At 39.2% G+C, this 123157-nt stretch overlaps 7 protein-coding genes across 13 annotated transcripts; 3 read left to right on the top strand and 4 right to left on the bottom strand.

Moving 5' to 3' along the window:
* Nucleotides 1-2846: 2846 nt before the first annotated feature.
* On the top strand, nt 2847-13274 carry vamp4 (vesicle-associated membrane protein 4). 2 transcript variants are annotated; one of them, XM_046836947.1, is made up of 9 exons: nt 2847-3017; nt 5026-5159; nt 6105-6206; nt 8615-8661; nt 8750-8800; nt 9673-9773; nt 12384-12463; nt 12675-12726; nt 12821-13274. In XM_046836947.1, exons 2-9 carry the CDS (start codon nt 5157-5159, stop codon nt 12844-12846), a joined length of 462 nt encoding a protein of 153 aa, XP_046692903.1. In that variant the 5' UTR covers nt 2847-3017; nt 5026-5156; the 3' UTR covers nt 12847-13274. The 2 variants fall into 2 exon arrangements, with proteins under 2 accessions (XP_046692903.1, XP_046692904.1); XM_046836948.1 differs by lacking the exon at nt 5026-5159 and having other exon boundaries at nt 2848-3017; nt 12821-13273.
* Nucleotides 13275-20008: 6734 nt separating this feature from the next.
* On the top strand, nt 20009-26013 carry myoc (myocilin). Its single transcript, XM_046835737.1, has 4 exons — nt 20009-20717; nt 23435-23500; nt 23804-23902; nt 24487-26013. The coding sequence occupies exons 1-4, from the start codon at nt 20270-20272 to the stop codon at nt 25272-25274; spliced, it is 1401 nt and encodes a 466-aa protein (XP_046691693.1). The 5' UTR covers nt 20009-20269; the 3' UTR covers nt 25275-26013.
* A 1363-nt stretch (nt 26014-27376) lies between these two features.
* prrc2c (proline-rich coiled-coil 2C) lies at nt 27377-49950 on the bottom strand. Of its 4 annotated transcripts, none has more exons than XM_046835732.1 (34): nt 49567-49950; nt 45906-46076; nt 45261-45438; nt 44016-44125; nt 43738-43863; nt 43310-43602; nt 42617-42696; nt 42324-42463; nt 42101-42185; nt 41148-41331; nt 40428-40995; nt 40074-40240; nt 39001-39238; nt 38480-38684; nt 35861-38308; nt 35576-35736; nt 35322-35476; nt 34763-35138; nt 34172-34257; nt 33874-34068; nt 33536-33784; nt 33310-33402; nt 33093-33194; nt 32732-32918; nt 32392-32589; nt 32162-32283; nt 31654-31796; nt 31322-31556; nt 31105-31212; nt 30808-31002; nt 30603-30727; nt 29108-29234; nt 28789-29013; nt 27377-28690 (listed from the first exon to the last, which is right to left on the bottom strand). In XM_046835732.1, exons 2-34 carry the CDS (start codon nt 46018-46020, stop codon nt 28436-28438), a joined length of 8274 nt encoding a protein of 2757 aa, XP_046691688.1. In that variant the 5' UTR covers nt 46021-46076; nt 49567-49950; the 3' UTR covers nt 27377-28435. The 4 variants fall into 4 exon arrangements, with proteins under 4 accessions (XP_046691688.1, XP_046691690.1, XP_046691689.1 ...); XM_046835734.1 differs by having other exon boundaries at nt 30624-30727; XM_046835733.1 differs by having other exon boundaries at nt 43738-43860.
* A 6992-nt stretch (nt 49951-56942) lies between these two features.
* Nucleotides 56943-66128, bottom strand: LOC124377270 (flavin-containing monooxygenase 5-like). Of its 3 annotated transcripts, none has more exons than XM_046836679.1 (9): nt 66053-66128; nt 63729-63873; nt 62904-63092; nt 62568-62733; nt 60087-60229; nt 58961-59157; nt 58380-58735; nt 58171-58243; nt 56943-58079 (listed from the first exon to the last, which is right to left on the bottom strand). In XM_046836679.1, the coding sequence occupies exons 2-9, from the start codon at nt 63858-63860 to the stop codon at nt 57650-57652; spliced, it is 1686 nt and encodes a 561-aa protein (XP_046692635.1). In that variant the 5' UTR covers nt 63861-63873; nt 66053-66128; the 3' UTR covers nt 56943-57649. The 3 variants fall into 3 exon arrangements, with proteins under 3 accessions (XP_046692635.1, XP_046692633.1, XP_046692636.1); XM_046836677.1 differs by having other exon boundaries at nt 63729-63870; XM_046836680.1 differs by having other exon boundaries at nt 63729-63897; nt 66053-66112.
* Nucleotides 66129-72129: 6001 nt separating this feature from the next.
* Nucleotides 72130-80849, bottom strand: LOC124377126 (flavin-containing monooxygenase 5-like). Its single transcript, XM_046836464.1, has 10 exons — nt 80691-80849; nt 80165-80215; nt 79625-79765; nt 75311-75499; nt 75058-75223; nt 74820-74962; nt 74016-74215; nt 73240-73595; nt 72801-72873; nt 72130-72682 (listed from the first exon to the last, which is right to left on the bottom strand). Exons 3-10 carry the CDS (start codon nt 79754-79756, stop codon nt 72313-72315), a joined length of 1629 nt encoding a protein of 542 aa, XP_046692420.1. The 5' UTR covers nt 79757-79765; nt 80165-80215; nt 80691-80849; the 3' UTR covers nt 72130-72312.
* Nucleotides 80850-81197: 348 nt separating this feature from the next.
* plpp6 (phospholipid phosphatase 6) lies at nt 81198-87702 on the bottom strand. The gene is made up of 2 exons (XM_046836465.1): nt 86569-87702; nt 81198-83734 (listed from the first exon to the last, which is right to left on the bottom strand). The coding sequence occupies exons 1-2, from the start codon at nt 87089-87091 to the stop codon at nt 83367-83369; spliced, it is 891 nt and encodes a 296-aa protein (XP_046692421.1). The 5' UTR covers nt 87092-87702; the 3' UTR covers nt 81198-83366.
* Nucleotides 87703-88071: 369 nt separating this feature from the next.
* On the top strand, nt 88072-98146 carry prdx6 (peroxiredoxin 6). Its single transcript, XM_046836962.1, has 5 exons — nt 88072-88252; nt 90010-90166; nt 94701-94847; nt 95854-96000; nt 97753-98146. The coding sequence occupies exons 1-5, from the start codon at nt 88161-88163 to the stop codon at nt 97879-97881; spliced, it is 672 nt and encodes a 223-aa protein (XP_046692918.1). The 5' UTR covers nt 88072-88160; the 3' UTR covers nt 97882-98146.
* The last annotated feature ends 25011 nt before the right edge of the window (nt 98147-123157 follow it).

Below are 123157 nucleotides of genomic sequence, written 5' to 3'. Positions count from 1 at the left end.
AACCATGCTTCCAAAGAGCTGTTTTTGTATCAAGTATGCTTAACGTTCATGAAAACTGGATTAAATCCATCATTTCACAAGTGAGGACACGTGAAGTATCATCACTCAAACCTGTCTTTGATTGGACAAAACAGAACTGTTGCTTATGCTATTATTTTTTTAGAGCACAGGGTTCTCATATAGGTTTATAAGCTCTTTGATTACATGTTCCAATTTATTTTATGAGTATACAAAAATCACAAACAGGTAACTGCACTATATACATATCTTTTTATTAGTTTATTTGTTTTATTAGACCCATGAGCATTTTAAAATCCTGAGCTCTGAGTTTTCCTGGACCCAATGCGGCCAACAATGTGCTACAGTATGGATTTATATATCATTATACAGTGTGTTGTATAATGCATACATCACTCTTTCTATCCTTTCAGTCAAATTTTGAATTATGACAGTTAATCAATAAGTTTAACAGTAGTAGTTAATAGTAATTGAATAGAATGGGTAATTGTATAAATGAGCTAGCTTTCACAAAAACAGTGACATTTAATTACACAGATTCCATCCGAACAATGTACATTATGGATTAACTATCATGCTCTTTGATCCTGATTTGATTTTGAGTTCTGGTTCTTGGCTTTGAGATTCATATGAATGATTATATGAATTTTTTTTTTCCGTTTTCCAGTTTTTCCAAGCACAATCAAAGAATCAGGTTACTATACCAGGAGTTTTTTTACTCTTTTACCAGTATGACTCAATACCGTACTCCTGAACAGCCATAATACTTTACCGTGTTAATCTATGTAACCGACTTTAGCCTTTTGTGACTTGCAGGTGGTGGTATTAAGCAGGTCTGGCATAAACTCACCAACTCAACTTATATTGTTGATCTTTTCAGTTCAAAAAACGGGACAGTGTGCAAAAAACAGAAACAGATTGCACTAATTTGCAAATCTCATAAATCCATATTGCATTCACAACAAACAGAATTTTTTTTTACCATTTTAGGGGAAAAAATAAGTTTTATATTGTGTTTATTTTTTTTGGTAAACGTGGCCCTGTCCCAACTTTTTTTTAGACCTGTTGCAGCCAACAAATTTTAAATATCCTTTCCCCCCCTTTAAATGGTAATTTAAATATTTGATATGGTTTATATGTTCTATTGTGAATAAAATATGATTTTATGAGATTTGCAAGTCATTGAATTTTGTTTTTATTTACATTTTACACAGCCTCCCAACCTTTTTGGATTAAGGGTTGTTTCTGAGGTACATTCTTCCACTTTGTGCCCAGTGATCTGGACCCAGAGCAACCCTGACCAGGATTAAGCAGCTACTAAAGTTATATTAAATGCACAAATTAACTAAAAAAAAAGAGATAGACTAAGCACCGTTCAAAGCTGAAGATTAGTGGGTTACGATTTCCATCCACATCATTCTTATTATGAATGATGATCTTATTTATGGAACATTCTTCAACTATAATTGTTTCAGGTATTGATAGATATACTGTATGGTTTGTATAAACCTGACTATTACACCCACATGCACCACTTAAACACCTTGTTTGAGATTCAATCTGCCTTTGCTGTTAATTACACTCTACTCTTCTGGGAAAGCTTTTCAGCTACAAGATCATTATTGAGAATGACACCCGAGGTCTTCTACTCGTACATTAAATTTTCATAGAACTTGCTTTATGCACATTGGCATTGTCAGGCACATTTGATCTTCTTCGATCTAGTGGAGGAAAACTAAATTCGGACATTCTAGTGAGGAAAACCAACATATGTCTGATGATCTGGTGTCTACAAACATTTAGCCATGTAGTGTGATCATTTGGTCATGTAGTGTGGCCATGATCTCAATGAAGATTGTTGTAGACCTGGCAGAGAACCTTCACCTGGTCCCTCATCACCAACTTCATAACAAGGAAAGCCTAGCAGTGTCTCTACTTTCTGAGAAAGGTGAGGAAAGATCAACACACGTACAACATTCTACAGAGAGACCTTCGAGAGCATCCTGAGAAGCTGCATCACTGCCTGGTTTGGAAATTGCCCACAAGATCCTGCAGTGGATAGTGAGGACAGTTTAGAAGATAATCAGTCTCTCTCTTTCCTCCATCATGGATGTTTACATCACACGATGCATCTGTAAAGCCACAAGCATTGTGGCTGACAGCACACACAGACACACACCCTGTATTCACACACTCACATCCAGACTGTGCAACAGTTTCTTTCCACAAGCCATCAACATGAAGGGACTGGAAGGACACACTTATCACATGTACAGTGGTGTTTAGTGATAAGTGCTTACATGCAGAACTGTCGATGCAAACAGTGGTCCTGATCCATTATAGTAGTTAATATTACATTCCAAACCCATCCTTATAGTTCTTGAGTTGCTTAGTAACTTTATGGATTTTTAGGCTGTTCATGTAAACCTGCTTTATGCTCGTCACATCTACTTTACAGCACAATTAAATTCTTTCTTCGCATGTCGCAGTGATATTAGAAAGCTGTGGACAGAGCGCATGGTCAGCCATGATACCGCATCCCTGGAGTACTGAGGGTTAAGGGCCTTGTTCAAGGGCACAAGAGTGGCAGTTTGCTGATACTGTGGCTTGAACCCTCATCCTTCCAGTTCATTTATGTTGTCTCATGTAGTACCTTTGTACTGGGGTGTTTCGTTTTATTGTGTACTGCACTGGTTGAAATGACGTTTAGTAGTGATTTGTACAACAATGAATTTAAACCTCCTAATAATACAACTGAGGGTCATTATCAGGGGACAACGTGTCTACAATGTGTAGTAGATGAGAAGTGTGTGTGTGTGTGTGTGTGTGAGTGAGTGAGAGTGTGTGATCACTTCCTGGTCATGTGACAGGGGGAATCACTGCGCTGGATCCCGGCTGAGCTGCACCTTACTGCAGGAGATCACCACCTATTTCACCTGCTTGTTCACCTCTAATCGTGTTGTCTACTGAACATTCAAGGCATAAGGACAGCAAACGAGGTACAATACAGAAATCATGGCTCTGCTTTTGTTTATTTAGACAGGCCTGTGTGTGTCTGTATTAGCTGCCTGATTCCTCTGTTTATTACACCATCTTGCTTTTTATTTGCCATGACATTGTTTCCATGGGCTTGTAACCATTTCAGTAAGACTAGTAAGAATACGTAGTGTCCATGTGGTTCCTCAAAGCCAGGGGAAAACCTATAATATTGTGCTAACCTGCTAAGTAGTACAGTATGCTAGCTGAGTGGTTATTGTCTGTCTGTGTGTGTGTTTGACGTGTAGCTAACGAGCTAGCGGTGTCGTTTAGCTCGACCTGGACTCGACACACATCCAGTCATTAATCTGCGTGTAACCAATATTTCTTCTCGAACCTTCTGCAAACCATCAACGGGGTTATTTCTTTTAAATAATAGCTAAAGAGAATGGCTAACCCCGCTACATTGTTTTAGCTCAGAGATTGCTATTGACTAGCTTGCTAGCTGTATTGATTTGTGTTATATTAACAGGAAGGAGGTTGGGTTTGGGGTGGATTTGTGAAAGCTGAGGGTCTGTAAAAGGGTCTGTCAGCTCTGTAAAAGACCCATGCAACCTTTTGAAGAGTCACTGGATTAGAATATATGTATATTTTTATTGGAAATCCTGCTGACACATATCTCCCCTTTCTATTGTCCCTCAATTGTCCCTCCTGTGTGAAAGAATCACCATCATGTTTTTCCCCCTTCATCTTCTCATCACTGGACATCATCTTCAAAAGAAACCATAAACCATCTACAGTATCACAGCCCCTATAATTCAATTCAGTTTTATTTCTAAAGCACTTTGAACAACATGAACCCAAATCAGCTTTACATAGATAGGGACTAACATATACATTTATATTTTATAAACTATCATTTTATCCCTAATGATCAAGCAAGGTGTGAGAGTCGTAAGGCAAAACTCCCTGAGATGGTATGAGGAAGAAACCTTAAGAGGAACCATACTCAAAAGGGAAACCATCATCTAGCCAACACTAAATGTTTATTCAATAGAAGAGAAGGACAGGATTACTGGTAAGAGAGAGAGAAGGAGAGGAAGCAAAATAAGGATTATTAAGTATCCTTACTGTTTCAGAAAGGTTTAAGGACACTGTACAGTGTTGCGTAGCCGTCTTGATGGGTGCAAAGTAGGCAGCAAAATGAGCATAAAAACGAACTTTCTTGGCGTTACTTATATTTTTTTCTTCTCAGTGAATGCACCAAATAGTGGAACAGGATTCATCTAATATGGTTCCAAATAGAAGCGGAAAAAAAACAAAGTGTAAAACAAGAGAAAACGTACACAAACGATTAGCACTTTACATCACGACAAATGCCGCATTGGCTACTAGTCCAACAAACAGTTAAGCTCTTTATAAATGAGGCTCCTCCCCTCAAATTCAAACGGACCAATGACAATACTGTCACTTTCAATCTCATTAAAACTTGAGAACATCATCCTATAAACATTATCAAGTCGTAATGTCAAGACATTAGTGTCTTCTTCAAGAAGCTCGATTTTAAGCATAACTAAAAGAAGAGGCAGAAGGTAACACTGACATGAGGGATCTCTGGGATAAGAGACGGCCCTCAATACCACCACTAACAAACCTGAGGAAACATGTCAGAGTGAGGAGACGACAGCATCCAAACATCCCAGTTCACCAAAACACTCGATATCCATGATCCCTGAATTAATATTGTCAAAAATAGCAAAAATATGGTGGTGTTTTTCCAAAAGAGAGACCACAGTCCTCATCTTGCTCTCTCAACCATCATCATCATCATGTTCATCATTTTATTCATGATTTCCATGGAACATTTCCTTCCCAACTTCCATGATCAGATTTTATTCTTACATAATTGCGTTTATGGTCGTAGTGTATTTCTTCCTGCGTCTTTCTCTTCTATTCTTGCTGACGCGATCTTCCTAAATTCCTTCTTTTTCTTTTCTCTACATTTCCCTGCTATTGACTTCGCATCTCCAGTTTTTCCCTCTGCTCCTGAGTTTCTGGATCGTTTGGCGCACACGTGGGCCAGAAGGGAGCTCGTTTTCCGTCCGTTCTTTTCTTCGACGCAACAAGCGGAAAGCAGTTTCAAAGAGAGGACAGTGGATTCAATGGTACCAGACCTCCATACTATATTTGTGTTGAACGGGTGGGAGTGCCAGAAGGACATTTTTCTTTTGTTTTTCATCTGCTTGTTTTCACTGAAAAAGATGGGTGAAAAAAATTTACATATCCCCTAGTGGTGTTAAAGAGCATTACAGTCATAGTCTAAGGATCTTGGTACTGGCTGTTCAGACATAGAAACTTCTACAGGTAGGAACGCATCAATCCCACCTTTCCCAAAAATCCCTAAGTATCATCTTGTCCAGTGATCCAGATCCTGGCATCAAGATGATTGATGTCCTGTGTTTGTATGTAGGACCTACAGTGTTTTTTTTTTTTTGTTTTGTTTTTTTTTTATGCCTACTTATAGGCTCAAATATGCAAGTTGAAACTGTATAAGTGATGATTTCTAAATCGTAGTTCTTTCAAGACAAGTCTGTAACAATTAAACTATTGTCTAGAAGTAGGAGAAGAAGAAAAGTGCACACTGCTGTGGGATATATTTAAATTACAGGTACATTTTCCCTGTAATTTAATAACAGGATTACCGCAAAGTAAATTTATGCATGAATCTTTCGCTTCATTCAAGCATGAAATTGTTGTTTATCAGATACTTGTTTTTTTCAGCATTTCATTTTCAGAAAGGTGCAAATTTGTCGTGTAATTGGGGGAAAAAAAACAATTCTTGTCATTTGTCCAAAGCTGTACCTTTATTACTGCCGCCAAGTGTATCTTTTGTAATAATAAATAATTTTCTGTGGCCCCTCAGTTACTCCATTCTGCCTGACTTGTAGCTGTCTAGATCTTTTTTCCAGCTTTTCCTCTTAACATGTGTTATTTCTGCCAGGGGGGTTTTAAAATTGTGCACTAATTTGTGTATATGAAGTGCTTTTTTTTTTAATGGTGAAGGCTGTAGTGTTTGATTGAGGTTTATTTTTCTCTTGTGGTCCCGCAAGAGTGAGCCAGAGAGGGAGGAGCAGACCGACGCCAACATGCCTCCCAAATTCAAGCGGCACCTGAACGACGACGAGGTCACCGGCTCTGTGCGCAGTGAGAGGGTAAGGTGTGTCATGACACAGGGAATCTTGGGAATGCTTAAATCTAAAAGCCTGCTGTCACAGGCTAAATTTTAAATACACATTTTGGGGTGTTGTGCATGTGCATCGTAAATGGAAACGCTGTGGAGATGGAAAGAGAGGGGGGAAAAAAGAATGGCCAAAGATTCATGGACACCTCACATCACAGTCATATGCGCTTTTTGGAAGATCCCATTCCAGATTCAGCCTTCCTTTAATGTTATAATGGGTGCCATTGTTCTAGAAAGGCTTTCCTGTTAATTTAGTATGTCTGTAGTAATGTCTGGTACTGATGTTGAGAAGGTCTGGGGTTCAGTCAGTGTTCCAGTTCGTCAGTGTTCAGTAGGGTTGTCTTCAGGGACATTCTCACGCCTGGTCTCCTTAAGCAGTGAAAGGAACTAGGAAGACTTTTGGGATCAGTTTGGGATCTGCTGTGATGGTCAGGTCTGTTGCCACAACTAACGATTATTTTGTTAATTGATTTATGTGACCTTTTTTTTCTTCTTCCAGTTAATCAAATAAAATATTTATTTTTTTTATTAGATGTTTTGCTTATTATAACTACATAATAGTAGGGTAGTTTAGGGTATATATGAATAAAAGTATACTTAAAAAACGAACAAATTGGGAAAAAATAAAATAAATACAGCATTTGTGTATAATTTGTATAATTTGGCTTATAAATCGATATAAAACATAATACAACATTGTTTCGACCATCTTTGTTGAAAGAAATACACAGACATTTTGTTCAGTTGTGAAGATATAAGCATCTAGAATTAATCATTTAAAAAACTGAATTGAATTTTGTATAGTAATTAAATGATATATGCATAAATTAAATATACAGACATTAAAAGCAAGCATTGACAACAGAAGTTAACCGTTGTAGTAGACAAATGCTATATAAGAAATTAGAATGGAACGGAGAAACGCAGGAGTCCTCAGGAGCCAAATCTGGCGATTAGGGTGGATGCGAAAGTGAGAGTGTTTCCCAGCAAGGAACTCCCACTTGAGGAGAGCTCTGTGACGGTTTGTCTTTGGCACACTGACTTATGAAGGTCTGTGCTGCCTGTGACTGTGCGTGCAGCCGCATGCTGCCATCTGTTGGCATGTTAAAAAAGTACACTTAACAAGACAGTAGTGTCTGTCAGTGGTTTTGGTGGCAGAGTCGGTTATAAACGAATAATAAATCAATATGGACGAATGTTAAATTGGATTAAACCCCTAACGTCACTGCGTGCACGGTTGTCCACTCAGTAAACTAATGGCCACATATTGTTACACCAAATCATCACTGCATTCTCCTGCTTCTTAGTGTGGGAGGACATTAGAAAGAATAATGGCTCATGTCCATTTTCACATTTTTTTCTTTATGTTAGAATGTTACAAAACAATCTCTCTCTCTCTCTCTTTCTCACTTGCTCATTTCTTCCTACTAGCAGATCACCGGTAATGACTCCCAGTCCACGTCTGTGTTCTGATGTTACCCATGTGACCTTTTCTCCGTTCCTGTTTTTTTTTTTCCTTCCTTTTTTTTTTTTTTTTTTTGCACACATTACTTGACTTCTTATTTTTTCATTTCCATTCAGAATTGTATGTCTATGATATGGTATTAAATAAATCCATAAAGAGTGTATTACAAAATGGCAGAATTGTTGTGAAAGATGGCAGAACGATGAGCAATGTAACATAGATGAATTAGACGTATGGAGTCTCAGAACTCGTGAGGTTTACGTAGGAGTAAAGACCACTATCCTCATTCAGCCGTCTTTTAGACAATGTCTGTCTTCAATAGGACATGCGGAAAACCTCGGTCCGACTCGGCCCTCATCACTGTCAGCACCGTATTTAGGTCTGACGGACCCAGCTGCATAGTGTTAGCAGACAATGCCAAGCGCTAATACATCCAAAGAAAAGTCTTCTTGAGTTCTTTCCCTCGTAAATATTCCCTTTCGACCGTCTGACAAGCGAAAAAAAAAACGTCTCGATCGATATTTGTCTAATGTTTCAGGTGGCTGTTACACAATCACTGTTGATTTTACATTTCAAAAGAGAGCGATTCATATTTGTATTATAGTATAAGAGCCAGGCCACTGGTGAAACAGCAGACGCTCCAGTCCTGCATGTGGAGTCTGGGTTCAGTTACAGTTTTTTAATGTGAGGATGTTAAACCTTTCTCGCCCACTCAAACTGCTCAGTCACCTGCAGTGCACATTGAGCCACTGTACAATTACAACGTGTAGCAGAAGCTGAAATTTTTAAAATAAGGCCGATTTGTATTAAAAAAAACATCTTATGCTTACAGAGGCTAATTATGGTCCAGTAGGTACATCAGGAAGTCATTAAACTGTATAAAAGCCATTAACGTGCAACATCTCATTCAACAGAGGAACCTGCTGGAGGAAGACTCTGATGAAGAGGAAGATTTCTTTTTGTGAGTACAGACACATACAGTGTCTTTTAATTGCATGTTTAAATCATTTAAAAGGAAATCCTGGTCTTTTTTTACTTTCTTGTCACAGGAGAGGACCAACTGGACCCAGATTTGGTCCCCAGAATGACAAAATCAGACAGTAAGTTGTTACCAGAGGGGTTTTGGGGTTGTTTTCAGTGCAATTCTTAGTTTTCCTGGAGATTTTTTGTTTAAAGTGGTGAACAAATAATTTTTTACACACACACACACACACACACACACAGAGAGAGAGAGAGAGGTGACATTATTAATTGAATAAAATGTACGTCTTGGTGCACGTGGCCTGAAATCTGGTCCCGGTGATCTTGCATAACGTTCTCATAAATAGATTTCCGAAAGCACACTTTTCCAGTGATGGAGACATATTTTTCCCCCAGACCTACCCAGCCTGCGTTCACGTCGACGGCAAAAGGTTTTATCATTATTTGGAACACCGGGACAGAACAAAATAATTGCCTTTGAAAGCGTGTCATTCCAAACATTTCGATGGAATTAATACAAACACCTTTTTGGTTTAGGAGTTCGGAACGCGGCATCGGCATGCGCTCTGTTTTGAGTTTGGACCGCGCCGTTAAATTCCAATAATCCTCCGGCTTCTGATGTGGTTCAGCCGATGCAGCCAGGCCACAAATTGTTTCGGTAACGCCAGCGCGAGGTTTCCTCAGTTTGCTGCCACCCTTGGCTCGGCCAGTGTTTTGGAGTCTAATAACAACACAGCAAGTAGTACAACTGTGGGTGGTGCGAGGTGGAGACTCCTGAACAACTGGCTTCGATGGAAGCTCATTCCACTAACAATATGTCAGTGACGGCAGGAATTGTTTTGCATTTTTATCGTTCTTTTATGCAGGCCCCAGACTAGCAGAGGTCAAAATAGCTTAGTGCACCACTAAAACCTCACCCATGCACGTGTAGTAACACACTTTGTTGTTGTTTTTTTCTACAATGCTCTTTCTTTCCACTCTTGCGCATTAGCGTGCAGTCTCAAGTGGACGAGGTGATCGACGTGATGCAGGAGAACATCTCGAAGGTGATTGAACGCGGAGAGCGCCTTGAAGACCTGCAGGATAAATCTGGTGAGAAGAGAATGCGATCCATTAAAGGGGGTGGATGGGGTAGATCAATCACTCACCCCCGGTGCTTGGAGCAAAACCCATTTCGGTTCAACAACTTCAAGATGCCACACAGTGGCTTTGAAGTAGATGCCTTTCTGTTTCGAACGTAATTTCGATTTTCCAGACTCGCTAGGCACTGGTTAGTATCGTAGTGATTTGTATCTACTCTTAAATGTGTATCTAGGGAAGAGCTTCTCGATATAGTCCACAGGGGCTCTGTTCCAGCTACCAACATGCTTGGAGCAAACAGCACTAAATAGCAGTATAATTATACTGATCTGGGTCTGGGAAAGGGCAAGCGTTTGTGGATTAGGAAACACCGATCTAGGCTATTTGAGACGGCTATGTGTCACTCGTGGTGCAAACCGAATACATATCCTGCTTTAGTGTCCTTGCTTTGCAGTTCAGAAGAAGTTTATGAGGTACACCAGTGAAAGGAAGTTGTTGTCTCTGAGGAACCCAGAGCCAAACCATTAGGAAAGGATTAAGTATCTCAGGAGATCGTGTTGTAAATCACTCAGAGCAGCACTGCACATTAAGACAGAATCGTGCTGATACGAGCTATCATACACCAAAAGTGTCGTCTTTTTCAAGCGCCAACTGACATTAATCGAAAATGATTGACGGCTCCCTCTGTTTCTGATCTCATAGTAATCTTTTGGCCAGTGCTCTGCTCATTTTTATGGCCTGGGAAGAGTGGAAACAAAAGTGTTTGTTTATTCAGTTTGAACATTGTGTACGGGTTAAAGAGGTTGATGGTCCTGGTATTGCCCTTCATAAATATCTGTGACACTGTTTATTAAAAAAACGGATATTGCTTTGAAATACCGCATGGTTTCCCTAAACCATGAGCTGAACCTCCGAGCAGCTTGGCAAACGACCATATGCTTTTCTCATCAGACGATAAGCAGCAGCGCGCATGCATAAAGTCATGTCGAGCCTATTACCTTGCGGTTCGGACAAGAAGGTCGAGGTTTAGAAAGCTACAGCTAATGCAGACTATAATAGAAAATTATAGCTCACACTGGAATTCATACTTTGGAAAAAATCGGTTTAGGCGTTCACATACACTTCAATCATAAGTCATTTTTACTGCTCATTGAGTGCGTGTTTTTTTTTTGTATCCTGCACCATTATACTGTGCTGCACAAAGCTGGCAAAGTATTATACCTGAAGTGCAAAGTGTAATAATAACATTCACAATATTATTTTATATGAGATGCAAAAAAAGATTCTGCACTTGTGTAAATTGCTCCAGGATTAGGGTCTGCCAAATGCTCTAAACGTGGATGGTATGGGGTTTAGAATATTATTGTTTATAACTCACTCACTTCCACATGGTAGAAGGGTTTGATATATACGGTCATTTCCAAAAACCTACCGCAATCTTAACCGAATACTTACCACAAGGCTAGTTTTTTTTTTCCGATTATATACTAAGATGATATTAGTCATCTATACGCAGATCCTTAAATGGCTTCTTGTTTTTCTTAATCCAGCTTTCATGTTTAAACAAATCAATGTTATAAACATTCTGTTATATTGTACAGTCATTATTGTCTAAATAACTGCCAACAAAAGTGAGTACACCCTAAGTGATAACAGTTCACTTGATGTTCAGCATGTGTGGCGCCCCCCACTGGTGAGAAGTACTAAGAAAATTGTGTCTTGCCTGCAGTCAAGCATGGTGGTGGTAGCATCATGGTCTGAGGCTGCATGAGTGCTGGGGAGCTGCGGGGAAACATGGATTCCAACATGTGACATTCTGAAGCCGAACAGTAGTTTTCCAACATAATAACAAGCCAAACATTTTCCAGCTTCCATGTTTAAACAAATCAAGGTTGCAGTATGTTATAAACATTCTGTTATATTGTACATATTACATCCAGCAAGAGAGCTGCTCTGCCCTCATGGTGCTATGTGGAGTATTTGGCCTTCAGTGAAGGAAAACGCTTGTTCTTACCTTGTTGTATATACTAGTACCTGTTTGCTGTCCCAGCAGGCCTAAAATCAGCAGGCATCTCTTTTAATGAAAGGAGGCTCGGCTTCGTGTCCGTCTTTGGAATTCCCATTTTTTTTCTATTAAAAAGCGAACGGCAAATGAAGTAATGATCGAGAGCCAACATTCTGACTATTACCAAAGCACAAGAGCAGAGCGAATCATGGCTTCGTTTCTTGAAATTTGCTTTCATTATTCGAAAGCTCGTTAATGAAAATCGCCGAAAATTCCAGACGGAGATGAAGCCAAGCTTTCTCCGGCCAGCGCATGCCAACGGGCGTTTCAGTAGGGCTGTTATATAATTTGGGGAATGAAAGCGGGGTTAAGGCAGTGGGTCGAATGCAGTCCACTCTTACTCAGTTCTTTCCACATTGGTCCAGGCTTTGAAATTTTCCTGATGCTCGCTGGCTCGTGCAGGTGTAGTGGGATGGGCAGGGCATCATCATTATTACTGCCTGCCCAGACTTCTGATTTTATAAATAAATAGTGCATAGTTGTGTATTGCGTAACCCTGTCCTGTCATTCAGTGGACACATGTCTAGACCTAAGAGTTTATTTTTTTGGGTTTTCAGAGAGCCTGTCTGACAACGCGTCTGCGTTCAGCAGCCGGGCCAAACAGCTACACAGGAGGATGTGGTGGAAAGACATAAAGGTATGTTAATGCTCAATGGGTCTGAACTGTTTTGGCAGCAAAAAGGAAACCAACACGATATTAGGCAGGTGGTCATAATGTTATGCCTGATCGGTGTAATGGAGCATGTTGGTTATTAATGACAATAGAACAACAGAAGCACATGATAGTGTAATGATTATACTGTAGTTTTTAAATGGAAACTAAATAACTTCCCTCCCTCCCTCCACAGATGAAGATGATCGTGGCGTTGGTGATAGTCATATTGCTGCTTATTATAATTAGTATGTATACACAACTTTCTATTCTATTCACGATTTAACCAAACGATGACATCATTAACTTATCCTCTCGCTCTCATTTTTTTTCTCTGTCTAGTCCCTGTGATAATGCGGTATCACTAGTTTCCTGCACGGAGGTTGGAGGCTTCATCCGCTCTTCCTCCATCCTCCCGCTCCTTCGCCATTCCCTCACACGAGAACGTGGTGCTGCGAGATGTGCTGAAACGGCTTCGCCGACGCTTCGGCAGAATCGACTACGACACCACATATTTGTGGGTTATGTTCTTCGACTGACTCGGCACGCCGTCGATAGCGGCCCACCCTTCTCCCACACCCTACTCATGCAGTAAATGTACATACATCGTTGTGTTTCTAAACCAAGTCGCAGTCTTACGGTTTATATATCCGGTTTTATTATTCTACGATTGTCTGACGAAACAAAGACCTCAACCATTCCTCCCAGGCTTAGCAGCACGCACGCGCACACACACACACACACACACACACACACACACACACACACACACACACACACACACACGAACGTGAATTAATTTATTTATTTGTTATTTTCTCACTTTAAAGGAATGTGTGTATGTATGTATATGTACGTGTGTATATGTGTGTGTGTATATATATATATATATATATATATATATATATATATATATATATATATATACATACACACACACACACACAGTGTCTCACAAAAGCGAGTACTGTATCCCTCTCACATCTTAGTATATGTTCTCAAGAGACTATAGAAATGAAACTCAGATATATTTTAGAGTGGTCAATGTGCAGCTTGTATAGCAGTACAGATTTACTGTCCTCTAAAAATATCTCAACATACAGCCATTATTGTCTAAATAACTGCCAACAAAAGTGAGTACACCCTAAGTGATAACAGTTCACTTGGTGTTCAGCATGTGTGGCGCCCCCCACTGGTGAGAAGTACCAAGAAAAGTGTGCCTTGCCTACAGTCAAGCATGGTGGTGGTAGCATCATGTTCTGGGTCTGCATGAGTGCTACGGGTACTGGAGAGCTGCGGTTCATCGAGGGAAACATGGATTCCAACATGCACCGTGACATTTTATAGAGGACAGTAAATCTGTACTGCTTTACAAGCTGCACATTGACTATAAAATATATCCAAGTTTCATTTCTCTGTTGTCCCTCGTGGACATATAAATCGGTTGCTGAAAAGTGAAGTGATCATGGCTAATTGTGGCACGTCGTAGCGTTGTGGTTTTCACCGAGCACTTCCTATAAAGGTGTAAGTTAATGAGCGAGTTGCTCCGGTTTTAATAATTCGGCACGGATTTTACGAGTTTCTTTACGGTGTAAGTACGGCCATGTAAACCTGAATACTCCTCCAATTACATTTACAGCAATGGAGTATCTGAATTAGAGGAATTTCTAATCTGAAGCTTGTTTTAAAAATACAAATAAAAAATGCTCAGTTGTATGAATGAAGTAAATGTAAATCATGTCTGCCAAATGCCATAAATGTAAACGACTAGCAAAAAAAAAAAAAAACCTGCTTTAAAGTTAAGTAGGTCCAGACGTCAGTGCAAGGCTTTTTATTGTTTTGGTGTTTTTTGGATGAATCGATCTGCTTGTCACCAGCACATAGGAGTCTAAAACCGCAACGAGCGTCGCGCTAACGTTTTGTTGGTTAGTGGAGTAATCTGGTTCGTACGACCTGTACAGTAGGCGAGTCGCTCTTGATGGTTTCATTGGTAACGGTGAGACATCTGTAAAAATTTGAATCAACTTGTATGGCTTTCAGGATGTTCCTATTCTTTTTTGTATTTAATTTATATGTAAATATCCGTTCCTCGAGCAAAGGAATTGCATTAAAAGACTGTGAACTACTTTTGCGTTTTGAAATAAATTGGTTTTAAAGCACGCCTGCATTTCAGAAGCTGAAGTTTCCCCACGTCGATGTCTCTCTCTCGTCTCCTCATCACTCCGCTTTCTTCTTTCTACTGAAAATGTCATTATACAGGATTTTACTACATTTCACTGCACAGTACAGAGTCTCCTGCATCTGCTAAAGCTGTTTCGGTTTTAAAAACATTTGCCCGCTTCTCTCTTTTGCTTCCATCTCCCAATTTATTTCCCGTTCCCTCTGTTCTCATTGCCAGTGTGGTAGTTGGTTTCTGCAGGTCCACAGTAGGCAGCAGGGCCAAGCCATGGCAACGAACACAGACACAATAAATACTACAGCAATATCCAGAGATGGACGAGACGGAACAGTGGTCAGTTTCTTTGTCACAGTTTCTTTATATCCCACACAAGTTTTCCATCTAATCTCTGCTTTTCTTGCGCATCAGAACCTGCCGAAAACCGTGAGCTACGAAGTCTAGGCCTGAGCTCCACTGCTGTGCTTCTGGTTTAAATCTTGTGCGAGTCTCCACACGTCTTTGCCAGTATGCACGCTTGGTTGAAAATTAGGCTTCTAGTGTTTTATGAGGATAAAGATTTACAGTACAGCATATTTCAACTGCAATAATTATTTCATATCTGACCACATGAAAAGGGAATAAAATCTAGTAATATTAGATGACCTATTTCCTTATTAATACATTATTAAAAATGTCAGACGTTTGGGGAAAACATTTCTTGGGGAAAACATTTCTTGGGCATCACTTTTTTTTTTTTTTGGTAAGAAAACGACATGGCAGAACTTTTTTCTTTTAGGTCATTATTTGGTGCACACCAGATTCTCAGGAAAACAAATCATGCAAATGGAATGTATTTATTTATTAGGTGGTCCTGGGCTTTTATTTCTTAAACTGTTTATTAAAGAAATTTGAATAATAAGGGTAAACAAGCCAAACTAATGGAAAGCTGCATTGGTTCTATGATAAAGTACTGATGCCTGATTTATTTATTCTTTGGGGAAAATGTATGTGAGGCTGAGATTCTAATATATGCTCATTTATATATTTAATGCTTGGTTAGCCATAGATTACTATGGATTTTAATTAACATGGATCCATTTTAACTAAAGGGTAAATGTTTCAAAAAATTAAAAAAAAAGGATTTAAAAGGATTTTAAAGGTTAAAGTAAAAAAGAAAAAGCACCTGGTTTATTTCATGTGAACTCACTTATATAAAGTTAATAAAAGAAATTATGAAACAAGGAAACAGTACTGGAAAATCATAGAAAAAACGATTATTTACTAAATAAACAACCCAGCGATGCAGTAATGGTGTGTAACTTCTACAAAATTCATCATGAAGAACATGCAGTTCATATTCCCAGACCTCACTGGATCAGTGATGTTGTGCTGTTTCTGGATCATTAGCCAACATGGACACGGCAACATCTATTGCACTCAGTAAATTTCCCTGACAGCATTGAGTCACACAACCTATAAAGCCTCTTTGTTTCTGGGCAGTTACGCAAGTCCGAGTTTTGCTTCTTATTGCTCTCTAAGCGTGTGTGTGTGTGTGTGTGTGTGTGTGTGTGTGTGTGTGTGTGTGCTAAACTCTTCCAAAGCAGGTTGTGAACTCTGGACAAGAAAAAAAAACAACCCAAAGGAAAGTTGTGGATAGAAGCTGGAGTTACGGTCTGTTTTGAGGTTTGTAATTTCTGGTCATAATAAAAGAGAAACACGTGACCCTCTGACAGAGAAGAGTTCAGGTCAGAGTTATTACACATCAATGTTACTCAACATCCCACAAGTTAACAAAAGACTTTTGTATCTTAGGTTATTTAGCTGTTAGAAAATGTTTACTTACACACCCACACACACATCCTGTTATCTCTGAAAGAACTCCAATTGTAAATTCTGGGAAAGGGTTTCTATTCACCTGCTTCATGTGTCAATGACAATATATATATATGTATTATATACTTATATATAACATATATACACACACAAACACACACACATCGATCAGTCATGGTATTAAAACCGCAGACGGGACGTGAATAACGTTGATAATCTCAGTGGCATCTGTAAAGGTGTGAAATCTATTAGGATGCAAAAGTAAACATCCTTCACTCAAGTAGAAGTACAGATACTCGTTTTAAAAGACTCTGGTAAAAGCTACTGTACTGACTACACTTTTACACTCAAGTTAAAGTAAAGAAGTTTGGGCTCTGACATTTACTTAAGTAAAAAGTAGCCATTACTACTAACTGTTTTAGTGTCACACTGGTATTTGAACCTCACATAATATTATACAAAAGAGTTAAAAAATGTTAGCTAATAAATGTATTCAGGCTGAACATCCACTTTATAGAACACAAGCAGAGCAAAGATGATGATGATCAACTCCTTACTTGTAGTCTTGCTGATTGTTAGCTTCGTAAACTAGCCTACATCTGTGGTGTGTAAGAGCCAGGAAATACACCAGTGGAAGATAAAAGCCACGCAATGACAAGAAACAGGTTGATGGACTCAAAAACTGCAATGAGAAGAAAATTGTGTGAAGTAAAGTACTGATACATCAAAATATCAAAGTAACAAAGTATTAGTACTTCATTACTTCCCACCTCTGGCAGCAAGTAAACAAGTTCTTGAAGCAGAAAAAATGGGCGACTGAATGGACCTGAACGACTCGGACAAGAGCCACGTTGTTAAGGCTAGATGACTGGGTCAGAGCGTCTATACAACAACAGGTCCTGTGAAATTTCCCCCGCTACGCCGTGGTCCAATAACATAGAAGAGCTACTCTTGCACAAAGGTGTCAGAAGACAGATCGCATCAGAGCTCACTGAGTATGGAGGTGCTGTGTAACTGCAGGCCGCTGACTTCTGTTTACCAATGAAAGCACCTACAATGGGCATCAAAGTAGACCATGAAGTAATGGAAAAGGTGCCTGGTCTGATGAATCCTGTTCTCTTTTATCCAGGTGTGTGTGTGGGCATTGCTTTCCTTTGGAACATATGGCACCGGGATGCAATGTGGGAAGAGAGCAAGCTGGAGGAAGCTGGCAAATATAATTTGATGCCATAAACACATTGTGTGAACTGAGAACAGTTTAGGTATAAGAGATGGTATCAACACTCCAACAGATGGCAACACAAGGCTGGACACAGAGTCACAGGAAGCGCCGACCTTCATAAGTCACCTCGTAAGACCTTACTTAAGAGTCCGGTTTTGGATGTGGCATATTGTGGCATATAAAGGGCATTTACAACAGTACATAAACTAATTATGTTTTATAATTGTGGAGACAAAGACTGCATAAGTCTCCAAACCACCGGTAAAGAGGAAGAAGTTCTGGGCGAGTGGAATCGAAAGTGAAGAGTCAATTAAAAAATATATATTTTTAATTGTATTGCTGAATTGTGTACCAATTTTCCTGTAGTTCAAAACACAACGCCTCATTACGCAGCACTCGTGAACTTCATAAACCAGAAATGTATTTATTTAATTTATAGAAGTGTGTTTCAAATAAATAGAAAGACTTGAGTCAGTGACTGTAAAGGGTTTGCAAACAGATACATAACTGTGTTTGGTTGCCTTGGGAGGTGGTAGCTTAGTGGTTAAGGCATTAGACTGCCAAATCCCAGCCACACCAAGCTGACACTCCTGGGCCCCTGAGCAAGGCCCTTAACCCCATACGCTTCTCAGTTGTATGAATGAGATAAATGTAAGTAGCTTTAGATAAGGGGGAAACCCCCAAATGCCTGAGGTAGAACCCTTGAAGTTTAACAGGGAAAGTAGTACCCTTTTTATGTACGTTAAAGCCATTAGTAGACAATTAGTCATCCAAGGTAGACATTTATAAATGTTCTTAAATTGAAACTGATATAAGAAAACATTCCCATTGTTCCATTTCTAATCAAATGAAAATGATTTATTGGACTATTTGCCCAATTATACACTCTAATTGTGTATATGAATACCTGGTTTGGTGAAAGCTAAAGTGCAAGAACTTGACTGTCCTGCACAGACCCCTGGCCTCAACCCCACTGAACACCTTTAACACGAACTGGAACACTGACCTGACTAAACCTCAAACCTTCTCATTAATATCACTACCTGGTCACAAATCTCTACAGCCAAATATCTCCACAATGTATCCTTCAGAGAAGAGTGGAGGGTATTGTAACCACAAAGATGGACTAAATCTAGATGAGATTTGGTCAACAAGCATACATGGGTGGGATGGTCAAGTGTTGATAGTATTCTGTCACTCATACAGTTACACTTATCAATTCAATAAGTCTTGAGATATGCAGCTAGTTTGGGGTATATCGAAGTCTAAATCTGAGTGGTAGTAATCTAAGGAATTCAAGTAGAATTATAAATCTAAGCAGAGGTAAGGTTATTAGTGAGGTGGCAGGTGTCAAGGGCCAATTGTGTTTGATTTGTTTAGAGGGAGCTCATAATCAGCCTAAAAAAAAGACTAAAATACTTAAGATTCGCATTTTCTAGAAAACACAAATTTACAGCGACTTGCTAAAATAAATTACTAATTGCAGATGGTGACTAATGAGCAAACGTTTTTTTGCCCAAACTTTATGATTGTAGCACATTTTGCCCATAGTTTTTTCAGGTTAATGAAAGGGGTAACCCTCTCTAACCCCCCACCTTCTTCTAACAGCAGGTTTAAAATGACCTGCTGTAAGTTCCCCTTAATGGTGGAGCATCAGCAGCAAGATGATAGGGCCACAAAAACCACACAGTACCAGAATTAGAAAATAGTCCACACACACACACACACACACACACACACTTCCACTGACTTGCACTAAACCACTTACACAGACACTGTAAACCATGTTCAAGTTTGATATAATACTTTCTAAATCGGCCAACAATACCACATGAGCAACCATTAGTCTTTTACAAGGTTCATATTGTCTCCTTTATCACCTGCTCTTGAAGCGTGGTGTTTCAGCACAATGACAACACACACCTGGCTCATATAATATTGTATAATAATACTGAAGTGCTCCAAACCATTGTAACAGATGTTAGATTAAGGGCTCAACTCTTTGGCAGGCGAGAACCGGGCGAAGTGAAATCACTTCATGTTTATACATGTGGACAGAGAAATCGATTTGTCCTCGTTTACATCCTCACCTATTAGCACAGGACCAAACGAAACCACCTGCAGAACAACTTTAAAAAAAATCCATCGTAATAAAAGCACAATAAACACATACACACATTTAAAACAGTCCCTGACAAGAAAAGGGAAAAAAAGTAATGAACAAAAAATCCCTCCCTCATCTGTTCCCTCCTACATCCCCACCTTCTTCACCCCCTCTTTTAGATTGTATAAATAACCCCTGCTGGGGTCCCCAGCCTCAGAGAAATTGCCTCCTGAGCACAGAACCAGGAACAAACCAAACTAAAACAATCTAATAAATTTTCCGATACTAGATTTAGAAAACTGAGGAAAACCACAGGAGCAGGAGAGAACACGAGGTTTAAGACTAAGAAGTCACTGGCAACAATTCAGTCATTTATTCTGCCTGAACGAGAGCTACTCTACAAGTGGTGTAGAAATAGAGATCAGAGGAGCATCCAGGCATAAACAAATCAAAGAAGAAGCAAAGCCATTCACAATGCAGTTCCTGATGATCATGTGGATCTCCAGCCTTCTCCTAGGCACTCAGGCTCAAAACACTGCCAGCTTCTCGAGAGGGAACGACCGCAACAGGCGCTGCCAGTACACCTTCACGGTGGACAGCCCTACAGAGTCCAGCTGCCCCGCCACTGCATCCAGTGCTGAGATAGAATCCCTGAAGTCTCGTCTGGGGCTGGTCGAGGCACTGATAACCCGCCTAACTGGAGGCGAAACATCAGTTACTGGAGCTCAGAGTGAACTTCGGACAGCCTACAGCCAGGTAACAGGAGAGAGGGACAGGTTGAAGCAGGAGAAAGCCAGGCTGGCTCAGCAGGTAGAGCAGCTCCAGCAGACAGTGGAGGAACTCAGGCGTGAGGCAGAGAGGCTGAGGAGCAGACCATGTCCACAGCAGCCACTCTATGATAGCAGTCACCAAGCAGGAACAGGTAAGCCCACTTCTCTAACTCTGGATTATTTGCCTTTAAATTGCTGATTTGTAAAGATGCTGGGCCTGAAGATTCATGTGGAGATTTTAGTCCAAAAAAGGCAGAATTAATACATCTTAAATTTTTGTTGTGATTGATGATTGGGAAGTGATTCCATGGTCTAAGCGAGAGATCGTTGACTGCAGACCTTCATTCCTGCTACATAGAATGCATATTTAATAAAGATAAACTGATTAAACAAGTGAAAATCGGGTGTAGATATGATCCAAGATGAGCCAAGTCTGGGTTGCCAAGTGTTAATCCAGAAATCAGGTGCACCAGTAATATCAGTGAAGGGAAAAAAGCACACAACTGTCAGTACAGCAAGTAGATTCTGTAAGTTATATGACTGTGCTGGTAACAATGAGTCATGTGCCCTTTAGATCATCATACCTGACTGGTAGAATTAGTCACACACTGAGGTGGGTCCAGTGGAAAAGCAGGTGTCCCTCTTAAAATCAGCAGGGAGCAGTAGAAATGGAATGAGTTCACGTGGAGGAAATTGCGTCCTTGAACTCAATAACAGTTTGTCATAGTTTATATAAAAGAAACAGAGAAAGCAGTGCGTACATATTTTTTTTTTTATATGCTAGCCCCTGACTTAAAAAAGGGGCATATTTGAGTGATACGAAATTTGGTTATTTGGGATTTTAGAACATGACATGAAGAGTGCTTCTCTTGATCTGGCCTTGATATGTTACCAAGCTGAAACAAATAAGCAAACTACCCACTGGACTTAATACTTTACATGATCACATAAGAAAGTACAGATGTTTCCACCTCCTCCTTTTTTCTATTTCTTTCTTGTGCTCATCTTGTCTATCTTCAACATCTGTTCTACTCCTCATGTTGACACCTATACACTGGGTGCTGAGGCCTGCCAAGCCTGGTGCCAGAAAGAAGAAAAATGCAAATGCTTAAAACAGAGGGAAAAGAGGTGCAATGAACTGTGGTGACACTCATTTGTAAGAGGCCAAAGGACCCCCGTCAGAGCCCTCTTGGAAGAAGAAGAAAAAGGACAGACACACACACACACCTTTACATTTTCCATGCACTAATGTAAGATGTTATACATTGTGCAAAAACAGTTTGGTCAAATATAAAAAAAAAAAATTAACATCAGATTAAACATCTACAGCAATATTTCTTTTGGTTACATTTATTTTTGGAGGGAAAATGAGTACATCAGGAATTCTAGCCAGCCATCAAAATAAAGGACAAAATGAAAAACGATAGAAAAAGAATGCTAACTAGCACTGACAGAAAAATGCTGAAAATATGTCAAAAATGTAAGAACGCTTTAAACATTTGTCATCCTTGACCTTAGTCTATCGACTTTGATCTTTGGACCAAACACGTGGTCAAACAGAAGCCATCCATCACTATGGGGACAAGAAGCAAAAGAAGAAACACATGGTTGTTGATGAGGGAATGACTTCGATAAACCAGAACCTAAAAAAAACCCCAAAGGTTACAGCTTGAAAACTGGAGTTTAGAATCAATTATTAAACACTTCTACACGGGTCAAGCTGCTGGGAAGAGCTGCACGTCATCGCAGAAACAAAAACCTTCCTGTAGTGACTATTTCATGGGATAGTTGTAACTAAAACTATGTGAACTATGAGACCTAAATGAGATCGAACTTGGATATTGATATTCATCTAACAGACGCTGTATTGTATGAGTCAAAAATGACTGTTTTGCAAGGAACATCACATTTTACTGAATGGGTAAAGGATGGTCAAAGAACCATTGTCAGGTGCCTTCAGCCTTATTACACTTTAAATAAAAAGAAAAGGTACCAAGAATCCTGCAATATCTCGATCTCTGCTTGGGTTTGTGCAGAGTTAATGTTGTTATAGTAAAATAATATCCACCATCATCCACCAAATAAACAAAATTAATCAAGGTATGTTTGGGTAACATCATTTCAGCAGCAAAGACACACCATGGCAGCAGACCTGAGCAGAAAAACTTTCACGTGTAAGCAATTATGTTCAGTTAAAAATCACTCGGAGCTCCACTGGCTTCCAAACGTTTTTCATTGTGCTACTCAGATATCAATCAAGCAACACATGGTGAAGGCAGACAAACAGAAATCAGGAACACCATGTACCTTTGGGCCTAGGCCTGCTATTGTTTGCTAATTGTTTTTGGTTAAAGCTAAAATTCACACACATTTTCAACTAAATCTAAAGTTAGCTTGCTAAGATATTGATTTGTAAAACCTACTCCATTAATCATCAGCACCTCTTCCTTATCAGCCTTCAGGGATTAAGAAGTGACCGTAATTGAATGCTTGTAAACACATTGCTGCTTGATGTTGTAATCACGGCCGAGCCTGAAACGGTGTGCAAAGAGAGCAAGTAGGTTCCATAACAGCTGGTAATCCACTCAGCACTGTTTATTTCCCTCTGAAAGATTCCTGTCTGTCACTGAACTCCACCCAGCTCTCTTCGACACACTGCTCTAAAGCGAACAGAGGATCAGGTGTGTCCAGGATCAGAGATAGCCCCCCTCTGTGTCTGGTATTCAGAGGGCAGGTTTTTTGCCTTCCAGAACGTTCCAGTGATTTCAATTGCCTTGTTTGTTCTAAATACCAAGAATTGCTGTAAAGTCTTCTTTTTTCCCATCTGGAAAAGTAACTTTAATTTTTTTTTTTTTTTTTTTACCCATAGGCACATCCCAATCTCATTTGGTTTCCAGGCCAAGCAGACCACAAGGAGACCCGAGCAATCTGAGAGGTGAATTCAAACTCTTTACAAACACACCAACACTTACACATTCAAGCAAACATTATGCGCATGGAAAACGTTCGGTTGGAAAATTAAACAACGGGAGGTTTTGCAGACAAGAAATGGACCAAATTGGAAAATTTAAGATGGGAATATGAGCGCTAGAGACTAAAGTATATCGTATGGACCAAATCTCAGTTGGATAACTGATGTAACAGTGTGTGCACCTCCTGCCATTCAGTTTTACACACTAATCTGTTTTGCAATTTCTCCCTTATATTTCAATGGTTTTGCCTGTTTGTTCTCCTGTAGATCCCTCTTGGTCCTATAGTAGTCCAGCCTACCAGGAGTTGAAGGCTGATATAGCTGAATTTCCTGCCCCAAGACCAGAGGACCCTGAAGACAGTAAAGGTACACAGTCGCATTAACATACATGATACGATCCAAAACGTCGCCATAAATACATTACACATTAGTCTTGCTGTCTGTGCTGACAAGAACAAACAGCTATTTTTACTGTGGTACTTTGAGCCGCTTATAAATGGGCTTGCTGTATGTTTAGCAAGGGACTAAAAAGGAAAGGGTAAGTATACCCCTGATCACTTACACTTGCAAGAATTCTGGAATGATGTGGCATGCCTTCATTGCATTTAGTCACTTTAACAGACTTTAATGATAATCGTGTCCCAAATTTTTTGTGTGCAACTTTCATTTGCATTTACATTACTGCCATAATGGCATTTTGGCAGACCCCCCTCCAGAGTGACTTACAGTTATCTCGGTTATACAGTTGAGCAATTGAGAGCCCAATATAGGAGGGCCCAGCAGCGGGAGCTTGGCGATGTTGGGATGTAACCCCATGACCTTCCGATCAGAAGTCTAACCTCTTATCCACTGAGCTACCACTTTTTTTTTCAGCCTCCATGATGCAACATTGGACAACTGTCTAAATTTCTCATTTGATCCCTTTTTTTGTAATCCCTCTGATTTTGTAGGCTGTGGTGAGCTGGTGTGGGTGGGAGAGCCCGTGAGCCACCGTAAGGCAGACAGCATCGCTGGTAGGTATGGCGTGTGGATGCAGGATGCAGAAGCAGCGGGTCCTTACGGCTCCAATATGTTGTGGCGAATCGACTCAGTCGGCACAGAGGTGCGCCAGCTCTATGGCTACGAGGACATGGATCAGCTTTCACGTGGCTTTCCGGCAAAAGTGCTGCTCTTGCCTGAGGCGGTGGAAAGCACGGGGGCGGCCATGTACCGCGGGTCACTCTACTACCAGCGACGCCGCAGCCGTACGCTCATTCGCTTTGAGCTAGGATCGGAGAGTGTTGCGGCCCGCAGGGAACTCCCGCATGCCGGCTTCCACGGTCAGTATCCGTACTCATGGGGTGGCTACACGGACATCGACTTCGCTGTGGACGAGAGCGGCTTATGGGTCATCTACAGCACCAACAAGGCTAAAGGCGCCATAGTGATCTCCCAGCTGGATCCTCACACCCTGGAGGTGAAGAAGAGTTGGGAGACCAACATTCGCAAATCAACGGTGGCCAACGCCTTCATGATCTGCGGCAGGCTGTACACAGTGGCCAGCTATGCCTCGCCCAACACCACAGTCAACTACAGCTTCGACACGGCAACTAGCCAAAGCAAGGCCGTCGCAATCCCTTTCCAAAACCGGTACCGTTACAACAGCATGATCGACTACACCCCATCCCAGAGGAAACTCTTCGCCTGGGATAACTACTATATGGTGTCTTATGACATCCGGCTGGGAAAGCAACAGTGAAGGGGGTTTGGGTCTTAGGTTAGATATAGTAGTGTTAAAGAGGGAAGCAGAGTGGAGACTGCAAACAATATGGTTACGCTGGCTTTGCGACTTATCACATACTTACAGTTTGAAATGATCACAGATGTAAGCACATCAGCAAACGTTTCATAAATCTGTACTCCAGCTGAGACCTCAGGCACATATCAGGCCTTTACCAATACTATCAGGATCACAGATAATTATGCAGCCTAGTGGGAAAACACACCAACAGAAACACAGGCAGCCAGTCACCCGAAACGTGTTAAACGTGCTAAACCCGACGTGTTACAGTCATTACATGCATTTTTAGAAGAATATTCCATGACTAAGAAATTATTTACTTTTTTGTATAAAAAAAAAAAAAAGTCTAACTACCAAACCGTCTTGTTTGATAAAGTCTTGTGGCACGGCCCACTTTGTGTTAATAGAGAAATTATTTTTCTACGTTTTGTAAGTGACGTTTGTTTGTTTGTTCGTATGTATACAGCACTAAAGGAAGTTTTAAAAGAGATCCAACACATGCCAAAGTTACTGCTTGTACATAAAACTACACAACACTGTCCTACAGAAAATACATAACTCCCTCGGTCTCGCTTTAGCTAGTCAGAATCAGTACGTTTTAATCACCCAGTACAGCATGGTAACGATTTTATAGCTATTCCTGAAATTAACTTATGTACAAACTCAATGTTTGAATAAAAGGTTATTCTATAATGAATATGGCTCATTTTCTATTTAAGTCTTCATTAAACACTACACCAGGGGTCCCCAAGCTACAGCCCCCACATTTGGAGCAGAACACAATAACAACATTATTTTGAAATGTTTATTTTTTAAATGTTTTACTATTAATTGAAGTTGAACCAATAGCAAAAATCCATACCAATAGTTTTTCCGGCTTTCAGTTTTCCGTCATTACAAGAGCGGCCTCTAGTGACGAATCACTAATGCCACGTGTTTACACGCAAGACTGTGCTGTATTATTTATATGATTAGATGTATTTAATTACATTTTCCTTTAGCATTTTTTAGTACTTAATTGTAATTCAAGTTTTTTTTAAATAATCGGATAGTGACAAGTACAATTAAACCAAGCTAATGTTAAAATCCACTATTAACTTCTAATTATTAACAGCCTAATTTTTTTTTGTTAGATTTGCCCACCAACCATATGCATTAGTAAATCTTTAGATTTCAGTAACAATAAATATTTAAGTGATGTTACCTTATTAAAAGAGCATCAAGTCTCAAAACATAATGCTCATTTGTCTGTACAGTGTAGAACCAAAAAAAAAAAAAAATTAATTTTGCATCAGGAGTCAAATACAATCAAATAATTTAAAATCTACACAATAATACTGTTAGTCACTCAGCCCACTCGGTCATTTTCTGTTACAGATCGACACGGCCCACAGTTAAAGAAAAATTATGTGGCCCTCCACAGAAAATTTTGGCACCCCTGCTCTTCAAAAAAGTGTGAAGAATCAGACCAGACATTTCATTTTTGACAGCATATTATTTTATTAGTTTCTGTAACCAAACCAATGTAAATAAGACCTTACATATTTTAAACAGCGATTTAACCCCTGTACAAGTAAAACAAAACGACAAAAAAAAAAAAAAAAAAAAAAAATCATTGCCCTCTCCACTCCTTCCTCTCCCATGTGTCATTTGGGAGCCACACTTAAACGCCTGTATATCTGCAGCCTCCTATTTGCATTAGCAACCTGAAAGAAATGGACTGGAGAGGATCAAGGCCCAGAAGATTGAGGCCTGTGGATATTAGAAAAGATGTTCTTTATGCATCTCAACTACAGTTCTGTCCCCACCACTACCACATCTTTCTGTTCTTTCACACTCGAGTTTGAGTCTCATTTTGAAATGTTCTTTTTATTTAACGTAGCCGCTATATATAGTATTAAAACACTGGTGAGAAACCCAAGCTCGGTTTTCCGTGATACCTCTCCGCACCTCTACTATCTCCAGCAGCATGGCATGACTGAACTGTGACAAAAAGTGTGAAACATCTGAAACACCTCTACTCCTGTTCAGTGAAGGGCTGAAGAGTACGGGACCAACTCTGAAGTAAACTAGTAACCATTTATTTGATAATAATAATTAAAAAAAACATTTTGTATAACTCGGGGCTTCTTATAACACCTAACCTTTGGCTAAAGATCCCAAATGGTTTTTTTTTTTTGTTTTTTTTGTTGTTTTTTTTACACGCTCGCATTTCGTACAAAGCTCCCAGGAAAAAAAAAATTCAAGGAAGAAGGTATGAAGGAAGGCTCGCAGTAGAGGGACAGCCATCGCTGAATCAATTGAATTCACCAGCGTGAAGTATCGGATCTGTTACTCTAACCATGCACTGCACTCAAGGGAGAACTTTAAAAAAAGCATAAAGATTTTTTTTTCAGCATTTTATATACGCTGTACTGTATTGTTTTTGATGCACATCTTGGTCAGGAGAACTTGCTTCACTATAGTGACAGGGAAGAGAGAAAGAAAGTAAACATTGGCCATAGACAGGCTAAAGATGCTTATTTTCACGTCTTTCTCAACTGCTTAAACCGCAAAGCTTGGGGAAAAAAAAAAGAAGATCAAAAACAAACATTTGAAACAAAGATTTCGTTCTTTACCTACAAAAAGAAAAAAGGGGATAAGAAGACCGTTCAATAAACAAAGGAATAAATCGCCCTCCTAATGTGATTCTAGTTGAGAAAAAAGTGGGAATTGATTATAAAAACGGTGCATTTAGCAGCAAATTTTCCTTTCCCCCCCCCCCTCGCCTTTTCTCTTCATTGTACATTAGTGATGTACGGTCATTTATGTTCTGCTTTTTTTTATGTCCATTGGAGAAAAAAAAGGAAAAAAAAAATAATAAAAATACAAAACAAAAAAAATCTCCACTATGGAGAGAACAGGAGATCAATGGGAGTATCAGTGAGTGGTGGAACAGAAGAAAGACAGGGCAAAGGTGAGTGATCAACAGATTATAGCATACTTACACGCTACAATTCACCCAGCAAACCCTGTTTCCCATCTCCACAAATCGAACGAAATCTTCCCCTCTAACCATTATTCTCCTGTCAAATCACTGCATCCATCATTGTGTCAGTCCTGTCAGAAGTGATGTTGGTTTACTTGCTGTCCTCTGATTTGATGGCCTGGGGCTTGATGGGACCGGTGCGGATAGGCTTGGTCGTAGGGAGAGCTGTGGGTTTATCGGGCTCAGTGCGTTCTTGTGGAGCCCCCTGGTGGTTGGGTGCGACACTGTCAATGGGCTTGCCTGCTCCATCCATACGAGCAGATTTAGCAGCTGAATTCTTCATCTGCTGCTGCTGCTCAGAGAAGAACTTATGAGTCGACTGTAGTACCTCTGCTCTTTGTTTAGCCTAGAAGGGGACAAAAACGTTTGATAAAATAATACTTAATATTCCTATCCCACGGACGAACGCATGGATCCTTCTAAATTATTTTCCATGAATCTCACCTTAAGGTCCTGCTCAGCCTTGAGAGCTGCATGCGTGCCACGAGGTGCTAGAGGCGGCCCAGGGGGACCTCGTGGAGGATGCTGAGGTCTTGGGTGTGGCATTAGGCCCCCACTAAGGTTTGGGGACATTGGGGGACCCATGGGGTTTCGTTGCACCCCTCCAGGAAAAGAGTTAGCGTGAGGGGGGCGAACCAGGGGAGACACCATGTTGGGCCGAGACAACAGCTATTTGGGAGAGAGACAGGAAATGAATGTTGGGTAATGGCCAGATAAAAATCCAATGAATCAATAAGGTAAATTAATTCTCTCGGTGACGTACCTGCGGGTTGAACTGTCCAGGGAAGTGCTGTGGGATTTGGATGCCTTGTGACCCAGATTGAAACTGTTTGGGATACAACATGCTGTTTATCTTACTAGACTGATTGCTGGGGCTTGTGGAGCTCGCCCTAAGGAAACAAAATATGGAATTCAGATCAAGCAGTCAAAATTAATGTCAGATGAAGCAATCAATAGAGTCCTAGGGAAATCCTTTACATGATTAAACTGATACTTTATAATGTGAACCCATACATATGTATATGATGTACATTTCTGATTTGGCATATAGAACCAAATGTATAAGCTATATATGGAAATAAAAAGGGCAGAGCTGTCACTCAATACAGGACTCCCAGTGAAACTAATTGCTTCATTAAAAAAAAAAAAAAAAAAAAAAAAGTTGTGTATTTTCATAAATGATTTGTACATAAAACAAGAATCTTTCAGGCTCTATATGAAATGCAGCTTAATGGATGCCATGTAACCAAAGGATGGGAAAGCTTTATAGTAGATTCTAACAGCATGTCTAACAAGCTTTCTGTAACCCAACAAACCTTAAAAAAAACTAACAAATAATAATAATAAAGTAACGAGTAAATAAAACAAGTAAAGTTGCTTAATCAGTCAGATTATCCAGAAGATACAAAGCTACACATTTTCTGGGTCAAAATATTTTTTTTATTGTTTTAATGAAAAAATGGCTTTCAGCAGACTGAATTTTCAGTGTTTTAAAGTGCATTGTGGAAAATAACATTATTAATATATATATATATTTTTTTTTTCTTTTTCCTTAATAAATAAATAAATACAGTAGACACTTTAAAACACAAAACCAAGGATATTTTGTGCCTTAAACGAATAAATTAGAACCTACATAGTGGGAATAATTAGAGAAACATTGTATAAACAATAACACAGAAAATTAAATGAATGAATGAATTAATCTATGTCAATATTCCAATATTAAGCAACATCATTTAGTCAATGGTGGACGAACTACACCGTGTAATAAAAAAAAAATTAGTTGAGTGGGTAAAATATGACTGCAGTAAAAGTGCTTCCTTTAAACTTTCACTTGAGTAAAAGTATAAAAGTATTTGCCTTCAAAAGTACTATGATTTATTATGGATATAATGTTCCATTATAATTTGTCAAGATTCTTAATCGGCTCATTCTATGTGAAACGACTCTGTTCCTCTTAGCACACTAGTCTATTAAAAGAACGATAACGAGTCAAAAACTGATTTCTATTAAAATGATCAAAAAGCCAAAACCACCAAGGGCCAATCAACAAGTTTTACAAAAAAAAAAAAAAAAAGAGCACTTGCTTGACCCTGATTGGTGACTTGCTGTGTGTTTGACCAGTTATGTTTTTATCCACTCAAATAAATTAGAATAGAAATAATTACATACACAATGTTTTTTGCCTCAAACTACATGGTGTTCATTAAAAAAATAAAATAAAATTAAAGAAGAAAAATGTAATTTGACATCACCTGGTATCCAAGAGTGTATACCTGTAAGGACTTGAGGTAGGGGTTGTGCTTCTTGCACTGACTGGGGGAGTTCCAGGTTTCACATCCATCCCAGTGCCAAACAGTTTTAAGTCCATATCACACATCTGTCACAAACAGAGTATTAGACTGGCTGAAACACACGATTCTTTTTATTTTATTTTTATAAGATTGGAAGCACACACACCTTGTTGGAAGGCTGCATCATGTTGTGCGTGTTCTGGCCAATAAGGCCACGGTATGCCTGGCTGCTTGGGGGCTGGCGGTTCATGTTGGGTGGCTGAGCCTGAGGTGGGTTAGGGGGCAGGGCCAACAGAGGCTGACCTCCGCCAGAGCCAAAATTTGGCAATGATAGCTGAGAGCCAGGCATAGGAACAGTCACCTAATACAAGGAGAAAGGAATCGCAGTATGCATATTACTGCACCCTAGAGAACAAACTTGTCTGTTTCATGCACGTATGAATATAAAGTGCTATGTGGATACCTGTTGTAGTGCAGAGCTGGGGCTCTGTGTTGAGCTGTAGTAACTGCTCTGTGTATGCTGCTGTACTTGTCCAGAGTAAAGATTTGAATGCTGACTCATACCCTGGCGCTGCAACATAATCATAAAAGGAGTTAAAGCAACATTCCACAAACGAGTAGCCGAATTTGATAAAAAATCCTGACTGGAAATGTTAAACATCTGTTTGTGAGTTGATCACCTGTAGCATGTGTGTATCCATCAGCTGAGAGCCACCCATTCCAGAGGGCTGGTTGAGCTGTGGTTCAAACACAATTGGAATATGCTGTGTGTTGGAGGTTTGTTGGAATGCCAAGCTGGACTGGGGCTTAGCCAGCTCAGGGGGCTGCACTCCAGGGTAGCTGTGCAGCGCTGTTCCTGATAACATCATGGGAGATGGCTGGGACAAGCTGTTCTGCATGAAAGCCTGCTGAGACCTGGTGATATAGAAAAATAAAAACATGAAAACATAAAAACAGATCTGTAATTCATTCCTATACACCAACTCAAATATGCAAAAAATATATGGGTTACCTGTAAGGCTGCATTGAGGAGCTAAAGAGGTCTTGCGGCTGAGATACTGGAGGGCCGGTGCTGAGGCCGAGCGGAGCCTGATGCTGTGGCTGACCCTGAAGAGAGGCGTAGATTGGGATAGGAATCTGCTGCACTGCTGTAGGCTACAGGAACACAGAGCAGAAAGTCAGAAAGCAACAACACTGCAAATGCAGACACATAAAAACACTTGAACTTTGATTTACATACATACAACTTGACTAATAGAATATTAATCCACAAGAATAATACACTAATTATTGTCAACTAGGAATGCAACAGTGTGTTGATTCTCAAACCAAGTACAATGCAACAAATAAAGCAGGGGTCTTTAGTTTGGAAAAAGTTTGGGGTCCCCAGATATAAAGCTTTAAACATGGGGAAAATAAAATCATAATGAAAACCCACTGCACCCAGAAATTTCTCTCTTTTTAGGCATGAATCAATTACAGCAGATGTACATATAACCAAAAAGGTGTGCAAAATGTACCTGTGAGAGTCCAGGCTGAAAGCCTTGCTGCTGGGCTATGGGTGGAGGAGGCATGCGAGCATGCGGTGTGCTAAATAGATGGCTGGTGTCCATATAGTAGGCTGAGATCTGTGCAGCAGAACCTATACGTGCACACAGCATCAGCATAAAAATACGGTACAATAACATATGAACTTTAAAAGGTAACAGAACAAGAATGGTTTTGCTGTTAAACCACATGAACAGTTTACCTGCTGCAGACTGAGACACAAAGACCTGTGGAGTCTGCTGCTGCGGTAACAAAGACTGTACACAACCGAGCTGGGAGAAGTTGCTGTTGGACATTCCTGAAATCTGCAGCTGCTGTGGTTTCACCTTACATATGTTAGGAGGGTCTGACGAAGATGTGGTCTTGGTGCTCAAAGATGACGTGGTGTAAGTGGATGAACCTGTAGAAGACTGTGTGTTAAGATCAAATGTATCTAGATTCATGATGAATGAATCAAAGACAATGGGTAGATTTCAGGATTTTAACAATATAGGATTTAATTCATGGGTTTTTGGGGGCAAGGAGTATTTATCATCATATACCTGACAATGAGGTGCTGGGTGTCACTGAAGCAACAGGGATCTGGGGCATGGAGGCACTGGAAAAGGAGCTGAAAGAAGCACTGCCTGCACCTCCTCCGCTGGTGATAGGAGAAGCAGAAGAGGTGACAGGAGAGCTCTTCTCTCCCAGACTTGGAGAGTTCTCCCATGCCTTACGAGCTGACTCCATCTGTTGAGGTGCAAACACAAGAACAGGCTTATAGACACTTCTGATGTAGAAATTGTACAACGTATACACACACTACAGAAATTAATAGGATCGTAAAAGATAAAAGGTTTCAGGCTTTCTAACAAACAGACAAAGTTTAAAATCTGCAAATAGTTTATTTCCATAGACCATCACCTTTAGCGTGAGGTCCACTGTAGCAGGAGAAACCGTGCTCAGGCTAGAGGTCTGCTGCAGGGTTTCTCTACGAGGCAGGGGGAGTGAGGGAGGCAGTGCCACCTGAATATTCAAAAAGAGGAAGAAGGCATCAAAATATAAATGAGTGAGGGGCTGATTAATAAGAACAAGCAGGACAAGCAGAGAGAAGACGATATTAACTGCAACTGTGGCTTACATTAGCAACTATGCTCTCCTCCATCTTGCTTCCACCAGTAGCCACAGCGTCAGCCAGCGAAGAGGACGGAGTAGTGTAGTCAGTCACAGATTCCTACAAAACAACAACAATTCACATCAATTTACTTCAAAATGTCACACATCCAGCTGAATAACATTGATCTCTATTATAAATAAACTAAATAACGTAGATGAGTGTAGTCCTGATGTGTCGGTTGGCTTCATACCTTGGTACTGCTTGAATATTCAGCTGAGGGTACCGTGATCATGCCTTCAATATCTCCTCCTAATTCTGGAACCTTGTCCTGAGCAGGAGAGCTGGTGTCTCTTTCCCTGTTGCAACCAGGACCACTCTTTTCTAACACATCTCCTTCTGATTGCCGCCCGTCTTTGGCCTTCCGGTTCTTTAGTGAGCGCTCCTTACCGATTGGACCAGGTTTGTACTCCTTCTGCTCGGGAGCAGCAATGTCAGGCAGCTGGTAGAAATGGATTGCAGATTTTAATGCATAGCAAGAAACAAGAATAAATAAAATTACCAACATTAGATAAAAAAAAAAATAATTACCTTTTGGGGTTTGATAGGTCCAGCACGAGGTTGTTTCTGTCTCTGTTCTTTGGGTTCAGGCAGTTTATTGTCTGATGTTTTTTCCAGCATTGCTGGTGCTCCATCACTGTCTGTACTACCTGCTGATGAAGGAGCACCGAACTGGATACGTTCCATGCCAAGTTCAACACTGCTGTCTGTTGCTGCCTTCACACCCTGAATATATACATCAGAAACACTTAATCCAAGTCAACAAAATGATTAAATAAAAATCTTGAATTACTGTAAATTATGTAATACAAAATAACACCAGACTCACTTCAGCTGTCACAGTGCCAGCAAAAGAGGTAAGAGGTTTATTCCAGGCACTGACTGAGGGTGGCTGAGGGGGGCTGATGGGCCCGACTGAAATTCACACACACACACACACACACACACACACACACACACACACACACACACACACTTAATGTCTAAATAACTTCTGGGAGAATAACTAAATAACAAAAGTGAGTACATGTACACCTATTCATGCCAATTTCTTTCGGTACAGGGCTTTTCCATTCATTTTATTACATTTTTTCGATTTAATTTGTGCCAATTTAATCAATATAATAAGCAAAAAGGTGTATTGCATTAATTTGATTTACACTACTTTACCCAATTTATGTTAAAAATAGAAAAATATTTAATATATGATTAAACCAAGTAGGCATTTAAAAATCACAATTGTATTAAAAATGTAAACTGTTGATGTTCACAAATAATTACTAACAACAAAAAAGACGCAATTTCTTCCCCGTAACTGTACCAAATCGTTAATTTTGTGTACAGTTACACACCTAATATATACACACAAACAATTAATATAAGTATATATAAATATATAAAATTAAAGAAAATGTGTTACGTTTCTTGACATCAGTAAGAACAGTGGAGCCAGCCACTTTATTCTCCCACAGTTCAGTGCCCAGGGTGCTGTGTGGCTGGGTTTTAGTGGAAAAGTCCACAGATGCAGGTGGCAGAGGGGCCACAGCACCCTCTAAAGGTTGAGAAGATGCGGTAGTCTGGGTCTGGGCAGAAAGGCTGTGCTGGGAGACGGCGATTGATTGTTGTGGCTGAGACTGTGGAGGTGGCTGAGAGGAGGTCTGAATCTGATGGGCTGTAGATGCAGGCTGCTGCTGTGATGGAGCTGATGCTTGTTGCTGTTTTCTGGCAAACCGTGGTGGCAGTTTGGAACCACCTCCACCCCTGCCCTTTTCTCCAGAGCTTTTTTTACCCCAGTTCTATAGAAGAAGAAAAAAAGTTATATTTTAATATCAAAATTTGACTTATTGCTCCCATTAAACCTTTTCTACTACATTTTTGGACAAAAGTACAACAAATCCAGCAGTGACATTCTTTAACTCTGCTGCAACGTTTCACAAAATTAACAATAAAGTGTAACCATTCAGCCAATCAATGCAAACCTGAACAGTCTGCTCCTCTTTCTTTCTCCTTTCTTCATCCTGCAGGCGTTTCTGCTGCTTTCGAGAGACCACCTCGGTGAAGCCATCATCATTAGTGTTGGACTGCGGGTCCTCCAAGGTAGTCACCTCTGGATGATCGTCAATGATTACCACACCTCAAGACACAAACACACAAGGTGAAATGAACATCTTAAAAGTGGAGGTTTGATGTTAATAGGGGTAGAATTTGATTAAACATGATTTTGGTGACTCACTGGCATAATTGTTAAGGTCAAACTGGGATAATGCGTTCTCCTTCTCCTTAGGTTTTTTGACCGGTTGCTTGGACTCCTCTTTACGGCGGGCAGGTGCTGGATCTTTACTAGACTTATGATTTGCTCCAGTCTGGGAAGCATCTGCACTTTGAGCAGAAACACTGCAGAGAAGAAAATTCAAAAGATTGGGTTGTCAGTATGCTTATGGTGAAATCCTGAAGACATGCAGAAGTTTGTGTTGTTACACTTAGGACTATATAAATAGGTTGACTAAAAGGAACTCACCCCCTGCGTCCGGATTTGGCTCCTGAACCTCCTCTACGCTCACCCTTGCCCCCTGTGTACCCTCTACCAGCCGCCTTTGCACCAGGGTTACCCCTCCGATTTTGTCGGTCTCCTGGCCTTTGACTGGAGAAGCTCCTTTTGGCTGCAGGAATTGCCTCACGTTTCGGAGTTTGCCCTGCCTCTGCAGGAGATTTGCTCTGGACTCCCATGGTTTGGGGAGGTGCAGATGATGAGGATGATGTAACAGCAACCACAGCATCAAGCGCACCCTTTCTCTCTTCTCGTTCTCTCCTCTCATTAAAATCACTACTTTCAGAAGCAGTCTCCCACTCCTCGTTGGCCTGGTCTGAAGAGTTTTGATTAGACAAGTCTGGTGATTTGCTGCCAGCAGCAACCACTATGGTGGTTCCTGTTTCTTGAAGTACAGCCGCTGTTACAGGAACCTCAGCAGGAGTGGGGACCGTGGTAATGGATGCTGTGGGCACTATAGAAGGACCTTCGGAAAGGGTGATGGACATACCTGGAGCTTTGGACACTGCTGCAGAAACAGAATCAGAGACCAGAGCAGGCAACTGTGTTGCTGCAACAGTTGCTGCTTCACCTGCTATGATTGCTGCTTCACGTTCTTTAAGTCTCCTAAACCGTGGTGGTTTATCCTGTCTGGGGGGTCTCGCTGGTCTCGGCCGCCGAGGTCTCTCTCGAGTGCTTTGTCCAGCTTCTCTTAATTTCTTGCCCTCGTGTTTGGGCAATCGCTGCTCAGAGGCTGTGCCATCCATGCGAGATGCCTCTGCTTCCTCTGGCCTAAATGTCTCCATAGGTTTGGAAGGCCAAGGCAGGTTCTCCCTCACCCCAGCCCGACGCATAGGAGCAGTCCGGTTGGCAACCCTCTCTCTGCCACCACCTCGCCGGTTGTACAGTCCTCCTCTACCACGTCTCATTGGTTCCCCCTTAGGAAGAAATCCAGGTTTAGGCCGACCATCCTCTTCCCGAGGCCCAGGTCTATCTGGTAAATGCCCAGGTCTAAAACCAGAAGCAGCTTTTGTAAGGGGGCGAGAATCAGGCAGTTCACGACGCAGAGGTCTATTAGGCTTAGCAGTGGGCTCACGGTCAGAAGGCCCGGTATCACTGGCAGATTCTCTGCCCTCACTCTCAGAGTCAGTGTCTGATCCTCTCCTTCGCCTGCGTTTGGGCATCACTTCAAAATCTGAACTTTCACTGCGAGTCTCACTTTCCTCACGGCACCGGAAACCTGCAGTGGCGCTCAGGAGGTCAGGACGGGAGCGCGGCTCTCGGTACGCGTACTCAACACGCTCAGGGCGACTTCGCCCACGGCCACCTCGTCCTCTTCCACTGTAGCTGCCTCGATAACTACGCCCACGTGAGTAGTACTCGCCCCGACCCCGCCCTTTGAAGTTAGCATCAGCAGGCCAGTCATGCTCCCTGTCCCTTTCCCTCTCCCTTTCCCTCTCCCCATCCCTGTCCCTCTCTCTTTCCCTCTCCCTCTCTTCTCTCCGATTAGCTCGTGACAGATTGGATTCTTTTCGAGAAGATAGTTTGGGTTCAAGGCGTTTATCACCGAGTGGTGGTTTGCTTTGCTTTTCCTCCTGGGTAGTGTTGGCTGTTGTGCCTAAGGGTGTCTGGGGCTCTCTCGTTTTATGAACAGTAGGTGCTATTCCTTCTTCTGGTCCAGCCATAATCTCTTTTGTCCCTTCATTGGAAAACTTCTGGCTATCCAACATCGTAGTTCCAGCAGTCAAGGGTTTTTTAAGAACAGTGCTTTCTTTTTTAGACCGATCCCCTCGCTCATGACGCTCCTCTTTCTCTCGCCTCTGCTCCCGTTCCTCTTTCATGTCCCGCAGGATGGGCTTCTTTATGGGCCCTGACCTCCTAACTGGCCTCTCTCCACCAGCTCCTTCTCTTCTCCCTCCGCGAGACCCCCAGCGTAACTCGCCCTTCTGTTTACCAGGTGCCTGTAGAGGCAGCTTGTCTGCTTTGTGCATACCATCAGTAGAAGTAGGTGGAGTCGCACGGTTGTTAATCACAGACCCCTGGCCAATGGGCTCCTTCCTGGAAATATCCTCTAATCTTTCTGCAGCTTCGGGGAGATCCACAGTCTTCTGGACTATAGTAACAGCTTCAAACCTGGGCTCCTCCAATTTAAGAGAGTGACTTGACCCTTGAGAAACAGTCCTCTTCAGAACAGCCTGCCCAATGGCCTCAACGTCCTCTCCTCCAGAAAGCGTGGCTACCTCAGATTCAAAGGAAGAGACGGCAGGGGCTCTGTCTGTATGTAGCAGACCTGGCACCTCTTCTGATACATGACTAAAAGTGGACAGCGGCTCAGGTGAGTCTCTGAAAAAGTCTTTCTTTCCCCTCGTTTCCAGCGTGCTGTGCTCCTGAGGATACACCGATGACAGTCCCCTTTCCAGGTCCAGACCTGCCTCCAGTCTTTCCACATAAAAAAAAAAAAAAAAAAACCAATTTAAGAAAGTGCATATGAGATGGAAAGTTCATATTTTAAAATAATCCCAAAGTTTTCTGTCATACTGATGGACTAATCAAACATCAAAACAAAGTACTACAAGTTGACCAAATAAAGCTATTATATGTTTAACACACCTTGGCTCCTTGCAGTTCTCCTGTACTTTAGGAGGTGTTGCAGATGTTAAGGGCTCAGTTTGAGGGTAAGGGTCAGAACCCCACACCATTCGAGGCTCACTGGTTATCCCATGCTCTCTAATCGGTCTGTGATCAAAGGAATCTGAACCAGAACTGCTATTATCAGTGGGCTCTCGGCAGACCATCTGTTTCGGAGGCATTCTTCCTGTTGGGAAAAAGTTCAATCACGCCTAAAGAATGATTTCTTTCAATGCAACATTATTTAATAAGAGCAAAAAATGCAATGTACAGATTTGTGCTAGAGAGCTTAATCCTAGTACTAACTCCTGAAAAAATCCCAAATTGGTTCGTGCTCACAAAAAATTAAATGTACTGTTATATATGTTTAAGGCAACAAGAAAACGTCTTACTGGAACAATGGGGGTACTTGGTTTTTGTAGTACATTAAAAGGTGGCATAATGAGACTGATGATCTGTTGTGGAGAAGCCGAAAGAAAAAGATTAAAGGTGGAATAATCTACCTGGATGCATGGGAGGCATATCCATAGGTGGGCGTCCAGACATCATACGTGGGTCCATATATGACTGCATCATCAGCCAGCGTGGGTCAAACCCAATGGAGGCCAAGTGTTGGTGATGTGGACCTATTGGCTGATAGAGAGAGCGGTGCTGAGGGGGCACTGACCCCCCTGAGGGGGACACCGTGCCTCCACCGGTCTGCTGCTGTTGCTGCTGCCACTGCTGTTGCTTCAACTGCTCCTGGAGGCATTACATGCATCATGAGCCAGAATGTTTTCTTTTATATGCATTCCATTTAGGGTTGTAAGATGAAAGATTACTGGAAACTTTATCTGGGGAATTTTGGAAATATTGCAAGTTGGGAGCTTACCAAGAATATATGGGAGTTAATTAAAAATTTTGGGAAATTTGTATATACCATCATACAAATAAACATTTAGCTTGGTCTTAAGCCGACATGCATGCAAACTAATGGATTTAATTTGATTTTAAATGACATTTTTGAGTGTTTAATTGTTAATTTATAAGAATTATTTGTATAATTTTGTTGCATAATAGCTTACACACAGGACAAGGATGTTTTAAACAAATGAATTTAATATTAATGCAATTTACTGGCCAAGATGGACATTTTATACAACTTGTGTGCAGGATTCAAAAAGTGATGTGTTATGGAGGAATGCACAGTGCATGTAGGGGGTGTTTTCTCAGAAGCCCTGTAGTAAGTGTGTGTGCACGCATGTGATTGTTGAATGTACAGGGTATAAATTCAACTGAAATTGCATTAAATCTGGTTGTTAAAACCTGCAGGATTTAAGTTCCCTGTTATCAGCTACCCTGCAATTTAGTAAACTCCCACTTTATTCACACTAATTCATGTAGAAAGATTCTAGTCTTAAGTTCTTGAAATTTTGCAAACCTAAATCCATTCATTAGCTTAGGTGGTTTTAGAGAAACTCAAACCTCTTTCTATACATAGATCATTAATTACCCCCCCCAACAGATTTACAAACACGCATTCCACTAATGCGAAACAACGGTTTATGAAAACAGATTCTCTGTGTGAGTCAAATACCTGCTGTCTAAGAAAGCGGGGTGGGAGAGATTTCTGGAACTGTTTGGAGTAACCAGACGGGACTGAGGGGCGAATTGTGGCTCCTGCCTCACCCTCATTCTCCAGCTGTGGATGGGGCATTTCCTCATTGACCGTGTGATCAAGTCGAGTCACCTGAGGCTCCTCTACTGCAAAAGAATATACAGCAACGATTGTTTTAAAGAAATCGTACTCAAACATCAATTCAATGTTTATTCTGTTTAATAGGGATTGTGTTCTGTTCTTAACGTGCTAGAATTTGTACTGCAACAAACTAGGTGATATGAGTTATAGGCACTATCCCATAGAGATATGAATTCTCCATCCCATTCTTACCTCTGCACTCTTCTGGGTTAAAGTAGTCTCTAATTGGTTGTCTTTCCACCTGTACCTCCTCAACTACTGCAACTGCAACATCCACTTCGGCTTCCTGCGATTCGCTAACAGTCCTTTGGGGAGGAGGGCTGGGTTGCCTGGTAACAAACTGTGGCTCCTCCTCCACACTTGGCTCTGGCCCGTCATTGGAAGGTATAGGCACAGATGAGAGGGGTTGCTGTACAGGAGCAGGATGAGTGGACGAGGGTTCAGCAGGCAAGACTGGCAATATTTCAGCCTCCGACTCATTGCTCTGGAGAGGCACAGTAGATTTCGGTGCTTCCGGAGTAGCAGCAGGCCGCAGTTTTTCATTAAGGCGTTTGAGTTTCTCGGCACAGGCCGCTAGCCTCTGCTCCTCCATACGCCTCTCCTCTTCCTCACGGCGCCTCCGAGCGCGCTCCACAGCCTCAGAGATTTCAGACTGCTTCTTACGTTTCTGTCGCCAGGCCTCTGAGTCATCCTCACCACCACCATAAGCTGTGGAAGGTTTCAATACACGAGCTGCACCAGTTCCTGCAGACCTTCCAGTCTGGAAGAATAAAGGGCCTGCCATCAGAAAGCTCCCATTTTCAACAGCAAGAATCTTTTGTGCAAAATGTATTGAAACAAATACTGTGTGCCATACACAGGCCCCAGAGTCACGATTTAACAATCTGAAAATTTACAATTGAAGATGAATACCTGGTAGTCTTGGGACTGTCCTTTTTTGCTGCATTGCGTTCCACTGCCTGGTGAGGAAGCTCTAGGCTCCCCGCCGTCTCCCCACGAGTTCTTGCACTCACTTCTTTCCTCCCCACCTTCTTTCCAACCCTCCTGGGTATCTTTGTTGCGCGATCGTATGCGGTCCACCTTATTTACCCACTCCCTGTATGCACAAAAACGCCCCAAAAACAACCCCCCCAGAATTTAAGTTATAAACACTGTGAAACATACTAGATAATTTTCATTTATAAGATTGGAGATAAAGGTGAAAAAGGTAAAAGGTGCTTTTATACTCTTATATACGACCTTCCGATCAGTAACCCAGAGCCTTAACCATCAGCACATCCCCAAAAGAAAGAGGTTAAAGCCATAGTCAGTACTTGTATCTGCTTTGTGCTTAAAATCTTTGCTATCTGTTCTTGTATTTGGATTTAAAACTTGAAAGGGCACGATCAATACCCAAAGTATTTTATGTGAACCCTAGAAAACCATGAAAAGCAAACTTTTTAGTCACAATTTCTGACACAACAATTTACAGAAAACTGTGTTTAACTCCTGCAGAACTGCTTTTTATCAACTGGGTTGATAAAAAGGCTCGGCTTGCAACAACTTGTCTGTTTTATCAGGGGTACTATGGATAGCACTAATGTATGTGACACCAATCATTGTATAATCCAAACTCCTAAATGAGTAGCTACGGGCAGTGTATAAGCAAGTTCTTTCACATTCATTCAGGATGACTTATCACAAGACTTTTTTTCCCTGTACATAAGATTAGGAAAATTAATGCCAAAGATAAATATTGTGTTTGGTGTAAGTAGGGAGGTCAGAAAATAAATAAAATCATCGCTATAATCACCTTAAACTGATTCCTTGATATAAATGAATGCAACTATTAATATCCAGGTGGCTTTAAGGAGATTAGCACTCACCAGTTGTCTCCTTTCTCCTTGGCTGCATGATCCTCATCGTCACTAAAATTCAGTTTCTCTGTATAGTCAACTTCCATCTGAGCACCTGGAAGGAGGAAAAGTCATTAGGTGGTCAGCATGGCATTAAGAAGCTAAACGCAAAGCTCCTTGGGCTTATAGTAAGAACAGATTAGAGAACAAACCACTAAATAGGTTAGATTTAGCTTAAAGAGCACAAACTTACCAGCCCAACCCTCATCAGCATCGGTGTCTAGATTGTCAAGCTCTTTCAGTTCAGAAGCACTAATAATTGAGGGTCGGTCTGGATCCTGAAGCCAGGCCTGTGGAGGAGGCTGGACAGGTCTTCCACTAGGCCTTGGACCCCTAGAAACAGCAGCAGAGAGAGGAATAGGTAAAAAATAGAATGTTTACAGAGCTGAAAGAAAGTGTTAAAGTAATTGCAAATGCAATCTTACAAGGATATGCTCTGCTGTGATGACATTAAACAAATATATACATTCTGGCTGGATTACTCACTTCGCTCCATCTTGCTGCCCTGGGTATCTGAAGTTTCCTTGTACAGGTGCATAAGGCATACGAGGGTAGGCATGGAACATCTGCACATTAGGAAGAACAAAAGAATGATTGCAAAACACTAAAAAATGTGAACCAAACATTGCTGAGCCATAAGGCCACAAACTGAGGCAAAGAACAGTGTTGCAGCAGTATAATCTGTGCTAGAGATTAGGATTGAGTAACAAAACAAAACGAGAGAAACAGCACGTTTTACACCAGACAGACACAGTCACATACTATACAATTTGCCATGTTTTCTGTGTTTTGTCAGAATATTTTATACGCCCAACTTAATGACCAAGCACCAGTTTTGTTTTGCTTCATATAATTGTGCGTTATACAGCAAGAAAACAAACCCAAAGTATGCATGCGTGTCACTGCCTCGCGAACCAGACTAAGTGTGAAAGCACCAGTTAATTTCAGTTCATTTAAGACACCCAAAAGCAATAAACAAACTATAAACCACAAAGGTAAAAGATTTTCACAATTCTTCAGTTAAATGTTGAAGTTGGGCAAAGTACTTCAAACACAATTTCTATATGGCCCCTTTTGTTAACTCCAATGTCGGCATTAAACTGTAAAATAAATTGTTTTGCTGTTCAAAACAACCATTTCTGTTTTTCCCTTTTACGAGAATATTAAATCATGACTTACATAAGGTGGCATCATGCTTCTAAACTGAGCATGAAACTGGGAAGGGTCTCCTCCGGGTGGCTGCTGTCCACCGTTGAGTTTGTGCTGTGAGGCGGGAGCAGAAGGTTTGTCTCTGGAGTCTTTCTTTTCCCTGCTGTCCACAGAGGAGGGTTTCCCTGCCACATCCGTGTCTCCTGTTGGGGAAGGAGTGCCACGTCCCTGTCCTGCTTCCTCATTAGCCTTGCCGTCCATCTCAGTATGGCCGGGAGCCACGTTCAAGTTCCGACCCCCACCTTCACGCCAGCTGCCAACATCTGTTTAATAGAAAAAAATTTACAAAGAGCTTACAAAAAATATCAAGGGAGAAGAATTAGCATTTTGATTAACATTGATGTTTAAATGAACACTAAAGCTTCCATCACAATCACAGCAGGACTGTTTTTACTTACTTTGGGGTCTGAGGCTGGGACCCGGTCCATACGGCTCTTCCTCTTGCTCGCCTGATTTCTCTGCCTCACCTGCTGCTTGTAAGCTGGGGAACTCCTGATGGAACTGGCTGCTTACTCTTGGAGCTGCTATTTGGAGAGAGAACAGCACATTTTCATCCAATTCAAGGGTCGAATCTGATCAATACGGGAATAGATTTGAGACCTAGATAGAGATAATGTTTTTGTGCAGTAAATTTTAATCAGCATTTAATAAATGCAGTGTGTGCACTGTGCCTAACCATCCACTGGTCCGGGCTGCTTGTTATTGGCCCAAGAGCGGCTGCCCAGAGGATTTTCAGAGACCTGAGAGACTGGAGGCTTTGGTTGTGGTGGAGGAGTCTCTTGTTGCCTGCAAATACAACCAATAGTTATACATAACGTGACAGAGGGAGAAAGATTGACTTGAATAAAAGAGATAAAGGCGTCTTCAGTAGTGAGGAGCCTGGAATAAATTTTAAACCTTAAAACTTCCATCTAAAACCCAAATCTTAAAGAAATATCCAAATTAATACTGCATTAGATCTTGCAGATTATTTTCTAACAGCAATTACAAGAAGTGTCATGAAGATCACTGGATTAGGGTTGTACGGTGCACAGACACGTCAACGCTGTTTTGACGGCAGTAGTTTCAATATTTCTCTATTTTTAACAGCGCCAATGTGAGCGAATCGCATTACACAGTCTGATAAATCAAGAGTGCACAGCAACGCAAAACAGCATAAAGCGATAAAAGCGCGACGGAGGCGGATCTGTCGCATAGACGGGGGTCGAGGAATCGAGTACAGGTGCGTTTTGTCTTCTTTGCAGATGGTAATCCAAAAGAATACCTTTTAATATATTGTTTAAATGTTACTGACTAGAGGAATTTGATGGCGTTTCACTGGATTTTGTTTGCTGCTAGCTACCGTTAGTGAAAAAACGCGGGACTGAACACAGATTGATGGTGTAAAACTTATTTTTCTTGTGCATCAGTTTTTGGCTGTTGTACAGTCTGACATTATGACAAATGAGATCCTACAGTTTGACATGGGGATCATGTTTGTACAGTCTGACAAGCAACAATCGCAAGGGACTATTTAAAAAAAAATAATAAATAAAATAAACAGGCACACAGTGTGAGCCCGGCATATCAAGGAAACATCTGCAGGTGCGACACTAAAGAAAACTAAGTGAAACAGAAACTTTGAATATCATTCCTCTTTTTTTTTAGCATGCTACACTCAAGCATACACTTAATATTCCTTCAGCATACATGTTTACCATTGTAAAGATATTTTTTAAAGATTTTTATTTATTTATTTAAACACCCCTTTCATTGGCTTAATATTTAGTAGCATTTAATTTCCTTGCTTTTGCAGGCTGAGTGTTGCCTTGAAAATTGAGAAAAACAGGTGTTTTATGTTGGGTTATGTAGCAATACTAAAATTTGAAAAACCAGACAAACCTAATTTTACTTCAAAAAAGGCATTATAAAGCGTGATTACCGTTCTTCTCCAGCCTGGTCCTGTTTTGAGGCCCAACCACTGCCATCCTTGGGAACAATGCTGACATTGGGGTCATTGCCTTTATTTTCAGCCTTCAGACTGGGCAGGTTGGCTGGAGGGGGCATACGCCGACTGACCGCAACTTTGCCCAAACTCTGGAGTCCATGTCTGGCAGCGACTAAAAAAAATAATTTGTTGGAGACATGGAGAAGCTTATGTTTTTAAGACAGGCTACACATATAAAAAAAAAAAAAAAAAAAAGGTGTGAAGTTAATCATGACAACACAGATATGCCCAGGGGAAGCAATTATAATGGACACAGACAACTCTCATAGAACACTTGTACTCTATAGTACTCTATTGCCCTCTCACTTGGTGACTCAAGAGATTATTTTAGCTGATGATGCCCTGGGGGGAAATGTGTTGGGGGTAAAGGAACCAAAGGAAAAAACCTTCTAGCCAGCATTTTACCTTCTACTCACATAAGCAGTACAACAAGTGGCTTTTTAAGCAAATGAACTTGATTCTGCAGGCATAATGCAAATCATTTTCCCAACCTTGGCAGACATTATATTATTAAACAAATTAAACCAGACCTAACAAACTTTCATTTTCTAAAGCAATCACTGGTGGGTGCTGGCATACCTGCGGTTTTCTGGGTCTCCAGAGACTTGCCCTTGTAAGTGTTGAAGAGGCTAAGGGTTGCATACTTGGTCTTGCCATCCTTTGCCTTGGTGCTCTGCCCTGACTTCTCTGACATTTCGCTGGAAACTCATTGAGTCTGGTCCTCCGGTCTCACCCCTCAGAACCAGGCTCCTGTTCAGACGATAGAAAAAGCGAATGTGGTTGGTATTCTTTTGCCATGGAGTAATGCTGAGTCAGAGGGTTAAAAGTCATGATTCCTCTGGTAGGAGTACAAGACAAACCCGAGGGAGTGCAAGGAGGATTTTGCATAAAGCCAAAGTGATTGAAAAACTAGGAAGATGCACTAAAATCTTTCAGTATGTTACCACTTTAGTTAACTATGCCCCAGTTATTTCATCCAACATGCACTTTTAAAAGATCTGCACTATAGGATCACTATAAATCAGTAAAATATTTCACTGACAGTAGTTTTTACTAAGCAAGTTAGTAATTGGACACGAACCCACAAAAGATGTTTCCACAACCAAGAAAACCGACAAAAGCAAAAGTTTCCTGTTTTTATTTAACACAATGAAAGAAAAATTAAGATGCTGGCCAGATTTGTATTTGAAAGCCAAAGACAGAACACCATATCCCACAGCTGAAATGCTGACCTTTTCTGCCAAGATTACAAATACGACGTGCTTCGTTTGAAGAGTTTTGGAAGGTCAATGGCCAGCAAATAAAGCACCGGAATACAAGGTGTGCATTCAGAGGCTTACAATGAGTGCATGACACAGTACACACAAAAAAAGCTAAGCTCTACGATGGACGTGCTGAACGAGAAACTTAAACAAGGTCTCCAGAGAACTGAAAGTGAAACTTTACTTGTTACCATGAATCCGGACACTGCTTTCACAAAGCAAAAAAGCTTTTATACGTGTCAAAAAAAGTTAATTATATGCTATTCAAACCCTTCATGTTTTTTTTTTTTTAAACAGAAGAGTCTAAAGTGAGGGATTGGTGGGAAAATTAACAGGATCTGAGGTGATCGAATTAAACAGCAACTACGAAAATCTTTTTGCAAGATTCTAATAGTTAATGTAAAGCATCAGACATGATGGTAGCAAGTTAAAGACAACATGCGCCCAGTGTTTAATATTCATAAGACGCCACTCGTCCTGCATGCTCACCGATTAGTGTCAAAAAAAGGGGAAGTTAAACATATCTGGTTTACTGATGAATGAGTGATAGAAGACAGTAACTGTCCTGATAGCAAAACTTTCAGATCAGGATCCGGAATGAAGTTGTATCCAGTGCAGTGCATCAGTGTAAGAGTGCTGTCTCTTCATAGATTAAGTGCCTGTGAAGTTCAACATGCCTCCAAATGGCTGCAAACTCTTTGTAACTAAGTGTTCAGGATGGGGGGCTTTTTAGTAACTTAACTGCTTTTTTTTCATCTTGCTATGACAAGAAAGTAAAAGAGAAAGGTGAAAGTATAACACCATCCTGTCGTTCCATTTTCTCCACAAGGTTTTATTCCTAAGTGACTGGTCAAATATTAATGAGAATATTGTATAAGTGTTAAGTGTTTTGAGATGCTTAAAAGAAAAGAAAAAGAAAAAAAAAAAAAAGAAAAAAAGGCAACAAGAGGATGCAGCTAAATTCACCTTCATAAAACCAGCTATGATAAACACCATATTTAAATCCAAGTCACATAATGAAGGCATCACCAGATAACCTCTCCTTACAGGACATTGTTTTATAGAATGAAGCACAGGGCCTGAAGGGTTTTGAAGTCAGCATGTGTAATTTCAAGCTTCCAATATAACAAGATGATGCATTATATGGCCAAATGTTTGTGGCCACCTAGCTTATATACACTTTTCAACCATCCGATTTCAGATTTATATAAAATAAATAAAAAAAAAATAAAAAAAGGAGGACGCTTTATGCCCGTCACTGTAACAGCACAGTGAAATGATTTCTTCACATATCCCTGAGAGGTTAGGAAGATGAAGTCAAAGCACGGGGTCAGCCAAGACAGTGCTCCTGGAGCACAGAGGGGTTAAGTGCCTTGCTTGAGGGTCCAAGAGTGAAAGCTTGGTGACAGTGGGGCTGGAACCAACAGCCTTTCAATCACTAACCCAGAGCCTAAACCACAGCTTCATTAGTCCCCTCTTGCAGTTATAATAAGCCCTAATCTACTGCGGATACTGTGCACTTATCCAGCTACAAGCACAAGCGATAACAAGCTCTGATGTTGTTGAGGAAGTCTGAGATTTTGTCATCATTTTAGTAAAACCCAAAAGCGTTCAGCATGGGGTTGAGGTCCGAGCTCGGCCAAAACCACAGAAAGCATTTGGATTTTAAATCCTATACAACTTTATGGCAGGGATTTGAGACAGAATCATATATGAATGTGATGGTCAGGTTTCTGCAAACATTCAGCCATTAAAAGCAGGGTTAATGTGTGAATGTTTCGGCATAATAAGGTATAAGCCAAAAGATACATAAGGATCCCAAGAGGACAATGATGGGTGAGGCAGGGTCCAGAATTTGAGCTAATCCATTTTCCCATCCCTTAGAATAAAAGCCAATCTGTTACCCACGTCCTTCCTACATCTGCCTCACAAGCGCACGAGCCAATCACAACACCAGCATATTCCCAAAAAGCATTCAAGCGATCGCCAGTATTGAGCTGCAGCCCCAAGGGGACAAGCCAAACGGTCAATAGCCCTTCACTAGGACTGGCCAGTGTGCACCGAGTATAACACCGGCTTCGGCACATCCATTAACGATCCTGCTGCCACAATCCAAACAAAGCCTTGTTTGCCTGTTGGTCGAATGTTCATTCACCTACTTCCTCATTAAGTGTTTCCTTGTCTTCCCCAGACTTTTTCCTGAGCAAGTCTTCACTTAGAAAAGGAAGTAATGAGACATGATCTACAGGACGCCTACAGCCTGCTCATCTCGGTGTGACCCTTATTACAGCAGAAAGAGATTATTTATTATATGTGATCTCTTCCTGCTTGGGGTGTCTGATGCTGGAATGTCCCTGGGTAGTTAATAAAAAACCTGGTGTTTCGTGACACTGCAAATGGTCATTTCCTTTAACTGGTAATGGCATATCAGAATAAATTAAGTCACACTCGACTGTTGCTGAACATTGAGTGGGCATTGTGTCTGGCCATGCACTTGAACAGCAGATTATCAAATTGGTCAGCAGGAAAACCTTCTTGCAGTCTTGGATTTGGCTTCATGGGGGTTTCTCCATGATTGAAGAGCGTGTGAGACGCTGAGATCTGAGATTGCCGGCCCTTACGGCAAACGAGACACAGAGACAGACACAACTAGCATATCTTTAATACAGGGTGGGTGAAAGCGGCCTCCGGTTCAGAGCCCCATTATCCAAACCTTAAACTTTCTAACCTCAAAAAACACCACCTGAAACCGAAATACACGTTATTGTCGGTGCAAATGTACACATTTTTACACCCGGTCCCGGAGCCCAATCAATCCTGCTCCCAAATTCCCAGTGCTGCTAGCTCCACATTAGCCAGCTAGCCGCAGCTAGCCCAGCCCGCATGCTCACACTGTCGAGTCTACGCGCTTTTCTATCCTCTGGTTAAAAAAAGAAAGCAACCGGTGTAACAAAGCGAAACGTGTTTTTGAGCGTTACCTGTTTCCCCCGGTCCCGTCGCAGACTTTTCCCGAAGGCCTCTTCGCCCCGTCCGAGTTTGCACGCGTGTCCGAGCGGCTACTGCTGGATTACAAAAGCGATGCTAATGCTAACGCTAACACTGATTAGCCAGATCTTACAAGCTCCTTCCAAAAAGCAAGGTCGGTCCAGTGGCTTTTCTCTTTCTTTAACGTGTGTGAAAAGAACAAAACAAAACAAAACAAAACCGGACAGGCCCGGTGGCTTCGCTTGATATATTTTTTTTCCTCTTCTTCTTCACCTTTTTTTCTCCTCCCCGTTGACTTGACTGAGACGGTAGAGAGAGATAGAGAGGCCCCCGCTCGCGCCGCCGCGGCCTGTCGCGCAAATCAAAGATGGCAGTGCGCCAATCCACGAGTCCCCTGACGTCATTACGTAGCGGCCGCGCGTACGCTTTTAGAATGTGCGCGCTCGTACGCGTCTGGAAGGCGCGAGACAGAGACAAGAGACGGAACGCGCGCACCGGCAAAGGGAATCAGGATCGGAAACAGGTTTATTGGACAAGTGAATTTTTTCTAATTTGGTTCCAGCTGTTGGTGACTCAAAAGTGCAGACATGAATAACAACACTATACATGTATTTATCTATCAACGAAATATAATACATTTATAATACATATATAATATATATATATGTTAAACATGCTCCTGAGGTACCAGTGACCAGTGCTCCTGTCCCTCTCCTCTACAAAGATCTGCTCAATTCTTCCTGGCCTGCATCTGGATGGGTTTTTCTCAGATTGGAGGGCACTCTGTGTGGCTGGGGACCCTTATCTCGGTAGCACCAAATGTCCATTTGGTGCCACCCAGATGAGAATGGGTTCCCTCTTGAGTTTGGTTCCTCTCCAGGTTTCTTCCTTATACCATCCCAGGAAGTTTTCCTTGCCATAGTTGCCACCAGTTTGCTAATTAGGGAAACACCCACAATTATAAAAAACAATTGTATTTATTCTTTATTAACATATTATCTGTGCAAAGCTGCATTGAGACAGTGTCAATTGTAAAAAGCACCACACAAATCAAAATGAATTAAATTGAATGAATACAGTCTCAACACAGACCACACCTGCCAATTGCCAATTTTTTGCACATCTTTGGCATATCTTAAATAAATTATTAATTAAAACACCATTAAAACACACGTAAATATAATTATCACCAAACGATCCTTTTGCTATGTTTCCACATGGACCATTTTAATTGCCAGATGTGTGCGTAGTTTGTTGCTTGATTTAAAACTTTAATATTATAACAAATACAACTTGAAACTTGGAATTTGAAACTAGCTCATATACAAGACAATATTGATTATAGAGATTAAATAATGAATCCCCAATATACAGAGTGTATGACAGATCAGTAATGTACATAATGTGTGAGAGTGCATGGTACTGCAAATCCACAGAGTTGTCCCGTAGCCTCCGTGGCTGTGTGCTTAATTTTGCTGTTCTGTTGGAAGATGAACTGTCTCCCCAGTCTGAGGTCCAGGAACAGGTTTTTATCTCTGTACATTGCTGCATTCATCTTCCCCGTGATCCTGACTAGTCTCCAAGCTCCTGCCACTAAAAAACATCTCCACAGCATGATACTGCCACCACCATGCTTCACTGTAGGGACAGTATTGGCCAGGTGATAAATGGTGCCTGGTTTCCTCGAGACATGACCCTTGGCATTCAGGCCAAATTCCAGGGCAAACTCCAGGTGGGCTGTTATGTGCCTTTTACTAAGAAAAAGCTTTCGTCTGGCCACTCTGCCATACAGGAATAATTGGTGGAGTGCTGCAGAGATGGTTGTTCCTCTGAAAGGTTCTTCTCTCTTCAAAGAGAAACGCTGGAGCTCTCCAGATTGACCATCAGGTTCTTGGTCACCTTTCTGACTAAGGGCCTTCTTCTCCGATTGCTCAGTTTGGCCGGATGGCTGGCCCTAGGAAAAAAGTGCTGGTGGTTCGAAACTTCTGTCCCCTTCCCCAGATCTGTACCTTAATACAATCCTGTCTCAAAGGTGTACAGACAATTCCTTGGACTTCATGGCTTGGTTTGTGCTCTGACATGCACTGTTAACTGTGGGACCTTATATAGACAAGTGTGCGCCTTTCCAAATCATGTAGAAATCAACTAAATTTACCAGAGGTGTATGAGCAACTACTGCAGAAGTGATAAGGGAGATAGCTAGAAAGGTACTTGGTGTGACATCTGGAAATAGAAAGGATGACAAAGAGACGTGGTGGTGGAATGAGGAAGTGCAGGAAAGCATAAGGAGAAAGAGGTTGGCAAAACAGAATTGGGATCGACAGAGTGATGAGAAAAGTAGGCAGAACTACAAAAAGACGCGGCAGAAGCATGGAGATATTTAGGAGAGATGGCAGTGGAGTTTTTAACCAGGTTGTTGAACAAGATCTTGGAAGGTGAGATGATGCCTGAGGAATGCAGATGAAGTGTGCTGGTACTGATCTTTAAGAATAAGGGAGATACCTACAGTATATACCTACAATAGACACCTGCAGTAACTACAGGGGAATTAAGTTGATAAGTCACACCATGAAGTTATGGCAAAGAGTAGTGAAAGCCAGGCTGAAAGAAGAGGTGACCATCTGTGAGCAACAGTATGGTTTTTATGCTGAGGAAGAGCACCACAGACGGATTATTTGCTTTGAAAATGTTGATGGAGAAGTATAGAGTAGGTCAGAAGGAGTTGCATTGTGTGTTTGTGGATTTAGAGAAAGCATACGACAGGGTGCAGAGAGAGGAGCTGTGGTATTGTATGAAGAAGTCAGGTGTCTCAGAGAAGTATGTGAGGGTGGTGCAGGACTTGTATGAGGACAGTGGGACAGCAGTGAAGTGGAGGTTGGACTGCATCAAGGATCGGCTCTGAGCCCTTTCCTGTTTGCAAAGGTGATGGACGGGTTGACGTACAAGGTCAGACAGGAGTCTCCATGCACTATGATGTTTGCAGATGATATAGTGATTTGTGGTGAGAGTAGGGAGCAGGTTGAGAAGAGCCTGGAGAGGTGGAGGTACCTGCAGGAGAAAAGGGGAATAAAAGTCAGTAGGAATAAAACAGAGTACATGTGTGTGAATAAGAGAGGGCAGTGGAGTGGTGTGGTTGCAGGGAGAAGAGGTGGAGAAGGTGGAGGAGTTCAGGTACCTGGGGTCAACAGTGCAAAGTAATGGAGAGTGTGTTGGAGAAGTAAAGAAGAAAGTGCAGGCAGGGTGGAGTGGGTGGAGAAGAATGACAGGAGTGATTTGTGATAGAAGAGTATCTGCAAGAGTGAAAGGGAAAGTTTATAGGACTGTGGTGAGACCTGTGATGTTGTATGGTTTAGAGACAGTGGCATGAGTAAAAGACAGGAGGCGGAGCTGGAGGTAGCAGAGCTGAAGATGCTGAGGTTTTCGTTGGGAGTGATGAGGATGGACAGGATTAGAAAAATTTTTATTAGAGGGACAGCCCATGTAAGACATTTTGGAGACAAGGTGAGGGAGGCGAGATTGAGATGGTTTGGACATGTGCAGAGGAGGGACATGGGGTATATCGGTAGGAGAATGCTGAGGATGGAGCCACCAGGAAGGAGGAAAAGAGGAAGACCAAGGAGGAGGTTTATGGATGTGGTGAGAAAAGACATGCAGTTAGTTGGTTTGAAAGAAGCAGATGTAGAGGACAAGGGGGTATGGAGACGGATGATCCGCTGTGGTGACCCCTAATGGGAGAAGCTGAAAGAAGAAAAAGAAGAAGTATCACGTTGTAGAAATATCTCAAGGATGATCAATGAAAAAGAAGAATCCACCTGAACTCAATTTTGAGTGTCATAGCGAAGGCTGTGAATACTTATGTATGTGATTTTTTTTTTTATAAATTAATAATACATTATGAGCTGCTGTACCTACTTCAATCAAAGGGTGCAGGCAATTTCTTGGTACCTCAATAAAAAAAAATCTACATTGGTTCCCAATGAAAGCTCACATTGATTACAAATGACTACTGAGCACACAACGTTCTCGTGCCACTAAACCTGAGCAAACTTTTGTGCCGTTATGATCCGCCACACCTACTTCGATTATAAGGTGCAGGCATTTTGTTGTAACCTCAAATAATAATCAACATCATCTTATACAATCTGCATAGGCTCTCAATGAAATCTTGCATTGATTACAAATGACTTTTAAGCTCTTAATAGCCAATATGCTCATGTCGCAGTACCCGAGTGAACTTTTGTGTCATAATTATCCACCATGCTTCAACAATGATGGAACTATAATAAATGGATATTCGGTGGCACCCAGATAAGATTGGGTTCCTTTTGAAGTCTGGTTCCTCTCAAGTTTTTTTTCTCATACCACCTCAAGAATGATTTTTGTCACAGTCACTCGCTTATTAGGTATAAACTTATAAGCACTAATTAAAATGTTGTAACATTATCTCTATACAGCTGTTTTGTGACCATTGTTAAAAACTCAGAAATTTAGTACACCCCTCGTGCTTAACGGCCAAAAGTAAATGCAAGCTAGATCACCACACGTTAATGATTATTTCCCAAACTGTATCTATAAAAGGATCTCTTTGCACACTATAGCATCACAATTTCCCTGTTCCACTTATTGCAGCACAACAATGGCCATGTGCACAAATCAAGCTTAATGAGGACGTAGTTTCCAGGGTTGGCAAAACATCCTGGGATGAACTGAAACACAGACTGAACCTGCAAATCATTGCATTCTGTTTTTAATTTCATTTCACACAGCGTCTCATCTCTTTTGGAATTGCAGTTGTAGACTATTTACCAAGCAAGCCAAATCTAGAGATAGCCACTACTTGTTATAATCACTTGAGCAGATTTTGTAGTAAAGAAAGGTTGTGAAGATGAAGACTTGCAGGATCTGGTGGTTAATCAGATGAATTAAGATCTGTATTAAAATCACACATTGATTCTCAATGAAACTGTGTCTCAGATGCACTATGAGGGTATCACTAATGATTGGAAGGTTATGTTGAAGAGGGGTCGGTTCTGTCAAGGTTGATTATCATATGTCAGCCCAGTATGGTGTCAGACACTTGAGAGGTTGATAAGTGTCATCAGCATAGTGACTGTAACAAAAGCTATGAGATATCACTGACCCCAAAAATGTTGTATAAAGAGGAAACAAGACTGAACGAAAACCTTTAAATGTAAACCAGTTAAAGTAAGATGTTGAAACTGTACTTTTTACGTATGAATGTATGTTATGTATGCATTTGGTTGAAATTATCCTTTAGGTGTGACAACAGCTATGTTAGAGCATAGTTCCCAAATTACATTAATAAAGACCTGGCAGTTCACACTCAGGCAACTGACATGCTAAGTTGAGGCAGAGGATTTAGAGTTCTTCTCTGTTAGTTATTCTGTATAGATTCTGTATTACAGAGTATCTTTAAATTAAAATATGTATATAAGATGTATATCCATTTTGGTTTCTTAAAAATATTTTTGACCAGCAGATGGAGCCAGTATACAACGTATTGAAACTCTGTGTAATGAATTGTGAGGATTTCATTGATTGTAAGTTCCAGCCTAAGAGAGATCAATTCTGTTTCGTTTGAGCAAAACTGATTGTCAAATGATAGTTCTTTAGTTCACAAACACATGAAGAATCAAATATCACTGATAAATAGTATAACCTTGGTACTTTATCATGTAATATCAAGAAAGCCAATTTATACAAATATACACGTTTTGAACCATATTTGACCCTATTACAAAATTTTATGTTTTTGCACAAAAACATATTTATTATGGTTCTAAATGGCTGTGAGAAGAAAGCAGCATGAGTTTATTCAAAGACAAACAAACACACCAACAAACATTTCCAGGGATTATATTACATTAAACAGAAGGTGCTGCATGAATCACAAAACTGTTCTGTTTTGAATATTACCTTAAAAACTCTTTACATTTGTATTAAATGTGCACAAATGGACAAAAGTATTGGGTATTGGGCATATGTGGTTCCTTTCCAAATTGTTACCACAAAGTTGGGGGCACACAAATTTAAAGGACGTCTTTGGATGGGGTAACGTTACATTTTCCCTTCACAACCTGTTCCAGCATGACAATGCCCATGTGCACAAAGCAAAGAAGAAGAAATGGTTCCCATGGGTTGGAGTGAAAGATCTTGAGTGGCCTACTATAGAGTTCTGACCTCAACAAAATCAAACACCTTTGGGATAAATTGGCCTCCTTACTATACATAAGTGCTGGACTTTACTAATGGCTGAATGAGCACAAATCTTCACAAGCACATTTCAAAACCTTCCAGGTTATTATAACAGCTGGGGAATAATTGTAAACTCAGATTTGGAACCATTTACTGACTCAGAAATTGAACAGACCTATGGAAGCCACAGCTGGTAAGCTCCTGTGAGCTTGTCTAGAATGTCTGAATCCTTAGATTCTCCTTAAATATGTGGGATTTGTACCAGTGTACTGTTCGCCAATAGATATCATGATGTTCAATCTCCATATGTCATAGTGGGTATGGAATCAGTTTTCGTTGGAAGTGTTTCTTCCACCACTGAAATTCCTGCAAAAGGTTCATTCTATTTTGTCTTTGTTTTGTTAAAAAGCCGTAGATCAGTGGACTTCTGAACAAAAGGTCTCACTCCTGTTCAGTTGTATAATTTAGATGTAAGTGTAAGTATAAATATAAATGTCTTCTGTTCCATGTTTTGCATGGGGTGTTGCAGCACAGTTCATCGCTTAACTGCACTCTATAAAAAATTGCACTGCTGTAAATCCAGCTGTGTCTATCTACGTCATCTACCGACTCTTTTGTCATCTCTCTTACCTTTAATCTAAAAGTGTATGTTCAGGAATGATTATTTGTGGTTTCATTAACTTAGCATCTGCTTATTATAGAAAGTTTTGCACCAAAAGGATGCTTGTTCTCCTTCAGCATAATTGATCGTTTTTGCATAAAATGGCATCGACTTTAAAGTATAATGTAAATCTTTGATTAGTATGTATTTTTTAAGTGACTTTCACTGTTATTTTAATAGTCAATAGTATCAAATCATAAAAAATACAAATATGGAAACTAGACTTAAGTACTGATATTTTTTTTTTGTGTGTGTGTTCTGAGCGATTGGCAGTAGTGGGACATAATATCTAGTGTAAGTTAATATGTTCTGCCTTTTTATCCTGTTTGTGAATTTTTTTTGAGAACCAGCACAACCCTCACTGTATGCCTAACAATTTATTTAGATAAATTATATATATATATATATATATATTTTTATAATCTGATAATGGTTTAAACAAGCCTAAGCAAATGATGTAGGTGTGGAAGTGCAATAAAAAAAATTACAGGGAAAAATTACCACTAGATTTAATGAGCATTAAATGAAATTTTCCAGGACTCAAACTGAAATTTGCATGTAATGCAATGCATGTAAATTCATCAGAATTCAGGCAATTAAGACAGTCAGAATATCAAAAGAAAACCCTAATAAGGCCAAGAAAATTGATATAGCAAATAGTAAAAAGAAAATACAAAATAAAGCATCATAATCCAAAGCACTTGTTGATATAACATAAACAATGTGTCATCTGTTACGATGTAAAAAAAAAAAAAAAAAGAAAAAAAAAAAAAAGAAAAAGAAGCAAAGAAATAAACCGTACCTCCCATCGATATATTTGAAATGATTCTTTTAAAAAGTGGTAAGTATATAAAAAGCATAACAATGTGAAACGTTAAGATTTAGTACAAAATAAGTAGCAGGATTATTTGAATAAAAGTCAAAGACAAATCATCTCGGTTCTGTTATTAGCAACAGCAGCTAATTAGCTCCTGTATATGAGGCATACGAAGCACCATTACTCTGTGTGTTTCTTAAGTCTTTTATTTACTATAAATAGCACTAGTCTTAGTGTGTATTTATATATTAATAATGAGAATTGTTAGGTTGTTTGCAAGTATTTTGTGATGCTAAAATTAAGGCTTTAAAGGTTTAGCCTGCTTAGCTTTTTTCGTCATAAAATGTGTCTTAGACCACATTCTCAATGTATGAGGAATAAATCACTGCTTTAACATAGGCAGAGGCAGATGAGATTTTATCCTCTCCAGGAAGGACGACATGTCTGGAAGAAATCTAGACAGGTTTGCATTAGTGAAGTAAACAGTGGAGAGTAGTGCAGCGGCAGACACAGACATGAGGAAAGGGAGATAGGAGTGATGGGATTCCTGCTCTGGGACACTGCGTGTTTGAAATGGCTGCGCTACACGATCCCACTGGGTAAAAATGGCCTGGCGAGCCCCAGCCCACTGACCCGGCCCATGCAGCCGAAACTGGTACGGGGTGCTGGGGCCAAACAGAACCCTCCATCCCAAACCAGGATCAGTCAGGAACAGCCGTAGGAGTTTGGGACCCACACCCACTTGCGTAGCCAGCTCATCCATGTAAGGAAGGTAATCTACCTGGATGGTATGTCTCTGCGAGCTTACGTATCTGGATAAGGATAGCTTGGATGAGTTATACTCAGTAAACAATTTTTTACATTTCTTAAACAGACAATGAGTTTGTGTTGGTGTATGTTTACCGCTTAGCCATGGAGTCCTCCTTTTTTTTTATGTCTTTCAGCATGCTGCTCTTTGAAGGAAGCTTAGTAACCCCTATACAACATAAAACAATGTCAGAGTTTTTGAGAAAAAAAACTAACAGCCCCCTGTTAGAAAAAAGTGACTGACCTGAAAGTTAATGCCTGGGAAATGTGCAAACATGCTACTTTGAACCTTTAAATTCATTCACCTTTGAAGACACGTGTGGCCCAGCGAGCCTGCATCTCCGAGATGGGCATGATGGCTCCCAGAGGTTGGACGAGACCAATGATAGCCAGTGTAGGTTTCTCCAGTCCTGGAGGAAACACGTATTTATACAGGCGCGTCTTGTTCTCTGTGACAGAGATCACGTGGCTTTGCAGGAAAGGGTAAGAGAATGTGTAGCCTGTGGCAAACACCACCAAATCGATCTCGTCTTCGATAGTGCCATCCTCAAAGATGACACTGGAGCCGCGGAATTCGCACACGTTCGGTTTCACCTTGATGGTGCCAGAAATGAGCCGATTTGGCAGTTCATCATTGAGCATAGGGTGCTGGCTTAACAATCTGTAAGAATGTAATAAGGAAATGTCTTGCTAATGGACAACTAACTGGGTTCAACCAAACAGCATATATAAAGTCTGTGTAACATAGGTGTCTAATTTCAGTTTAACCTTAGCCATCTCTAATGAGATTTAATGTGCACACTGCACTGCAACCAGGCGACAATTCCACATTATGAACTGTTTAAGGCGATTAAAATGTAAGAGTTCTAATTGATTGTGACTGTACCTGTGTTTTGGCCTCAGTCCATACAATGCATGGTTAAACCTGTTATTGAGCTTCTTTTCTCCCAGGTTGCATAAGAACCCAAAGGGCAGAACAGACTGGGCCATTCGAAATGCCCTGTTAAACACCATATCACCTGGAATACCATTGTTTCCTACACGATTCAGGATCCAAGAGCCTCTCCTAGTGCTCAGGAAAACCTAAAAGGGCAGACCGCAGTTATTCAGAACAATGCCCACTGAAATATAAAAACCTATACCTACAGGTAGTTAGGGGGAAGAAAATAGCTGTTTTTATTAACGTCATTTATTATTATTAATAACATTCGTGAACATCATTTTTTTTTTTAATAAAATACCTTCTTGGTTTAAATAAAAATTTGAATATATAAAAATAAAATAAATGTAATTATTCCAAAACACTTTTTTTTTATTATATTGATTCAGTTGAGTAATCGATTAAATAGGCATCTATTCAATTATTTAAATAAGATGAAATAAATAATTAATATTTATTATTCAATTTATATTAAATACTTTACATTTGTAAGTGTGTGGGTGTGTGTGTGTGTGTGTGTGTGTGTGTGTGTGTGTGTGTGTGTGTGTGTGTGTGTGTGTGTGTGTTTTACATTACAAGTCATCGATTTCTCACAGGGAAATTGACATGCGCATTGCTTACACATGCAGTAGAAATTCAGTAGCCACAGTGACACTGCGCTCAAAGTCCGAAGCGGAGACTAAACAAACTTGCCGTCCGCCACTTAAAATGTTCGTGAGGGAACTTAGATTTTAAATATGAACAAGTGTACATCGGTTACACCGATACAAATACAAATGCTCTGACTTTGTTGATTTTTTCTCCATCAATTGTTGAAACCTTTTTTTTTTTTAAGCTTTAGTCATGGTGGTATTGCACACAGCAAATTAGTGTTAGATGTGAATGTCATTAGCTCTCACTATCACTATCATGACTCATGTGAAATTGTCAACTACTCCAAAATAGTCAAACACAAACTCTTTTAATGCTTTAGCCAGTGTTTGTAGATGTCCATCTTTCACTCTACCTCCTCATCCAGTTGCCCCTTTTTCTCAGAATGAAATTTTTTGGAGGACACATGCTTTGCACCTACCTGTTTGGTCACCCTGCTGAGCTCCACAGCAATGTCGCCTCCGGAATTACCGATTCCGATCACGACCACTCTCTTGCTCCGCCATTCGTCTGGAGTCTTGTAGTCACGACTGTGGAAGTACTTCCCCTTGAATGTGTCTATCCCTGAAGTGACATAAAGATATCTATAAAGATGTTTATTATTTAACACATGATATTCCATGTTAAGAAATACTTGATGACATTAGTTTAGTAACTGTATCCTACACCTACATCAGCATCATGGGTGGCTGAACACGCTTACATAAGTTACTCAAGTTATACTGTGTTACTCAAGTCATACTGTATTAATTTAATTAATAATAAAGTCTATATAAGTGTCTATATAAGTGAAGATAAGAGATCTGCATAACTGCATGTGCATCATAATGGCAATTAATATCCGGAAAAAAGGATGAAAAATAATATGGACACAAGGTAAAAAAGTGTCGACAAAGTGTGTGCTCTGCTCATATACACATACAAACACACACACACACACACACACACACACACACACACACACACACACACACACACACACTCAAAATAAACGCACTGCTCCAATTTGCATCTTGTGGCATGAATAGGAGCAGAATTGGAAATACCTGTACAAAATACCATTTAACTCATCATTACTGGGATGTGGTACAATCTGTCAGTATCCACAACAGCTGTGAGTTCATGTATCATCAGCTTGAGTGCCTGATCGTGACCACGTTTAATCTGTGAGCTTTTTTTCCCCCTGGACAAGCACCACCTGAACAAATCATAGACAATTTAACTTGACAAATCCATGCTCTAAAAATTGGTGCTGATGGGGGATGTACAGGTTACAGTTTAATAGGGAATTCTTTACTAATGCACCGGTGGATGAAGTCAGTCCTTGGGTAGATGTCCGTATTCAGAACAATATCCAAAATGGCTTTGACATCAATAAATGCATTTGGATACTAGTACTTCATGTCACAGACTAGAATTGAAGAATAGAATAGCCTTTATTTGTCAAATATACATTACAGCAGAGTGAACTTCTGGGGTCAAAAAGCAGGATTAGCCATGATACGGCCCCCCTGGAGCAGAGAGGGTAAAAAGGCGGCTTTACAACACATTACCCACTGAGCTACCACTCCCTTAAGCATACTTTCCATTAGAAGTTCTGTTGGGAGATCATATAGCAAGAAAAGCCATTGTGTTTTAATAAAAGTGCTAATTTGAGTACTTCAGGATGTGGTAGGTCTTTGGACACTCTTTAATCTACTGTTAGTATAGGACAAGTATGTTCCTGACGTGTTCTGCTGTACAGATGACATTAAACTGTATTGAGTGACACTTAGTTATAAGTGTCTATGCAATGGCTAATGCTAAGGTAGAGGTAAGGCTGGGCTTCAACAGGAGTTAGAACAGAAAATGTCCTTATCATTGACAGTGGCATGGATGGTAAACATTATTGTAGATAAGGAAAAAACTGTAATAGAGATTCGAATAAAATTTCAGATGTTGCTTTGCTGAGAAAGGCACATTGGTGTTATGCAGTATTTTGGCGCATTGGTGTTATGCAGTATTTTGAGGCTGTGCTGAACAGTTTGAATAGAAGGAATTGGTGTGAATAATTAGTACAATGACTAAAGTCTTGGTGATACCTGGAACAAAAGCAATCAATCCAGTAAATAAATCTGGAGAGTGTATTTCTTTAGGTGAGACTAAATGCTAAGACGATAACTAGCCATCTCCCTGGCTTACACCTACAAACGAGTTTTCATTACACAAATAAATCGGCGCTCATTCCATATAGGAGGTAACTAGACCTGTTAAATATTGTTGGCTTCTACAAACATTTGCACTTGGACTTTGTAACCACATATTTAGCTTAGTCATGCTACTTTCCAGGATCATGCTGTGAATTACTGTATATATCCTCTTTCCTCAGCTACGGTTGTAAGAAGCAGGACTATATGCCTCATACTGTCAGTGTTTACCATATTAATTAAATGAATCAGAATATTAGGTCAGGAAAATAACTCCAATTTCCAGGCTGGAGAGTTATTAGTGATAACACTAGACTTTTCCATAGAAGAAGTCAAAGCTTGGAAAAGAGTGCATACAAAGCAAAGGGGAGATTAAATAATTGTCATAGGGAAGTGATATGTTATATTTTTTATTCCTGGCCCAGTTTTATGCAGTTTCTGGTAGAAATGCTTTTATTCTCATGCAGAAAAACAGACATGCAAACTTATATAAATAAATTCACGCCACAGACGATGTTGTAAACACAATCCAGGCTTTACGCACGGTTAATAAATAAATATAGTCCAAACTATGTGGCTGCTGTAACAGTTATATAACAGTTGTTAAAACAGTAACCTCGTCTGCTATGGCAAAGGGCATGCAGATGTTTATCTACAGCTGCAGAGTCTTCAGGTATGTTTAAAATGAAAAAAAAAATGTATTTTGATTGCTATACCTGGGAAGTCTTTCAGAGGAAGATGAGGGTGACAGTGGTGTCCGGTGCAGACAAGCACAGCATCAAACACATGTTTCTCTCTCTTCCCATCCTTGTCCTCTGTCTCAATGTCCCACTGACCTGACTGAGCAAAATCTGATCTTGGCCTGACATTAAGAACTTTTGTCTGAAACACACACACACACACACACACACACACACACACACACACACACACACACACACACACACAAAACACTGTTAGAAATTTAAACAATAAAAACATGACAAGTTCAACACAATGTTTTAGCAAACGGTTGGCAAACGACTTGTATTAAAGTTACACTAATTGCTGACCTGCAAGCGGACGTAGCGTTTGAGCTGGAAGTGGTCAGCATACATGCGAAAGTAGTCCATAATATAAGAATTATGCATGTAGTTCGGAAAGTGGGATGGAATGGGGAAATCGCTGAAACACATCATCTCCTTTGAGGTGTTGATGATCACCGAATGATAGATGCTGGCCCTGTCTGACTCAGGATTCTCCTAGAAGAGGAAGAATGCAATGAAAAGGGATCAGAATAATTGATTTCAAAACTCATATAAATACATGTGTGAGAGTCACTTGAAAAAAAAAAACAATATAGTACAATCTCATGCAGGAAGGTTTATGTTTACTTTTAAGGTTTATATGATTTTATATGATGTGGTTTATGGTTTATATAAAGTGGTCAAGTCAATAAGTCAAGAAGCTTTTATTGTAATTTCAACCATATATAGCTGACGCAGTACACAGTGAAATGAAACGACGTTCCTCCTGAACCCTGGTGCTACATACAACAACAATCACAGAAAAACAGAAAACACAGAGCTAAGGACTAGTAACTGTCCTCGCCACATAAAGTGCACCGTGTGCTACCCAGTGCAAACAGTGCAAAGACAACACAAGACAGTGCAAGACAAATACACAAAACACAAAATACTAAATAGCTCCGCCAGTAACCTGTTGTAAAGAGACATAAAGTGAACAGTAGCAAAAATGTAAACCAAATGTTGTGCAAAACAGCAATAGCAGCAATCCAGAAAAGATGTGCAAAAAAGATGTGTAATGAAGTAATGTAATGTGAGCGGTACTAAAGACATCGGTGTGCAATGAAGTTCAAGAAGACCACTTCATCATACCTTAAACCTCCAGAGTCCTCCAATGTCATCACTGCTTTCGAAGCACACAGGTTCCAGACCTTCATCCAAGCAACACTTAATGCAGGTCAGTCCAGAGCTACCGCCTCCAATCACAGCAACCCTCCGAGCCATTTTACGTCTTCTACTTGCAGACAATTGGAATGATGAGCTTTATGATAAAACATTGAAACTCAAAAGTAAATAATGTCATTCAATAAGGGCACTGAGGGAACATTAATGCCAAAACATTTAGCATAGTTGTTTGCAATATAATCCATTTATCAATCGATACAGATATTTATTGAAATATATAAAAGGCTTTTCAAATTTATTTTTAGAACCAAAAACAGGACACATCGAGGGACCAGATCAAGGCAAATTTCATTTAAGCCAATATTATAAGCACAAAAAAACTTAAAATGGACCAAAAACAACAGCTATTTATTAAATGCAAGCCTGGCTCTATAGTGCAGTACACTGTTCTATCTGTGGTCAGGTAATCTCAACAAAAAAAAAGTTCAGTTAAACTTGTATATGCTACAGAAATATACACTACAACATATACAGTACACTTAGTGTACTGAAATGGAACTAAAATTATTTGTAATAAATATGAACCTACTTTGATATTCATTAAAAAATACTTGCTTTATTTAAGTCAAGTGTACCTATAACTGTAACATAACTATGCTCAACCGGATGTATTTTAAGTGGAATATGTATTTAAATTCATAGCGCTCACAGACCAAATTGCACTTTCAGCATATTTAACTACATTGTGGAGTAGAAAGACAGACACAGAAGATAAGGACAGATGTGTAAAACATCCTCACAGAAGGAAAGCTCCCATACATGCTGATAACAAAATGAAAAATATATATTATTATTAACATATTCAGTTATTACACACTAGAAATCATCTGTCTGCATCAGATCCTACAAGTTCGAGGTGGGTCATTTGTGGCTTCGGGCTTTTTTGCCCACCACATCTCATAGATGCTATGTCAAACAAAAATCTGGGAAAACTCAATGCCAAGTGAGCAACTTGAACTCTTTCTACATTACTTAAACCGTTCTTTAACCATTTTTGGATGTGCAGGGTGCATTATCCAGCTGAAAGAGGCCTCTGTTATTAAGCAATTCTTAGTCATTTGGAGGTGTAACTTGGTCTACAACAATTGTCAATGTAACAACCACATTAATATCAGGATGTTAGCTTTCCCAGCAGACAATTGCCCAGGGCATCACACTCATCTGCATGATAGAAAATAAAACTAGATTCATCAGATCAGGCCATAATTCTAATGCTATTCCAGTTCTAATGCTCAAGTGCACATTCTAGGTGGGGGCTAAACAGGAGACAGCATTGCATTCTAGGTGGTCTGTGGTATCTAGTTTCATACACAGTAAACTGTAATGTACAGTGGGTTCTGACACCGTTCTACCAGAGCCAGAATTTACTTTTTAGCAATACGTCCTACATTAGCTCTATAAGATCGGACCATCCGTTCTAGTCGTTCTAGCCTTTATGCACATCAATGACCCTTTGGCCACCTCTGACCCTGTTGCTGGTTCACTTGTTGTACTTAATAAGTACTTAATAAGCACTTAACACTGCATACTAGGAACACCCCACATCACCTGCAGTTTTGGGAGATGCTCTTAGCCAGTTGTCTAGCAATCACAATCAGGCCTGGCCCAAGTAATTCAGATCCTTACACTTGCCAACAACAGGTCCTACAGTTATGAGATAATCAGTACAATTCACCTTACCTGTCAGCAGAAGCACAGTGTCAGCCATGTTACAATAACAACCTTCTGATCAATAACCCAAAGAATTAACCCTTGCAAATGTCTTTCTTTAGGTTTTTTTTATTTTAATCTATTTTCAATTCTGAGGTTTTATTGTAGGAATTATATGAAGACATTGAAGTGAAACATCTCTACATGACTATTTTGTAACATTATTTCTTTGTTAGATAACTGTACCAAATGGGATATATATGTACACACACACACACACACACACACACACACACACACACACGATAAACTTATTCAAGGTACTTAGGTACACCTGTATATTTTTGTTTAGATGTTTTTATTATAATACTACACTTTAGATAGATTTCTGTATAAACATATAGAGTATATATGAATAATAAGAACTGGTTTGGATCTGGGTGAATTCTGGATCTCAGCTCTCTTTGTTAGAATCCATGGAACCCGTCTGGTTTCCTGATTCTTTAACCGCAGTGTTTAATAAAACTGCACAAGGTAAAGCAAAGACCTTGACAAAGTTTGATTTCCAGACTCGAACTTACCTTTTTGCAGTAAGTACAGGACACAGCTGCAAACATCAAACCAGCTTGTTTATGTCAAATATACGGAGACTCCGGAAGGGCGGGGCTTAAAACATGCTGCTGTTTGATTGGCCAAACGAACACAGCCCCGCCCCTTTCTCGTCATCCACCCACACTCTGCCATGTTAGTCGCAACTTGTGATTCTAAACATTTTGAGCAGACAAAAGCAAACAAAACGACTTGGACCAGACTTTCTACTGAGGAACTCAAGATGGATTTCCATCACATTTGAAAAATGTTTTGCACATTTGCAATTCTGACACTTTAACACTGGACTGGCACAAATACTTATACACATAATACAGCACATAAACACCATCCCTTTCTGTCTTTATATATTTGCATATTGTATTTAGGTTTATAGAATAGTATATTTTTATACTTATAATTTAAACATTACATTATATATATATATATATATATATATATATATATATATATATATATATATATATATATAACATTTATTTATTTTTATTTTTTATATTTGATTTTTATTCACATGTACATTCTTTAGTATTGGACGGTCGTAAACAACATTTCACTACATCACATAACAAATAATGTGACTTATTAAAATTTGATTTGATTTGATCAATGAGAAAGTCATTCTAAACCCAATTTTTTTTACCCTTCACACCGGATCACAACTTTAACACAGTGAGCATACAACGAATCCTGGGTGACATTTTACCTTGTATATTCTTAAACCCTGAGATAAAGTCGTTATATGCATATTTGCCCTATCAGCATCTTAGACTGTTTGCACCAGGTGGCACTCGATGCACTTTATGTTTGTGTTGTAGCTCTATGCTGTTGTTGTTTAGTGTAGCACCAGGGTTCCGGAGGAACGTTGTTTCATTTTTACTGTGTACTGTGTACCACTGTGTATAGTAAAAATGACAATAAAAGCCTCTTGACTTGACTTGTCGGTAAACACAATTCGCCGTGCCATTTAAAAATGCCAACTAAAGCGCTATCATGCAAAAAGGAATCCAGATGTGAACATGGTTTAGAAGCACCATCGTGTCCTGTGGGCCAAGGCTCATTTAAAATAGACTGTTTTAAAATGGAAAAGTGTTCTATTGTCAGATGAGTCCCAATTTGACATTTTTGTTGAAAATCACGGACGCGGTGTTCTCCGGGGTAAAGAAGTGGAAGACCTTCCAGCGTGTTATCAGCGTTCGGTTTAAAAGCAAGCATCTCTGATGGAATGGAAGTGCATAAGTGTTCATGTTTTGGAAGGCACAATGAATGCTGAAAGATATATAAAGGTTTTAGAGCAACAGATGCTCCCCTCCAGATGACATCTATTTCAGGGAAATCCTTGTGTATTTCAGCAAGACGATGCAAAACTGCATGCTGCAGCTATTACAAAAGTACTGCTTCGTAATAGAAGAGTCCAGGTGCTGAATTGGCCTGCATGCAGTCCAGATCTTTTATCTATAGAGAACATTTGGTGCATCATTAAACAAAAAAGATGATCACGGACTCTTCAGCAGCTGGAAACCTATATCAGGCAAGAATGAGACCAAATTTCAACAGCAAAACTCCAGAAATTCTTAATGCCCAGACGTCTTCAAACTGCTTTAGAAAAGAAGAGGAGATGCTACACCATGGTAAACATGCCCCCGTACCAACTTTTCGAAAGCTGAAGCAGGCATCAAATTTCTCCATTTAATTATTTGTTATGTTCTCTATGTTATATTGTGAATAAAATATTGGCTCAGATGATTTGAAAGTCTTTTAGTTTTAAATTTATTCAATAAAAAAAAAATGTCCCAACATTATTCATTAGAATTTGGGTTGTATTTGGACACCACATTGCTTCGTACTGTACATGTTTTGGACCTACAGTGCGAGGATGACACCACAAAACCTTGCTTCCGAGCAGGGTTTCATAATCTCAGGTAAAAAGCAGTGCAAAGCCTGATTCTACATAAGTGTAAAATTTACAGCATTTGGCCGACACCCTTATCCAAAGAAACTTACACTTATCTCACCACATGTACATTTGAGCAGATAAGGGTACAGGTGTTTGCTTAACAGTGCAGTATTGGCAGCGCTGGGATTTGAACTCATGATCTTCTGAGCAGAAGGTCAACATCTTTACGACCGAGCTACTATTTCCTTGGATTCCCTTCATGCATCAAATGTGGGGTTTGGAACGACAATAACTCTGGCTTAAGTGCAGTGTAAAAAGCCTTAGCGTGTCATGTGACAGTAGATGCAGACATGCAATTCACTTTAGATCAATTTTATTTGCTATGCTTTTAACAGTGGACATTTTCACAAAGCAATTTTTCAGAAATTTATAGTTTCAGGATATCGATGTTAATTCACTTAATGTATCCCTATAAATGTATCCCTTGAGAGGATCCAGACTCAACAGGAAACCAATCCTCTACTGGTTTACTCTACCTCTTATAAATAATTCACTTCTATAACTGTGTACCATATGGTCAAAGAGTGCATCTGTGTAAACAGGAAATTTCATTACAGTTTTAACATAAAGCCTTAAATAGTTCAGTTATCAACTGTAGACTGACTGAGACTTCAGTGCAAACAGTGCAAAACTGTTCGTGGCAAGTGCAGTCCTATAGCTAGCTTTTATGATACTTCTTTAGTCATAAACCAAACTATTCATCTCAAAAATAAAATATATCATTTGTTTAGCAAGAAAAATCCATATAAACCATTCTGTATAAAAAAGATTTATTTAGCAAAATCAAGTGATTTCTTCCCAAAGATAAAACGTTCAGCCATAAATTTCAAGGCTCAACTTTGTAATATTTACTTCCTCACTGTCACCACAAGACAATTTTGTATGAATGTCTGATTTGTATCATATTAAGAAAGCTTTTGATTGATACAGTACAGACAAACAGTCGTACATCATTGATGTATTCTGACGTGCTGTTTACTAATGTCAGTTAAACACATTTATATATAATATATTATAACTCATTTAAACCTTCAAGACCACATCCTAAGTAATAATTCTTGAGGGGGCATTTTTCCTGGTGGGAAGATGGGAATTATAAACAGAGGAGAAGTACAAATACTTTGTTACTGTAATTAAGTATATTTTTTGGTATCAGTACTTTGTTTATTTTTTACTTTCACTCATTAGATTTTATACACAAATATCTGTACTTTCTACTTTATACATTTTTAAAACAGGCTCGTTACTTTAGTTTTAATCTATTTCGTGATATGATCAATATTTTTAGTGCACACCATTTTCTGCCTATCAACTTATTTCCTGTCATAGCACAGCTTTTTCAATCTTCCACTGGTGTATTATTTCCTGGCTCTCACACACCACAGACTTAGACTAGTTTATAAAGTTCACAATGAGCACGACAGAAGGCAACAAGAAGTATAGGGTTAACGTGGATGAGACAGAGAACAGAAACATTCCTTATCACCTGATCATCATCATCTTTTCTCGCCTTGTGTTCTATATGGCAGTTGTTCTGCCTCGATACAGTCATTAGGTGACAAAAGTTTATAATTTTTAATATGTATTAATATATTATGTGTGACACTAAAACAGGTAGTAATAATGGCTACTTTTTACTTAAGTACATGTCAGAGCCCAAACTTCTTTACTTTAACTTTAGTAAAAAAGTGTAGTCAGAACTTTAACCTAAGTATTTTAAAACATGAGTATCTGTACTTCTACTTAAGTGAAGGATGTGTGTAGTTTTGCCATCTCTGTATATAAGTATTTACATTTTCTATTCTTTTTAACACTGTAAGTATGCTAAAATGAATTGTGAAGATTATATATATGTACAAAAGTTACATTTAAAAGCTAAACTGATGATATTGAATTGAATTTGATTTGAGGGAAAACACAAAAAAGGCCTGCAGCATGGAATACCTGGCTCAGTGACAGCATTTTTTGGCTAAACTAATTCACATGCAAGTCACACTGAGGCTCAACAAAACAGGCCTCCAATAAACACATTTTTCATGTGAAACATCCCATACTAGTAATGGCAATATTATGATTTACATATTATGATTTTAGGCGAGTCTGTCTTTAAAACAGTGCAGTGTTTTATATATATATATATATATATATATATATATATATATATATATATATATATATATATATATATATATATATATATATATATATATATGGCTAATATATGACTTGGATTAAAATAGTAAAATAAAATAAAAATAAAAAGTAATTCTTTGGCTCATTTTTTCCCAAAAGCATTATAGATTTTCCTGATATTCTTAAAGGGCAACTATTTTGTGTAAACTGAGGATAGGTAAGCATTTTGTAGAGTAGGCAGATTATCAATAAAAATGTAAATAGCATTTTATGATCAGGCACAGCAACATGGGGTCAAGGTTTGTTTTAGTTCCTATACACACACATAAACCAAACTCTGCTCAGAAGGGATGGTTATTCTTTAACAAATACATTTTTTTTTCTTTATTCACTCATTCATTATTCATGCTTGTATTCCTCTTGAGACCCTTTCATCTAGATTTTCACTGAAACAATTCTGCTTGGCAGGTTATACTATCCTATTTTTTACAGATATGCCGGCTGTGATAAGATGCAGTTTCTGTGTAAGAGGGTATGGTTGCATTGTGGTGAGTAGGTAAAAGTGTAAGATGAACATTTTAGCATTAAAGATCTTGTACATATATTAACAAATATATAATAGTAAAAGTGATTATTATTAGTGAAACCAAACTCAACATAGAGCATGAAGACAAAATCTTCTTGCAAATTTTTGAAAGTTATTATGGTGTTTAAAATTACGGAGATCATCAGAACACTGAAGGAAACTTTTGCTATGTTTCCCCACGAACGGTTTTAATTGCCGGATGTGTGCATCATGGTGGATTTTGGTGCTTGATTTGGGACTTGGTGCATCAAATAAACAAATGTTTATTGATTAAAAATTATTCAACTTTTGTTTATATCTGAGTAAAGAAAGGTCATTGTGAATAAATTTGTGTCTTTTATATTTATATATTCATATATTTAATAAAAATGGTCAGAGAAATGTGCATTAAGCGTGCGTTAAATGTCAAATGTTTGACAAGAGACAAATTGTGACGTCTAGACGACTGGGTCAGAGCATCTCCAGAACTGCAGCTTTTGTGTGATGTTCCTGGTCTGCAGTGGTCAGTATCTATCAAAAGTGCTGAAAGGAAGGAACTGCGGTGAACCTTCGACAGGGTCATGGGTGGCTGAGGCTCACTGATGCATGTGGGAGCGAAGGCTGGACTGTGTCGTCCGATCCAACAAAAATCCATCAAATTGCTGAAGAAGTTAATGCTGTTAATGCTCAACAGGTCTGAACTGTTTTGGCAGCAAAAGGGTACCAACACAATATTAGGCAGTTGGCCATTATGGATTGCTGGATCATTATACAGTATATACACTGTATCTCACAAAAGTAAATTTCACATTTTAGCAACTATTTAATTATATATTCAGAAGGGACAATACTATAGAAATCATTACACAGGTTTTTGCATTTTCAGTGGCAAAATGTGTCAATGGAATTTGTTTTCAATCAGCCACCTCAGCTCACCAGCTCGTCACATGATTGTCTACACTTGTGTCATGTTTTTAATCTCACTTTTGTTCTTGGTCATTGTGGTTCTTGTTCTTGATTCATTGTCTTTTTTGTGTTATTTTTCAGTTTAAATTAAATATTGCATCTTCGCATTACATGACGCATAACACTGCCCTACTGACTGAAGATAACTGCACCTACTAACTTAATTATTACATATAATTGATTGAACAATGTATGACAGTTGTATGGAAGTAATTTCTGCCCTAAACGTAATGACCACTTTATTAGATATACCTGATAATGTCCTACAAACATTGGCCAAATTCTATGATTCACCAATAGATCATTTTGTACATTTACTACTGTTGAAACATATCTGTTGTTCTGCACATTCTCTCAGAGTATTACTTTGGTTATGTATCAGTCTCAGGACAGCACATACATTTATTTTAATATTCAGGTTGATTTTATTTAGTCAAATCCTAGACTTCATTCAAGCATATGATAAGATAAAAAAATTAGCATTTTATCACATTGGAAAAACATTCATATTAGATTTAAATTGTTTCCACATGACAACTATTGAGTATAAATTATTCTAGTTTTATGCAAAACTCTAAAATACACTACTATAAAGACCATAAGATATGTAATCAGATACTAAAGAAAGGTTTATTTCTCTTCTGCAGTTCAACGAGAGCAAAAGTCAGCATCATTCCTCCTGCCAGAATCAGCCAGTAGTGAAATCCACAAGATTTGTGCTCTGGAACGGGACGTGTCTTAAATGGCTCGGCTACACGCTCCCATTGGCTGAGAATGGCCTGTCGAGCCCCTGCCCATTTTCCTGGTCCACACAGCCGAAACTGGTACGAAGTGCAGGGACCGAACAGAATCCTGAAACCCAAACCAGGATCGGACAAGAGCAGCCACAAAAGGTTGGGACGCACACCGATTTCCTGTGCAACGGAATCCAAGTAAGTGATAAAGTCCACTATCAAAGCAGATGTCTTTGCACAAGAGAATCTGTAAAAAAATAAAGGGATAACATGAAATGAGAAATGAGACATTGTGAAGACTGCAAACATCTGAGGAAAAATATGATGTAAAATAATGTACATGAAAACATTGTAACCAAAATCACCTTTTCAGATTTGCTTTCCAGGTTTTCTCAATGACCTTTTTCATTACTGATACAGGAGGAAGATGGTTTAAACCTTGGCAAAGAGAGTGAACATGTGTGATGCATCAGTGTGAATCAACCATACACATTCATAAGCCATTAAAAAATACATACATACATACATACTTTTTTCATACATACACACACACACACACACACACACACACACACACACACACACACACACACACGCACATATAATTCCTTTTTTTTTTTTTTTTTACCTCTGCTCGTATATAGTGACATATAAGTGACGTAATTTGTATCCTTTCCATCTTAAAGGCAAAATTCTGCTACATGACCAATACTATGTTCATTAAAACTATGCTTGAGAGACTTTATAATAGTGTATAAACCTTTACTAGTGTTTTTGTTTAACTGTCTCCTTGTGCTCTAGTACCTCTAAAGACTCGAGTGGCCCATCGTGCCTGCATTTCCATTATGGGCATTAAAGGTCCTGTGGCAGTGAGAAACCCTATGAAGGCCAGTGTGGGCTGCTCAAGGTACAGAGGGAAGACTCTTTTGTAAAGGCTCATTTCTTTTTCAGGATTGATGTTCTTTGAATGCAGTAAAAACGGGAAGCTTGGCTTGTATCCTGTACAGAAGACAACTGCATCGATCCCATCTTCGATCGTCTCGTTATCAAATACCACAGTCGAGCCTTGGAACTCTTGCACGTTTGGTTTTAGCTGCACTGCCCCCTGAAGGATGCGTCCTGGTAGGTCGTCATTAATAATGGGTACTCGGTTGAGTATCCTACAAGTGAAATAATATATATATTAATAAATATTAAAAGCTAATAATGAATAAACATTTGGTACTATGGAGCAGCAATTAGTCCTTTAAGTTTGTTAATAATCTTCATTGTATATGAAGGATGGGTTCCCCCTTTTGAGTCTGGTTCCTCTCAAGGAACCTCCTCATTTATTTAAGGAAGTTTTTCCTTGCCACAGTCACCCAGGCTGCTCATTAGGGATAAATACGCATAATTCACTTTAATTCTTAAAATCTGTAAAGCTATTTTAGGACAATGACTATTGTGAAACACATTATAGAAATAAACTTGACTTGATTTATATAAATCTGGTCTCTGGGGTATAAAAGTTATCTATTTGAATAAAAACTTCATTAAACCCTTTGTGGTGTGAATTGTAGTGCTGCTTTGCTCCACTTCACCTGTGTCTTGGCTGCAGTCCGTACAATCTGTGGTTATATTTCTGATTGTACAATCTCTCCAGTGCCCAGTTGAGCAGAGAATTAGGAAGCACTCGCAATAGAAGGTAGTTTAGACGTGTCGAAATGTTCATGTCTAAAGGCAGACCACCGGTTGACAAACGGCTTACAACCCATGCTCCTTCACGCATGCTCAGAAAAGTCTTTAAGGTAAACAGGAAAATAAAAGGTTAAGGTAGGCACAGTATGGGTGCATTTGTCAGCACACTTGAAGAGCACTAATATAAAAACAGATGAGTCAAAGCATTATGATGATCTGACTAACATGCTAATGATCTTCCACATGTAATGAATGGACATTCGGTGCCACCCAATTGAGGTCTGGTTCCTCTCAAGGTTTCTTCATGTTATATCAGCAAGTTTTTCCCTCACCACAGTTGCCATTGGCTTGCTTATTAGGAACAAACTTATAATTTTATACGTATTATTTTATGTCCATTGTTTAAAGTGCTTAACAAATAATAATAATAAAAAAAATGAAAGGACATGATGTTTATAATACTTCCCATAAAAACCAGTGCTCTGAATATCACTGTTTTACTTACAGTTTGATCTCTAATTTAGTTGGTTTGGACATCATGTGAACCTTGCTTGCTTTTGACCATGTTTCTGATTAGCGTTTTCGAATTTGTTTGATTTGAAATGAAAGACTGCTCGAACAAATTTGTCTGCTCATGTGAACCAAAACATTTGACTGTGAACCAGGAGAGTACAGAAGTGTGTTTATCTGTTCCCTCATGCACTTACACTTTCTGCCACTCTGCTGATCTCCACAGCAATATCTCCAGCAGAGTTGCCATTGCCAATAACCACCACCCTCTTCCCCCGGAATGAATTTGGATCCTTATATTCCCAACTATGGCAGCACTTCCCTGGGAATGTATCTATTCCTAAAGCAGAAAAACAAAATCAAATATCAAATGAAGCTAATTTAGAAGTTTGTTATGTTTTACAGGTATGAAGATAGTGTTAGCATGACTAATACCAGGAAACGCTGAGAGGGGTGTAACAGGGTGTGTGAAGATTCCCGAACATACAAGCACCCCATCAAACACCTGTGTTTCTTTGTGTCCATCTCTGTTCTCAATCACCACCTCCCACTGACCTGTGTGAGAGAAGTCATGCCTCTGTCTCACACTGAGCACCGTTGTCTGAAACATAAACACGTTACCTTTTTTTTAATACGCATATCAACATCTAAATGCAAAAACAAAACAAAAATAGAAATAACCAATAACCTGGAAGTGAATGTACTTGAGCAGATCAAAGTGCTCAGCATACAGCCGTAAGTAGTTCATCAGCTTGGAGTGGTGCATGTAGTTTGGGTAATGTGCTGGAATGGGAAAATCACTAAAGCACATCATCTCTTTTGAGGTATTTACAACCAGTGAGCGGTACATGCTGGAGCGTTCAGCCTCTGGTGTCTCCTGCACATGCAAAGAAGGACAGTAAGTAAAAGCACATGTAGGACTAGCAATGAATTAGAATGGGTACTTATTTTTTGTACTCTTCCTCTATGAAAGGTGATATTTCAATCAGTATTATACTTTTATTATTTACAGAACCCGAACACAAATTTCTCAGGTTCATCTCAATCCTGGTTGTTTCTTTAGAAAAAAGCATGATCTTGCAGCAGACTTTTATTCTGCATTAAATAAATGGTCAGAGTGAAATATTTAACTGTGGATTAAATACAGAAAATTGTCAGACAGTCTGAATCTACCCCAGATCTTGACCTAAAATGTGTCTTAGTCATATACATTTAGGTTAGCACATAGTATTATCAATCATTTCCCAGATTTATTAACGTCACACTACCAAAGAACTTGATCAGGTGACTGAATACATAAGGTCAGTGTTCCACTACATTATACATGTAAGGCTTTTTTGCAAATGTCCTTATCCAGAGCAGCTTACAAATAAGAAGTTGGGGGTAAAGGGCTTTGCTTAAGTGCCCAGCAGACCTTTGAACTTGTGGCCCTCCGATACAGAGTCCAATGCCTTGATCACTGAGCTACTGTAGCACCTCACCCACTATACACTAGATGATGTCGCTTCACTTCAACTACATAAAGCTCATAATGCTGCTTGAGCCACGTACATCTATACCTTACAGACCTTAAACAGTAATAATCCCAGATTGTAATTTAATACTGTAACAATGAGTGCACCACAGAAACCTGTACACCATCAATATGTAATAGCCATGACATTCAGATAAGACATTACTTATATACCAAAAAAAAATAATTTGAAACTGGGGCCTGAGAGCAAATAAAATTGTTATTATAGACTTTTCTTCTGTCCAGTGTCTCAGCAATCTTTAATATGTTTAACAAATATTCTGTCTCCTCCAATTACCAGTTCTTTTAAGACGCAAGATATAAATACACGTACGCACCACTGCATTTAGAATTTATTTATGTAGAAAATATATTTAAAATCCAATTGAAAAAGGTTGAATATTGCTATTATTGCAACAGTTATTGCTTAATAATACTTGAATCTAATTGAAAAAGAAATAATTGATATAAACATTTACATAAATTTATTTCCTCTATTCAAGGATTATTCCAGAACTACACGACCCCATGACCCAATGCATATTTAAATTTTAGCTCAGTTGGATTTGTTTTGTGAACTATTAATTTATATTAAATATATTTAATCAATTTATTAAATCAGGCATTTTAATAACTAGTCATGTAAAAGAATAAAAATCAAGAAGATTTCGTTTCTATGTGTTCAGTGAAACAGAATCAATAATAAAAAATCGATCCTTCCCACAGTGCCGTCTATGCACCTAAATCTTTTACACTAGCAATTAAATGCCAAACCCCAGATTAAAAAACCTGACATCAATCCCTGTCAGCTGTGCAACTATAAGCCCATCTCAACCTCTATTTTATCTTCTAAAAAGGCTTGTAGCACAAAAGAATAACAATCTGCCATGCAGATGCTCGTTATTTCATCCTTTGATTAGAACCATTAGAACATTCACCTGCACAGCCAAAAATAAGCTGCAGAGTGTATGTGTGATTTTCAGCACAAAGATACAGTCACTACAACATTTATAATGAGGCCTCATTTCCATTGTTTTTGACCTGTTTAGAGATTTGCTTGTCCACCAAAGCAGGTTAACAGCAGGTTTGTAGAAAAATAACTATATTACTTAATATACATTATACCTTAATGAATATTGTATAAGTGCATATACTGTATATTACAAATTATTATTATTATAGAGCATACCACAGATAACTCTACTTATTGTGAGGAGAATAATCCAAAACTTTAGATCATATTAGATTCAACTTTATTGTCATTGTGCAAGATCAAAACATCAGTCATAAAATGTATTATAAAAATAACATCATGTGTTTTCCCACATGGAGCTATAAAATGAATAAACTTTGGAAGGGAATACCATGTCTGGTTCCATGGTTAGTTGGTTTTCATAGTAGAAGAGTAAAAGAGTAAAAAGTAGAACACTATTATTTACACTTTGTGTCATTTAGTTAAAAGAGATTTTATTTTATTATTATTTGTTTTTAGCAGCTTTGGCCTATTAGCTAGATGAGATTTAAAAGAACGTCTGCTTTCAATATGCCACATTTATTTAGACTTGAGTCTGGACTATGTCCAATCCAATTTTTCATGCCCCCTAAAACCATACAAGGCCCTTTTTTTCTTTCCATTCATCTCTTTTTTTGGTGGATGTTCAGGACTTTGAGTGGATTTTGGTGGCTGAGGCTGTTCCTGGTGCCATCTGGCTGTGGTTTCTGCTGTGTCAGTACACGGCCAATGCAATTAGTTTTTCTGATGTCCTCTTGCCTCTGCTCCAGGGTTATTATAGTTTTAATATTATTACTAGTTTTTCTTGTGTTTTCAACTTAGATTCTATTCAGTTTCAATTGTAATTTGGAAGGTGCATGAATAAAAAACGATTTTATTATTAACCTTTGAAAATCCTTATTTCTGTATATTTGATAAAGTAGAAATAATCAGGAGATACTTATTAAATACACTATATGGACAAAAGTATTGTGACACCTGACACAATGTATAGGATAAACACAGGAACACAATTGTATAGGATGTATAGGTCTTTGGATGCATTAGAATTCCCTTTTATTTGAACTAGGAGTCCCAAACCTGCTCCAGTAGGACAATGCACAAAGCCAGCTCCATGAACATATGATTTACATGGGGTAAAGTAGAAGATCTCGAGTGGCCTGCTATAGAATTCTGAGCTCAACCCTACTGAACATATTTGAAATGCATTGGAATGCTGACAGCACCCCAGGCCTCCTCATCTCACCTACATCAGTACCTGACTTTATTAGCACCCTTGTGGCTGAATGAAGCACAAATCTTCACAAGCACACTCCAAAATCTAGTAGAACATCTTCCCAGAAGAACTGAGGTTATTATAACAGCAAATGGGACTAAATCTGGAACAAGATGTAAAAAAATTACATCTTATGATCAAGTGTCCGCAAACTTTTGTCCAAATATTGCATGAATAATACTAAAATCCCTGAATATAAAATGAAGCTGTTTTGATAGTTATTACATTTCAAAAATAGTATTAAAAATGTGCAGCCTAATACCTCTAAATGGTTTCTGCAATTCTGCTCACATGCAATTTTCAACCGGGGTACCTCTAATTATCAGAAGAAATTAATAATTGAAATAAAAATCAAGAAAAATCTGACCATATCTGCATTGCAGGCAAGTCACCAGCACTTCATTTGTTGGGTCATTTCTTCTTTAAAACTCTATTAAGTTTGTATTGCAAATAAACAGTTGCAGTTTAGTTTTTGTTCATTTGGATTGTATAATTCTGCTATCCTGTGTGATGATCCTGACAGGTTATCAAGGTTATTACTATATCACAATTTACCATCATTCATCATTAATCATTATCACAGTGCTGGCTTTTGCACTTTATGTTACATAACTGTGCAATTTGCAACTGTGTATTTTCTAACCGCTTTCTTTAAATATGTTACTGAAGCCGTCTTATATTTCCCAAATAAAGTTTTAATGCATGTTTTTATTCATTACAGCACAAATTAAACATATTACCACATATAAACACATTAAAACAATAAAACTGACCGGGATATCAGACCACTATAAATTTACCATGTACATGTAGAGTGAGTGTCTGGCTGTGTTCAAGGTGCAGACTTTACTGACTTGTCAAGTTATTTATTTCCAGTTCAAGTCTCTGATTTAAATAATTTTTACAGGAAATATATATCCACCCTTGTTGTTTTAAGACTGCAGGTTATTTGGGACTATGCACTAGCCTTGCTGCTTTTATCCAATGGAGATTGTATTTGCTACAGTAGCTGTTCTGTGAGATCAGAACAAATGGGCTGATCATTGTAAATGCCCTATGAAAGGTTTGTTGCCACATTATTAGCATTTCTCTGCCTATTAATTACTTTACAGAACATCATTTTTAGTATTATAGTCATTTCAAGTCTAATTTACCTTGCAAAACCAAAATAAACACCATTCCACCAGCATAAACATCCCACCTTAAACCTCCAGAGTCCTCCAATGTCATCGCAGCTCTCAAAGCACACTGGTTCCAGACCTTCATCCAAACAACACTTTATACAAGTCAGTCCAGAGCACCCGGCTCCGATCACAGCAACACGCCCAGCCATATCGTGGGTCTAAAAAATCAGGGATATCATTTATACATACAATGTAACTGCTTTGTGCAACATTTTCAAACTAAGTATAGCATTATGTTCTGCATATTTTGTAGACAATGTATTATAGCTATTGAATAAATAAAGGTTCAAGACTGTATTCTTTAAAATAATATAAATAATACAGTCTTGAACCTTTATTTATTCAACAATCTGAGGAATGACATACAAAATATGAACGCAAATATATATATATATATATATATATATATATATATATATATATATATATATATATATATATATGCTACTTTTTTGGGATCACCAGAGGAACCCACTATTCAAGTTTCAACTGCTAAGTTTTAATCCCATCTGCTGAATATTGTGACTAGACATCATTAACATCATTAACATACTTACATACTTATCAGTTCAGATAAAGGGGCAAAATACCAATCAGACCTCCGGTGCCTGAAAAACAATCAAATGTTTAATTACAGTTGATTAGCCTGATTAGTATACAACAATCAGACATAACATTATGACATTATACAGTGCATCCGGAAAGTATTCACAGCACTTCACTTTTTTTTTTTTTTTTACATTTTGTAATGTTACAGCTTTATTCCATAATGGATTAAATTTAAAAATGATCAAATTTCTAAAAACAATACCCCATAATAACATGAAAGACTTTTCTTTGAAAGAAAATTTATATATATATATATATATATATATATATATATATATATATATATATATATATATATATATATATATATATACTATTCAAACTGAAACACACACACAGCTGAATTAGAAGACCCCATGTACATTAATGATTCATGAGTTTACAGCAGTCCTTCAAAACATAACAATATACTTTTATTAAATTACATTTGCAGAAAGATTTATAAATTTTAGTAAGCAGGGTGACATTTCCTACCTTTCCTCAGGTATGTTTGGTTCTGTCGCAAAACTTCCATCTAGCAAACCTTTGCACAATGCAACTGCTTGAACTTTACTCTCTTTTAACCGCTGATTAGAGACAGACAAATAGGACAAGTTTGACAGGCTGGACCAGCAGTGCTGAAGAATGCTTGTCAAATAATGTAAATATATTAATTAAGTTTTTACACATCAGGAATTAAAACAAAAATTGTATTTGTATTTTTATCCTCTTTAACAAAACGCAGCAAACGTTGTGTTAATTAAAACCACAGTAAGGATAGTAGCTGCCATCACTGCATTAAACATTTTTTTTCCCACTTAAACTTTAATCAGGGGAATTCACAATAAAAAATTATTCCTTTTTTTTTTTTTAACATACAAGTAAATGCATTGTATTGTTACAATTGATTGATCCTGTAATCCAACACGCTATAAAACTCTTGCCACATTACTCCATAAACCGTCTAACGCATCAATACAGGACACACACTCGACAAAAGGGCACTGGAATTGCAGTCAATTCTGCATTTATTTTAGAAAATACAATCACAGTATAATTGATCACGTGTATAATCACCATACAACATAATACATATATTACTTTGAAATTTCCCAGCATATTATTTTAGACACAGACAAGAGTTTACATAAACAACCATCCACAGTATATATTTTAACACATTTATGATTTATATCATTGTATTTAAGTCACCAGAAATGAAGACAAACCACAAAACATCACAAGACCAAAAGACAAGACCTGACATCACACACTGATCTGGTCACAGCTACAGAAATGGAACCAGTGTGAACCAGGTTAGTGTGAATACGGGGCATGAACCTTACATTCTTAAAAGATGGTCCCTTATAATTAAACCCAACTGAGGAAAACAATTATTGCAGTTCATATTTGACAGTGCTGTTGGTGAGCCTTTGTTCCTCAATCTTTAATGCTGCAATGACGAAAACAGCAGTTATTGCCTAAAAAGTTACAACAGTCAAAAGCAGCACAAACGGTTACGAGACTGGTTTTGTGCGGGTTTTAGGCCATGCGACACCACAGTAAAGCGATGCTATACCTCTCATAAAAGGTATGGAATTTGAAATAGGATACTTGTTAGTGTTGAGCTACAGAGGCTTCTCACATCAGGACTACACTGAGCATGCTTCTGTAAATTAGATACCTCCAGCATATTATAAGTTACACCAGCAGAAAAGTGCTACAGGTAAATACTGGATCCTTCATAAGGAAATCCCTATTCTCTGTTTATAGAGCACCGGCTTAAAACAAGACTCCTTAGTCGGTTTTAGTAGAAAACTTCAAATGACTTAATCAAATACAAATTCTCTTTGTATTACATGCATAATTATGATCGTGAAGGACACTTAAATGAATAACATCAATTGCAACCATGAAAACATACAGTATCAAATATAAACAATACAACTTTAACTGACCCTATAATCTCTACACCGGTTTATACATGCAATAATCAAATCTGGCAGCAGTACGAAGAATAAAATCATGCAAGAGCTTCAGGATGAGTGAAAAATGTGATCTCAGTGCATCACTCTTTACACCCCGACCTCTGACAGAAACGCTGCTCACTTCAAGTTTTTTTTATTCGCACTGTTGGGTTATGTTATGAGTTACACTACTGTTGTCAAACTTACTGTATAACTGCATGAATGAGCAGGTGCTGTGTACAGGAGTCCCTAATAAAGTGGTGTCAATGTGAAGAAAGAGCACGATATAAAACTATATATGGATATACTTCAGAAGTAAGGAGAAAAAAAAAAACAATACAAAGAAACAAACATCCATTTCTAAAAAATAAAATAAAAATAAAATAAATAAATAAACAGAAAAATTAAAAGTATGTAGTAAAAGTAAACGGCCTGCTTGATAAATCATCAGTGGTCTAAAATGTAAAAAAAAAAAAAAATTATATATATATATATATATATATAAAACCCATGAAAACAGTACAGTACAGAAATACTGACTTTTTTTAAATTCTTTCAATTTATTTTTTTTTTTAAATCCAATTTGATCCACTGACATATTTAGTGTTAAATTTTTATGGGATGTTCAAGACACCTGCTTACATGCTTCTCAGATTTATGCCTGGGATCAGCCAGTCAATATTGTAAGAGAAGCTTGCGCACAGCATCTGGGATTAGGTATTAGGAGCCACTCAGAGTCATTAAGTATTAAAAATTTAACTGAACACACCCTAATGACTAATATGAACCTTAATCCATCACTCACTTACATTCTATAAATAAAAAATATATTGGATTTTCCCCCCTCAAAACAATTTCCTAAAAATACAGAAAAACATCTGGAAGAAGAATCTCGTGTTCAAGTAATAACTTGGAACACATTCACGTGATATAGTTATTTAATTAGACGTTGCTTTTAAGGAGAGATTGTGAGCGTGGTAATTAGCTTATATGACTCCTCTTAAACCCGTATCTGGAGACACATCTACCTCCCAAATGTATAGCTGACATACACAATTTAAAACAGTGGCAAATTCAAAACACACAAAAATATACATTAGTGATGATATGGAATTATTACTATCACAGTGCCAAATGTTCAAGTTTTGAGCGAAATCTTTTTCTTCTATCTTCAATCTCAACGTCATTGCTTTTGCTTCTGGCTTCAGATCAGCGGAGTCATCAGGTTTTGCAACATAGCCGGTGACAACCATAGCGCCTCCACCAGGTTGTACTGGCAGTAGCCCATGAAAAAGCCGAAGGCCACATCTGTGACGTTGTGCCGCCCGAGAAGGACCCGGGAGAGACCAACGAAGCCCGCCCAGAGCATGACGAGCACGCGCAGTGGAGCAGCGAGAACCAGGTGGGCCAGCAGGAAGCGGGCGCACATAGCAGCCCGAGTCGCGTGGCCCGATGGGAAGGAGTAGCGGTCAACGGAGAACGTCGCAAACATGTCCATGCGGTTATGAGCAGGACGCCGGCGACGCACCACGGCTTTAACTATCCCCACTAGCACAAGGTCCAACACCAGAGCTGAAAGAGTAAGAGATAGAGGGTCAGTACAACATCATCTCCCATCTGCTATGAAGTTAGAGAAGTTAGTCGTCATTTGGGTATCCTTTGTGGCCTTCCAGCAAACAGAGCCGTGGCTTCAGATTTACAGGCCTGTATGGCTTTCTCTTTTTCCCCCCATGCCAAAGTGCTCTGTGGTATCCTGGCTATATGCCCACCATTCGAATCACACAAACAGAACAGAAGAAATACTTTCATCCCTCTGGAAATGATACTTTATATTGATTTATTCCTTTTAGAATCTCATGAGAGAGACAGACAGAGACAGACAGAGACAGTAGCAAGCAAAAGAGAAACAATACCACTGTACTGAAAGATTTATTCTCGCTGTTCGTCTTTCCTTTATGCATGTTATTTTACACATATCTTCTACACCGCTAACTTTTTACTACACTACAATCACGTGCATGTACTAGATATGTGACTTGGCCTTGCCCATTCTGTTTACAGCATCTTCTTCATGTCCGGTCACATTTTCTCGTATCGTCTGTAATGGAGTGAAACGTCAAATCGTGAAGTTGAACGTTGTGCTGTTTTTAACCACAGAGTAAGAATTTCATTGTGAGGTGTAACGGTGTTTGTTGTACATAGTGCAATAACGTACATATGACTAGACTGCACGTGCTGCTAGATGCTTATGACCAAGTAGATTTTATCATCAATAGTGGTTTTTCATCTATCTTGAGGATTTCCCAGAGGTGTTCAGTACTTGTCGGTGGCTTTTTCTTTACTTTCAAACCAACTGGATTTAGATTGAGTGATTATGTAGGTTGGATCACCTGATGCAGCAGTCACTCTCTTCTTGAACAAATAGCTCTTATTTGTTTAAGACCTAGAGGTCCAGATGGACTATTGTAATACATTACTAGGTGGTTGTCCTGCATCAGTAATAAACAAGCTACAGTTTGTCCAAAAACCAGAGCTCTCACAAGGTCGAGAAAATATCACAATATAACCCCAATCTTATCATCCCTACACTGGCTACCTGTTACGTTTTAAATCAACTACAAACTACTGCTACTTACCAACAAAACACTAAATGGTTCGTCTCCCATGTAGCTTTTCAGTCTTCTAACACGCTACAATCCGTCACGGTCCCCGAGATCTCAAAACTCTGGACTTCTAGTAGTTCCTAGAATAGCAAAGTCCACTAAAGGTGGTAGAACATTCTCACATTTAGCTCCTAAACTTTGAAACAGTCTTCCTGACAGTGTTCGTGGCTCAGACACACTCTCCCAGATTAAGTGCAGATTAAAAATGTATCTCTTAAGCAAGTTCTACACAAAACACATCACATCATAACCTTGTGCTCCAGAACATCTGATCACATGCACATTATTGTTATTATTAACTTGTACTTGTTAATATCATGAACAACAGCTACGCTAATTCCTCTCCACTGCTTCTCTTTCTCCACCATCCCGAGGCATCCTGAGGTTGCTCCAGTCACGTCCCACCTCATGAAGATTATGGACCTTCAAAGAAGTAGATGCAGACATCCTGACCCATCTAGAGACGAGCGCCATTTGAATCCTACTTCATGTACAGTTTGGACATTGGACCTCTTTGAATGTTTAAAGGCTCATGTCATGGAGAAGCTGGTGTAGCTCAGCTGGTGTGGTTCTTACTCTCTGCTGTTTTGTATTGTTTTAAAATTGATAATCACACCCTTAAGATCACCCAAATGAGGATGGTTCCCCTTTTAAATCTGGTTCCTCTCAAGGTTTCTTCCTCATCCATTTAAGGGAGTTTTTCCTTGCCACAGTCACCCAGGCTGCTCATCAGGGATAAATACACACCATTCACTTAAATTCTTAAATTCTGTAAAGCTGCTTTGAGACATTGTCCATTGTGAAACACGCTATAGAAATAAACTTGTACTTGAAGTGGCATACCGCTGAAAAATTCTGTAGCCGTGCTGGTTAAGTATGGCCTTAATTTTGACCAAATCATAAACTGTCACCAGAAAAGCACCATCACAACTTCTCCTCCATGCTTCACAGTGAGAACCACACATTCAGGAACAGTGTATGTTGAAATATGTTATACCAGAGCTAAATCTGACATGCTGTAGATCGGCAGTTTCAGAGGCTTGTAATTTTAATAAAATTATCCTCTGCAGCAGAGGTAGCTCCTGTTCTTCCTTTCCTGGGACAGTCCTCATGAGAGCCTGTATCATCATAGGGTTTGATTGCATCATTTCTTGCCATAATATGGATTTGTATAATAGTTGAAGTAGCACTAATAAGGCTATTGACAAAGCTCATTTAGTGAATCTGATAAGAGAATGCCATGAGTTTGCCGAGCTGTCATCAAAGCTAAATGTAGGCACATTTGACAATCGAAAATATAAACATTCTTAGTATTTTAACGTGTCTGTTTAATACATAATTACATACGTGTTCTAATGAAGTAGCTGGTGTATGTGCATATTATATCCAAAAACTGAGATCACGATTTCATTACATTTTTCAAATGAGGCAACTTGCACTATATGGCCAAAACTAAGTGGACACCTGACCACCATCAAACCCATTCATAGTTCCTCCACAACTCGTCTTTGTAAGCTGAAGCATTACAATTTGCCTTTTAATTAAACTAAAAGGCTTTGATCAGTTACAGAAACACAATGCCACAAGCTCAAAGAGAGATCCATGAAGACATGATTTGTCAAATTTGGAAAAGCTTTAACTCTGACTATGGACCTGAACATGGCCTGGACACCAAGATATCCTCGCCTGACCTCACTGATGCTCTCATGAAGACTCAGGTAGAAGTCAGGTAACATTACCCACCCATGAGCAGGTTCAGCATGACCTCCTGGCCCGCGGCACTGTCGCTCTTGTACATGCAGTACGCGGCGCCGAGGAGCCACGGAATGCCGTGTCCGGAGACCTCCACAAGCTTCATGAGGGGTCGCACGCTTCCCCACGACGCCTCCTCACACGCGCACACGCCGAGGCGCTTGGAGAGCCACAGGTCCACCGCGAGCAGGGAGCTGAGCGCCACGCTGCCGATCGACGGGTTCAGGTGCATGCAGTCCTCCTCTGCCGAATGCGGCGCGCCGCCGGTCGACGACGTGGACGCGTTGGAGGACGCGGAGCCCCTGCGCCGGCGGCTGGGGCTCTCGGAGGCACGCAGGCGAGCCGTGGTAGGGTCCGAGCCCTGCCTCTGGAGCAGGAGCGGAGGAGCGGAAGGCGAAAGCGGGGGCGTCCGAGTAAGCGACATGAACTCGTAGCGACCGCCGCTTCCGCCGCCGGATCCGGAAACACTGCTGCTGCGCCCGCTGCTGGCTCGCACCGGTTTCGGGGACGGCATAGTGGACAAATATATCGCACTTTATTCTTTTCTAGTTTAATTTTATAATGTGTTCAACACCCCAAGTTTCGTTTCACTTCACCTCCTCCAGCATCCACCTGTACCTGACAGCGCCGCCATCTTTAAAACCCCCGTTCACAACGCAGCGAATTCCAACCACGTGACCAAACCTGAGGCTGCGTTCCAAACCTCATATGTAGTCACTATGTAGTGTGTACTGCAGCGCCCGCAGCCTACTGAAGTATTTAGGAAAAGACCGAACGATTTGGGACGCAGAAAAAAGCCAGAGGAGGGTGTGATGTGAATGCGGAGTGAATGAACTCAAAGTTTCTGATTTTTTATTTTTTATAAACTAAACAAATGATCTCCTTTTATCCGTGTTTTGTAAAATATATAAATATATATGTCTAACTTTTTCATGCAGAAATCATTTTCAATTTAGGTTTCTTAAATATGACTCAATAAGCTACAACAGTGCGACTGATAAAATACAAAAACACATTTAATAATAAACCAAGTACTTATTAAAAGCAGCAGCAAAACATTTAGATGAAGAATTTATGACATCCACCTATTTTTTAATTAAATGTAAATTTTTAATACTAGTAACAATAATAGTAACAACAACAACATCAATAAACAACGACCTTTCTTTTGAGATTATCTGCTTGTATCTTTATCTCTCTGTATCTCTCACTTTCTCTCTGTCTTTTTTGTGAATATCTCATTTACTTAAATGTAGTTTTTCATTCTTTTGTTTCCTTTTGCTTTTCTTTTTTTTTTCTTATTTTAATTATTAATGAATGTACGTTAACGCATAAGACTTGTTTTTAACTCTTAGTAATAAACAGATATTAAAAGTCAAATCTCTATCTGTCTGCAAATCTTTTTTCTTTTTTTAATGCACAAACTCTAACTGCGCATTCGCTGGGTACGAAACGCCTCCTTATTGGATGGTTATTGAAACCCGGAAGTAGAGATCTTTATACAGCAGAGACGGCGTGTCTGAGACGCAGAAACTCAGAGACAGTGAGACAGAGACACAGAGAAACTCAGAGACAGTGTCATCATGCCTGGAGTCCTGCTCGGAGACGTCTTTCCTAACTTTGAAGCGGACACGACAATTGGCAAGATCAAATTTCACGAATTCTTGGGAGACTCGTGAGTTGAAACTGAATTGAGGCTTTAGTTTCTGTGGCCTGTATTTCATCACAACATCTAATGTGACCTGGTTGCTTAGCTGTCACGTGTTATTAGACCACCGGGGTCTCTTTAGGAAGCTGATAAAGATATATGAAACCCAGAGTGTAATCTGTAGATCTGAATCATCACCACGTGTCTGTACAAAACTAGTATTAAATCAGATTAGATGCATCCTCTATACATGCATCATGGTAGTTTACATGTGGTGTAACTACTAAACAATCCTGCTCTGCAGCTCACTGTATTGTTGTGTAATGGAGCAGGAGTGTTTAGTTTCCATTGATTTCCTTTGATGAGAATCATCATCACTGTAGGCGTTAACCACATTCCCACATTTCTCTGAGAGTTTGATTTGCTTTTCCATCCTGCTCTTTTATTAGCAGAGAGATTACTAGTGTGTGTTGCAGGCTGGTGTTGAAAACCCACAGGGAGTTAGAAATGCACAGTCATGGTGAGTTGGATGAAGTGTACAGGGGTAATAGGAGTGCAGGTCATCTCTCCACATCAGAGATTTCAGAGACTTTATAGATAGATTTTTTTTTTATATATCTTAAAATTACAAATGATAAACAGTTCACCAAATCATAATTTAGTTTTTCTACAGGTAAGAAAAAAGTATAGTAAAATTTATATAATGTGATTAAAAGGTCAATTTATAGATAAGCATAGAGTGCATACTGTGTGTAGAGACTGTCATTAAAAAAAAGGATTTAATCCAAGGGACGTGGTTCCACACACTCAACACACGCTGTTGTGTGTGCACACGTCACACACACTCGTACACACCCTGTTTGCACACTGCAACGCAACAGGCCCCGTAACTCGCACACTGCAACACAACATGGTCCTTCATTCGCTCACTGCAACACAACGGGCCCACGTAACTCGCACACCGCAACACAACACACTTCAGTAAAGTACTAATACCCAAAAAAGTTACTTTACTATTTCCATTTGGGGAGACTTTTACTTTAACTTCTACATTTAAAAGAAGTCAAATATCAAAGTCAAATATCACTTTTTACTCAACTACATTTTGCGAAATCAGTCGTTCCTTTTTATTTATGAGTGGATAAAAACTTAAAATCCTGCTGCTTGGTGGTTTCTACTTATCACCAACATACAGTTTAACAGCGAGCAGAACATTTAGAAGGAATAAATGATAGCAGAAACTCCTGATTCGAACACAACACCCAGCACCTCATTTGCACGAAGTAGTTTAAAAGAAGGTTTTGCGCTCATGATAATTTAAATAGATATCAATCAGTGTTTTTACTCATTAATATCATTCTATTAATAAATCAGTGTGCTGAGAGTAACAGAGTCTTTTCACTTAAACTAAGTTGATTATGTCCTAGTACTTTTGGATACTTGAGTACATTTGTGGGCAAATACATTAACACTTTTTCTCGAATGGAAGATTAACTTTGTAATTAAAGGTAAAACTAATATTAACTAGTATATCTCTACTATAAACTCAACTACATGGTTTGCTTGTCCACCACTGATTCCATTGCACCAGTGCATGAAGCAACGTCTTAATGCATGGTGCAATATCCAGTTATTTAACTCTGTGGAATGATTTACTAGCAGACCTTCCAGATGAAGCGGTTATGTAATTAAATTTCGACTGTGAACAAATCAGCAGGAATTTCCTATGTGGTGAAGTGCTAATAATCTAACATCTCCTCTTGGTTGATTTATTTCCTTCATAGATGGGGAATCCTGTTCTCTCACCCACGTGACTTCACCCCTGTGTGCACCACCGAGTTAGCGTGCGCTGCTAGGCTCAGCGATGAGTTTAAGAAGCGAGGTGTGAAGATGATTGCTCTGTCTATAGACAGTGTGGCGGATCACTGTGCCTGGAGTAAGGTGAGCTTTGGGTTAAGTTTGCTGCTATTGCAAGTTCTAATTATGGCCAATGGGTTACTAATTATTATTGCAGATGATTAACTCCAGCATACATAGATAGGTATACATATTTTACTATTTTAAGATATATCTCTCTTTCTCTCTCATACTTCAAGATGCTGCATATGTAACATAAATGATTCAAATCGATTATAATATTTCCCAGCCTAGTTTCAAAGCTGGACTTGTATTGCTTTTCTGAAGATGCGGCATATCTTTTTTTTCTTTTTGCTTTGAAGGATACATATGAAAACAAAGACAATGGGGTATGTTCTAGGAAAAGAGTCCATGCTGGGGTGGTGTTTTGCAGCCTAATGTAAAACAAAAGGGTCTGGTTTCTTTACTCTTGAAGTTTCACATCATTTTCTACAGAAGCATGCAGTGTTCAATGTTACACTGACTTGGACCATCGTATAGACAAACCAACCCTGGTTTCCAGGTTGAACTCTAAAAAATATAGTGTTTATAGATAGTGTCCTCAAACACACTGATGATCTCTAATGTCTTTAAAACATCCTGCGATGTTGTCACGAGCTATGCCTAAAAAAAAAAAAAGAATTTGCATTCGAAAGTCTTCTTCTTCTTCTTTCGGCCGCTCCCATTAGGGGTCGCCACAGCGGATCATCCGTCTCCATAGCACCCTGTCCTCTACATCTGCCTCTTTCACACCAACTACCTGCATGTCTTCCCTCACCACATCCATGAACCTCCTCCTTGGCCTTCCTCTTTTCCTCCTACCTGGTGGCTCCATCTTCAGCATTCTTCTACCAATATAATTCATGTCCCTCCTCTGCACATGTCCAAACCATCTCAATCTCGCCTCCCTCACCTTGTCACCAAAACATCCTACATGTGCTGTCCCTCTAATAAACTCATTTCTAATCTTGTCCATGCTTGTCACTCCCAACGAAAACCTTAACATCTTCAGCTCTGCTACCTCCAGCTCCACCTCCTGTCTTTTACTCAATGCCACTGTCTCTAATCCATACAACATCGCAGGTCTCACCACAGTCCTATAAACTTTCCCTTTCATTCTTGCAGATACCCTACTATCACAAATCACTCCTGTCACTCTTCTCCACCCACTCCACCCTGCCTGCACTCTTTTCTTTACTTCTCTAACACACTCTCCATTACTTTGCACTGTTGACCCCAGGTACCTGAACTCCTCCACCTTCTCCACCTCTTCTCCCTGCAACGCATCACTCCACTGCCCTCCCTCTCATTCACACACATGTACTCTGTCTTACTCCTACTGACTTTCATTCCCCTTCTCTCCAGCGCATATCTCCACCTCTCCAGGCTCTTCTCAACCTGCTCTCTACTCTCACCACAAATCACAATATCATCTGCAAACATCATAGTCCAGGAGACTCCTGTCTGACCTCGTCCGTCAACCTGTCCATCACCACTGCAAACAGGAAAGGGCTCAGGGCCGATCCTTGATGCAGTCCAACCTTCACCCTGAACCAGTCTGTTGTACCTACTGCACACTTCACTGCCGTCACACTGTCCTCATACATGTCCTGCACCACCCTCACATACTTCTCTGACACACCTGACTTCCTCATACAATACCACAACTCCTCTCTTGGCACTCTGTCGTGCGCTTTCTCTAAATCCACAAATACACAATGCAATTCCTTCTGTCCTTCTCTATACTTCTCCATCAACATCCTCAAAGGAAATAAGGCATCTGTGGTGCTCTTCCTTGGCATGAAACCATACTGTTGCTCACAGATGGTCACCTCTTCTCTCAGCCTGGCTTCCACTACTCTTTCCCATAACTTCATGGTGTGACTGATCAACTTAATTCCCCTGTAGTTACTGCAGGTCTGCACATCTCCCTTATGCTTAAAGATCGGTACCAGCACGCTCCTTCTCCATTCCTCAGGCATCCTCTCCCCTTCCAGAATCCTGTTAAACAATCTGGTTAAAAACTCCACTGCCATCTCTCCTAAACATCTCACGCTTCTACGGTATGTCATCTGGTCCAACCGACTTTCCATTCTTCATCCTCTTAATCGCTGCTCTCACTTCCTCCTTACTAATCCTATCTACATCCTGCTTCACCAACTCCACATCCTCCAACCTTCTCTCTCTGTGATTTTCCTCATTCATCAGCTGCTCAAAATACTCCCTCCACCTTCTCAACACACTCTCCTCACTAGTCAACACATTTCCCTCTCCATCCTTTACTGCTCTAACTTGCAGTACATCCTTCCCAGCTCGGTCCCTCTGCCTGGTCAATCGGTATAAATCCTTTTCTCCTTCGTTAGTGTCCAACCTCTTATACAGCTCCTCATATGCCTTTTCCTTGGCTTTCGCCACATCCCTCATGCTCTCCTGCACTTCCTCATTCCACCACCACGTCTCCTTGTCTTGCTTTCTTTTTCCAGATGTCACACCAAGTACTTTTTTAGCTGCCTCCCTCATCACTCCTGCAGTAGTTGCGCAATCATCCGGCACCACTTCACCACCACCAAGACCCTGTCTGACCTCTTCCCTGAACCTTACACTACACTCTTCCTCCTTCAGTTTCCACCATCTTATTCTTCTTTCAATCCTCACACTCCTCCTCTTCTTCTTCGCCTCCAAAACCATCCTACAGACCACCATCCGATGCTGTCTAGCTACACTGTCCCCCGCCAACACCTTACAGTCTCCAATCTCCTTCAGGTTGCATCTCCTGCATAGCACATAGTCCACCTGTGTGCACCTTCCTCCACTCTTATCGTCACCCTATGATCCTCCTTCTTCTTAAAATACGTGTTCACCACTGCCATTTCCATCCTTTTAGCTAAATCTACCACCATCTGCCCTTCCACATTCCTCTCCTTAAAACCATACCTACCCATCACCTCCTCATCACCTCTGTTCCTTCACCTACATGCCCATTAAAGTCTGCCCCAATCACCAATCGTTCTTTCCTAGGTACACCATCTACCACTTCATCTAATTCACTCCAGAATCTTTCCTTTTCCTCCATCTCACAGCCAACTTGTGGAGCATACGCACTGATGACATTTATCATCATCCTTCAACTTCCACCTTCACGATCATCACCCTATCAGAAACTCTCTTCACCTCTACTACACTCTTACTGTACTCTTCCTTCAGAATCACCCCTACACCATTTCTCTTCCCATCCACACCATGATAAAACAGTTTAAACCCACCTCCAATGTTCCTGGCCTTACTCCCTTTCCACTTGGTCTCCTGAACACACAGCATATCTACCTTTCTCCTCTCCATCATATCAGCTATCTCTCTCCCTTTACCCGTCATAGTACCAACATTTGAAGTACCAACCCAAACCTCTACTCTCCTACACTGCTCCTTTTCCTGCCATCTCTGTAGACGTCTTCCTCCTCTCCTTCTCCTCCTTCGGCCAACAGTAGCCCAATTTCCACCGGTACCCTGTCGGCTAACGATACCTGTGGCGGTCGTTGTTAACCCGGGCCTCGACCGATCCGGTATGAAATTCTCCTTTGTGATCCGCATATTTGATTTGGCATATGTTTTACGCTGGATGCCCTTCCTAACGCAACCCTCCCCATTTACCCGGGCTTGGGACCGGCACTAAGTGCACTGGCTTGTGCCCCCCTAATGGCTGGGTTAATTTGCATTCGAAAGTATTCACTTATAATACTCCAAAAGGTGCACAGGTAGGTTTAATGGTCACTGTAAGAGGAAGTTTAATGAGGTGTTTGTACTCAGAGTCTAGTACACAAGTATATTATTTGATATGAATTAAAAAAAACCTTTTTTATGTACGTAGATGGACAGGTAAATTTGTCAATTTCTTTTTTTATTGTTGTCCTACACTTCTGCTCATCCTTTAAACCTGGCCTGTTTGTACGTGACTCGAGGTAAAAAAAATAACAAAAAAATTAAAAATAATAGCAACTTACACCCTAAAGCTAAAGCCACAATCCTAATATTCACTTGTAAAATGTTTTTGATGAACTAAACAATCATTTGACCTCATTTAATGTGGATGAAGTCCCACCATGTTGGGTCATGCCCCCTAATTTGTTGCCCCCTTTGGGTTACGTCTAATAAATTGGTGCTAAATTAGAACTATTTGTTTGTTGATGGTTTTATAGCTCTGTTTGATTCCCATTAAATGCTTAAGTGCATAAGTATCCTGTCTTTCCTCAGCTTTCACACCCACAGACACAAACCTTTGGCTGAACTTATGTGAACAGCAAAAGCTCATCTTTCCCAGAGTATAGTATTATGTTTGTCTGAGGTCCAGTAGCTGATAAAGGCCATTAGTGCCGTCTAAGAACAACAACTCGCACCCACTTTGGCAGTGTATTCATATAAAACACATTTTCCACTTTATTCAAAACCAAATTTGGATTGATAGGAAAGTGATTTATTGATGATGATGATTTTATATAATACTTTTGTTTTTTTCCATGTTTTTCCACTAATGTGTTCATTGTTCATTCTCTCTCACACCCCCACTCCATGTGTGTTTGTGTAGGATGTGGTGTCTCTTCACTCGGAAACAGCAAGCAGTCCTCTACCATTTCCTATCATAGCAGACAATAAGAGGGAGCTCTCGGTTCTTCTGGGAATGCTGGACCCTGATGAGAGGGACAAAGATGGCATGCCCCTCACCGCCCGCTGTGTGCGTCACCCTTCTGATTTCTAATGACCTACATCTCCCTTTTTTTTTTTTTTAAATCTGTGCTTGATAGTTTACATAGAAGCCCTATGAAGTAAATTCTACACCACAGGTGTCTGGTCTTGTCTGGATGTGATTCCAAAATGTCATGGTTTGAAGAGTTGGTTTATACACATGGAATCGATGGTGTTGCATTTCCAGTTCTGCGCTGTGTATAAGATTACTTCCCGGCTGCCCACTTATTCGGATTCCAAGGAAACAATGTAGACTTGATTTGAATCATCTCATTTGAGATGCACGATTTGAGCACTGTTTTGTCTTTGGTTTGGTCATTTGCCGATTTTTCCACTAGTAAGATTTATCCACAGGTGAGTGCTTTACGCACATGCTTCCTCTGAGAGGATTAAATCTAGCTATTACACTCCGAGAGAATAATATATAAACTCCCCTTTAACGCATACATGAGCTCACAGACTCCATTGATGGATTTATTCTTGATCAGATTTACATTTAATTTTACCTGAACACATCAGGGTTAGCGATCTCGCTCAAGTAGCTTTTTGTTCATGCTGGGATTTGAAAGCAGTATCTTTCCATCACTGGCTCAGAGCCCTCAGGGACTGGCAGCAGAGCCACTTCATGCTTGATACTTTTGATTACAGTTTGCTGTGGCATCGGAGGGATTTAAACTTTCCTTTTACCTCTGATAAGCTCACTTGTGATCATGTTTGTGCTGAAATTGAGTAAAAGGAATGTTTTCATATTACCGTAAAGAGCTGTCTGTTGTGATTTGCCTGACTGAAATTCAGTTTCAGTCAGCAACACCTCAAATGACTGGAATGTTAACAGGTAATGGGCCTGATCAGACAGTGGTTACAGCTGCTATGCTGGTATAAGACTGTGGGACATTTGACTACATGTAGAGCATCAAAATGTTCAAGAAAATAATAGACAATTATTTTTTTTTTTAAATAAGTGTCTCTCTGAAAACCTATTTTATCCTCTACAGGTGTTCGTTGTTGGGCCTGATAAGAGGCTAAAGCTGTCCATACTTTATCCTGCCACCACAGGGCGCAATTTCACCGAAATCCTTCGAGCCATCGACTCCCTGCAGCTGACTGCAAACAAAAAGGTGGCTACACCAGTGGACTGGAAGGTACGATTATATATTATGTGCATGTCCATAATCGCCAATACGAGTTGCATCTCGATGCATCGCGAACGATGCAATACATCAAAGATGCATATTAAGCAGATACCAATGCAATACGAATCACCCCTTGTTGAAGCCATTTCAATGGAATGTAAACAGTTAGTCAGTGATCTAGTATAACGTAATTTGATTGGCTGTTAGATTTAGTATGAAAGAAATGGAACCCTGCGAAACAGTCAGAAGCCACTGGACTTTGGAGCAACAGTCTTTTGACCTAGCTGGAACTGCACAGTTAATTTGTAAGAAAAGTAAAGATCTTAAGTTTTTATTCATTTATGTTTTGAGATTCATAATTAAACAAGCAAAACGGAGAACTTTGGATTCAAGACTTTTATTCATTGGCGTTTTGTGTGGTGGACAAAAGAACTTTGAAGTCTTAAGCTAGATTTGATGCCGTGGAAAAATATGATGTTCTGTAGTTCAATATGGTACAGAAATTCTGCTTTTATTTCTTTAGTTTAGACAGACAGCAAATCATAAATGTACTTAAGTGCCTTCTGACCTTTCACAAACAGGCCTTTGTAGTGCAAAAAATGAAAAATAAATAAAATATAGCCAGAAGCTCTTTTCCTTTTTTGTATGAAGGAAGCTGCAGCTCTACCTCTGCCATGTTAATCTGTATTGTATGTGAGTCTCAGGTCAAGCCTCGGTCTCTGTAGTGTTGCAATATGTCAGCAGCAGCGGTGCTGAGAAAACGCGCTCGAGAAACAGTTTAGCGAGGAGCTAAATAATAAAAGTATAGCGAAATATTCTAATAATTACATATCATACAAATGCCAAATTAAAGCCAATGAACTTTTTTTATTTTATATATATATATATATATATATATATATATATATATATATATATATATATATATATATATATATATATATATATATATATATATATATATATATATATATATATATATAATTACAGTACAGACCAAAAGTTTGGACACACCTCATTCAAAGAGTTTTCTTTATTTTCATGACTATGAAAATTGTAGATTCACACTGAAGGCATCAAAACTATGAATTAACACATGTGGAATTATATATGGAATTATATACATAACAAAAAAAGTGTGAAACAACTGGAAAATGTCATATTCTAGGTTCTTCAAAGTAGCCACCTTTTGCTTTGATTACTGCTTTGCACACTCTTGGCATTCTCTTGATGAGCTTCAAGAGGTAGTCACCTGAAATGGTCTTCCAACAGTCTTGAAGGAGTTCCCCGAGAGATGCTTGGCACTTGTTGGCCCTTTTGCCTTCACTCTGCGGTCCAGCTCACCCCTAAACCATCTCGATTGGGTTCAGGTCCGGTGACTGTGGAGGCCAGGTCATCTGGCGCAGCACCCCATCACTCTCCTTCTTGGTCAAATAGCCCTTGATGCCTTCAGTGTGACTCTACAATTTTCATAGTCATGAAAATAAAGAAAACTCTTTGAATGAGAAGGTGTGTCCAAACTTTTGGTCTGTACTGTATATGTAATATATAATATATAAAATATACATTTTAAATCAATGCATCACATGCATCATATCTTTTATAATGATGCAAATCACTGAATCTTAGCATCCCTACTGTCTTAATACCGTGTTTCCTGTATTTATTTTGTTGCTGGTAATTAATGATAATTAATTAGTGATAATGAATAGTTTTCAAAATATTTTTTTAAATATTTTTTTCCCCCCACCCTATTATAAGCTTGGCGAAGAAGTGATGGTCATCCCGTCTCTATCAGACGAAGAGGCCAAGAAGCTTTTTCCTGCTGGATTCACAACCAAAGAACTGCCTTCTGGGAAGAAGTACCTTCGTTATACCCCACAGCCATAAACAAACAGCAGCAGGCATTTCATAATTTCAGAAAATAGTAGGCAAAGCACTTATTTTTCAAACTTTCCACTACAATATGTGGATGAATTTTTTTTTTTTTTTTTCTTCTTGCCTAATTTAGTCAGCTAAACATTATTGCATTGTATAGCTCACTATCTATCTGGCACGCATCAAAGAAAATGTGGCGATAATTTAAAGAGACAATGTGAATTGTACCTCAATCTAAAATATAGTGCCTTACAATAAAGAATACTTTTGGCAAAAATGACTGAATTTTTTATTATTATTTTATATATATATATATATATATATATATATATATATATATATATATATATATATATATATATATATATATATATAATTTTATTGGAATTCTGATGTATATGAAGGATTTCGATTCGTTTATTGTTATTGCAGTTATATTGTGCTGTCACATCTCACAAAGGTGAATGAGCATAAAAGGCTTAAGGTAGGAATGTAATCAGGTGTGTATAAATTTGATCATTTTTATTATATCACTTGATATTCAAGAAATAATATGGGTTGTCTGTTGCATCAAAAAAGTAAGCTGAATCTAAAGTGTAGTACTTATTATGGCAATGCGATTGTTTTTGTCAATGAGGGCTTTAATCAATGAAATTTATAACGCTATAAAATTTATGCTAGAGCTGCTAAAAGTATTGAAATGTTTAAATTGTGGTACCTGTGCTCTCATACCCATTGTGGCATTATATTATGTTGGCTGATGAAAGTTAAGATTGAAACGGCAATGTCCTTCAGTAGCATTGCCAATAGGTGGTAGTATAATCCAGTAAATGTGAAACTTTTTTAAAAAAAATTTTAAATATATAAAACTGGCATAAGTATTTAGTTTTATGCCAGTGGTTAACTGTCATTGAAAATTATTTTTTTTTCACTGTAGTTGAGTTTTATGCTTTAATAATGATCAGTGTTTGCACCTAGGCAAACTCTATGCAAACAAATTACTAACCCTTCAAACCTCATGGAGACATCCAGGGCAGAGACTTAATCACGAGCATTCAACCTGTCCAGTTAAAAAAAATAATAATAAAATGTCCCTGGGCTGATTCTTGTCCCAGTAAATCTTTGACACACTATCTTCCGCCCTCCTGTAAAAGCAGGAAGTGCTGTGTGCATCTGGCCCTGAGCCATCAGAAGCAGGTGATAGGAACAGTGATCAGTGTGCTGGGTGTGGGTTAACAGGGCTTCTCAGACCACATAGCTACAGCTCATATAACACTCGAAAGATCCTGGAAGCAATGCGGCTCAGTGTTTTTTGGGCCAGATGCTCTGGTGTGGTGTAGTTTCCAGATCTAGTTGCTCTCTCTCTTGCTCTGCTTCATAAGGTCATGGACTCATGAAGGGATTCCCCTCATTGTCCACTGAGGCTTTCAGAATGCAGATGGAATGTCTTCAGTTTTTGAAAAACACACCCACGTGCTCCATTCGGACCGACTTGACTGGCCAGAGGCTGCACTTGTTTAACGCTCTCATTGGCGGACGTTTCTCAGGCGAGAGCATAACCTTTGTAGACGGTAATCACTGAAAGCTGTGCCATGTCAGAACTCTGAAGAACCCACTAGATGTCAGTGGTGCATCTGTGCACATGAAGAATATTTCATAGGGATACAAACTTAAAATCCCTAACCTTTTCGCTAGGGTTGGGGCTACTCTTTGTTCACAGCTCTTTTGTGTGAAATGATATTAAGACAATAATCAAAGATTGTGGAAAAATAATATTATTGGAGCCAACATTACTGACAAAAATAAGTCACTCAAACCATGACTTGAATCCATTGTATAATTTGTGTTTACTGCATACCAAAGAGATACCAATAACATATAATTACTGGACATCAAAACAAAACTAATGACAGCCATCAAGACAGGAATTCACTGTCCAACAGGCCTGGCCAGGTTTGTTTTTTATGACATCAGGCTGAATTGCGTTTTTTGAGACTGAACTATTGGAGAGAACACAATACTTCATAATTCAAAGGCACTACAAATGTATTTGGATTTGATTGTCAGTAAGCCTTGAGTTCACAATCATGTTCAGTTATTAATGCTCTGTTGCTTGACGTGAAGCAAATGTGTGACCTCGAAAGTTGGCACTGAACGAAGTGTATATTTTTGTCTGAATTTCTGTTTGTACTGGACTGGTTTCTAAAACATAACTCAAAACTAAAACAAAAAATCTGAACAGAGCACTGCCACAGGTTTGTGCCTGTTTGATGTCTTTGCTCTACAGTTCAGTGTGGCATCATTCTCAGCCAATAATCCATATAAAATGCTATACAGTATAACATTAGGATTCAACACACAAACCAGCACAGACCATTTAAAAGTGACAAAAATGAATTCTTTCACTTCACGTGCGCTCAAAGTGGTCTTAAGTGTACACTTCATGAAGGTCACATGGTATTTGTAAAAGGCAAAGCCCATACATTTCACCTAGGGAGTACTAGCCTTGAGAAAAGCCTGCATTTAGAGAAGCTGAGTACTTTCCTAATGAAGTGTGCGGCTGGCATTTATGTTTAGGGGGCCCACACAAAGACAACATTATAGAGGTGTCAGCTTCTTGACTAAGCAATACTTAAAAAAACAGTTTGAACACCTCACACCTGACACGCAAGGCCCCACTTTATATATTACCCGGAGTTAATGAAGTGACACCTGGCTGAAAATAAGATATTATACTGCAAATATATTAAAAACAAATTCAAAATTAGTTGGAAAATTCCTTGTATTTTATTTAGTATGACTCTTGATTTATGAGTGTAGGTGTGTGTGTGTGTGTGTGTGTGTGTGTGTGTGTGTGTGTGTGTTTGTGTATGTCTGTGAGAGAAAGAGGGGCTGCCAGGAGCACTTCACAGGCTAAGCAGCCACACAGACAGAGTGACAGATGAGAAAGGCTTTGTGAGAGCTGAGATTATATACAGACACACACACACACACACACACACACACACACACACACACACACACATCGAACCGTGCCATAGCTATCATGCAACCCAATCTACCGATCAAACACATTTCTCAAATACCAAACTATAACGATGGCTGTCAAATTTTTAGTAGCGACAGACACTGACTCCTATCTGTAAACCCTGTCACGTAAGGGGAAACGTCCTCGGGAGAATCAGACTGTCCGTCTCTGTGGTGTAACTCCCACTGCTATTTACCACTACTGTGCCTCTCAGAGTAATCTATGTCTGGCCTGGAATGACTTTAGGGTCTGGGATTAAGTGTTGTAAAAGTGTGTGTGCGTCTGTGTGTGTCGTATACGTATATTTAGTATACATGTTTATAAACTGTATGTCAGTGGCTTCTGCGGCTGCTTATAGATCACATGTCCTCAGGGGATTGTTTCCAGAAGTTGGAGGGAAGTGTACACATACATACATACATACATACATACATACATACATACATATATGTATACACTACACTATTTATGTTTGTGTATGTGTAGTGTAGATGTGTGTACATAACCAACATGTCCAAAATGTGTTCCATTACTCCAGGCTCCTGATAGTGTTCCACATGTCATCTGGTATCACATATCAGCCCTATATTACTCAGTACAAAATTCACTCTGCAACCCTACGCACAACTAACAAAGAGCAAACAAAGACACGGGGCACGGTGTACTGCTACTTTTGATCAGTATTACACCGAATGAAAAATGAGAACAGCTATAGCTAAACGATGCGATGCTATCCAACTCGATTTGGACTCGCAACCTTCTGTATTAATGTGGTTGCTTTAATTGCTTTCGTGTGTTTTTCTGGCAGACTGCTCATTGTGTTTTAAGGCTGCATAATTGGTAGTAATCACAATGCAGCCCCGATACTTTCAAAGAGTTTCTGAAACCTCATTGCATGCCTTATGGATTTGGCCTGACACAGGGAGAAAGGGCCAATCCAGCTGATAAAGAGCCTGGGAAAGCTAGAGGCCTTAGTTATATGTGGGTTATAAGCATTCCTCATATGCCACAGCTCTTTAAGCCCATGAATCTGAATGCTACTAAAATTACTGTAACAAATCACTACATCTGCTTGTCGCTAGGAGTTTTGTTTCATTAGCCATATGGTTTTTCCATCCAGTATTCCCAATTTATGGCCTTTGGTTCTGAGGAGAGGAGAAAAAAAGAAAAAAGAAGTCATCAGGTTTGCTTCATGAGAAAAATTAGGTTCTTATGTTTTGTGAAGTCTCTTTAGACCCACACAATAAATATATCATCTAACCTCCTGTTTATAATATGAAGACATTTCTGAGATAATCTTGGAGATAATGAAAAGTTTTAATTAAGTGAGCGTTCAGTCCAGTTTTTGTCCAGTTCCCTAGGACCATCTGACCACAAAATAGCGAGTGAGAACAATGCAGATGGATCAGATTCACAAAATTCAGTGCTCTTCATTTTACTACATTTAGGTCAGGGGTTAAACTGATTTGTGTAGAGAGTGTGTGTGTGTGAGTGCGTGCCTACTGTATATATCTAACTGTACAAAGAGTTCCTGTTCCTGTTTCTTTTTTACCCGAATTTGTTTGCTGCATTACTTTAAAGATAGAACAAATAGCAGAATTAATGGGACATATATAATAAATAGTAAATTGTATAAAATAAGACATGTACTAAAATAAATAGCTTTTATAGTTACAAATAAAGGCATGACCAAGTTGTCTACACTAGGTGCTGACTCAGCTACTTAAGACACATCTTACACATCTTATTGGATTGTAATTTTTTTTCTGAAACATGTTCACAAGAGAGTTTTCACAATTTGTCTCCTGAAGGTGTTTAATGTTTTTTGTCTTATGCATAGCTGAAATGTTTTATATAGTAATTTCAATTTTATGGATTTATTAATGACATAGACCTGATGCTTACATGCCGTTAAAACTCAATAAACACGCAAACAAACATCAAAGACAGAAAAAAGATCTGCCACGATTCGCTCTCTTTTTTTATTACTACACATACAGCTGTAATTTTAACAATGTTTTTAAATTTTTTAATTTTTTTTATGTCCACTCTAATAGAACATTTTTTTTTTCTTTTTAACTCGATAAACAGAAATAGGAGTTGCCGAATGCATCACCATTGCTCTTCTTTCTAAAACCACAATTTTTGCTGCTTTTGTTTTTTTGGTATGTAAACTATCTAAACTAATCTGCAGCCAGTAAGGACATGGTATTAACCAGACACACACGTCTTCTTTCTTTTGCCTTTTTTCCCCTCCTTTCCCTAGCCCTTGATCTGCCTCCTACATGTGCTCTAGCTCACATTCTCACACCCTCGTACAGAAAAAACATGCACTGACTCCATCCTCGTCCAGGGGTCTGGAATGAGTCTAGAGCATTGTCACTTAGACAGCACAAAAGGCTAAAGCAACACGAGTGGTCTAGCCCTGTTGCAGTACTTTCAGGTTTATCTCAACAGAACCTGACCTTCAGAACAAAGGCCTCTTTAAAGCAGAACCTATGTGCCTGATCTATTGGGATCTGTATCCATGTCTCTCCTCCTCCACTCTCATATATTAGCTTCCATGACCTTTCATCACGGCAGCTACACACACACACACACACACACACACACACACACACACACACACACATCCCCAACCCAATAGCTCATAAACACAGCCAGAACTATTATAAGGCTCTGCATTAAGAAAGAGATAGATCACAGAGACTAATGTTTTAGACTCCTCAGGGACGACTGACTGGTCCAGGTATAATAGTGAGCTTTTGAAGCGTAGCGCTACAGCTAATGTTGCTTTTAGTGAGCAGACGTGGAATGTTTTACATTTTAACTGTAGTTAAGTCCTCGTACACTTCACTGACGCTTATTGTTTTGTCATCAGGATTATTAGCATGCCAGCTGACCTCCCAAAGTTCTTTGGAGAAAAAGTAACTTACTATCAGTAATTCAAATCAGTGTGTGATTTGATGCAGATGCTTGATTTTTTTTTTTTTTTCTGAATCTGTATTGTAGCTTTTTGTTAGTACTTTGAATACATTTAGTCATTTACTCTTTTCTACATTAGCTGGAATAAATAATTCAAGTTGTACATTTAATTTATTATTTAGACAAGTAATAGAAGTTTTAGGATCCTCCTTCACCACAGTGAATAGTTGAGGTCAAGTCAAGAGGCTTTTATTGTCATTTCTACTATACACAGTGATACACAGTACAAACGAGACAACGTTCCTCCAGAACCCTGGTGCTACACTAAACAACAGAGCTACATAAAGTGCATCGAGTGCAACCTAGTGCAAACAGTGCAGACGAAAAACAGCGCAGACAGACAACACAAGACAACATAAGACAAAACACATAACCCAAGATAGCGCCGACCAGTAAACCTACTGTATACACCAACGAGGTTGCATATAATCCATGAACCATGCTGAGATTATAAACTCATAAAAGGTTTACTGTTGAAGAGACATGTTGATTGAGGAGGATTGATTCATTTTTTTCTTTTTTTGCGCAAATGTTATCATATGTCTTGCAAATATACTTGAAACATTTTATGAAATTGGAAATGTATCCGAATATTTAATTTAACCACAGGGTTTATCAGTTCATTTGATTACTTTTGTGTGTATTGTTTTTTGCATACCGAACAAACAAAATAGTATTTGCACTCACATTTCACATTTGTATTTGCTGACGCCCACAAAAGGCAAAATAAAAAAAAATTAAACAGCAAAATGAGAGCGAAATGGTAGGTAAAGGATTTCATCAGAGATAGAAGTGGAAGTTCTCTCATCTATACAAATAAAAATAGTATGTAGCAGAGTCACAGCACCTGAAAGGACTAAAATGTGGAACAACAAATTACAGAAACTACATTAAGTGACGTAGAAAAGAAAATGGTTTGGCAGTGAAATTGGAGAGGAAAATAAAACTACACCAAGCACCTCACACATGCTTTCGACATGCTCTTCGACTTCTCACACACTCTGGCTTGTTGGAAAAGCAAGGGGTTAATGTTCTGTATAGAAACTCGATGTATGCACAATGCTCAACAGTAACACACAGCAACCAAGGTTTACACAATACATAGTAGATTGAAACAAAAGATCGGTCACTTATTGGTCACTTAGTCCTGTCTCTGGTGTTGCACGGTATTAAAAGAAGATGCCGTATCAAACAAAGCAACTTCTATTAAAGCTGAACTGCTGCAGTCTTATTGCAGGCGCTCTTGTATAATATGGATATTTCTTTTGGATTAACAGGATTTTAGACCAGTTTTTATTGGGTACACACTACTGTAAACCATTCAGCTAATTAAAAAACACCTACAAAACCTGCATCACAATTGAAATCTTCAGACTAAGAATGACGATTCTTTATTGATCTCTAAAAAAACTCTACAGAAAGAAACTCTACAGACATTTTAATTGAGATTTTATTTTATTGCTAATGAGCCTTTGTGCTGACATGCAATATTTCGGCTTTTTTTTTTTTTTTAAATGTGCTTGTCTATTTATGTGTCTGGTTTTTCAGTGCTGTCTACTGTTTATTGTACTGTCTATTTGTTTCCTGTCTTGGCTGCAGACTGTTATATGTTACATCTGCAGATTGGAGCCACTTGAGAAACGCAATTTCATTCTGCTTTACTCCTTGCATCCTGGCTAAATGATAATAAAGTTCACTTTGAATTTAAGACACAACTCTAGGGGTGAAGCTAGCAAGAGCTCATTTATGAGAATAAAGCTTAGATAGGTTTGATGTTCTGCTATGTAGATCTTCTGCACCCCTGTTGATTCTGAAGACTGTTCTGTTAAACATGTTTAGTAACAGAGATGTTAGAACCATGTTTTTGCTGAAAAAAGTGGAGTTTGAGGGATAGCTAACTACACAGGTGGTGCTGAGAAAATAAGAAATGGAAATACTCTGGTTTAGTAAAAATATAAAGAGGTACATAGATGGAGAAACACATCTGATAGGCTACAGCGCTGGCATCAGGGGAACCAATCAGCACAGGGACAGAGTTTTGTGGCTGAACTCGACATTTAAACACATTTAAAAGCGAGGCTTAAACAACTGTGTTGAATCAGCTATATGTGCTGCTCCAGTATTATAAAATGATCAAACAAATATTGTTATAGTGTTCAGCCAAAATGCAATAGTTAAAACAAGCATGTAGAATACACTCTGTACTGTACACCCCCCTCACTGAATGTTCCTCCTTGAGGCACTCACCTCTACACATCCACACACACACACACACACACACACACACACACACACACACACACACACACACACACACACAGCCTGGGGCAATCGGTTCAGCCGTTGCTGTCTTGAGCACATTACTGTGCCAATATAAATCAGTGGCTGGTTGCATCTAACATGAGTAATGAAAACAGGCATGACAGATTAAAACACTCTCTCACCATCTCTCTCTCGTTCACTTAGCCTATCTCTCTCTCTCTCTCTCTCTCTCTCTCTCTCTCTCTCTCTCACACACACACACACACACACACACACACACACACACACACACACACACACACTCACTCCTTCCCTCCACTTGCCAGCACTCCACTCAGCCCACAATGCAAATGGCACACACTCCATAATAATGACAAAAAGGTTTTGGCTATTAAACACAGAACATCAAACAAGAGAGCAATAAGGCAGCCTGCTGCAGTGCCGGAGGAGAGCTGAGAGCCAGCAAAAAGCTTTCACAACCCATATGGCCTTATTCTTCTCCTTATTACTTATTGCTGAACAGCTGCAGAAACATGAAAGAATTTATAATGCAGTCTCTACTCAAGATATATCTGGGCGAACAGCAGCCATGCGGGGATATACTGACCCAGGGATGAATAAGTATACAGCAGGAAACTGCAACAGGTTAAGAAAGCGATTCATGATTAGACCGAGTCAGTGATCTGAGTGACGGCAAAGTTTTTAATATTAATGTTAATGTCACCCGAATGAAATATGAGCTAAAGGTGGAAAACAGAAGGGATAAATTACAGCGCGTTTCCTTTGCCTACAGAAAGAAAGAATAGCTGTTGCACATGAAGGCTTTAGTCCAGGTAAACCTGCTGGGCTACACAATTTATTTCCATAATTATGGGCTTATTATTCAATCAGTGTGAGTCTGTGTATGAAAACAGATGGCTGTGTGTGTATATATATATATATATATGTGTGTGTGTGTGTACATGTGCTTGTGTGAGGGTTTCACCAATTATATGGCCCAAAGGTTGGCTTTTTTTTTGGGAAATCAACCACAGTATATGAACTCACATACAGAAGTGATTAGCCATGTGAGTGTGTGTGCATGTATGTCTTTGTGTGTGTGCATGTGTGCTCACACATGTGGCTGTGTGTATGTATATGAGGGCATGGGGCAAGAAAAAAATTCCCACAAAAATGGTTGCTATGGTTTCTGTTTGGGGCTTGGATCAGATTCCTGACTACGGCAGAGCCATTTGGGTCATAAACCACAGAGGGTACTAATGAAAACAACATGGTTCTCCTGGCAGTGTGTGTATGTGTGCATGTGTATGTGTGTGTGTGTGTGTGTGTATGTGTGTGTGTGTGTGTGTGTGTGTGTGTGTGTGTGTGTTGAGGAAAGGAAAACTCAAGAGAAAGGGAGGGATTGGGAGAAAAATTTCAATTGTATCTTTGTATGTGCCTGTCCTCTTTAATTTTCTGTACACGTGAGTGTGCATGCGTTCGTGTGTGTGTGTCTGTTGTTACTCTGCCCTATCCTCTATCCTCATGGTCATGTGACCTGGCTTTGTTTTGGTGCAAGACAAGAAGGTGCTGAGATGTGCACATGTTTCCTTCTAATAGTTTTAATCTAACAATATAAGTGAATTAGTGAATTAAAGCAGAGTGTATAAAATGTAATTTTAAAACCTGTAATCCAAACTCAAGATTACAAGAATAAACTCAAGAATGAAATAAAAAAAAAAAAAAAAAAAAGCCTGTAGCACATACAGGAACATCTACGGGCACAAATATGGAAGCTAAAAGCCTCTTCGTAGCGGGAATACACATGCGCAGCCCGATCAGTGGATAAGAATCTTTGGAACTGAGTAATTTCTCTATTTCATTAATGGAGCCTGGCTGAATATAGATAATCTTTACATCACTGGAACTCCAGTCATGCTTGCAGGTCTCAACAGGGGGTTGCTAAGTGTGTGGTGTGTGTATCTCTGCATGTGAGTCAACGTTACGGGCCTTAATTGCTGCCCAACCTTATGTTTTTTTGTGTGTATATTTTTATTGGACTTCTGAGTTATTGGTCCCAATTATAGTAGAGCAACTTCTGCTTGTGTGTATGTGAGCTTGTGTTTGTGTGTGTGTGTGTGTGTGTGTGTGTGTATGTGTGTGTGTACCTAGCATGTACTCAAACTTAATTAGTTCCCCAGGGCTACCACTGTTTGACACTGGCGTGTCAAGCCCCCAATCTACTGTTTATTTATTTTGAGGGGCATGGGGTAGCACTCAACAAGGTCTCGGTCTTTTGCGTCCAACGCTCCTGATAAAACAAGTAAAACCTTTTGTGTTAAACCACTGAAGCGGCTCAACTATTACCATCAGAACAGAAACACCATAAAGACAGATTCATAGGTTGGTCAGTTCTCATTGGACTCGGCGTGGGTTACACAAATATAGCCATGCAGAACACAGCTTCTACTAAGAGCTCAGCCCTGGACTCCAATCGAAAAACACTCTGGTTTACTAATGTTTTAGATTTTTCATACATTTCCATACTCTGAAAAGAATCTCTAAATTCACAAGAATGGAGGTCTAAAGCCAGTAGTTTTAGAACACTTTCATGCATTTTTTATTTAAGGGTATTTAAATATTAAAAGCATGACAATAATAATAATAAAAAAAAACATTCAATAACTTCACTCATGACAAAGTTTTTTGTTGCAAATATAGGAAAATAATTGCTTTTTACTTCATTGTTTTAGTGTTTAAATGGTTGATTGAGTAGGTAAGAAAGAAAGCATAACGCTGTTATGGAAAATGACCTCAGATGGGGTGGTGTGATGCGACCCGACAGGAGGTTGCAACTTCTGCACATCTCTAATCATGTAATACTACCACAGAGATACGATAAAAAATTATCAAATATTAGAACATGTACAAATCTAAACTTGCATTTTGCTTTGCAGCTGTAACTGCTGTCAGATTCGAGCAAGTTGGCGAGTAAAACTCGATTAAGTCCACCATTTGTAAGAAATGCTTTCATATCTGTCTCCTTCCTATTGTTAAGATCTGGGTGAGTTGAGTTAAAGTTTGTTAAGTATTGGTTGTAGTTTTGATTTGGGGTATTTAGTCACATTTAAACCAGAGGTACCAATAACGGGGTTGTGAAAATGGAGGTGTGTATGTTGTTTTGGGCTGTTAGAAGGTTGTTAGAACTGCCTATTAAACAACAAATCAGCAAAAGGTTCTTGCTTTGCCTCTCTTTGCATACTGGCTGTATACTGTGTGTGTGTGTGTGTGTGTGTGTGTGTGTGTGTGTGTGTGTGTGTGTGTGTGTGTGTGTGTGTGTGCGCCAATCTCAACCATATGTGCTTCTTTAATTCTTTCATTCAAAACTTTTCCCCCATTTGCTGTTTAATAAATTCTTGGGAAGGCTCAAGATTTTGGAGAGTGGTTATTTGGATTTGTATTTATTCAGCTGGAAGAGCATCAGGTACTAATGTCAGATGAGGAGTCAGTATTCTAATTAATCCAAAATGTGTTCAGTGCGATTGGGGTCAAGGATCTGTGCAGGAATCTCAAGTTCTATTACTCGAACTTTGTCAACTTTGGCCTATTATGACAATGCATCTCACACAACAAGACGTAAAGAGGGACTGTATGTATTTACATGTACAGGGTAAAGAATGCCAGCCACTTTCATGAAGTTCGAAGGAAAGACAGATGAGAGAACTCATGGACGACCAACAACAACAAATGTAAACTTTAGTTTAGCTACTTGAACAATGCCTGTGCTGTGCATCATGTGCTTCAGGAAACATTAAAAGGGAGAGGTTATGCCTATCCAACGGTTCTATGATATGGCACTCGAATGGAGAAGAAAACAGAATAGAAAAAATTAGCACACTCACTCACACACACATATTGTGTACATATTTTAAATTGATATCAGAGCCGTGAATCCCTAAGTGAGGCATAAAGGGTGGAGGCTTTTCGATGCGAAACAGATGTTGCTCACACACAGATGTTGCACACGCAAAGACAAAGACAAAAAGACAGGGATAATTTTTTTGTCGGAGTAAATGAAATGCCAAAAAAAAAAAAGAAAAAGCAAAAAAAAAAAAAAGAAAATTTAAAGACTAATAAATAGTGTGATAATTTCACATCCATGCCCATGAACACACTTAACCACTGACATAAATACACACAAAATGATGTTTTCTACAGCGCAAACTGGAATGATGACACCAGATTTCAAACTCTTTTGAAAGGTGTTTCCAAAGTGTTCTTCAACAGCCCACTCCAAACACACACACACACACACACACACACACACACACACACACACAGTCTCTATCAAACTAGCCTTACCCCAAAAGCAGAAACAAGAAGTGGTAACTTTGAGGTGCTTGGGTTTAAATCCACAACCATCTGATCAGTGACCCAGAGATTTGATCACTGCCACTTTTACCCTAGATTGAATGAAGCCAGCCAGAAGTAACACAAAGGTATTTGTGTTAAATGTGTTCCATTTTATTCAATTGAATTCATTTTTATTTGTATAGCGATGTTAACAATAAACATTTTTTCCTCATAATGGCGAAATGAACTTAAATTATTGTCTTTTTTGATCGTACAGATAAGAGCAATACATCATTCGAATCTGTAAAGGGTCTACTTTTATCTGTACACTCTCATAATAACAGCAAAATGCTGTGCTTTTGTAAAATTAAGAAAACAGACAGGGGGCGCTCTCTGCCATCTCTGTCATCTCTCTTCACAAACTCAAATAAAACAACCTGATTCTCAGTGAATACTTGCCTCACAGACATATTAAACATATTTATAAAAAGCTTTCAAAACGTCTACTTTTAAATAAACCAATTCACATCGAATAGTCACAACAATCGGGATTTAAATGTTTTAATCGATTGACAGCCCTAATATTAATATGATGTGAGGTTCAGTTACCAGTGTGACACTAAAACAGGTAGTAATAATAGTTACTTTTTACTTTAAAACATGTCAGAGCCCAAACTTCTTTACTTTAACTTGAGTAAAAAAGTGTAGTCAGTACTTCAAATTTTTAACAGAGTATTTTGAAACACGAGTATCTGTACTTCTACTTAAGTGAAGGATGTGTACTTTTGCCATCTCTGATAGCATGTAAGTTTACTTAGAATTAATTTACTATACTTTTAGGCTTGGCATACTGACCTTCCCACTGCACCTACTACACCTGTGACCTACTATTTGCAGAAATAGGGTTCTGAGTTACAACACTCACTTGTTACAGTAAATGATGGTGACAGTCCACTACGGAATACATGCCAATGCCTAATGACATGGCATAGGTCACATAGGAGGAATTCCCCTACAGCTGAGCCACGAACTCAGGAATCATCTCAATAACACAGGAGCCTAAAGCTATCAGATGGGAAATTCCTCCCACACTTACACTCCTGCACTTACACACTTTGTTATACACCTTTTTTTACATTCACAAGCCTTTGCCTTGCCAATTTTTCTTCTTCCCACTAGTAAAATTTTCTTTTGTATTAGTTCATATCTGTTCTGTTTCTGCAAGAATATACTGTATATTAAAAGTTTGTTCTTCTAGGTGTCATGTTTAAATCAAAATAAAGATTATACTGAGAATTTCTGTGCTACATAAATCACACATACGACATAGGACATTTCCAGAAAATTGAAACCTGTAACAGCCAATAAACAAATACAGCAAGCAGCATAGCAATATGGCAGAACTCTATTATCATTATAAAAATATTTCTTGGGGGGTAAAATCTCTATCAGATGTTTAAAAAAAAAATAACATGGACGTTATTTTATTACACAATCTCACCGTTAGCATATAAATAAAGATGGGAGTAAAAATGCTACTCACCAAAGTGTTACTAGAATGAAACACTGGCTCTCTTTTTTCCTGTATATAGCAGTTATTTTGCATTCACTGGTGCAAGTTTCTGCTAGTATCTTCAGTATTCATTATATCCCCCAAAAATCTTCCCAGTGAGAGGACTTACTACTTTAATTTGCCTATATATCCAGGAAGCACTCCTGCCTGGGATAGGCTATGGATCCTCGCCAACCTGCCCAGGATGAATTGCTTACTGACAACGGATGCGTAAGAGGCACTGCTTTTGTAAAATGAAAAAATATGCTAAAAAAATTGTTTTGTTTAATGGTATCAATAGCGTTTTGGATCAGGTGCCGTCTTTAAGCAGCATCAACAGTCTGATTGATTGTAGGTGCAGATGAAATGATGTTTAAGTTTTATTTCAAATACTCCATTATCTAATTTTGCCTAATTTTTTATTCTCAAATGCTTTATTTTAATGTGTACATGATGAAATGAACCTAAAATGTTATTCTGCATTTTTTTTATATTTTTGGTTATACTGATTTGTTTGTACAGCTTTTTATAAAAGCGTACGTGTCCTCATGTTATATATTTTTTTTTGCTATATGCATCCTTATAAGAATCAAACTGGTTAAGTTACCAACACTTAATGGATACATGGAAATGGTTTATAAATACACTGTATCAGAAAGCATTTTCACATGAGTAACACTGTGAGGTCATTTCATTTCTGAAAATGAACAAAACCAGCATTGCTTCGAATCCAGTAATATATCGTTTAGTTATTATATATACAGTTGAGTGAAGGATAGAGATCTTAGTTCACTTTGTATATGCTGGCACAGACAGAGGTCCCAGCTGGCATGAGCCTTTTTAGGCCCTTAAATGTTGCCCATTTTACTGGTCCTCATGTGGTTCTAAGCCTCCATTACCCTGTCCACTGAGACCAGTGTAGCCACAGCCATTAACATTCACTTTGTTAGAATCAGGTCTAACAGACGGTCTGGCTCTCTCATTACCCAGTTCTCATTAGTCCCCACCAAAGCCTCTCTCTCTCTCTCTCTCTCTCTCACACACACACACACACACACACACATACAGAGTGGCCTTTGTTGTACAAGTTTATGGGGCTTAGGGAGGGTCTGTACTGTTTGTTGTCCATAAAAAAATAAAAAAAACTCTCAGCTGAAACAGAACTGCCTGGTTTGAAGGACAGAGGAACAACAACATTTTCAGCACAAACTGCACCTAAGAGTTCAATAATATACTCAGGCACAGTTTGTACACATTTGCAAATCTACTAGCATCTGTTCCTGCATTCAGGTTACAGAGCTTTTTTTTTTTTTTTTTTACTGTTATCAGCTGCAACAGTTATGCCCATGAGATGAAACATAAAAAGATACTGACTTGACTGTGTAGGTGTATACTCCTCACACAGCGCTTCCATTATGACAACACTATGCAAGACAAGATCAGGCCTTGATGTTTTGGGTGGCAATGTGACAGTATTGTTATTGTGTTAATGGCATCAGGGCATCTGATCGGCATGCTAACTGAGTAGATAGAGAATAGGTTTATCTGACACTGACACTACCGCTGAGGTCAGACGAGACAAAATAAGATGTAAACTAGGAAAGTATGTGGATTCTGGAAATCTAAAAAGGACATCTAAAAAGGTCTTGTCACAATGTGTAAATGTTTGATAACGCATGGACAGACAAACATCAATTTCTTTAAATAGAAATAATTAAATACTGTATGGTTCAAAGAAATACAAATAAACATGATTGGAAGCACCAGAACTACTTCTAAGGTTCAAACAAAATAAAAATAAAATCTCTTAGTTTTCCAAATCTTTCAGAACAGAGGGAGGATCTTTGCTCTCTATCAAACAAGGAAGCAGGTAATCAATTGCAAGGCATGATATTGTCAAAAAGGAAAGGATGAGCTCGATGCAAATGTAATAAAAAGCAGGCAGACAAAATAAAAATAAAAAACTGTAGTAAAGGTTAGAGTCAGAGAACATCTGAATGTATGTCGGGATATCAGTACATAGAAACCAGGAAACAATCAAATCAACGGTCTGTCAAAACCAGAATAGCAATAATATAAATAAAGACTTGGTAAGTTTAGAGGTTTGCAGAAATGAGTGTTAACTTCAAGATGAGCGCTTGGATGAGATGAGTGTGCCCTATATATGTGAATAGGGACAGGTGAGTGTATTTAAAATATCTGGGAAATGTGAGCATTTTAAATATCTTCCAGTTGGATAAACCAATATTTGATTACAGGAAATACTTTGGACAAATTCTAATCTCCGATTTGTTTTCCACATCAGCATTATAGGAAACATGGCTAGCACCAGGACTTTTTGATCCAAACAATAGTTGCTAGTTTATTTTTGCTCAAAAATCAGTTAGTTTATTTTTTTGACATCAAAAAGAACACTCCTGTTTGCACCACTGGCAACCTCTGTCATTTACAGAAGATTTATTTTTGCTGTTTTTAGAGCTTATAAGTTTAGTGTTAGGTATTGTGTTGTGTGTTTTGTGTGTGTGTTCTATCACAAAAAAAAACCTCCAGCAGACAGTATTTACCATGCTGAGCTTAAAAAAACATTCCTCTTCCCTTTCATTGCTTTCCTCATTTCTCTGCTCATTCTCGACCTTCATCTGTTTGGCAGGAGTGTACAGGAGTGTGTGAGGTGGGGCTAAATGACAGGTTAAAGGCTGCAGGGCACCAGCAGTTAAACATCAGTCCAGTCCCACCCCCCCTTTTCAACCCCACACACTTTGCAAGTCTCTTTTGCTCTCTCTCTCTCTCTCTCTCTCTCTCTCTCTCTCTCTCTCTCTCTCGCTCTTGTTCACTCAAACACTCCTCTCTAGCAGCCTAAAGATGGAGAGATAAGTAGGCACAATGCAAGCCTGTGTGTCTTTGTGTGTGTGCGTGTGTGTGTGCGCATGTGTGTGAGATAGACAGGCAGTGATTTTAGAGCGATCACTTATCCTTATGGGGTCAGGCCAGGAAATTCTCTCTAATGACACGTGTCTGCGTCTCTTCTCTTGTGTGCTGAGTTATCAGAAAAGTGATACCTCTGCTTGTCAGGATAGGGGTATGACAATAAAAACAAACCCTTTCATATACAGAGAGCCTTCACATAGCGGACAACTTTAATCCCTTTTAATGACAGACTCTGATCTTTTAAAATAGTACAGAAACTTTAGGCAAACGTGTGTGAGGGAGTAAAAGAAAAAAACAAAAGAGAGAAAGAGACAGAATGATATTTCTTCCCAGGTGGATACAAACGGTTGCCAAATTCCATTAAAGAACATCATGTTTGTCTTCATTTTGTCACTGGTTGATCCTGTGTCATGATCCAGGCTCCGTTCACACAATCTTTCCACTAGGATTCCACTCACATGATACAGACAAGAAGATGGAAAAGAGGTGTGGAAGTTGAATGTCTCTTACTAGGCTGGTTGTGTCATTGAAAGAAATAAGAACATCAAGTTCACAGATAGATGCGTGGATATCACCCTGCCTTCCACACACACAAGAGAAAGAAATTACTTTGAAAATGAAGGAATAAAGAAAAGGGAGGTGGAGAGAGATAATGAGATAAATATGTCTACGTGTAAGCATGCAGTGTCTGAGGTTGTCTGTGTATGAGTGTGTATAAATGTGTGTGTGTGTGTGTGTGTGTGTGTGTGTGTGTGTGTGAAACATTAAAAGATGAAATGAAGAAATGAAAAATGGTAACAGGCTAATGAAGGATTAACACTTGAGGAAACAAAAGATAAAGGTCAAAGGTGAAGGGTCTTTGAAAGGAGAATTCTCTACAGCTGGACGACTTTTTTTTTTTACAGCAATTTATCATCATCATGCTCTCTTTCTCTCTCTCTCTCTCTCTCTCTCTCTCTCTCTCTCTCTCTCTCTCTCTCTCTCTCTCTCTCTCGCTCTCGCTCTCTCTCTCTCTCTCTTTCTCTCTGTCTTCATTCCCTTTGCCAGAACCACAACACAGCATGCAGTGTAGTATTGTCTGAGTGAAGATGTTTGATGCATGTGTGTATGTGAGTGTGGGTGTAGACCTGCTGCCTCAGCTGGTACATAAATTGTGAGATCAAAGCTTTGACCACCTGAACACAGGATTATCTGACTGTTCCTTTGTGCCACTTCATAAGTGTTTTCTTAATAACATGCCATTAGACGTGACACAGTTTGATGGCATTTTGAGGGGAAATGCTTTTCTGGGTATAATCTTTTAAAGTAAAGGTATATTATATGGCAATAAATTTGCACTGCAAAAAAATAGAGATCTTAAAAAGTGAAAATACGTTTAATACAATAAAATACATTCGTAGATCCGACAAGTATATATCTAAAAAAATAAAATTGTTAAACTTGCATCTCAAATTTTTTCTTCTTTTTTGGCTATTGTAAACTGTTAACACAGTGTTGGAGGCACACATTTGTATAAGATGGCTTTGGATTTTGGTGGCATTTCAATTTTCCCTCACATGAACTAGAAATCCCAAACCTGTTCCAGCCTAAAAATCACACAAAGCAAGCATAAAGATATGTTTTATGGTTTGAAGTGGAGGATCCTAAGTGTCCTGCTATAGAGCTTTGACCTCTGACATTTGGAATGAATTGGAATGATGACCACACCCCAGGACTCCTCATTCTACAAATAGTAACTTACAGTTCTAATGCCCCAGTGGCTGAATGTGCATAAATCTCCACTAGCATACTCCAAAATACCTTCTCAGAACAGTGGAGCAAACAACAGTCTGCATATGTCAGTGAACTAAGGAGACCAATTGCTGGAGTTTTGGGAGAGGAATATTGTCCCGTTTATATTTGATACAAAACTCTGGATGCTCAACAGTCCTGGGTCTTCTTTGTTGTATTTTACATTTCATGATATAAAAAATGCCTTTGCTGAAAGGTTTGTTGTATTCCATGCAGAATGCAATTTTTGCTGAAATATACAGTATAAGGCCCTAATGCATCCCAATACCATCAGGTTTCTGGAGGTGTTTATATACCCCATCTTTTTCATTACAGTTTTTAATGCAGTGTTGCCTGAGAGCCCAAAGATCATGAGCCTCTAATATTGATTCTCACTCTTGTCCCTTGTGCACATAGATTTCTCCAGATTCTCAGAAAAATGTTATATTATGTACTTTAGGTTATGAGAAGTCTTCACAATTTGAATTTGAGGAAATTGATTCTGAAATTGTTCACAGTTTTTGCAGATTGTTGAACCTTTGCCCATCTTATACTGAGAGATTCTGCCTCTCTAGGATACTCTTTCTATACCCAACATCTTACTGTCCTGGTGCCACTTAATTAGTTGCAAAATGTTTCTCCAGCTGTTTTTTTTTACTTTTTCCAGCCTTTTGTTGCCCTGTCCCAATTTTTTTAGCTAGAATTAAAAATTACCTTATATTTTCTTTAAAATGATACATTTCAATTTATTGTTCTGCTGTGAATAAAATATAGTTTATGAGATTTGCTATTTTTCTTTTAATCTTTATAATATATTATAATATTATAAATAATTCTGGTGATTACTTCCATGTAAAAATGTGTTTTTTTGTTACAGATTATACTCTTTTCTTAGTATTTACATTGTATTAACAGCAAAGATTCTAATACTTTTGCCATAAAAAAGGGCATAAGAGGTTCAACTATGGAAAGCTTATTTGAATAAAGAGACATTAGATATTATAAGCGATGTTAGATACTTCCCAGTAACATGACCGGTGGGCCACAATACTATCTTCACTACTCATTGGAAGGTTGAAAGATAGAAAGTAAGATAATGAAGGGAGTAAAAGCACTGGCCGTGTTTCTTTGCAGGCCGAAGCCCGAGCAGTTATGAGAAAATCAATTTAACTAAAGGCTATGCATGACAGCAGCATCTGGCAACGTGAAATGGGAGACGGCACCAGAGGCCAGCTGCAAGGGCACTCATGCCTTTCATCTCTTACTGTGTTTGTGTGTGTGTATGTGAGTGTGTGTGAGAGAGAGAGAAAAATAGAATTAAAATTGAATGTGTGTATAAGCTTGTCCTTTTTTTGCATAATGTGAATGATACACAGCAGAAATCTCGTACTTTCAATCCCTTAACAGCCTCAGCTCAGACTCTCAGAGTCCCTAATTTACATGTACTACACGAATCTTCAATTCTGAATAACTGATTTCTCCCTACATGCAACTCATGCAGTTTGTTTGCAATCTTGTAAATGAAACAGCAGACAAACAGTGATGAATCTCTAAACCCCCAACCATGCTCATTTACATATAAAGAAACTTGCATGTGATCATCAAATGCTGTTTTTTTAATGCAGATGCACAACTGACATTAATGTTTGTGTGTGTATGGAACTCAAACACGGAGCGAAAAATCTGCTAAAAGACCCAAAACCCAAGAAGTGTAAGGAACAAACTCCGGAAACCACATACTTCAGATCACACAATTCTCTCTTTTTTTCAGCAGAAGGCAATGCCATCATTTTGTATAATTTTGCTCTACATTTTGAGTGGGTGTTTGTAGTTTAGACCTGCACCATGCTCACGTTCTTCTCTTTGATGTGACAGCATGCATGAAGCAGCCATATGCGTTTGAAGCGAAACGTGCAGTTTAGACCTTAATAGTTGAGTTTCTCCTCTGTTCTTTCGCCATCACATCAGTCTCTTTCTTTCTGTCTTTTTTTTAACACTGATGCTTTGTAATCTTCCCGACCACCTGCTGCTTTGGAAACATTCTCGCCTTTTTTGTTATGGACACTCACCTGTCTTTAAAACCTCCTACACACTCTCTGGGCACATGCACCCCTGGCATGACTATTTGGCAGGTCTTACTTTCTTAACACATAATTAAACGAGATCTTTTTCACCACTGGAAGTGGAAATTGTTTAGCAATTTTTTGTGATCATCATGGACATTCTATTCATGCTCCATGCTGCATTTAAGTTTCATGATTTTTTCAAATGAGTTGAACTGTAGAAAGCATTGTAACAGTAGAACAAAAAACCCTGTACATTATTAAACTCAAAATGTGTACTGTACTGATATACTGGATGCTGGCATGACAGAATGTATGTATTCATGTAGGATTTTCCCTGTTCTTTCCCTGTTTGTTTTTTGTCTTTATTGTGAATGTTATGCTGATGGTATCCCAAATATCCTAAGTTGAGCAACCTAGTGAACCAATGTTGATTTATTCACTGATAGAGATCACTTTTTTATTTCCCTCTGGATAAGGGCGTCTGCTATATGCTGAAAATGCTGGCTAAAAATTTCAGAAAATATATTAGGACAATATTAATGATTAGAAGTGACATTTCTATAAAACTGGTTAAACTGACTAGTACAGAGGAAGGCTCTAATGAACATACATGTGAGTAATGACCACAGATGGGGGAGAGAGAGAGAGAGAGAGAGAGAGAGAGAGAGAGAGAGAGAAAGAAAGTATCAGATGAGCTTATTACTTTGAGCAGTGCTAAAAGCCCAGTGGCATAAGATACTAATGGACCCTGAGACAGCTGGGTCCTACTCAAACTCTCTCTCTCTCTCTCTCTCTCTCTCTCTCTCTCTCTCTCTCTCTTTGTCTCTCTTTCTCTCTCTCTCACACACACACACACACACACACACACACACACACACACACACACACACACACACACACACATAGTGCTCATACTATCTGCAGTCTCAAGAGGTAGACAGGGTCAAGGTCTCACATTTTTCTTCCAAACCAATTGCAATTACACTCCTTCCCCCTCTAACAGCCAGCCCACCACCTCATTTTAACCCCCTTTTTTTTTTTTTTTTTCTTTTTGGCAGTGAGAGAAGTTGGGAATTCCTCTTGTAGTGTAGAAACAGAAGCTGCCTGATCTGGGCAACATGGACAGACACTTAGATTGTTCCTTTAAATAGATGAAAAGAGAGAGAGAGAGAGAGAGAGAGAGAGAGAGAGAGAGAATGGGATGTTGGGGGCAGGATGACATCAAAATTCCCCTGATATTAGAGTTCCACTTAATCCTACATTGTTGTTGGATGTCAGCGAAAGCGAGCCAGCGAGTAAAAGAAAAAGTGGAAAGAAAAACTAGAGAATTACAGAGATGGAAGCCAGAGTCTGGTATTCCAGGCATTAGCAAACAAATACAACTTTCCTCTTGCTTTACTTTTTTTTCTCTAGCTTTCTTCTGCCTATTGCATCTAAATGGAGATGAGAGAGACAGGCCCATATGGGGAAATATTTTGAAGTAGTTTTCAATTAACCTTTGAACCCTGACCTGTGGTGTAAAACACAATGAGCTGCAGTACATTTTCTGCAATGCTATTTGACCACACACAGACACACACACACACACACACACACACACACACACACACACACACACACACACACACACACACACACACACACACATTCATTGACAGATTCCATTTATAACAAAAAAGAAAAGGGTATTCTAATCTATATACATTAATGACAATTATTAACAGGAGACAATTGATTGGTTATTTAGCAAATTACTACAAATGTTCCACAATGCTCTATAATGATCTTACCTGCAGCAAAATCTGTTATAAAATTATGGTACTCTGTGTCATAGCCATAACATTAAAACTATTGCCAGGTGAAGAGAAAAAAATGTATACAGGATACTTAAACGATTTGTTGCTAATGTCTTGGTGCCAGATACAACAGCAGACCTTCAGAGCTGTTTTGGTAGCACAAGTTCGACCTACACAATTAGGCAGGACACAACTGTCTGAGGTGTCATTTATTTACCCAAACATCCTGTTGATGGTATTAGTCATTTGCTTTGTATATCATTTTTTAATTTTATTATTTATATATTATAAAGAATATTTCTTGGTTGATTATCAAGGTTGCATGTAGCACATGGCTGTGTAGCTGCACAGTAGGCAGTTAAAAGGTTTACGTTTACTACCAAAGCAATAGGAATGAGAACATGTGATGAAAAGTATAGATAGAAATAAATGGCAGGGATACTGTAAAAGATAAAACTATTGAGGGTCATAGGATATTGCAACGAGTTTGTCCGTAAGTTAAATTAATGTTTTAGGAATGATGAACAAGAATAGTTTTGAGAGAGGAAAAGTTTTGAAAAGTTTGTGTATAAAGTAAGTGGTGATTGAACAACAAAAAAAAAAAACGTCGTTTAGTACATAGGGGTACAACAGGCACTTGGTCTGTCTTACACATTTCCTTTACTTCTCACAGCTAGTCATGATTTTCCATAGACCAAGATAAATAGTTTTTTTACCCACACACACCCACTCATCCACTTACTTGCACAGAAAATGATAAAACCATTCATTAATCACAGTCTCCCTTTCTGCCCTGGGAATTTTCCATGGGCTCCGTTTGAACACAGAGGTGTACTATTTTCCATCCGTTTGGACTCGGCATAAATTCCTACATCTCTCACTCAGTGTTATGACCTCCATACTGCTGGGGGTGATGAGTCGTGCTCTCCTTCAGAGACAGAGTCAATGCACAGGCACTCATCCCTGGCAGACACCATGGATCAAGCTGGTTTGAACTGAAGCCCTTTAGACCACAACAGGAATGTGAAGCTGTGTGGGTGGAGGTTGTGGTGCGGGTCCACGGGTTGGAAAGGTAGTGATGCATCTTATAAAATATGTTGCTCTTAACTAAAGTAATACAATTCAAATGGCAATTCTGTGCAAAGTAACAGACCTTAGACTTTAACGTCTGTTGACCTATCTGTTTAACTTCAAAATGTATGTGGAATTCCCTACTGTCAAGCATACAGAACAAAAACCTGAACATTTAAGACATTATGACAACAACTATGTTTCACTTAATCACTGTCTTGCTTGAGTGATCTTACAGAACAAAACTACATTTTTCTAACCTTTTCTCAAAAGGTTAGAAAAAGGTTTTTTAAATTCTCAATTCTTGCTCTACAGCAAAACATTTCCTGTTCTCATTTTTATTACATATGTCATTTCAGTACCTTTAACATGGAGAAAAGCATGTATATTTATATGTCAATAACACAAAAACCAATTGAAAACTGCGGCACAACAGGTGATACATTTCCTAACTTAATTATTATCTTTGACAACTTTAAAAATGTGGTCGAAGCCATTTACCCCTACAGCTAACTTTTGTATAAACTCTCCTTCAAATCCCATAAATCACAGATCATGAAATATAAATCTCACATGCTGTTTTAGCCCACTAACATTTATATTACTGAACACTCAGCCCTGGTTAGGTAGCAATATGAAAACAAACATCTCAACCACATCATATAGATGCATAAACCATGAATCAAACAAACATTGCTTTGCTTGTGGGTTAATTTTTATTTGAATTTCCTGAACTGGTCAGCGACAGTGGAAGCTGAAGCAAATGTGTTTCATTATTCTGGTAGTATAGTAAAAACAAACTGGCCCAGTTCTCACTAAATAAGCACTGCTGGGAGATTCATTACAGGCCAAAGGGCCCTGTAATCAACTCTGACCTTATCCAAACACACGCTCCAGAGCTCCAGTTCCAGAGTAATACACATGCAGCACAAATGCCCTTGAAAACCATATGACAAGTTTACATAGAGACATAATGATAAATATTTTTGGCATAATGTGAGATGTTGCCTTTCTATAGGGCCAATCTGTTACTGTGTTAGTATACAAAATCGAAACACCTTTAATTCAGATTAACATGGTCAAATTTTGAGATCCATATCATGCTTTATTGCTCATACATTATATATTATATATTATATATTACGTTATAAAAATGCACTTTCAGTTTGGGCATTTCAATGCCTGTGAAAATGGGGGAATTTAAGAACAAAAGCACAGCTATAAACATTTATATTGAATCTATGTATGGGAACAACTATGCAAATCATTTCCTTTCCCATGTCTGTGTTCAAAATGAAAACGACAAGCTGTGTGTCTGTTTTGATTTCCTATTGGTGAATATCTTAAACTGATACCAATAACTAAACAAATAACTACACAAATGCCCAGTGGTAAAAGCACTAAGTCTCTAATACAGTGGAAGTGTACTGGAAGACAACTGGTGATGCATGGGAGTAAAGAGATTAGCATCATTCATCAACAATCCAAATCCAAGAAA

Source organism: Silurus meridionalis, chromosome 23 (genome assembly GCF_014805685.1).
Source record: "Silurus meridionalis isolate SWU-2019-XX chromosome 23, ASM1480568v1, whole genome shotgun sequence".
In the NCBI taxonomy this organism is placed as follows: domain Eukaryota; kingdom Metazoa; phylum Chordata; class Actinopteri; order Siluriformes; family Siluridae; genus Silurus; species Silurus meridionalis.
The sequence above is the reverse complement of the archived record's forward strand: the minus strand, read 5'-3'. Positions and strand labels throughout refer to the sequence as shown.

What these genes read in the sequence shown, in the direction of transcription:
- myoc (XM_046835737.1), top strand. Translation starts at nt 20,270, where the DNA reads ATGCAGTTCCTGATGATCATGTGGATCTCCAGCCTTCTCCTAGGCACT. An exon ending in CAGTCACCAAGCAGGAACAG is followed by an intron (nt 20,718 to 23,434) that starts GTAAGCCCACTT and finishes TTTTACCCATAG; the next exon opens with GCACATCCCAATCTCATTTG. An exon ending in GGACCCTGAAGACAGTAAAG is followed by an intron (nt 23,903 to 24,486) that starts GTACACAGTCGC and finishes CTGATTTTGTAG; the next exon opens with GCTGTGGTGAGCTGGTGTGG.
- vamp4 (XM_046836947.1), top strand. An exon ending in CAGAATGACAAAATCAGACA is followed by an intron (nt 8,801 to 9,672) that starts GTAAGTTGTTAC and finishes CTTGCGCATTAG; the next exon opens with CGTGCAGTCTCAAGTGGACG. An exon ending in TGTGGTGGAAAGACATAAAG is followed by an intron (nt 12,464 to 12,674) that starts GTATGTTAATGC and finishes CTCCCTCCACAG; the next exon opens with ATGAAGATGATCGTGGCGTT.
- LOC124377270 (XM_046836679.1), bottom strand. Translation starts at nt 63,860, where the DNA reads ATGGCTCGGAGGGTTGCTGTGATTGGAGGCGGTAGCTCTGGACTGACC. An exon ending in TCAGCAGGGTGACCAAACAG is followed by an intron (nt 59,158 to 60,086) that starts GTAGGTGCAAAG and finishes CTGCCCTTTTAG; the next exon opens with GTTTTCCTGAGCACTAGGAG. An exon ending in GAGGACTCCATGGCTAAGCG is followed by an intron (nt 58,080 to 58,170) that starts GTAAACATACAC and finishes ATCCTTATCCAG; the next exon opens with ATACGTAAGCTCGCAGAGAC.
- prrc2c (XM_046835732.1), bottom strand. Translation starts at nt 46,020, where the DNA reads ATGTCAGAGAAGTCAGGGCAGAGCACCAAGGCAAAGGATGGCAAGACC. An exon ending in TCCCAGCCTCAGACCCCAAA is followed by an intron (nt 43,603 to 43,737) that starts GTAAGTAAAAAC and finishes TCTATTAAACAG; the next exon opens with ATGTTGGCAGCTGGCGTGAA. An exon ending in TGGATACACACATGCTACAG is followed by an intron (nt 31,213 to 31,321) that starts GTGATCAACTCA and finishes ATTATGTTGCAG; the next exon opens with CGCCAGGGTATGAGTCAGCA.
- LOC124377126 (XM_046836464.1), bottom strand. Translation starts at nt 79,756, where the DNA reads ATGGCTGGGCGTGTTGCTGTGATCGGAGCCGGGTGCTCTGGACTGACT. An exon ending in GGACTGCAGCCAAGACACAG is followed by an intron (nt 73,596 to 74,015) that starts GTGAAGTGGAGC and finishes TTTCACTTGTAG; the next exon opens with GATACTCAACCGAGTACCCA. An exon ending in TGGAAAGCAAATCTGAAAAG is followed by an intron (nt 72,683 to 72,800) that starts GTGATTTTGGTT and finishes ATTTTTTTACAG; the next exon opens with ATTCTCTTGTGCAAAGACAT.
- plpp6 (XM_046836465.1), bottom strand. Translation starts at nt 87,091, where the DNA reads ATGCCGTCCCCGAAACCGGTGCGAGCCAGCAGCGGGCGCAGCAGCAGT. An exon ending in CATGCTGAACCTGCTCATGG is followed by an intron (nt 83,735 to 86,568) that starts GTGGGTAATGTT and finishes TTACTCTTTCAG; the next exon opens with CTCTGGTGTTGGACCTTGTG.
- prdx6 (XM_046836962.1), top strand. Translation starts at nt 88,161, where the DNA reads ATGCCTGGAGTCCTGCTCGGAGACGTCTTTCCTAACTTTGAAGCGGAC. An exon ending in ATCACTGTGCCTGGAGTAAG is followed by an intron (nt 90,167 to 94,700) that starts GTGAGCTTTGGG and finishes GTGTTTGTGTAG; the next exon opens with GATGTGGTGTCTCTTCACTC. An exon ending in CTACACCAGTGGACTGGAAG is followed by an intron (nt 96,001 to 97,752) that starts GTACGATTATAT and finishes CCCTATTATAAG; the next exon opens with CTTGGCGAAGAAGTGATGGT.